We start from the raw sequence: 144,179 nt of genomic DNA on the forward strand, positions 1-144,179 counted from the left end.
GTCTTACCTATTTTAAAGATGTGTACGTACTTATTTTTTTAATATTTGTCACTAATTTTAGTTACTCGCACTTTTTGTACGGACACTTTTTGGCAAAATTTTTCGGCAGCTGTGGTCGCTTCGAATAATTAGTGATAACTCAGCACACGCTGCAGCTTCGCAAAAATTACCAGAAATGAAAGAACATTAATAAGAGGAATCCCCCATAAAAAAAGTTCACAAAAATTTTGAATCGTAATCGAAATTTAAATTTAAAGTCAATGTTGCCTATAGGCAACAGTGGGCATGAAAGGGTTAATAATTTGTATTTCTTTTTTAAATTTTAATTCTCTTTCTTTTATTATGGGACTGCATACATATACAAATTTGAGAAATAATTTAATTTAATAATAGTTTTAAATATTTTAAATAAGATTTTATCCAGATGGTTAGCCTGGCTTCTGTTTATCGCCCTCTTTGATAAACACTTATTGTGGGACACATAGGCTTTATACAAAATGTATGCACTCATAATGAAAACAATTATTGATAATAATGTATTTGTTAAATCGGTATCAATATTTTTATTTTTATTAATGGCATTAGCAGTGGAGAGCTATTTCTGTACTGCATTTGGATATTGCGTTACTATTCATTTATTTGAAATAAAAATATTCATTTATATTATTTATTTTTAATATAAGTATATATTTAACATTTTCTGATATATTTTTTTGTATAATCATTTCTGAAATATTTTAAATTTAACAATTATTCCTACTTAGGTTTTGGGGGGAACGAGCGTGCTTAAAAGCAGCTTTTGGTTGATGCCACGGGGTTTTGGTTGCTGGTGGCTAATTGGAAGGGGCAAGTTGCATGCTGTAGGGGAGAAACACTCGGCGATCGCAAGAGAGAAGAAACCAAAAACACTTGGAACTGTATGATGTATTTCTCGTGGTGGATTACAATGTGTACTGACTTAAATCTAGTTGACCGCTGCGCTTCAGAGCGCAATGAAGAAAGTGGGAGAGACTGAAAGCGCAAGCATCCAGCGAGGGAGAGGCGGCAATTGGTGAGGGGGGAGAGCGGACCATACCGGGCTTCGCGGCCTGAACATTTTGCCCCCCTTTCTACCACTGGCGCTGCAACAACACTGGCCCTGGTTGCAGGCCCCGGAGAGGATCCAGCCAAATGTTGTTTTCTAGCTGTATATCCTCGGAATACACATCCGCACCCAGGATCAGGGAAATCGTCGCCGGCAGGTAGAAACGCTTGTCGGCCAACGGGAGATCCTTAAACTTCTCGACGACCGTCTCAGGACACTAGTTGTCGGCAACCGAAAGGCGGAAGCGTCAATGCAGCTCGTCGGGTTTTTCAGCCCGGTCTCCAGAATGACTATGCACGTCGGTAGGACGTTGACGCTGTGCCGTTGGAGGAGGAGAGCGTTGGACACGGTATCAAAAAAGCTGAGCGCGGCGGAGAGGCGAGCGCTCTGCGAGTTGGCGCTGCCGAGAAGCGGAGGATGCCGAGAAATTTGGAGGGGCGAGCGCTTTGCGGGTTGGCGGATCTTGCCGGCGCGAACGCTGCTGAGAAGCGGTCCGTCGCTGAGTAACGCCGCTGGGTAGCGAAACGTCGCTAGAAACTGGGATGCTCTGTCAAATGGAGCAGCGGGCGGTGACTCCGGTTGCAAATCCTGCACCGGTCAACGGTTCGACAGTTTCCTTGCGTATGCTCATGGGCGAGGCAATTCGCGCAGTACTTATTTATTAGCATCGCTTAGAGCCGCTTCTGGAACCCCTGACACCTTTTCAGAAGGTGAATTCCTCGGCGGACTCGAACACGGTATCGAAGATTTTCCGTGGGAAATTGCTACTTGTTGCGCTTGTCGAGCTCCTTAAGATACTCTTCCTTCCATCGAGCGCGGAATTGCTGATTAAGAGACTTTAAGTGCTGCCACTACGGACTTGGATTCTGCCGGGTTCCACTATGGATAGAATTGGCCCGCCAACAAGAAAGTGCCCTGGTGTCCTCGGACATGAGAGATAGCGGTCTGGAATACAGTGTGTCGATACATATTTTCGATATCGGCACTAGAGACTTATCGAAAATAACGCCATTTTAGAATTTGGATGGTTAAGTCGGACTGTAAGACGGGGCCAGCATGAAGAATATCATTTAGACTGACCCCATTTTCTGAAGGGCTGGAAGCATTAAATACTACCCGAAGCTTGGTGGTTGTACTTTCCGGCTTGAGTACGGCATGATGCGGAAGGCAATAGCTGGCAGCATCGTGGGTGGGATGTACCTCTCTTATATGGGATCAAGATATTCTTGTATCAAGGAGTCATAATTAGATTTCTGTTGACTATACCATTTTAGGCGTTGCTCATTTCTTAAAAATTGGGCTAACGCGAAGTATCAGGAATATCCAAGAGCGGACTTTACGTTTTCGGAATCACGGAACGGAAGGCTGTCGTAGACCTGCCGATATTGTAACTCGTAATCGTGCGAAGAAAATTTTCTTGACAGGTCACAGAGGTCCACCCTCCAAAATTTGGTTAGAAGTTTATCTAGGGAGGTGTCAGCCGCGTGGGAAATTCGCGTGGGTAGGGCGGGAATCGTATTTTGCCTTGACGTAGGCAATGGTCATGTTAGGATCCAGGCAAAAAGTTTCTCTTGACCAAGAAGAGAGCCTCAGAAGATATATTTGCGCGATTTCGTAAAACTTTGGTTCCGCTAATGGAAGTTCGGGAAACTCCCGGAGAAAATGATGCGGAATCGGACTGGATGAAAGATTTCCCGCTAGTTGCGGAAGAACTTAACTGCAAGCTAGGCTGATTTGGCGGACGAATAGTAAATTTACTGAGCTTTTTGAAATAAGCGGATACTGTCTGGTTTCAGCCTGATACCTGATCTTGGATAACTTGATGAGGCAATTTAATTAAGTTGAAGAGCCACTCATTGATTAAAGTTACCTCAGAACCTGAATCTATCAGCCCACGAGCTTTGAAATTGAAACCCAGGTGACAAATATCGATTCTGTCGGTGCCTAATAAAACTGATCTATACCCTGTCGCCAAGTAATTTTGCACAGGGGTGTGAAATACACGTGAAGAAATGCATGAGAACTTAGATGTATGTATGTGCGTTAGCGCAGTTCGCGCTCACGCAAGGACTTTTGAAATCAAAGAACAACACTAGGCACAAAAAAAATTTCGACGTTGGTCTTGAAATCTTATTTATTTTACTTGAGGATGGGATATTTTTGCTGTTGGATTTAGAAAATTTACGAATGCACATTATATATATTTAGGAGAAAATATATGTAATATATGATATGTAGGACAAATAAGTATGATATGTACGAGGAATGTAATAAATTATATGTAAATTGCGGAAAATTTATATACAAATCTGGCCGGTAATACGTTTTGTAAATGGCGTAAAATCTGGCCGGCAGGTATGTGTTGTAATTTTCGATTTTTTGTGGACTGTATTGGGAATGGAAAAGTCTGTAGCACCGGTAGCCGCTGGAACGGATGTATTTGGTCTTGATCTGGGTGATGGAGTCGAATTGGACGGCGCTGGATGTGAGTTGCCTTGGTGCAGTAGCGTGTGATGGCGGCCGCGGCACTTGAAGCAGCTGTAAGTGCTTTCGCAATCAAGCAGCTGATGTCCTCGTGCAAAACAGTTCAGACACAACCTCTTATCTTTTTTGTAATCACGCCGCTCATCGACAGACATTCGGAGAAAACGTACATGTGCGTACGGGATGGTTTTACCGATCTGGGTGCTACTCTTGCCTCGAAGAAATTTACACTCCGGGACGCGGAATTAGAAGTCGATGCTCTGGTCTGGGACTGATTAGAGGCTGATGGTCTCACGTCATTTATGGCTTCTAGTGTCCGGTGACGCTCAGTTAGGTTAGCCCAAGCTGAGCGAAAACCATCCTTAATAAGAGGTGCCTTGGAAACTATGGTTTGTGCGAAGCCGCTCGTAAATGGCCGTAAACAGATCCATAAAGGTTGGACAGCGAAGATAATCACTGGTGAAAACCTCTGTATCGCACGTAGGAAGCCGGCAGCCTGACGGAATATATGTCAGGGAAGGATCAGCTGGCGATGGGGAAGGTGACGCAAGTCACGGAGTTTGCGCTATCATATCTGCTAGCTCTGACCCGCACCTTTCGTACGCGCTTTAGCAGTAGTCGTACTTAGCTTTGAGAACTGGGAAGCTCTTAAATGCACTTTCTCCTGTTGCTACAATGCAAGCGGTACATGCATCGTACTCTTTTTTGTCACGGATCCATACCTCTCGTATTTCGTCTCGACGAATCTTGTTGACGGATAGCGTAGGAGAGACCACCGAGTGAAGGAGCCTTTTTGGGAGGTGCCGATTTTACCTTTTTAGGTGTAAGCGACCTTGTCGTAATCTTTGGTATTTTCTGTGATGAAACAGGGGATAGTTTGTCAGACCTATCCCTGGACATATCAAACAATGTTGAACAGCTTCATTTCAGTTAAGAGAGCGCTTTGCCTTACCAAAAAAAAAACAAGAGAACAGACAAGATCCCAGTTTTGAACTGGAATGTGTGGAACATTTGGATGCGTTGATATAATTCGCTTTGTATAATTCTGGCCGGTAATAGATTTTGTAAATGGCAGAAAATTTATGTATAAATCTGGCCGACGGGTATGTGTTGTTATTTTCGATTTTTTGTGGACTGTACTGGAAATGGAAAAGATGTGCAAAAATATTTTAGCTAAGGAAACACAATGAAGGAATAGCACTTTATATCTGTAGGGGGTCAATTGGGGGGATCACTTAAAACTTGAAATACTTGAAGTGAACACACAGTGATCAGTGCGCTTAGAATATTTGGCACACTTTACAATTTTTACGGAATTTTAGACGCAGAGGATGCGGATCATCAATATATATTAAAACTAAATATAAAAATTGATTTCATTGATTTGGAATTTGTAATTTGCAGAATTTGACAAATCGCATAAGTCATTACCCCGAATAGACCAATACAGAAAATCACTGTTAGAAACAAAGTATAATAATACTAATATATGAACACAGAGATAAGTTTAATCATTATCAAAGTTTAATTTGGACAATTCTACAGATTCAGACACTAGCTTGAGCACAGTTGAAGAAAAATGTATTACAATGGTACAGTCAAGTACTGATTTCATCAGCACTGCATCAAAGTTTATACCAGTATTCGATGGTAAAGCAGAAAACTTAGGAAGTTTTCTCGATGCATTGGAAATTATAGAATCAATAAAAGGAAAATATGAACAATAAGCTTTTTCGATAATAAAAACATAGCTAAAAGGTGGCGGCAGAAACCTAGTCGCAAATGAGAAAACTATATCAGAAATCATTTTCGGACTTAAAAGCAATGTCAAAGGCGAAACTGTAGAAGTACTTCAGCCTAACTGACGAATCTACAGCAACGAAACCAAACTGCTAACCAATACACGTCAGCGATTGAGCAGATGACGAAAGCTCTAAAAAGTGCGTACATATCAGACGGCCTAACCCTTCAATTTGCCAGAAGTTATTCTACACAGTCTGCAGTTAAGGCAATGACAAAGAATTGCGCAATTGATAAGGTTAAACTTATCATGCAGGCTGGCACCTTCAAAACCATGAATGAAATCATATTCAAGTTCGTAAATAGCTGTACGGAAGCAACTGGACAACAAAATACTGTCCTTTATTATAAAAATTATTCTCAGCCTGGTGGAAACCGCGGACGTGGAAATTTCAGAGGTAACTTTTATGGTCATAATAATAATTATAGCAACTACAACAGTTCCAATTATAATAATAATGAAAGAGGTCAATGCAGAGGAAACAATCGAGGGCGTGGTAACTCAAATCGAGGCCACAATAGCAATAACACCAATAACCATGTGAGAGTAGCCGAAAATACATCGGGAAACTCTCAAGACTCTTTAAGTATTCAACAGTAGAAAATGTAATGGTTCATGCAATACATCTCAGCCAGAATATATATATGTGTCTTTTATTAACGTACCCACAGGAAATAAACTGGTGTTTTTAGTAGACACGGGTGCAGACATTTCAATAATCAAAGAAAATTCTGATGTTTATCATGACATAAACGTTAACTATATAATAGATATAAAATGAATAAGTCAGAAGATTACAAAATCAAAAAGGGTTAACCTCTATTGAGATACAGACAACTAAATATATAACCCAACACGACTTTCATATCGTGGATTTACATTTTGCTATTCCATGCGATGGCATATTAATAATCGCCTTCACAACGAAAAACAACTGTCAATTAGACTTCCTTCCATCCTTCCAATAACACACAGTTCTGGCAACAACTCAATACTTCTTCCAGCAAGATACCAAAATATTAAAAAAATTCAATTAAATTCCAAACCAAGAAATTAAAAATGTTATTTACGAAGCGAGTACAATAGCAACAACAAAAAATGCATTCATAAGATTAATTCTACAAATAAAGATCAAGTGGTCAGTACAAGAAGCTTGTCATATGAATCACTTTCGAATTACGAAGTAGTCAAAACTAATAAGGAATAAAGAGAAAAGTCTGTATTATCTCAACCATCAATGAACTTTCCTTCACAATTTAAGTCACAGCTCTTAAGCTTATGCACCAAATACAGTGATATATTCGGATTGGAAACAGAACCAATCAGTACAAATAATTTCTACAAACAGAAACTTAAATTAAAGGATGATAAACCAGTTTACGTCAAAAATTATAGAAGCCCACACAGTCAGGTGAACGAGATACAGAGGCCAGTCGAAAAATTGATCACCGACGGAATAGTCGAACCTTCTGTATCTGAATATAATAGCCCATTAATACTTGTCCCCAAAGAATCATCTCCCGCTTCAGATTCAGAGAAATGGCGATTGGTGATTGACTATCGTCAAATGAAAAAAAAACTTATTGTCCAATAAATTTCAACTCCCTAGAATTGATGACTTTTAAATCAACTTGGGCGGGAAAAATATTTTTCCTGTCTTGACCTTATGTCAGGATTCCACTTAAATCATTTAATCATTTAAAAGGATGATGACTATTGCATTCTCTGGATTAGAAGCTTCACCAGCATTCCTTTATATGGATGACTTAATAGTTATAGGTTGTTTCGAAAAACATATGCTTAAAAACTTAACAGATGTTTTTGAAAAATGCAGGGAATACAACCTAAAGTTACATCCAGAAAAATGTTCGTTTTTTTATGCATGAGGTGACTTTTCTTGGTCATAAATGCATAGATAAAGGAATACTCTCAGAATTACCCAGTGCCGCAAAATGCGGGCAGCGATGATTTGTAGCCGAACATTCCCGGCACATAACAAGATTATGCAAAAAAAATGGATGGTTGAATGCCAAGACGCATTCCAATATTTAAAAAACAAACTAATGGAGCCAACATTGTTACAATACCCGATTTTAATAAAGAATTCTGCATAATTACGTATCTAAGCAAACATGCATGCGGAGCGGTTTTAACTCAAAACCATGATGGACTCCAACTTCCCATTGCTTATGCATCTAGATCATTCACTAAAGGAGAAAGTAATAAGTGTACTACTAAGCTTGAATACACTGGGCAACATTTTAGACCATATATATATAGAAAACATTTCATAAAAAAACAGACCATAGACCTTTAATGATCTTTAATGATAATCTTCTCAATGATAAATCCCAGTTCTAAGCTGACACATATGAGTCTCGAGTTAGAAGATTGATTTCTCAGTTGAATACCTAAAGGGAAAAGACAACTATGTAGCTGATGCAATATTACGATTAACCATCAAAGACTTAAAAAATATAACTGGCAATATCAATATTGTCACTACAAGATATCAGAATAGACAGAAAATCCGCGCGGAAAATAAAGAAAAAGAATTGGCTACGCAATTTTTAGATAAATCGACTAGGCCCAACGTATATGAAGTCATAAACAATGACGAAGTTCGTAAAGTAGTGACTTTGCATGTAAAAGATATGCAATGCTTATTTAAACAAGACAGAAAAATTACAGCAAGACTCGATGTTAGCGATTTATAAACCAATAGTCCATTTTTCCAAAGGCTTGCACTGCTAACCGGTATACAAAAAATCAGCCAACTCAAAGTCGTTAACTCCTTACTAGACACATTTATGGGACTGGCTGTTGCCCCCAACGGCGAGGTATCTAATCTACTTACTGATGGCGCCAATGAAATCATTCGTGGGCTAGATGCAGTTGGGAAGACCAGCCGTGACTGCTAAGTGATTCATCTTGTACTGGCTAAAATTGATCCCGACTCTAGAAGGAAGCGGTGCTGCGACACCAAGACTTGTTCAAATTCCTTGATGATCGTTGTGTGGATTTTTAATTAAGCCAAGCTGCATCGGCAATCAAACTAGATCCTGGCATCCACACGGACAAGCCTGCTAAAGCGAATTGCGCACTTATTGCAGTGAACCGTGGTAAGTGTGGCTCTGCTGTATAAATGCTCTCAATTTCAAAATCTGAAGACCGAACATCGGCGCTCCTTTGTGAAAGGAAAGTCACTTTGCTTCAATTGCCTACGCCCCGGCCACCGATCTTCACAATGTTAATCAAAACATTCGTGCAAGCACTGCAATGGCCGTCATCATTCTCTTGTACATCCAGAAAACATGGATTTTATGACAATTACTTCTGCAGACACTGCACAGGCCAGTCCTCAAACTTCTGGATGCAGCTCAACTTTTGTCGCCCAGACACAAAACAGCAGCTCATTAACACAGTCAATGGGACTCAAAAGAAGAAACCGCTTTAACGATCTACGATGGATTCCGGTTAGCCGATACTTCGTTTAACACATCTTCACCTGTAGACATTTTACTGGGAAATGAGCAGATTTTGTTCGTCCTGTTAGGTGACAAAAAATATGACACTGATGGAATTATTATTGCCATCAGCTCGATCTTTAGGAGATCAAGGATAACACTAAGCATACACAACGAGACCCTGAGCACGAAGAGGTAGATCAACACTTTCTGACCACACATTCCCGAGATCCAGACGGCAAATAAATCGTTGAATTACCTTTCAAAGACGAATGCCAAGAGTTCGGAGATAGCCTTCAGGGCGCAGTGTCACGCTTCACGCTTCACCTGTCGCGACAATATCAACTACATAACAAACCTGAGGATACCGCGTTATGTACACAACGAATCGGGAAAAATCGAATTACATGGATTTTCAGACGCATCTATAAAGGCATATGCCTCTGTCGTATACAGCCGTGTAAGGAACGCAGACGGCATCTGCTTGGTGTCACTTTTTTTGCAGCTAAAACACGCGTTGCGCCACTAAAGCTCTGTGGCGTGCTATTGCTCACTCGTCTTCTCCGAGCTGTTAAAGAAGGCTTGCGTCATAAGGATGTGCATGCTTGGTGCGATTTCACGATTGACTTTTCGTGGCTGTCGCACACCCCATCAAAGCTGAAGACCTTTATCGCCAACCGTACTTCGGAGATCCTGGATGTCATACCACGCAGCGCATGGCATCATGTTGGCTGTTGGGAATGCTAGCAGCCGATCTCATAAGCTATAAGCTCTTGTGGAAAGGTCCACATTCGCTACACGTCAACGATTTGCTTGCTTCAAAGCTGCGTAGTGGCCTGGACCAAGCTTCGCTGCACTGCTTATGTTACAAGCTTTATAATTCAAAGCAAAATGAAGAAACAGAACCCGTAAAACCACACACTCACGATTGAGGAAATCAGCAAACACCGCATTTATTGTCTAAGGCAGGCTCAAGGAAGCTTCTTTTCCGATCTACACCTGTTGCAAATGGGAACAGCTGTGGCGAATTCGTCAACACTTGAACACTGTCACCGATGTTTGCAAGAACGGTCTGCTTCGCGTAGGTGGGCGTCTCTCAAACTCGCTACTACAGGAGGAAGTCAAGCATCCTATTATTCTGCCGAAACATCATCGCCTTTCTCTGCTTATTTTGAAACAGGAGCACAGGATACATCTTAATCCAGGTGTGACACAACTTTTCGTCATCGTACGCCAACAATATTGGATAGTTGGCGCACGCAATATGATTCGCAAGCTTACACATGATTGTCGCCACAAAACAACTGATCAATACATAGCGGACTTGCCAGCTGTTCGGGTACGTCAAGCATACCTATTTGAAAATACTGGTGCGACTATGCCGAACCGCTTCTCCTCAAGGTGCAAAAGGGGCGGAATCCACGAAAGGAAAAGGGATACATTTGTCTATTTGTCTGCCTATTGACCTCCGCATTCACTTGGAGTTGGCTACAGATCTCAGCACGGAGCCATTTCTCGCTGCTCCTCGTCGTATCATCTCCCGTCGAGGCAAGTGTGCCCACATCTTCAGCGACAACGGTCTCAACGTTGTAGGAGCAAATAAGGTGTTAGACGATATGTATAAACTCATCTTGACGCAGCAGCATAACACTCAAGTAACCCAAGCGTTGGCCAGCGAGGGTATCAAATGGAGTTTTCTACCACCGCACGCACCCCAATGGGGCGGAAACTAGGAATCAGCTGTTCGCATTTGAGCAAATGCACACCCTTCTGCCTTAAATTGAATCCGTCGTCAATTCACGCCCACTCTTCGCTACGTCAGACATCGAGGTTTCCTACTTGTCAGCCGCCCACCTGCTGATTGGACGCCCTTATCGACGCCTTAACCGACTGGATTACTGGCAAAATGTACAGGCAATGCTATAAGGCTTTTGGAAGGGATGGCATCAAGAGTACCTCATTACACTTCAATAGCGCCCTAAGTGGAATACGGAGGGGAAGAACGTTGCTACTGGGGATATGGCGATCATAAAGGATTCAAACACACCCCCCGCCGCTTGGAATTTGGCGCGCGTAATTAAAGTATATCCGGGCGACGACGGGCTGGTACGCGCCGTAAAGCTTCGAACTTCATGTCAGACCCATTTCCAAAATTGCCATTCTTCCTAATTCAGAAACTTAGTTTCAGGGTGGGCCGGTATGTTGAGGAACCCCATAACTAACTACAATGATTTGCTATATTAAATAGCATTCAAGATATTCCTTCTTGAGATGGTCTGGTCTTACAAACCATAAACACTTCAATTGATAATTTCAAATTATCGGGCAATAAAATATTGAAAACATTAAGAGTAGCGCTACTCAATCCGGTGACCCTAATAGATAAACAAGAAGATAAAGAAGCCATTGTGTCTAGCTTCTATGACGAGCCCATACAAGGAGGTCATACTGGCATTTCAAAAACTTTAACAAAAATCAAAAGACATTATTGTTGGAAGAATATGACTCGTGACATCACTCAGTACATACGAAAAATGCCAGAAAGCTAAAATAATTAAACTTTGTAAGACCCCACTTATAATAACAAACACACCCATAAATGTTTTCGACAGAGTGACACTATTGGTCCACTACCAAAATTAGAAAATGGCAACGAGTCACATTAATATGTGACTTAACTAAGTATTTAGTTGCTATACCTGCTCCAAATAAGAATGCTAATACTGTTGCTAAAGCAATATTTGAATTTTTTATCCTGAAGTACGTTCCAATGAAGACGTTCATTACGTAATGAGAACAGAATACAAGAATTCAAGTATAGACAATTTGTGAAAATATTTAAATATTAAAAATATTACATCTACAGCACACCACCACCATACAGTTGGAACAATAGAAAGAAGTCATAGAACTTTTAATGAATACATACGATCTTATATATCGGTTGATAAAACTGATTGGGACGTATGGCTTCAATATTTTGTCTTTTGTTTCAATACCACCCCCTCTATGGCACATAATTATTGTCCATATGAGGAAGTATTTGGTAAAACAAGTAATTTAGCAAAGCAGTTTAATAGCATAGATAGCATAGAAACAAAATATAATATAGATGATTATGCTAAAGAAAGAGCTAGGATAATGATAGAAGAGCGTAAAAATAAAAACAAGAAACTTTACGATCGAAGAGTAAACAATATAGATATATGAGTGGGAGATAAAGTATTATTAAGAAACGAAACAGGTCACAAGTTAGATTATAAATATACTGGTCCGTATAAAGTAACGGAAATAGGAGATAGAAATAATGTTATAATAGTTAATGACAAAAACAAAAAACAGATAGTTCATAAGGATAGACTAAAACTTTTTACTTCATAATCTCTCTCAGTATGGCCATACATAGATATACATATGAATATTTTTGATATATAAATATTTTTGATCATTTCATTTTCTTAAATGTTATTAAGTACAATCTCAAATACAAACAAAATTTTAATATTATAGATAATAATAATTAAAATAACTTCATGAAATTACCTTATTTTTCAAAAGGAGGGAGATGTAATGTATGCCAATATGCGTTCTTATCACATAACATAAATATTCAGCGGCAACACTTTGTAAGCCGAAGTCACAACACTTTGTTCTTATGCCAATAATATACATAGGGCATTGCCTTTGTCACTCAGCGACAGCGTGCCAAGTGCCCACAATCATTTCAAGTGCAAACGTAATATGATCTGCACTTTTAGCAAACCACGTTTAGAGCCGAGCCAGCAGCAGATGGCCGGCTGCTCACCAGGTACGCGGCGAATTCGCGTAGTGACAGCGCGGCGAGGAGCGGTTGGAACGTGAGAGTTTGGAGAACAAGGGAGTTTGGGGAGCAAGAGAGCTTGGAGAGCAAGAGGGTTTGGAGACCAAGAGAGTTTGGAGACCAAGGATGGAGAAAGAGAGAGCGGAGACTTGGCGGGCAGAGCGAGAATGCCGGACTTTGTACGCGGCCGTGAACTTTGGACCAAGAGAGAAAGTTCCAAATCTCGGCAGCGGAGCGGCACACAAGCATGCCATATGCATCACTGAAACCAGCGGGACGGCAGCATCAGGCTGGACTTCGGGATGAGTCGATCACGATCAGTCGATCACAGTCGATCAGTCGATCGCGAGAAGACGAGTCGAAGAGTTAAAACAAGCAGTCGATCAGATATCAAGTGAACAAAAAACCAACCAAGTAAACTACAAGGGAGCCACAACAAGGTTAATCGTCGAAAGCAGCGCCGTGGGAGTCTACAAGGAGCAAGATCGCTACGTCGAGACGTTGAGATTGGGATTACAAGTAATCTCCGAACTGAGACACAGGTGGCTGAGGTACAAGTTTCATCACACGGCTTAGTCAAGCTGAACTGCTTATTTCTGCCAACGAAAACCTGGCGTTACGCCTGGAGGGTCGGCAGTGAAAGCCGGCGACAAGAAATTGTGAGCTCGACAAGAATTGTAAGCCTGTCTAACCCAAGTGTACCTTGCCGCAACCACTACTTTGGCGTGTCCCGCCGTGAGCCCCGTGCGCCAAGTGGAACTGAGCAGGTCGTGGCGCGTCAGTCAGAAGGGAGAGCGGTCGATCAGTACGGTCTCGAGTGGAATTTTCCAGGAGAGCCTACGGCTCCGCGTAACAAGCCAGAAGGGAGAGAAGTCCCACAACTTGCCGACTAGCGGCAAGCCTGAGCGTCGACAACTTGCAAAGGGAGGCCCACAGGAGGGAGTCAAGCCAGGAAGACAACAGTGCTGACCTCTAGACCCAGCCAGTCGGATTTTGCAAAGGTAGTTAAACAAGTCCGCAAGTGGTCATTCAGGTTCGACGGGGCGGAGAAACCGTTCGAGTTCCTGGAACAAGTTGAATGGTCCGCCAACACCTACGGTTTAGAGTTGCTTAAAGGAAAGGCGTTGAAATTGTTCATCGCCAACATCAAGCAATGGAAAACCTGGGCAGAGTTCATTGAGAGCTTTCATTTGTACTTTCTGTCGAGGGATTTCTTCACAAGGCTGTCGGATCATGTCAGGCGACGGAAGCAGGGTTTCAGTGAGTCATTTAAAGACTACATGATCGACATGCAAACAATGACGAAGCCACTAAACTATTCTGCGAGAGACACCTTAAAGATCATCAAGGAAAACTGCACCCCAAGCTTAAGGATCTTCCTAAGGGCATACAAAGAGCTGGACCTGGACACGTTGATGCTATTAGCAGATGAGTACGAAGAACTGGAAAAGGAGTGGGAAGCGTCGCACAAGAAAAACAAGTTCTCGAAGACCAAGTCGTTACCACCAACGCAGGTCACGGCAGAAGGTACGAGGAGAGATAACCAAGAGACACGGAGAAATTACCAATGTTCACCGCCAAAACAAGTCCCACCACGGCAGGCAACAGGAGCACCACGAGGTGGCCAATGGACACCACCACAGCAGCAACAGATGCAACCAGCGCAACCAGACCAGACACACGTCACATATCCCCATGAGGCCTGCCGAAGGTGCGGCGGCCACGGACACTGGGCACGAGGATGTCGACTCTAACGCCCTTTGTTCTCCTGAGTGTGCGGGAGAGTAGGTGTCAGGAGCGTCGAGAGCTGCCAGCAGGCGGGAAATGCCCAGCGATCTCAGCCGCAGAGAGGCGAGCGGGGGTCGCAATATGCGAGTTAATTGAGGAGGAGCAGCAGTTGTTCGCAGCGGTGACGATTGGGGGAGGCACGTACAAGGCCACGATAGACACTGGGGAACAGCGAGCTTAATAAGCAAGGAATTGGTGGACAACCTGGCTGCCCTCGGGAGGATTACGAGGACACGGCGGCAAGTTAGATTGGCAGACGAAAGGTGCGGCGGTATCGATGAACAGCTGGAGGTGGAAATCGCATTCGGGAACAAGCGACTGACCTGCTGAAGGTGCGAGGTGAGCCTGCTGATACTACCAGGGGTAGTGGATTCATTGGTGTTAGGATAGAACTTTCTAACGCAGGTCGGAACCGAGATAAGATGTGCTGGACACGAGGTGATAATACCGGCCAGGAACCGACATAATGGATGGCTCGAGGAGAGGCTATCGGTAGCAGTCGTACAACAGGAAACCGAAGATGACGACACAGCGAATTTCCTGGAGGCAGAGCTATCCAGTTAGCAAATCATGGCTTTGAACATGGCAGAGCATCAAATCACGATGAAGGACGACAAACCAATAAAGCAGCGTTACTACCCCAATAGCCCGAAAGTTCAAGGGGAGATGAATGCGAAGGTGGACGAGCTACTCCAAATGGGATACATAGAGCACTAAACCAACCCAAAGGCAAGTGGAGACCGTGCGTCGACTTCAGCAAATCAACGCCAAATCGATAAAGGATGTCTACCCGATGCCTCGAATAAATTATGTCCTGAGAGGCACGCCACATAAGCAATTTTGACCTGAAGGACGGTTTCTGGCAAATCCCGCTGAACGAAAGCAGCAGGCAGTACACTGCGTTTACAGTGCCGGGAATGGGCTTATTCCAGTGGAGAGTAATGCCGTTTGGACTTCATTCGGCATCTGTGACCTTCCAGCGGCTGTTGGACCGTGTGATTGGTCCCGAGCACAAGGCGATCTTGAAAGAGGTGTTCCGGCGGCTGAAAGACTCAAATTTGAGATTGAACTCGGAAAAATGCTAATTTTTTAAGAAGGAGCTGATATATCTGGGTCATAGAGTGACTAGCGACGGGATAGGCACGGATCCGGAAAACGTAGCGGCCATCGCCGAACTAGAACCGCCGTCAACAGTTATAGAGCTCCGACAGTACCTGGGCGTATCAGTTTGGTACCGGCGATTTGTACCTGACTTCGCAAAAGTGGTCAAACCTCTCAACGATCTGCTGCGCAAGGGCAACAAGTGGGTGTGGACACAGGAACATCAGTCGGCGTTCGAAGAGGTAAAGGCTAGACTGGTGGCAGAACCATTTGTCCTGCAAACGGACGCGAGTGATTACGGTATTGGGGAATTTCGACCCAGAAAACTGGCGTAAAGGTGATCTCTTACTCAAGCCGAACGCTCACCGGTGCTGAGAAAAACTACTCCACGACCGAGAAGGAGTGCTTGGTAATCGTCTTTCCGATCCGAAAACTTAAGCAATATCTGGAAGGGTAGCACTTCAAGGAGGTATTGAAGTGGCTCAACAGCATCGAGAGCCATTTAGAAAGGATCGCCAGATGGGCCCTGGAGTTGCAGCAGTATGCCACAGAAGTACCCGGACTACGTAATGGAGGGAGACACCTTGTACAGGAACATACCACACAGAGCTGGCAGTGAGGATGTCGCAACGTGAAAGATGTGCGTCCCGAAAGCTTTACGAGAAACGGTGCTGGAAGAGAACAACTACTCACCGGCAGCTGGCCACGTAGGAAGCCGAAGGACAATAGCACGTCTGGCAATAGCACGCTCGAGCCCACGTAAGAGGGTGTGAGACATGTATCAGATTCAAGCCGTGCAAGGGAACATTATTGTCAAAGGCAGCCGAGGGGTTCGCAGCGAAGTTGGCCCCAAAATACGATGGACCTTACTAGGTCACGGATTTTCCGTTACCAGTAATCTGCAAAATACGGCACGTGAACACAAAGAAAGAGAGGAACATCCACGTGAGCGAGCTGAATCAACAACAAACATAGAACACAAGCGAGCAGCTACAAGCAGATAAATTAGACGAAAAGCAAAAGTAAAACCCCAAAGAGTCTCAAAAGATACTACGGAATGAGTCCAAGGCTAGCGCAAAAGATTCTTGAGGGATACTACTAAAGGAGTCAAAGGATAACTATAAGGATCTTCAAAGGACATGGCGGAAAAGAACCCGAGGAGGACTCCAAGGATGCTCAAAAGGACACTGAGAAAAGGGTCCAAGGATAGCTCCAAGGATGCCCAAAAGACCCGAGGAAAAGATACCGAGGATAATTCCAAGATCTTTGAAAGTATACGGGGAAAGGAGCCCGAGGATAACTCCAAGGATGCTCAAGGATACGAAGGGAGGAGCCCAAGGATAGTCCCAAGGAGTCTCAAAGGACACGACGGAAAGAAGCCCGAGGAGAACTCCAAGGGTGGTCAAAGGACATTAGGGGAAGAGGCCAAGGATAACTCCAAGGATGCTTAAGGATACGAAACAGGGAATACAAGGATATTTCGAGGAATACGCAAAGGGTACGACTCCAGGGATTCTCCAAACATACTACAAGACAACTACAAAGAGGCGAGGAAAAACAGAAAGATCGACTGGAGGACGGGAAACAGACCGGAACGTCCAAACGGTCGAAGATGACTGATGGGAAAACTTGCAGCAGTAGTCCGCTGAAGGAAGGGGGAAGACGGTACAGATCAGAGAGCTGTACCATAAAAATGGAAATAAAAAGAAAGGGAGAGGCTGAAAGAAATAGAGGGACAAGCAGTCGATCAGATATCAAATGAACAGAAAACCAACCAAGTAAACTACAGGGGAGCCACAACAAGGCGAGTCGTCGAAAGCAGAGCCGTGGGAGCCTACAAGGAGCAAGATCGCTACGTCGAGACGTTCTGGATTGGGATTACAAGGAATCTTCAAACTGAGACACAGGTGGCTGAGGTCCAAGGGGCATCACACGGCTAAGTCAAGGCGATCTGCTTACTCCTGCCAACGCAAAACCTGGCGTTACGCCTAGAGGGTCGGCAGTGAAAGCCGGCGACAAGAAATCGTGAGCTCCGGGGTAAGCCTGTCTAACTCCAGTGTATCTGTACGGTCTTGAGTGGAATTTTCCAGGAGAGCCTACGGTTCCGAGTTGTGAAGTACCGGTGCGGCGCGACCGAGCCCCGAGAGTAACGAGCCAGAAGGAAGAGAAGTCCCGAATCGGCGTATGCACAAGAATCCAACACCAGAAGTCACGCTACGTACCGCCATCAGCAAGCCGGACACAACACCGCAACAGCAACGCAAGGAAGATCGAGCTCGTAGGAACGGCACTGACAGTAAGCGAAAGGGTGAGGCTAAGGTGGAACGTTCGTTTACACAAGGCGTAGAAGCGAAGTGAAGAGCGAGGCAGACTGTCCGCACGATCTGAGCGAAACCGCAGTGGGACCATCTGGATAGAGCAAGGGACAGGCGGTCGGGTGTCGGGAGGAGTGATTCTGGAGAGCTCGTCAGTCTGTTCACCCTAGTCTGAAAACGGTGGCGCGTCAGGGTCAAGCAGCGGACAATAATCTTCAGGGAGCTACAAAACTGAAACACCGTGTCAACGAGGCGAGAGGACATCAAGACAACCCGAACCGTGGACAAGCAAATTATAAAGCCGACTGTAGTTATACCCGCAATAATCCCACTACGAACCCGTAAATTCTGTGCTTTCTCACTGAACTACTGGGCAGTCACATTTATATAAATTTGGTGGGACGAACACACACAATCTACTGAGCTAGCCGCACAAATCTCCTAGCGTGCAGAAAGTAAACAGAATCAGTTCGTTACATCCCATACTGACTGCTTATATACATATGTGCGTGCATAATTTTCTCTATCTGCTCGTTTTACATATTGTTACTTTAATTATAAAACGACTGCTCTGCCGCTGCGCCGACAGCTAGCAAGCCTTAGGCAAAGAGAACCAAGAATCATTCGAATAAAGACGATTTAAACAACCACAACCGATAGTCTAGTTAATTTAAAATGCGATTAAACTAAATCTTACACGCCATTTAGTAAATTAACCTTATTCACTTTTGTTTGGGGAAAATCTTCATGAAAATTAATGAATAGAGCGACCCGAAGTAAGGACGTTTCATTTGTTGAGTTACTATTTCAAACTGATTTCTTTATTAATATTCAACTCTTACGTAGCTATCATGGGACTCTTATTTTACTCTTATCTAATGACCCACGCAGTCATACCTGCTTATCTTTGGGTTTTTATAGCGCACATATGTTATCGCTTAGGTGCCTAAGATATTCGACTCTTTTTGGGACATCCTATATTTGGGTTACAGTTTATGACCTCATTGTAAAATACGGTTTACATAAATATATCTATAAAACGTGTTCATGTTTAAACATTCTGCCAAGGGCCAGCAAGATTCGGTGTGACGTTTTTAAATTTGATTTATAATCTATACAATTTGATAATATGCTAACATTTTTTATATATTTTTTATATGTATTAACGTTTAATAATTTAACCATTTTGCAAACGGTCTCCAAACGTTATAGCTTGCAGTTTCCTGCTTAAGTTACATTTTTGTATGGCAACTTTTATTATAATTATATTGATTACGATACTTAAAATCAAAGAGGTATAACCAGATATATGATGTACATTTAACCCCTTTTATTCTATATGAATTCCTTTCAAATGTGCTAATTCCTTTGTCAGTCTATCAATTTCGGTACTATGGTTTCTAGTGTGATTTTCAAATGAACTCCAAACGATTTTCGGAACGTCCGTAATGTCACCTATATAAGCTGATTATAATGTCCTCTCGGACTTTATATTATATTGCGCTATTAATATTTTATCGTCAGTGCCAGCTGTGCAATCCGACATTAGTGATAAAATTCCTTCTTCTGGTAAATTAACTACATCCATCTTTGTATTTTGACATTGTTTTCTTACTTTGGCGATAAAGCGCACTTTAAATAACCAAGTGCTTTTTGCCTCTAATTCAAGCCAATATGAACTAGAATCTAACATGCGCTTGTATACGCAATTAGCTGGTCTACTTGGTCTCAGCGGTCTCAATTCACATGCCAAATCATTGGCATTACTCCAAGGCCAATTTCCTTCACAAACTCTTCTTTGAGCCTGCCACTTTTGACACTTGTTCAGAGTGGTTTCCGTCATTAAATGGTATGAATCAACCTCAAAATTGTACACTAAATACTCTGAATTTAAGTTGGCTATCATCGAACTCTCCTCTGACCAAACTGGCACTGGTATTACTTTATATAATTTCGATGGGTGTCTGCTAAATAATGGTATCTTAGCATTTATTATCAATTTTTTGTTTACAAACAAGCCCCTAGCTGTTAAAAGCGTATATACCTCATTTAACTCTGTTCCAGTTCTTTTACCTGGTAATACTAGTGTCTCAGATAGACTTTCCTTGATTTTTGATATCTCGCTATTCAGTTGGCTCGGCTTGAGAATATTCGTGTTCAGCCATCCATGATTTATATCAATTAATAAACTAATTATACCTGCTTGTGTCTTTTCACAATTTTCAATTAAACTAGTTAACTGCTTTGTAACCATAAAGAAATTTATAGACTTATAAACGTAATAACTTTCTTGTAGTACAGCCGTCATATTCTCTATACGCTCATTCATATATTTAAAATTAATATTAACTTCCTCATTTGTCTTTTTAAGGATATTAGATAGACAATTGCTTTTTGCCTAGATCGTTTAGGCTGTGTTGGTTATCTAACAAGTTTTTCATATTTTGCTCCATTTGTACCCTATCATTCTCATCCATAATTCCAAACAGTTTGTGATACAAGGACCCCATGAACTCAAATGGAGCACGTTTTGTTCTTTGCTTAATATGCGCAATAAATAATTTAGTATTTTCTTCTAATTCAGTTAGTTGTTTTAAAGTATTGTTTAGAACAAGGTAACACTGATCTTTGAAACTGTAAAGTTTTTAAAACACCCGTATCATCTTGTTCACTAAAACGCTTCCTTTGCTTATCATTTCAAAAAGCATCCATATTAAAAAACAACCAAACTCCAAGAGGACGAGACAATTTCTACTTCGCCCATTGGATGCAAATATATGGCTGACGTTTTATTTATTTTTTCAATTTTATACTTAGGCGTATTTTCAACGGTAAATGATGCATTTGACAGTTGACAAAACATCATTAACATTAGCATAATAATCCCTTAATAATCCCAGCTTTGATATCCTAGATCCACCCCTAGTTATCCTTTTGGGTTGAGATTCTTCTTCATTATCTTCGACAGCCTTGATTCCTACAAGAGGGCAAACCTTGGTAATCGGTCGGGAAATGCATGCGTCCTGCATCTTGACTTTTACTACCCGAACTTTCTCGTCTTTACCCTTATGCACCTCTTGGACTTTTCCTAACGGCCATCTTGATGGATGACAATTTTCATCCTTTATTAGAACTACCTGTCCCGTTTCTATATTGGGGCTATTCCTTTTCCATTTATACCTCTGTTGTAGGGTATGCAAGTAGTCATCTTTCCATTTTATCTAAAAATCTCTTTTAATTTTATGGATTAATTTCCACCTATCCAAGTTCCCTATTTTTTCTTTTTCATTTATAGGCTCAATCACAATCGTCCTATCAAAAAGTGTCCAGGTGTAAGTTTTTCATTTTCCTCTATATCATTATCTGATAAATATAGGGGTCGTGAATTCAACATTCCTTCTATTTGGCATAAAAGTGTTGACATTTCCTCGTATGTCAAGTTTCCGTTACCAATCACCCGTTTTAGGTGATATTTCATAGATTTTACTCCGGCCTCCCAGATACCTCCAAAGTGAGGTCCTGCCGGGGGGATAAAAAGCCACTCAATCCCTTTTTTTCCAAGTTGATTTGCCACCGCTGAATTTTCTTTAATTGCTTTCGCTTACTCTTCGTCTAATTTTCTTGCTGCGCCTACAAAATTTGTTCCATTATCGGAATAAATAGCCGCACACTTCCCTCTTCTTGCGATAAACCGTCTGAGCGCAGCTAGAAACGCGGCGCTTACTACTTCTAAATGTATTGCCTTTGTTACCATACACACAAAGACAGCTATATACCCTTTGCATGTTTTCTGTTTCTGTTTGGGTAGATTTCCCATTACATTTTGTGCCGTGACCTGTCGACATCTTGCACATTTCGTACACTCATTTAATGTATGTTCTCATCAAATTTATTCCACCATGTAAGGTGTGGTTATGAGCATCCTCTATAATTAATGAAGAAATATGCCCTTTGTCGAGAATAATTGGATGTTTTATCTCGAATCTAGCATTGTAATTTTGTAATCTACCGCCTACTCTGATAATTTTATATTGATCAATACATGGATGTAAACTTAGAATTTTGAAGAAATTTTGACTTCTTTATTATTATTTAAACTGTTTAGCTCTGAACCAAATTGATATGCCTGCTCTTTTTTTTATAATTATTTGTTCTGCATATCTAATTTCCTTAACCGATAAATTAACTGGATAAGATATTTTCCTTGTTTTCATATTTATAAATCGAACTATGTAGCATACGACAGTACAGTACAGTATAACTCTTTTTAATTTTTGTATGCAGGAATATTTTTCTAAGAGATTATGAATAATATCCCTATCAGCACGGTATGGACACCTGTTTCTTCCTCAGCTTTTGACTGAGACGGCCAATTCTCTTTTAATTCTTTTAACAAATTTGGCCTATTCCACCATTGACGCTGCGTCCGCTGGATTATCTTCTGATTTAACGTGATTCCACTCTACTTCTGTATATCTACGAATATAACCTTTCTTATGTTTAATAAATTTGACTTTGCTTTTACCACTTTTAATCCAAGCCAACGTTATAGTAGAATCACTCCACGCGTATATCTTGGTTGCATTATCAATCGATTTCACCTTTCACCTTTTGTATTAGTTTACTCAACAGATGAGCTGCGCACAGTTCTAGTTTCGGAATTGTTTTCCTATTTTTGATTGGATTTACCCTGGTTTTACTAGCTACTATTGTTACCAATCTTCCTACGTTAGCATATACTACTGCCGCATATACTTTTTCAGACGCGTCTGCAAACCCATCGAATTTAATTTACTTTGGATCCATCTAGGTATTCTGATTTTTTCCAACAGGAAAAGTTTTTCTTTATATCCCGTCCATTCCTGGGCATTGTCTTTTGATAATTCTTGATCCCAACTATTTTCAGCCAGCCAAAGTTTCTGCACAAGCAGCTTTCCTGTGATGGTTACTGGAGCTAACCATCCTAACGGATCATACATTTTTGATAAGGTGGAAAGTACTGTTCGTTTATTTTCTTTTTTAGCATTTCCTAAATTAACGTTGAACTTAAACACATCCTTTTGGGGTTCCCATTGAAGCCCCAATGTTTTCAAAAACTCATTTTCTTTGATACTTATTACCTTGTTGTCGCTTGTATCTTCTACTACTTTTATTATTTCTTTATTATTCAAAGTCCACTTCCGTAAATTCATATTAACTTTTTTAAATTCGCTAGAAACTTGCTCTATAATGTTTATGGCACTTTCCACTGAATTTGCTCCTGTCATGAGATCATCCATGTATAAGTCATTTCTAATTATTCTTCCAATTTCATCATTCTTACAATTATCTGCTATATCTACTAGAACTCTAGTAGCTAAATATGGAACTGAGGCAGTCCCATAGGTTACTGTTTTTAATTTGTACGATTTTATATTGTCTTCACTAGAGTCTCTCCATAATATATATTGGTATTCTTCATCAATGAATATTTGTCTGTACATTTTTTCTATGTCCGCTGATATGAAGTATTCCCATTTACGCCAATTCAACATTATATCAAAGATTTCTTTCTGGACTCTAGGCCCAACCCACATGATATCATTTAAGCTTTGTTGTTAGTCGTTTTTGCCGAGGCATCAAACACTACTCTTAACTTTGTAGTTGACTGGAATTTCTAAGTACGGCTTGATGGGGTAGGTAGAATTTTCCTTCCCTCTTTGACTCAACCATATGCCCAAGATTAATGTATTCTTTCATAAACAATTTATAGGCATCTCGAAGTTTTTCATTTCGCGGAAACTTCTTCTCCATGTTTATCAATCGAGCCAATGCTTGCGGCTTTGATTCCCCTAAGGATGTATCGTCCTTAAATAGAATTCAAACAATATACTACCATTTGAAATAGAGGTAGTTTTCATAAAATTGTTTTCACAAGCTTCGCTCTCTACATCATTTTTATCTTCATTTACTAGTTCTCAAAGACGTTCTAAGTCTTGCACTTCGATAGTAGTTGCCACTATCGAATGAGTACCTTTTGACTTAGTGCATCCAGAAATTTGTATTCTGGCCTAACAGATCATTAATTTTTGCTATACCCTTCTTTAAAATTTGTGTATATAGATCGGCTCCAATGATTACATCAACTCGGCCTGGCTTATTAAAGTCCGGGTCAGCTTATGAATAATTTTGCCATTTAGTCTTATCTATATTAACTTCTGTTATCGGTAAAGCTTTCATTAATTTGGGCAATATTATTACCTCAGTTACTAACCACTTCTTCGAGTTAGGAGGTTTTATTGTTATTTTAATTTTATATTTGGATACACAAGTATCCGTAGAAGATATCCCACTAATTTCTGTCTTACTTTTAATTTTTGGCAGTTTTAGTATTTGTGCTGCCTCCTCTGATATGATAGTACTTTGCGATCCACTATTAATGAGAGCTCTTAAATTTTCAGAATTTCTGTTGGCAGATTTCACTTGAATTCTTGCAGTTGCAAGTAATGCCTGAGTGGCAGTTACACAAGTGTTGACTTTTTCCAGTTTTTGTATATCTATATGAAGCATCGAATGATGCAATTTATTGCACAAGAAACATAAGTAAGAAAAGGTCCCAGTCTTTAGCATCAACGCTAAATGTGGATACCTCAATTTTAGGTAGACTTGGTAAGTACTCAATTTTACTCACAGCCTCCATTTTAACAGAATCTCTGATACTCTGAACGTGAAACTCTAATTCGCTAAGAGTTTACTTTTGGTCAAAGGTACAACTACCAGCTTCTAATTTTATGTTCGATATAGATCGCCAAAGAAAACGTAACCTGTTCTTTCTAAAATGTAACATACTCAGCTTACCGTCCCGCATTTCTATAAAGGTTTCATCCAAGTAGGTTTTAAGTTCATTAATTTTTTTTTAACCCAGCCTCTTTATCTTCCTTTTCCTCACTAGATTATTTTTTAACTGTTCATATTCAAGTCTTAGTTGACTTATTGTACCTAAAACTTGGTCATATCTCTGTCTGGTAAAGTAATCAGGTTCAATAACACCTGAAATTGAATTGTGAATTGTGAAATTTCGTCCAATATTTTCGCTAATTTCTTTGCATTTCTTATTTATCTCGGCCTGCCTTTTGAGCTCGCCTAAATATTGCTCGGACACCATTTTTTTTTTAAATATATTAATTATAGATATCGCACTATATTTTATATTTTTGCGTCGATAATCCGGATTTTGTAGATTAGCACTTTGTTTGCCGCACTATATACCGATGACCGTATTGCTGATTTTTAGGCCTCAAGCACGCCTAACCGCACTTTTTTTTTAAATGGGTATTTTTGAGAACAACCTTTGGCTATATTTTAAGCCTAAAAAAGGTGTTTTTAAATTAAAACAATAAAAATTCTTCTGAATATTTATGTTCATTTTTATTATTTATTATTCTCTGTTCCTTACCACGGGTGGGGGGTAACAAGATATTTTATTTCGCTGCCTTAGATTTTTTAAGGTGCTGGTTTATAACTCTTAGTCTCTTACCACTGGTGGGGGATTACTTTTAGAGTTCCTCGAAGGAACAAAAATGAATAGAGCGACCCGAAAGAAGGACGTCTTCATTTGTTGAGTTAGTATTTCAAACTGATTTCTTTATTAATATTCAACTCTTACGTAGCTAACATGAGAATCTCATTTTACTCTTATCTAATGACCCACGCAGACATATATATATGAACGTTGATGCACTTCAAACAGTACAAACAAGTGGCCCAACGACACCGTGCACGTGCTTGTTACGCGCGGGGCCCTTTTGTCAATTTGGCCAAAAAATGCGACTTCGCGAGGAAGATGCATACATAAAACAAATAGAGACGGGACACAAATGAAAATATAAGGCATAACTAAGAATTAAGCAAATGAGGTAAAATTTTAGTTTTTAATACCGGGATAGATGTTGAAATGCAAATTAAATGATAAAGTTGATTATAGTTATTACATAGAACGCGAAAGGGCTCGTGCAGACAAAAATTTGATGTACATCGTGGCAAATTTAGAGGATAATAATTTCGTGTTAGTCTAACGAGAACGTTGAATGTTAGGCGGTTTAAAAGTTCTGCAGAATCAATGTCACCTCTTATAAGATTTTGTATAAAAATAGTACCAAGCATTGTTCTACCAATTGCAAGTATGGGTAAATTAAGCAATTGTAATCTACTCTGGTAGGAAGGTAGCCTTACGTTTTGATCCCAGTTCAAACTATGCAGGGAAAATAAGAAAAATTTTTTTGTACCGACTCAATACGGTCGATGTGCGTTATTCCAAAATAAGACGGACAAGGGAGGTAAATAATAATTTGGTCGTATAAGGGTCATTACAATTCTTTTGACCAACGCTTTATAAACCCAAGAACACTCATGGCTTTGTTAACAGTGGACATAATGTGGCAGTCAAATTTAAGTTTAGGGTCAAGAAGAACACCTAAATCGTTAACTGAATATATACGGTCAAGTGGCCTCCCAGATACCTCCAAAGTGAGGTCCTGCCGGGGGAATAAAAAGCCACTCAATCCCTTCTTTTCCAAGTTGATTTGCCACCGCTGAATTTTCTTTAATTGCTTTCGCTTACTCTTCGTCTAATTTTCTTGCTGCGCCTACAAAATTTGTTCCATTATCGGAATAAATAGCCGCACACTTCCCTCTTCTTGCGATAAACCGTCTGAGCGCAGCTAGAAACGCGGCGCTTACTACTTCTAAATGTATTGCTTTTGTTACCATACACACAAAGACAGCTATACACCCTTTGCATGTTTTCTGTCCTCTATTCTTAGAACATCTTATATAATAGGGTCCTGCGTAATCAATACCTGTATTTAGGAATGGGTACGACATTGTTACCCTATATTTGGGTAGATTTCCCATTACATTTTGTGCCGTGACCTGTCGACATCTTACACATTTCGTACACTCATTTAATGTATGTTCTCATCAAATTTATTCCACCATGTAAGGTTTGGTTATGAGCATCCTCTATAATTAATGAAGAAATATGCCCTTTGTCGAGAATAATTGGATGTTTTATCTCGAATCTAGCATTGTAATTTTGTAATCTACCGCCTACTCTGATAATTTTATATTGATCAATACATGGATGTAAACTTAGAATTTTGAAGAAATTTTGACTTCTTTATTATTATTTAAACTGTTTAGCTCTGAACCAAATTGATATGCCTGCTCTTTTTTTTATAATTATTTGTTCTGCATATCTAATTTCCTTAACCGATAAATTACCTGGATATTTATAAATCGAACTATGTAGCATACGACAGTACAGTACAGTACAGTACAGTACAGTATAACTCTTTTTAATTTTTGTATGCAGGAATATTTTTCTAAGAGATTATGAATAATATCCCTATCAGCACGGTATGGACACCTGTTTCTTCCTCAGCTTTTGACTGAGACGGCCAATTCTCTTTTAATTCTTTTAACAAATTTGGCCCATTCCACCATTGACGCTGTGTCCGCTGGATTATCTTCTGATGTAACGTGATTCCACTCTACTTCTGTATATCTACGAATATAACCTTTCTTATGTTTAATAAATTTGACTTTGCTTTTACCACTTTTAATCCAAGCCAACGTTATAGTAGAATCACTCCACGCGTATATCTTGGTTGCATTATCAATCGATTTCACCTTTCACCTTTTGTATTAGTTTACTCAACAGATGAGCTGCGCACAGTTCTAGTTTCGGAATTGCTTTCCTATTTTTGATTGGATTTACCCTGGTTTTACGAGCTACTATTGTTACCAATCTTCCTACCTTAGCATATACTACTGCCGCATATACTTTTTCAGACGCGTCTGCAAACCCATCGAATTTAATTTACTTTGGATCCATCTAGGTATTCTGATTTTTTTCAACAGGAAAAGTTTTTCTTTATATCCCGTCCATTCCTGGGCATTGTCTTTTGATAATTCTTGATCCCAACTATTTTCAGCCAGCCAAAGTTTCTGCACAAGCAGCTTTCCTGTGATGGTTACTGGAGCTAACCATCCTAACGGATCATACATTTTTGATAAGGTGGAAAGTACTGTTCGTTTATTTTCTTTTTTAGCATTTCCTAAATTAACGTTGAACTTAAACTCATCCTTTTGGGGTTCCCATTGAAGCCCCAATGTTTTCACAAACTCATTTTCTTTGATACTTATTACCTTGTTGTCGCTTGTATCTTCTACTACTTTTATTATTTCTTTATTATTCAAAGTCCACTTCCGTAAATTCATATTAACTTTTTTAAATTCGCTAGAAACTTGCTCTATAATGTTTATGGCACTTTCCACTGAATTTGCTCCTGTCATGAGATCATCCATGTATAAGTCATTTCTAATTATTCTTCCAATTTCATCATTCTTACAATTATCTGCTATATCTACTAGAACTCTAGTAGCTAAATATGGAACTGAGGCAGTCCCATAGGTTACTGTTTTTAATTTGTACGATTTTATATTGTCTTCACTAGAGTCTCTCCATAATATATATAGAACGTTGAATGTTAGGCGGTTTAAAAGTTCTGCAGAATCAATGTCACCTCTTATAAGATTTTGTATAAAAATAGTACCAAGCATTGTTCTACCAATTGCAAGTATGGGTAAATTAAGCAATTGTAATCTACTCTGGTAGGAAGGTAGCCTTACGTTTTGATCCCAGTTCAAACTATGCAGGGAAAATAAGAAAAATTTTTTTGTACCGACTCAATACGGTCGATGTGCGTTATTCCAAAATAAGACGGACAAGGGAGGTAAATAATAATTTGGTCGTATAAGGGTCATTACAATTCTTTTGACCAACGCTTTATAAACCCAAGAACACTCATGGCTTTGTTAACAGTGGACATAATGTGGCAGTCATATTCAAAGTCCACTTCCGTAAATTCATATTAACTTTTTTAAATTCGCTAGAAACTTGCTCTATAATGTTTATGGCACTTTCCACTGAATTTGCTCCTGTCATGAGATCATCCATGTATAAGTCATTTCTAATTATTCTTCCAATTTCATCATTCTTACAATTATCTGCTATATCTACTAGAACTCTAGTAGCTAAATATGGAACTGAGGCAGTCCCATAGGTTACTGTTTTTAATTTGTACGATTTTATATTGTCTTCACTAGAGTCTCTCCATAATATATATTGGTATTCTTCATCAATGAATATTTGTCTGTACATTTTTTCTATGTCCGCTGATATGAAGTATTCCCATTTACGCCAATTCAACATTATATCAAAGATTTCTTTCTGGACTCTAGGCCCAACCCACATGATATCATTTAAGCTTTGTTGTTAGTCGTTTTTGCCGAGGCATCAAACACTACTCTTAACTTTGTAGTTGACTGGAATTTCTAAGTACGGCTTGATGGGGTAGGTAGAATTTTCCTTCCCTCTTTGACTCAACCATATGCCCAAGATTAATGTATTCTTTCATAAACAATTTATAGGCATCTCGAAGTTTTTCATTTCGCGGAAACTTCTTCTCCATGTTTATCAATCGAGCCAATGCTTGCGGCTTTGATTCCCCTAAGGACGTATCGTCCTTAAATAGAATTCAAACACTATACCTACCATTTGAAATAGAGGTAGTTTTCATAAAATTGTTTTCACAAGCTTCGCTCTCTACATCATTTTTATCTTCATTTACTAGTTCTCAAAAACGTTCTAAGTCTTGCACTTCGATAGTAGTTGCCACTATCGAATGAGTACCTTTTGACTTAGTGCATCCAGAAACGATCCAACCGAAATTTGTATTCTGGCCTAACAGACCATTAATTTTTGCTATACCCTTCTTTAAAATTTGTGTATATAGATCGGCTCCAATGATTACATCAACTCGGCCTGGCTTATTAAAGTCCGGGTCAGCTTATGAATAATTTTGCCATTTAGTCTTATCTATATTAACTTCTTTTATCGGTAAAGCTTTCATTAATTTGGGCAATATTATTACCTCAGTTACTAACGACTTCTTCGAGTTAGGAGGTTTTATTGTTATTTTAATTTTATATTTGGATACACAAGTATCCGTAGAAGATATCCCACTAATTTCTGTCTTACTTTTAATTTTTGGCAGTTTTAGTATTTGTGCTGCCTTCTCTGATATGATAGTACTTTGCGATCCACTATTAATGAGAGCTCTTAAATTTTCAGAATTTCTGTTGGCAGATTTCACTTGAATTCTTGCAGTTGCAAGTAATGCCTGAGTGGCAGTCACACAAGTGTTGACTTTTTCCAGTTTTTGTATATCTATATGAAGCATCGAATGATGCAATTTATTGCACAAGAAACATAAGTATTCTCTTGAGCATTTTTGATTAAATGAATGTTTTAGGCATCTTGTGCATAATTGCACTTTTTTAGTGATTTCCATTCACTCTGTGGGATTCATCCCTCTAAATCTGTGGCATTGAGTAGCGAAATGCCCCATCATTTTGCAGATCGGACATTTTTCTCCCCAATTCGAATAAAAAAAATTTTAAATTGAAATTTTGGTGCCTTATTTGACATTTTTTGAAATCTATAACATCACTTCTGTATGTCTTTGTTCTTTTTAACATGACTTTCATGTAATTGAAGAGACTGCGTATTAAATTTCCTGAGCTCCATATGAGTAAATAACACATCAACTTTGTCGGTCAGTTTGGCCTTCAGCTTTACGATGTGTATTGCTTCATTTGCGGTATCAATAAAAAGCTTAATCTGCTTGACAGAATCGATATTTAAAATCGTCAAGTCCATCAAGCGATTAAACTGCTCCGAGATAATTTTTCTATGATTTTCGTACCGCTCGGTCAGAAGCTCCCAAGCGGCATCATAATTCTCCACGGAACCTAATAATAGATGAGCGACCACCTTTCGAGCTTCACCTTTTAAGGCGGACTTCAAATAATTGAATTTTAGGGAGTTATTTAGACCTTCCCTTGCATGTATCACTTCCACATACAATTTCTGGAAAAGGTCCCAGTCTTTAGCATCAACGCTAAATGTGGATACCTCAATTTTAGGTAGACTTGGTAAGTTCTCAATTTTACTCACAGCCTCCATTTTAACAGAATCTCGTTCTTTTACTCTGATACTCTGAACGTGAAACTCTAATTCGCTCAGAGTTTACTTTTGGTCAAAGGTACAACTACCAGCTTCTAATTTTATGTTCGATATAGATCGCCAAAGAAAACGTAACCTGTTCTTTCTAAAATGTAACATACTCAGCTTACCGTCCCGCATTTCTATAAAGGTTTCATCCAAGTAGGTTTTAAGTTCATTAATTTTTTTTTAACCCAGCCTCTTTATCTTCCTTTTCCTCACTAGATTATTTTTTAACTGTTCATATTCAAGTCTTAGTTGACTTATTGTACCTAAAACTTGGTCATATCTCTGTCTGGTAAAGTAATCAGGTTCAATAACACCTGAAATTGAATTGTGAATTGTGAAATTTCGTCCAATATTTTCGCTAATTTCTTTGCATTTCTTATTTATCTCGGCCTGCCTTTTGAGCTCGCCTAAATATTGCTCGGACACCATTTTTTTTTTAAATATATTAATTATAGAAAAAAAAATCTTAATTATCTTATCTGTTGTCCGTTGCTGCTGCTGTTTTTAGACGATGCTGTAGTTTCAGTTGCCGATGCTGTAGTTGTAGATGCTGCCGATGTAGTTGTAGTTGCCGCTGATGTACTCGCCGTAAATTTTTATATTTTTTATATATCGCACTAAATTTTATATTTTTGCGTCGATAATCCGGATTTTGTAGATTAGCACTTTGTTTGCCGCACTATATACCGATGACCGTATTGCTGATTTTTAGGCCTCAAGCACGCCTAACCGCACTTTTTTTTTAAATGGGTATTTTTGAGAACAACCTTTGGCTATATTTTAAGCCTAAAAAAGGCGTTTTTAAATTAAAACAATAAAAATTCTTCTGAATATTTATGTTCATTTTTATTATTTATTATTCTCTGTTCCTTACCACGGGTAGATATTTTATTTCGCTGCCTTAGATTTTTTAAGGTGCTGGTTTATAACTCTTAGTCTCTTACCACTGATGGGGGATTGAATAGAGAATTGTTGAGTTACTATTTCAAACTGATTTCTTTGTTAATATTCAACTCTTACGTAGCTAACATGAGAATCTCATTTTACTCTTATCTAATGACCCACGCAGACATATATATATGAACGTTGATGCACTTCAAACAGTACAAACAAGTGGCCCAACGACACCAAGCACGTGCTTGTTACGCGCGGGGCCCTTTTGTCAATTTGGCCAAAAAATGCGACTTCGCGAGGAAGATGCATACATAAAACATATAGAGACGGGACACAAATGAAAATATAAGGCATAACTAAGAATTAAGCAAATGAGGTAAAATTTTAGTTTTTAATACCGGGATAGATGTTGAAATGCAAATTAAATGATAAAGTTGATTATAGTTATTACATAGAACGCGAAAGGGCTCGTGCAGACAAAAATTTGATGTACATCGTGGCAAATTTAGAGGATAATAATTTCGTGTTAGTCTAACGAGAACGTTGAATGTTAGGCGGTTTAAAAGTTCTGCAGAATCAATGTCACCTCTTATAAGATTTTGTATAAAAATAGTACCAAGCATTGTTCTACCAATTGCAAGTATGGGTAAATTAAGCAATTGTAATCTACTCTGGTAGGAAGGTAGCCTTACGTTTTGATCCCAGTTCAAACTATGCAGGGAAAATAAGAAAAATTTTTTTGTACCGACTCAATACGGTCGATGTGCGTTATTCCAAAATAAGACGGACAAGGGAGGTAAATAATAATTTGGTCGTATAAGGGTCATTACAATTCTTTTGACCAACGCTTTATAAACCCAAGAACACTCATGGCTTTGTTAACAGTGGACATAATGTGGCAGTCAAATTTAAGTTTAGGGTCAAGAAGAACACCTAAATCGTTAACTGAATATATACGGTCAAGTGGCCTCCCAGATACCTCCAAAGTGAGGTCCTGCCGGGGGAATAAAAAGCCACTCAATCCCTTCTTTTCCAAGTTGATTTGCCACCGCTGAATTTTCTTTAATTGCTTTCGCTTACTCTTCGTCTAATTTTCTTGCTGCGCCTACAAAATTTGTTCCATTATCGGAATAAATAGCCGCACACTTCCCTCTTCTTGCGATAAACCGTCTGAGCGCAGCTAAAAACGCGGCGCTTACTACTTCTAAATGTATTGCTTTTGTTACCATACACACAAAGACAGCTATACACCCTTTGCATGTTTTCTGTCCTCTATTCTTAGAACATCTTATATAATAGGGTCCTGCGTAATCAATACCTGTATTTAGGAATGGGTACGACATTGTTACCCTATATTTGGGTAGATTTCCCATTACATTTTGTGCCGTGACCTGTCGACATCTTACACATTTCGTACACTCATTTAATGTATGTTCTCATCAAATTTATTCCACCATGTAAGGTTTGGTTATGAGCATCCTCTATAATTAATGAAGAAATATGCCCTTTGTCGAGAATAATTGGATGTTTTATCTCGAATCTAGCATTGTAATTTTGTAATATACCGCCTACTCTGATAATTTTATATTGATCAATACATGGATGTAAACTTAGAATTTTGACTTCTTTATTATTATTTAAACTGTTTAGCTCTGAACCAAATTGATATGCCTGCTCTTTTTTTTATAATTATTTGTTCTGCATATCTAATTTCCTTAACCGATAAATTACCTGGATAAGATATTTTCCTTGTTTTCATATTTATAAATCGAACTATGTAGCATACGACAGTACAGTACAGTACAGTACAGTACAGTACAGTATAACTCTTTTTAATTTTTGTATGCAGGAATATTTTTCTAAGAGATTATGAATAATATCCCTATCAGCACGGTATGGACACCTGTTTCTTCCTCAGCTTTTGACTGAGACTGCCAATTCTCTTTTAATTCTTTTAACAAATTTGGCCCATTCCACCATTGACGCTGTGTCCGCTGGATTATCTTCTGATGTAACGTGATTCCACTCTACTTCTGTATATCTACGAATATAACCTTTCTTATGTTTAATAAATTTGACTTTGCTTATACCACTTTTAGTCCAAGCCAACGTTATAGTAGAATCACTCCACGCGTATATCTTGGTTGCATTATCAATCGATTTCACCTTTCACCTTTTGTATTAGTTTACTCAACAGATGAGCTGCGCACAGTTCTAGTTTCGGAATTGTTTTCCTATTTTTGATTGGATTTACCCTGGTTTTACTAGCTACTATTGTTACCAATCTTCCTACCTTAGCATATACTACTGCCGCATATACTTTTTCAGACGCGTCTGCAAACCCATCGAATTTAATTTACTTTGGATCCATCTAGGTATTCTGATTTTTATCAACAGGAAAAGTTTTTCTTTATATCCCGTCCATTCCTGGGCATTGTCTTTTGATAATTCTTGATCCCAACTATTTTCAGCCAGCCAAAGTTTCTGCACAAGCAGCTTTCCTGTGATGGTTACTGGAGCTAACCATCCTAACGGATCATACATTTTTGATAAGGTGGAAAGTACTGTTGGTTTATTTTCTTTTTTAGCATTTCCTAAATTAACGTTGAACTTAAACTCATCCTTTTGGGGTTCCCATTGAAGCCCCAATGTTTTCACAAACTCATTTTCTTTGATACTTATTACCTTGTTGTCGCTTGTATCTTCTACTACTTTTATTATTTCTTTATTATTCAAAGTCCACTTCCGTAAATTCATATTAACTTTTTTAAATTCGCTAGAAACTTGCTCTATAATGTTTATGGCACTTTCCACTGAATTTGCTCCTGTCATGAGATCATCCATGTATAAGTCATTTCTAATTATTCTTCCAATTTCTTCATTCTTACAATTATCTGCTATATCTACTAGAACTCTAGTAGCTAAATATGGAACTGAGGCAGTCCCATAGGTTACTGTTTTTAATTTGTACGATTTTATATTGTCTTCACTAGAGTCTCTCCATAATATATATTGGTATTCTTCATCAATGAATATTTGTCTGTACATTTTTTCTATGTCCGCTGATATGAAGTATTCCCATTTACGCCAATTCAGCATTATATCAAAGATTTCTTTCTGGACTCTAGGCCCAACCCACATGATATCATTTAAGCTTTGTTGTTAGTCGTTTTTGCCGAGGCATCAAACACTACTCTTAACTTTGTAGTTGACTGGAATTTCTAAGTACGGCTTGATGGGGTAGGTAGAATTTTCCTTCCCTCTTTGACTCAACTATATGCCCACTATTAATGTATTCTTTCATAAACAATTTATAGGCATCTCGAAGTTTTTCATTTCGCGGAAACTTCTTCTCCATGTTTATCAATCGAGCCAATGCTTGCAGCTTTGATTCCCCTAAGGATGTATCGTCCTTAAATAGAATTCAAACAATATACCTACCATTTGAAATAGAGATAGTTTTCATAAAATTGTTTTCACAAGCTTCGCTCTCTACATCATTTTTATCTTCATTTACTAGGTTTCAAAGACGTTCTAAGTCTTGCACTTCGATAGTAGTTGCCACTATCGAATGAGTACCTTTTGACTTAGTGCATCCAGAAATGATCCAACCGAAATTTGTATTCTGGCCTAACAGACCATTAATTTTTGCTATACCCTTCTTTAAAATTTGTGTATATAGATCGGCTCCAATGATTACATCAACTCGGCCTGGCTTATTAAAGTCCGGGTCAGCTTATGAATAATTTTGCCATTTAGTCTTATCTATATTAACTTCTGTTATCGGTAAAGCTTTCATTAATTTGGGCAATATTATTACCTCAGTTACTAACCACTTCTTCGAGTTAGGAGGTTTTATTGTTATTTTAATTTTATATTTGGATACACAAGTATCCGTAGAAGATATCCCACTAATTTCTGTCTTACTTTTAATTTTTGGCAGTTTTAGTATTTGTGCTGCCTTCTCTGATATGATAGTACTTTGCGATCCACTATTAATGAGAGCTCTTAAATTTTCAGAATTTCTGTTGGCAGATTTCACTTGAATTCTTGCAGTTGCAAGTAATGCCTGAGTGGCAGTCACACAAGTGTTGACTTTTTCCAGTTTTTGTATATCTATATGAAGCATCGAATGATGCAATTTATTGCACAAGAAACATAAGTATTCTCTTGAGCATTTTTGATTAAATGAATGTTTTAGGCATCTTGTGCATAATTGCACTTTTTTAGTGATTTCCATTCACTCTGTGGGATTCATCCCTCTAAATCTGTGGCATTGAGTAGCGAAATGCCCCATCATTTTGCAGATCGGACATTTTTCTCCCCAATTCGAATAAAAAAAATTTTAAATTGAAATTTTGGTGCCTTATTTGACATTTTTTGAAATCTATAACATCACTTCTGTATGTCTTTGTTCTTTTTAACATGACTTTCATGTAATTGAAGAGACTGCGTATTAAATTTCCTGAGCTCCATATGAGTAAATAACACATCAACTTTGTCGGTCAGTTTGGCCTTCAGCTTTACGATGTGTATTGCTTCATTTGCGGTATCAATAAAAAGCTTAATCTGCTTGACAGAATCGATATTTAAAATCGTCAAGTCCATCAAGCGATTAAACTGCTCCGAGATAATTTTTCTATGATTTTCGTACCGCTCGGTCAGAAGCTCCCAAGCGGCATCATAATTCTCCACGGAACCTAATAATAGATGAGCGACCACCTTTCGAGCTTCACCTTTTAAGGCGGACTTCAAATAATTGAATTTTAGGGAGTTATTTAGACCTTCCCTTGCATGTATCACTTCCACATACAATTTCTGGAAAAGGTCCCAGTCTTTAGCATCAACGCTAAATGTGGATACCTCAATTTTAGGTAGACTTGGTAAGTACTCAATTTTACTCACAGCCTCCATTTTAACAGAATCTCGTTCTTTTACTCTGATACTCTGAACGTGAAACTCTAATTCGCTAAGAGTTTACTTTTGGTCAAAGGTACAACTACCAGCTTCTAATTTTATGTTCGATATAGATCGCCAAAGAAAACGTAACCTGTTCTTTCTAAAATGTAACATACTCAGCTTACCGTCCCGCATTTCTATAAAGGTTTCATCCAAGTAGGTTTTAAGTTCATTAATTTTTTTTTAACCCAGCCTCTTTATCTTCCTTTTCCTCACTAGATTATTTTTTAACTGTTCATATTCAAGTCTTAGTTGACTTATTGTACCTAAAAATTGGTCATATCTCTTTCTGGTATAGTAATCAGGTTCAATAACACCTGAAATTGAATTGTGAATTGTGAAATTTCGTCCAATATTTTCGCTAATTTCTTTGCATTTCTTATTTATCTCGGCCTGCCTTTTGAGCTCGCCTAAATATTGCTCGGACACCATTTTTTTTTTAAATATATTAATTATAGAAAAAAAAATCTTAATTATCTTATCTGTTGTCCGTTGCTGCTGCTGTTTTTAGACGATGCTGTAGTTTCAGTTGCCGATGCTGTAGTTGTAGATGCTGCCGATGTAGTTGTAGTTGCCGCTGATGTACTCGCCGTAAATTTTTATATTTTTTATATATCGCACTAAATTTTATATTTTTGCGTCGATAATCCGGATTTTGTAGATTAGCACTTTGTTTGCCGCACTATATTCGATGACCGTATTGCTGATTTTTAGGCCTCAAGCACGCCTAACCGCACTTTTTTTTTAAATGGGTATTTTTGAGAACAACCTTTGGCTATATTTTAAGCCTAAAAAAGGTGTTTTTAAATTAAAACAATAAAAATTCTTCTGAATATTTATGTTCATTTTTATTATTTATTATTCTCTGTTCCTTACCACGGGTGGGGGGTAACAAGAGATTTTATTTCGCTGCCTTAGATTTTTTAAGGTGCTGGTTTATAACTCTTAGTCTCTTACCACTGATGGGGGATTGAATAGAGCGACCCAAAAGAAGGACGTCTTAATTTGTTGAGTTACTATTTCAAACTGATTTCTTTGTTAATATTCAACTCTTACGTGATGAGAATCTCATTTTACTCTTATCTAATGACCCACGCAGACATATATATATGAACGTTGATGCACTTCAAACAGTACAAACAAGTGGCCCAACGACACCAAGCACGTGCTTGTTAACTAAGAATTAAGCAAATGAGGTAAAATTTTAGTTTTTAATACCGGGATAGATGTTGAAATGCAAATTAAATGATAAAGTTGATTATAGTTATTACATAGAACGCGAAAGGGCTCGTGCAGACAAAAATTTGATGTACATCGTGGCAAATTTAGAGGATAATAATTTCGTGTTAGTCTAACGAGAACGTTGAATGTTAGGCGGTTTAAAAGTTCTGCAGAATCAATGTCACCTCTTATAAGATTTTGTATAAAAATAGTACCAAGCATTGTTCTACCAATTGCAAGTATGGGTAAATTAAGCAATTGTAATCTACTCTGGTAGGAAGGTAGCCTTACGTTTTGATCCCAGTTCAAACTATGCAGGGAAAATAAGAGAATTTTTTTTGTACCGACTCAATACGGTCGATGTGCACTTGATAATGTGGACTCCAAACCGACGAACAATATTTCAAAATAAGACGGACAAGGGAGGTAAATAATAATTTGGTCGTATAAGGGTCATTACAATTCTTTTGACCAACGCTTTATAAACCCAAGAACACTCATGGCTTTGTTAACAGTGGACATAATGTGGCAGTCAAATTTAAGTTTAGGGTCAAGAAGAACACCTAAATCGTTAACTGAATATATACGGTCAAGTGGCCTCCCAGATACCTCCAAAGTGAGGTCCTGCCGGGGGAATAAAAAGCCACTCAATCCCTTCTTTTCCAAGTTGATTTGCCACCGCTGAATTTTCTTTAATTGCTTTCGCTTACTCTTCGTCTAGCCGCACACTTCCCTCTTCTTGCGATAAACCGTCTGAGCGCAGCTAGAAACGCGGCGCTTACTACTTCTAAATGTATTGCCTTTGTTACCATACACACAAAGACAGCTATATACCCTTTGCATGTTTTCTGTCCTCTATTCTTAGAACATCTTATATAATAGGGTCCTGCGTAATCAATACCTGTATTTAGGAATGGGTACAACATTGTTACCCTATATTTGGGTAGATTTCCCATTACATTTTGTGCCGTGACCTGTCGACATCTTGCACATTTCGTACACTCATTTAATGTATGTTCTCATCAAATTTATTCCACCATGTAAGGTTTGGTTATGAGCATCCTCTATAATTAATGAAGAAATATGCCCTTTGTCGCGAATAATTGGATGTTTTATCTCGAATCTAGCATTGTAATTTTGTAATCTACCGCCTACTCTGATAATTTTATATTGATCAATACATGGATGTAAACTTAGAATTTTGAAGAAATTTTGAATTCTTTATTATTATTTAAACTGTTTAGCTCTGAACCAAATTGATATGCCTGCTCTTTTTTTTATAATTATTTGTTCTGCATATCTAATTTCCTTAACCGATAAATTACCTGGATATTTATAAATCGAACTATGTAGCATACGACAGTACAGTACAGTACAGTACAGTATAACTCTTTTTAATTTTTGTATGCAGGAATATTTTTCTAAGAGATTATGAATAATATCCCTATCAGCACGGTATGGACACCTGTTTCTTCCTCAGCTTTTGACTGAGACGGCCAATTCTCTTTTAATTCTTTTAACAAATTTGACCCATTCCACCATTGACGCTGCGTCCGCTGGATTATCTTCTGATTTAACGTGATTCCACTCTACTTCTGTATGTCTACGAACATAACCTTTCTTATGTTTAATAAATTTGACTTTGCTTTTACCACTTTTAATCCAAGCCAACGTTGTAGTAGAATCACTCCACGCGTATATCTTGGTTGCATTATCAATCGATTTCACCTTTCACCTTTTGTATTAGTTTACTCAACAGATGAGCTGCGCACAGTTCTAGTTTCGGAATTGTTTTCCTATTTTTGATTGGATTTACCCTGGTTTTACTAGCTACTATTGTTACCAATCTTCCTACCTTAGCATATACTACTGCCGCATATACTTTTTCAGACGCGTCTGCAAACCCATCGAATTTAATTTACTTTGGATCCATCTAGGTATTCTGATTTTTTCCAACAGGAAAAGTTTTTCTTTATATCCCGTCCATTCCTGGGCATTGTCTTTTGATAATTCTTGATTCCAACTATTTTCAGCCAGCCAAAGTTTCTGCACAAGCAGCTTTCCTGTGATGGTTACTGGAGCTAACCATCCTAACGGATCATACATTTTTGATAAGGTGGAAAGTACTGTTCGTTTATTTTCTTTTTTAGCATTTCCTAAATTAACGTTGAACTTAAACTCATCCTTTTGGGGTTCCCATTGAAGCCCCAATGTTTTCACAAACTCATTTTCTTTGATACTTATTACCTTGTTGTCGCTTGTATTTTCTACTACTTTTATTATTTCTTTATTATTCAAAGTCCACTTCCGTAAATTCATATTAACTTTTTTAAATTCGCTAGAAACTTGCTCTATAATGTTTATGGCACTTTCCACTGAATTTGCTCCTGTCATGAGATCATCCATGTATAAGTCATTTCTAATTATTCTTCCAATTTCATCATTCTTACAATTATCTGCTATATCTACTAGAACTCTAGTAGCTAAATATGGAACTGAGGCAGTCCCATAGGTTACTGTTTTTAATTTGTACGATTTTATATTGTCTTCACTAGAGTCTCTCCATAATATATATTGGTATTCTTCATCAATGAATATTTGAAGTAGAAGAATATATGAAGTATTCCCATTTACGCCAATTCAACATTATATCAAAGATTTCTTTCTGGACTCTAGGCCCAACCCACATGATATCATTTAAGCTTTGTTGTTAGTCGTTTTTGCCGAGGCATCAAACACTACTCTTAACTTTGTAGTTGACTGGAATTTCTAAGTACGGCTTGATGGGGTAGGTAGAATTTTCCTTCCCTCTTTGACTCAACCATATGCCCAAGATTAATGTATTCTTTCATAAACAATTTATAGGCATCTCGAAGTTTTTCATTTCGCGGAAACTTCTTCTCCATGTTTATCAATCGAGCCAATGCTTGCGGCTTTGATTCCCCTAAGGATGTATCGTCCTTAAATAGAATTCAAACAATATACCTACCATTTGAAATAGAGGTAGTTTTCATAAAATTGTTTTCACAAGCTTCGCTCTCTACATCATTTTTATCTTCATTTACTAGTTCTCAAAAACGTTCTAAGTCTTGCACTTCGATAGTAGTTGCCACTATCGAATGAGTACCTTTTGACTTAGTGCATCCAGAAATGATCCAACCGAAATTTGTATTCTGGCCTAACAGACCATTAATTTTTGCTATACCCTTCTTTAAAATTTGTGTATATAGATCGGCTCCAATGATTACATCAACTCGGCCTGGCTTATTAAAGTCCGGGTCAGCTTATGAATAATTTTGCCATTTAGTCTTATCTATATTAACTTCTGTTATCGGTAAAGCTTTCATTAATTTGGGCAATATTATTACCTCAGTTACTAACCACTTCTTCGAGTTAGGAGGTTTTATTGTTATTTTAATTTTATATTTGGATACACAAGTATCCGTAGAAGATATCCCACTAATTTCTGTCTTACTTTTAATTTTTGGCAGTTTTAGTATTTGTGCTGCCTTCTCTGATATGATAGTACTTTGCGATCCACTATTAATGAGAGCTCTTAAATTTTCAGAATTTCTGTTGGCAGATTTCACTTGAATTCTTGCAGTTGCAAGTAATGCCTGAGTGGCAGTCACACAAGTGTTGACTTTTTCCAGTTTTTGTATATCTATATGAAGCATCGAATGATGCAATTTATTGCACAAGAAACATAAGTATTCTCTTGAGCATTTTTGATTAAATGAATGTTTTAGGCATCTTGTGCATAATTGCACTTTTTTAGTGATTTCCATTCACTCTGTGGGATTCATCCCTCTAAATCTGTGGCATTGAGTAGCGAAATGCCCCATCATTTTGCAGATCGGACATTTTTCTCCCCAATTCGAATAAAAAAAATTTTAAATTGAAATTTTGGTGCCTTATTTGACATTTTTTGAAATCTATAACATCACTTCTGTATGTCTTTGTTCTTTTTAACATGACTTTCATGTAATTGAAGAGACTGCGTATTAAATTTCCTGAGCTCCATATGAGTAAATAACACATCAACTTTGTCGGTCAGTTTGGCCTTCAGCTTTACGATGTGTATTGCTTCATTTGCGGTATCAATAAAATGCTTAATCTGCTTGACAGAATCGATATTTAAAATCGTCAAGTCCATCAAGCGATTAAACTGCTCCGAGATAATTTTTCTATGATTTTCGTACCGCTCGGTCAGAAGCTCCCAAGCGGCATCATAATTCTCCACGGAACCTAATAATAGATGAGCGACCACCTTTCGAGCTTCACCTTTTAAGGCGGACTTCAAATAATTGAATTTTAGGGAGTTATTTAGACCTTCCCTTGCATGTATCACTTCCACATACAATTCCTGGAAAAGGTCCCAGTCTTTAGCATCAACGCTAAATGTGGATACCTCAATTTTAGGTAGACTTGGTAAGTACTTAATTTTACTCACAGCCTCCATTTTAACAGAATCTCGTTCTTTTACTCTGATACTCTGAACGTGAAACTCTAATTCGCTAAGAGTTTACTTTTGGTCAAAGGTACAACTACCAGCTTCTAATTTTATGTTCGATATAGATCGCCAAAGAAAACGTAACCTGTTCTTTCTAAAATGTAACATACTCAGCTTACCGTCCCGCATTTCTATAAAGGTTTCATCCAAGTAGGTTTTAAGTTCATTAATTTTTTTTTAACCCAGCCTCTTTATCTTCCTTTTCCTCACTAGATTATTTTTTAACTGTTCATATTCAAGTCTTAGTTGACTTATTGTACCTAAAACTTGGTCATATCTCTGTCTGGTAAAGTAATCAGGTTCAATAACACCTGAAATTGAATTGTGAATTGTGAAATTTCGTCCAATATTTTCGCTAATTTCTTTGCATTTCTTATTTATCTCGGCCTGCCTTTTGAGCTCGCCTAAATATTGCTCGGACACCATTTTTTTTTAAATATATTAATTATAGAAAAAAAAATCTTAATTATCTTATCTGTTGTCCGTTGCTGCTGCTGTTTTTAGACGATGCTGTAGTTTCAGTTGCCGATGCTGTAGTTGTAGATGCTGCCGATGTAGTTGTAGTTGCCGCTGATGTACTCGCCGTAAATTTTTATATTTTTTATATATCGCACTAAATTTTATATTTTTGCGTCGATAATCCGGATTTTGTAGATTAGCACTTTGTTTGCCGCACTATATACCGATGACCGTATTGCTGATTTTTAGGCCTCAAGCACGCCTAACCGCACTTTTTTTTAAATGGGTATTTTTGAGAACAACCTTTGGCTATATTTTAAGCCTTAAAAAGGTGTTTTTAAATTAAAACAATAAAAATTCTTCTGAATATTTATGTTCATTTTTATTATTTATTATTCTCTGTTCCTTACCACGGGTAGATATTTTATTTCGCTGCCTTAGATTTTTTAAGGTGCTGGTTTATAACTCTTAGTCTCTTACTACTGATGGGGGATTGAATAGAGAATTGTTGAGTTACTATTTCAAACTGATTTCTTTGTTAATATTCAACTCTTACGTGATGAGAATCTCATTTTACTCTTATCTAATGACCCACGCAGACATATATATATGAACGTTGATGCACTTCAAACAGTACAAACAAGTGGCCCAACGACACCAAGCACGTGCTTGTTACGCGCGGGGCCCTTTTGTCAATTTGGCCAAAAAATGCGACTTCGCGAGGAAGATGCATACATAAAACAAATAGAGACGGGACACAAATGAAAATATAAGGCATAACTAAGAATTAAGCAAATGAGGTAAAATTTTAGTTTTTAATACCGGGATAGATGTTGAAATGCAAATTAAATGATAAAGTTGATTATAGTTATTACATAGAACGCGAAAGGGCTCGTGCAGACAAAAATTTGATGTACATCGTGGCAAATTTAGAGGATAATAATTTCGTGTTAGTCTAACGAGAACGTTGAATGTTAGGCGGTTTAAAAGTTCTGCAGAATCAATGTCACCTCTTATAAGATTTTGTATAAAAATAGTACCAAGCATTGTTCTACCAATTGCAAGTATGGGTAAATTAAGCAATTGTAATCTACTCTGGTAGGAAGGTAGCCTTACGTTTTGATCCCAGTTCAAACTATGCAGGGAAAATAAGAGAAATTTTTTTGTACCGACTCAATACGGTCGATGTGCACTTGATAATGTGGACTCCAAACCGACGAACAATATTCCAAAATAAGACGGACAAGGGAGGTAAATAATAATTTGGTCGTATAAGGGTCATTACAATTCTTTTGACCAACGCTTTATAAACCCAAGAACACTCATGGCTTTGTTAACAGTGGACATAATGTGGCAGTCAAATTTAAGTTTAGGGTCAAGAAGAACACCTAAATCGTTAACTGAATATATACGGTCAAGTGGCCTCCCAGATACCTCCAAAGTGAGGTCCTGCCGGGGGAATAAAAAGCCACTCAATCCCTTCTTTTCCAAGTTGATTTGCCACCGCTGAATTTTCTTTAATTGCTTTCGCTTACTCTTCGTCTAATTTTCTTGCTGCGCCTACAAAATTTGTTCCATTATCGGAATAAATAGCCGCACACTTCCCTCTTCTTGCGATAAACCGTCTGAGCGCAGCTAGAAACGCGGCGCTTACTACTTCTAAATGTATTGCCTTTGTTACCATACACACAAAGACAGCTATATACCCTTTGCATGTTTTCTGTCCTCTATTCTTAGAACATCTTATATAATAGGGTCCTGCGTAATCAATACCTGTATTTAGGAATGGGTACGACATTGTTACCCTATATTTGGGTAGATTTCCCATTACATTTTGTGCCGTGACCTGTCGACATCTTGCACATTTCGTACACTCATTTAATGTATGTTCTCATCAAATTTATTCCACCATGTAAGGTGTGGTTATGAGCATCCTCTATAATTAATGAAAAAATATGCCCTTTGTCGAGAATAATTGGATGTTTTATCTCGATTCTAGCATTGTAATTTTGTAATCTACCGCCTACTCTGATAATTTTATATTGATCAATACATAGATGTAAAGTTAGAATTTTGAAGAAATTTTGACTTCTTTATTATTATTTAAACTGTTTAGCTCTGAACCAAATTGATATGCCTGCTCTTTTTTTTATAATTATTTGTTCTGCATATCTAATTTCCTTAACCGATAAATTAACTGGATAAGATATTTTCCTTGTTTTCATATTTATAAATCGAACTATGTAGCATACGACAGTACAGTACAGTATAACTCTTTTTAATTTTTGTATGCAGGAATATTTTTCTAAGAGATTATGAATAATATCCCTATCAGCACGGTATGGACACCTGTTTCTTCCTCAGCTTTTGACTGAGACGGCCAATTCTCTTTTAATTCTTTTAACAAATTTGACCCATTCCACCATTGACGCTGCGTCCGCTGGATTATCTTCTGATTTAACGTGATTCCACTCTACTTCTGTATATCTACGAATATAACCTTTCTTATGTTTAATAAATTTGACTTTGCTTTTACCACTTTTAATCCAAGCCAACGTTATAGTAGAATCACTCCACGCGTATATCTTGGTTGCATTATCAATCGATTTCACCTTTCACCTTTTGTATTAGTTTACTCAACAGATGAGCTGCGCACAGTTCTAGTTTCGGAATTGTTTTCCTATTTTTGATTGGATTTACCCTGGTTTTACTAGCTACTATTGTTACCAATCTTCCTACCTTAGCATATACTACTGCCGCATATACTTTTTCAGACGCGTCTGCAAACCCATCGAATTTAATTTACTTTGGATCCATCTAGGTATTCTGATTTTTTCCAACAGGAAAAGTTTTTCTTTATATCCCGTCCATTCCTGGGCATTGTCTTTTGATAATTCTTGATTCCAACTATTTTCAGCCAGCGAAAGTTTCTGCACAAGCAGCTTTCCTGTGATGGTTACTGGAGCTAACCATCCTAACGGATCATACATTTTTGATAAGGTGGAAAGTACTGTTAGTTTATTTTCTTTTTTAGCATTTCCTAAATTAACGTTGAACTTAAACTCATCCTTTTGGGGTTCCCATTGAAGCCCCAATGTTTTCACAAACTCATTTTCTTTGATACTTATTACCTTGTTGTCGCTTGTATCTTCTACTACTTTTATTATTTCTTTATTATTCAAAGTCCACTTCCGTAAATTCATATTAACTTTTTTAAATTCGCTAGAAACTTGCTCTATAATGTTTATGGCACTTTCCACTGAATTTGCTCCTGTCATGAGATCATCCATGTATAAGTCATTTCTAATTATTCTTCCAATTTCATCATTCTTACAATTATCTGCTATATCTACTAGAACTCTAGTAGCTAAATATGGAACTGAGGCAGTCCCATAGGTTACTGTTTTTAATTTGTACGATTTTATATTGTCTTCACTAGAGTCTCTCCATAATATATATTGGTATTCTTCATCAATGAATATTTGAAGTAGAAGAATATATGAAGTATTCCCATTTACGCCAATTCAACATTATATCAAAGATTTCTTTCTGGACTCTAGGCCCAACCCACATGATATCATTTAAGCTTTGTTGTTAGTCGTTTTTGCCGAGGCATCAAACACTACTCTTAACTTTGTAGTTGACTGGAATTTCTAAGTACGGCTTGATGGGGTAGGTAGAATTTTCCTTCCCTCTTTGACTCAACCATATGCCCAAGATTAATGTATTCTTTCATAAACAATTTATAGGCATCTCGAAGTTTTTCATTTCGCGGAAACTTCTTCTCCATGTTTATCAATCGAGCCAATGCTTGCGGCTTTGATTCCCCTAAGGATGTATCGTCCTTAAATAGAATTCAAACAATATACCTACCATTTGAAATAGAGGTAGTTTTCATAAAATTGTTTTCACAAGCTTCGCTCTCTACATCATTTTTATCTTCATTTACTAGTTCTCAAAAACGTTCTAAGTCTTGCACTTCGATAGTAGTTGCCACTATCGAATGAGTACCTTTTGACTTAGTGCATCCAGAAACGATCCAACCGAAATTTGTATTCTGGCCTAACAGACCATTAATTTTTGCTATACCCTTCTTTAAAATTTGTGTATATAGATCGGCTCCAATGATTACATCAACTCGGCCTGGCTTATTAAAGTCCGGGTCAGCTTATGAATAATTTTGCCATTTAGTCTTATCTATATTAACTTCTTTTATCGGTAAAGCTTTCATTAATTTGGGCAATATTATTACCTCAGTTACTAACGACTTCTTCGAGTTAGGAGGTTTTATTGTTATTTTAATTTTATATTTGGATACACAAGTATCCGTAGAAGATATCCCACTAATTTCTGTCTTACTTTTAATTTTTGGCAGTTTTAGTATTTGTGCTGCCTCCTCTGATATGATAGTACTTTGCGATCCACTATTAATGAGAGCTCTTAAATTTTCAGAATTTCTGTTGGCAGATTTCACTTGAATTCTTGCAGTTGCAAGTAATGCCTGAGTGGCAGTCACACAAGTGTTGACTTTTTCCAGTTTTTGTATATCTATATGAAGCATCGAATGATGCAATTTATTGCACAAGAAACATAAGTATTCTCTTGAGCATTTTTGATTAAATGAATGTTTTAGGCATCTTGTGCATAACTGCACTTTTTCAGTGATTTCCATTCACTCTGTGGGATTCATCCCTCTAAATCTGTGGCATTGAGTAGCGAATTGCCCCATCATTTTGCAGATCGGACATTTTTCTCCCCAATTCGAATAAAAAAAATTTTAAATTGAAATTTTGTGCCTTATTTGACATTTTTTGAAATCTATAACATCACTTCTGTATGTCTTTGTTCTTTTTAACATGACTTTCATGTAATTGAAGAGACTGCGTATTAAATTTCCTGAGCACCATATGAGTAAATAACACATCAACTTTGTCGGTCAGTTTGGCCTTCAGCTTTACGATGTGTATTGCTTCATTTGCGGTATCAATAAAATGCTTAATCTGCTTGACAGAATCGATATTTAAAATCGTCAAGTCCATCAAGCGATTAAACTGCTTCGAGATAATTTTTCTATGATTTTCGTACCGCTTGGTCAGAAGCTCCCAAGCGGCATCATAATTCTCCACGGAACCTAATAATAGATGAGCGACCACCTTTCGAGCTTCACCTTTTAAGGCGGACTTCAAATAATTGAATTTTACGGAGTTATTTAGACCTTTTCTTGCATGTATCACTTCCACATACAATTCCTGGAAAAGGTCCCAGTCTTTAGCATCAACGCTAAATGTGGATACCTCAATTTTAGGTAGACTTGGTAAGTACTCAATTTTACTCACAGCCTCCATTTTAACAGAATCTCGTTCTTTTACTCTGATACTCTGAACGTGAAACTCTAATTCGCTAAGAGTTTACTTTTGGTCAAAGGTACAACTACCAGCTTCTAATTTTATGTTCGATATAGATCGCCAAAGAAAACGTAACCTGTTCTTTCTAAAATGTAACATACTCAGCTTACCGTCCCGCATTTCTATAAAGGTTTCATCCAAGTAGGTTTTAAGTTCATTAATTTTTTTTTAACCCAGCCTCTTTACCTTCCTTTTCCTCACTAGATTATTTTTTAACTGTTCATATTCAAGTCTTAGTTGACTTATTGTACCTAAAACTTGGTCATATCTCTTTCTGGTAAAGTAATCAGGTTCAATAACACCTGAAATTGAATTGTGAAATTTCGTCCAATATTTTCGCTAATTTCTTTGCATTTCTTATTTATCTCGGCCTGCCTTTTGAGCTCGCCTAAATATTGCTCGGACACCATTTTTTTTTTAAATATATTAATTATAGAAAAAAAATCTTAATTATCTTATCTGTTGTCCGTTGCTGCTGCTGTTTTTAGACGATGCTGTAGTTTCAGTTGCCGATGCTGTAGTTGTAGATGCTGCCGATGTAGTTGTAGTTGCCGCTGATGTACTCGCCGTAAATTTTTATATTTTTTATATATCGCACTAAATTTTATATTTTTGCGTCGATAATCCGGATTTTGTAGATTAGCACTTTATTTGCCGCACTATATACCGATGACCGTATTGCTGATTTTTAGGCCTCAAGCACGCCTAACCGCACTTTTTTTTAAATGGGTATTTTTGAGAACAACCTTTGGCTATATTTTAAGCCTAAAAAAGGTGTTTTTAAATTAAAACAATAAAAATTCTTCTGAATATTTATGTTCATTTTTATTATTTATTATTCTCTGTTCCTTACCACGGGTGGGGGGTAACAAGAGATTTTATTTCGCTGCCTTAGATTTTTTAAGGTGCTGGTTTATAACTCTTAGTCTCTTACCACTGGTGGGGGATTACTTTTAGAGTTCCTCGAAGGAACAAAAATGAATAGAGCGACCCGAAAGAAGGACGTCTTCATTTGTTGAGTTACTATTTCAAACTGATTTCTTTATTAATATTCAACTCTTACGTAGCTAACATGAGAATCTCATTTTACTCTTATCTAATGACCCACGCAGACATATATATATGAACGTTGATGCACTTCAAACAAAACAAACAAGTGGCCCAACGACACCAAGCACGTGCTTGTTACGCGCGGGGCCCTTTTGTCAATTTGGCCAAAAAATGCGACTTCGCGAGGAAGATGCATACATAAAACAAATAGAGACGGGACACAAATGAAAATATATAGCATAACTAAGAATTAAGCAAATGAGGTAAAATTTTAGTTTTTAATACCGGGATAGATGTTGAAATGCAAATTAAATGATAAAGTTGATTATAGTTATTACATAGAACGCGAAAGGGCTCGTGCAGACAAAAATTTGATGTACATCGTGGCAAATTTAGAGGATAATAATTTCGTGTTAGTCTAACGAGAACGTTGAATGTTAGGCGGTTTAAAAGTTCTGCAGAATCAATGTCACCTCTTATAAGATTTTGTATAAAAATAGTACCAAGCATTGTTCTACCAATTGCAAGTATGGGTAAATTAAGCAATTGTAATCTACTCTGGTAGGAAGGTAGCCTTACGTTTTGATCCCAGTTCAAACTATGCAGGGAAAATAAGAGAAATTTTTTTGTACCGACTCAATACGGTCGATGTGCACTTGATAATGTGGACTCCAAACCGACGAACAATATTCCAAAATAAGACGGACAAGGGAGGTAAATAATAATTTGGTCGTATAAGGGTCATTACAATTCTTTTGACCAACGCTTTATAAACCCAAGAACACTCATGGCTTTGTTAACAGTGGACATAATGTGGCAGTCAAATTTAAGTTTAGGGTCAAGAAGAACACCTAAATCGTTAACTGAATATATACGGTCAAGTGGCCTCCCAGATACCTCCAAAGTGAGGTCCTGCCGGGGGAATAAAAAGCCACTCAATCCCTTCTTTTCCAAGTTGATTTGCCACCGCTGAATTTTCTTTAATTGCTTTCGCTTACTCTTCGTCTAATTTTCTTGCTGCGCCTACAAAATTTGTTCCATTATCGGAATAAATAGCCGCACACTTCCCTCTTCTTGCGATAAACCGTCTGAGCGCAGCTAGAAACGCGGCGCTTACTACTTCTAAATGTATTGCCTTTGTTACCATACACACAAAGACAGCTATATACCCTTTGCATGTTTTCTGTCCTCTATTCTTCGAACATCTTATATAATAGGGTCCTGCGTAATCAATACCTGTATTTAGGAATGGGTACGACATTGTTACCCTATATTTGGGTAGATTTCCCATTACATTTTGTGCCGTGATCTGTCGACATCTTGCACATTTCGTACACTCATTTAATGTATGTTCTCATTAAATTTATTCCACCATGTAAGGTTTGGTTATGAGCATCCTCTATAATTAATGAAGAAATATGCCCTTTGTCGAGAATAATTGGATGTTTTATCTCGAATCTAGCATTGTAATTTTGTAATCTACCGCCTACTCTGATAATTTTATATTGATCAATACATATTGATCAATAAACTTAGAATTTTTGAAGAAATTTTGACTTCTTTATTATTATTTAAACTGTTTAGCTCTGAACCAAATTGATATGCCTGCTCTTTTTTTTATAATTATTTGTTCTGCATATCTAATTTCCTTAACCGATAAATTAACTGGATAAGATATTTTCCTTGTTTTCATATTTATAAATCGAACTATGTAGCATACGACAGTACAGTACAGTACAGTACAGTATAACTCTTTTTAATTTTTGTATGCAGGAATATTTTTCTAAGAGATTATGAATAATATCCCTATCAGCACGGTATGGACACCTGTTTCTTCCTCAGCTTTTGACTGAGACGGCCAATTCTCTTTTAATTCTTTTAACAAATTTGGCCCATTCCACCATTGACGCTGCATCCGCTGGATTATCTTCTGATTTAACGTGATTCCACTTTACTTCTGTATATCTACGAATATAACCTTTCTTATGTTTAATAAATTTGACTTTGCTTTTACCACTTTTAATCCAAGCCAACGTTATAGTAGAATCACTCCACGCGTATATCTTGGTTGCATTATCAATCGATTTTACCTTTCACCTTTTGTATTAGTTTACTCAACAGATGAGCTGCGCACAGTTCTAGTTTCGGAATTGTTTTCCTATTTTTGATTGGATTTACCCTGGTTTTACTAGCTACTATTGTTACCAATCTTCCTACCTTAGCATATACTACTGCCGCATATACTTTTTCAGACGCGTCTGCAAACCCATCGAATTTAATTTACTTTGGATCCATCTAGGTATTCTGATTTTTTCCAACAGGAAAAGTTTTTCTTTATATCCCGTCCATTCCTGGGCATTGTCTTTTGATAATTCTTGATTCCAACTATTTTCAGCCAGCCAAAGTTTCTGCACAAGCAGCTTTCCTGTGATGGTTACTGGAGCTAACCATCCTAACGGATCATACATTTTTGATAAGGTGGAAAGTACTGTTCGTTTATTTTCTTTTTTAGCATTTCCTAAATTAACGTTGAACTTAAACTCATCCTTTTGGGGTTCCCATTAAAGCCCCAATGTTTTCACAAACTCATTTTCTTTGATACTTATTACCTTGTTGTCGCTTGTATCTTCTACTACTTTTATTATTTCTTTATTATTCAAAGTCCACTTCCGTAAATTCATATTAACTTTTTTAAATTCGCTAGAAACTTGCTCTATAATGTTTATGGCACTTTCCACTGAATTTGCTCCTGTCATGAGATCATCCATGTATAAGTCATTTCTAATTATTCTTCCAATTTCATCATTCTTACAATTATCTGCTATATCTACTAGAACTCTAGTAGCTAAATATGGAACTGAGGCAGTCCCATAGGTTACTGTTTTTAATTTGTACGATTTTATATTGTCTTCACTAGAGTCTCTCCATAATATATATTGGTATTCTTCATCAATGAATATTTGTCTGTACATTTTTTCTATGTCCGCTGATATGAAGTATTCCCATTTACGCCAATTCAACATTATATCAAAGATTTCTTTCTGGACTCTAGGCCCAACCCACATGATATCATTTAAGCTTTGTTGTTAGTCGTTTTTGCCGAGGCATCAAACACTACTCTTAACTTTGTAGTTGACTGGAATTTCTAAGTACGGCTTGATGGGGTAGGTAGAATTTTCCTTCCCTCTTTGACTCAACCATATGCCCAAGATTAATGTATTCTTTCATAAACAATTTATAGGCATCTCGAAGTTTTTCATTTCGCGGAAACTTCTTCTCCATGTTTATCAATCGAGCCAATGCTTGCGGCTTTGATTCCCCTAAGGATGTATCGTCCTTAAATAGAATTCAAACAATATACCTACCATTTGAAATAGAGGTAGTTTTCATAAAATTGTTTTCACAAGCTTCGCTCTCTACATCATTTTTATCTTCATTTACTAGTTCTCAAAAACGTTCTAAGTCTTGCACTTCGATAGTAGTTGCCACTATCGAATGAGTACCTTTTGACTTAGTGCATCCAGAAACGATCCAACCGAAATTTGTATTCTGGCCTAACAGACCATTAATTTTTGCTATACCCTTCTTTAAAATTTGTGTATATAGATCGGCTCCAATGATTACATCAACTCGGCCTGGCTTATTAAAGTCCGGGTCAGCTTATGAATAATTTTGCCATTTAGTCTTATCTATATTAACTTCTGTTATCGGTAAAGCCTTCATTAATTTGGGCAATATTATTGCCTCAGTTACTAACGACTTCTTCGAGTTAGGAGGTTTTATTGTTATTTTAATTTTATATTTGGATACACAAGTATCCGTAGAAGATATCCCACTAATTTCTGTCTTACTTTTAATTTTTGGCAGTTTTAGTATTTGTGCTGCCTCCTCTGATATGATAGTACTTTGCGATCCACTATCAATGAGAGCTCTTAAATTTTCAGAATTTCTGTTGGCAGATTTCACTTGAATTCTTGCAGTTGCAAGTAATGCCTGAGTGGCAATCACACAAGTGTTGACTTTTTCCAGTTTTTGTATATCTATATGAAGCATCGAATGATGCAATTTATTGCACAAGAAACATAAGTATTCTCTTGAGCATTTCGATTAAATGAATATTTTAGGCATCTTGTGCATAATTGCACTTTTTTAGCGATTTCCATTCACTCTGTGGGATTCATCCCTCTAAATCTGTGGCATTGAGTAGCAAAATGCCCCATCATTTTGCAGATCGGACATTTTTCTCCCCAATTCGAATAAAAAAAATTTTAAATTGAAATTTTGTGCCTTATTTGACATTTTTTGAATAGGTTTTTCTTCCTGAAAAGAGCAAGTCACACATAATCGCTGCTCAAAAAAATCTTTAACATCACTTCTGTATGTCTTTGTTCTTTTTAACATGACTTTCATATAATTGAAGAGACTGCGTATTAAATTTCCTGAGCACCATATGAGTAAATAACACATCAACTTTGTCGGTCAGTTTGGCCTTCAGCTTTACGATGTGTATTGCTTCATTTGCGGTATCAATAAAATGCTTAATCTGCTTGACAGAATCGATATTTAAAATCGTCAAGTCCATCAAGCGATTAAACTGCTCCGAGATAATTTTTCTATGATTTTCGTACCGCTTGGTCAGAAGCTCCCAAGCGGCATCATAATTCTCCACGGAACCTAATAATAGATGAGCGACCACCTTTCGAGCTTCACCTTTTAAGGCGGACTTCAAATAATTGAATTTTAGGGAGTTATTTAGACCTTCCCTTGCATGTATCAATTCCACATACAATTCCTGGAAAAGGTCCCAGTCTTTAGCATCAACGCTAAATGTGGATACCTCAATTTTAGGTAGACTTGGTAAGTTCTCAATTTTACTCACAGCCTCCATTTTAACAGAATCTCGTTCTTTTACTCTGATACTCTGAACGTGAAACTCTAATTCGCTCAGAGTTTACTTTTGGTCAAAGGTACAACTACCAGCTTCTAATTTTATGTTCGATATAGATCGCCAAAGAAAACGTAACCTGTTCTTTCTAAAATGTAACATACTCAGCTTACCGTCCCGCATTTCTATAAAGGTTTCATCCAAGTAGGTTTTAAGTTCATTAATTTTTTTTTAACCCAGCCTCTTTATCTTCCTTTTCCTCACTAGATTATTTTTTAACTGTTCATATTCAAGTCTTAGTTGACTTATTGTACCTAAAACTTGGTCATATCTCTGTCTGGTAAAGTAATCAGGTTCAATAACACCTGACTTTATTAAATATGCGTGGTTGGACAGATATTCATTCTCCGTTTCGTTTATAAAACGTAATTCTTCGGTAGTGAAATTTCGTCCAACATTTTCGCTAATTTCTTTGCATTTCTTATTTATCTCGGCCTGCTTTTTGAGCTCGCCTAAATATTGCTCGGACACCATTTTTTTTTTAAATATATTAATTATAGAAAAAAAAAATCTTAATTATCTTATCTGTTGTCCGTTGCTGCTGCTGTTTTTAGACGATGCTGTAGTTTCAGTTGCCGATGCTGTAGTTGTAGATGCTGCCGATGTAGTTGTAGTTGCCGCTGATGTACTCGCCGTAAATTTTTATATTTTTTATATATCGCACTAAATTTTATATTTTTGCGTCGATAATCCGGATTTTGTAGATTAGCACTTTATTTGCCGCACTATATACCGATGACCGTATTGCTGATTTTTAGGCCTCAAGCACGCCTAACCGCACTTTTTTTTAAATGGGTATTTTTGAGAACAACCTTTGGCTATATTTTAAGCCTAAAAAAGGTGTTTTTAAATTAAAACAATAAAAATTCTTCTGAATATTTATGTTCTTTTTTATTATTTATTATTCTCTGTTCCTTACCACGGGTGGGGGGTAACAAGAGATTTTATTTCGCTGCCTTAGATTTTTTAAGGTGCTGGTTTATAACTCTTAGTCTCTTACCACTGGTGGGGGATTACTTTAGAGTTCCTCGAAGGAACAAAAATGAATAGAGCGACCCGAAAGAAGGACGTCTTCATTTGTTGAGTTACTATTTCAAACTGATTTCTTTGTTAATATTCAACTCTTACGTAGCTAACATGAGAATCTCATTTTACTCTTATCTAATGACCCACGCAGACATATATATATGAACGTTGATGCACTTCAAACAAAACAAACAAGTGGCCCAACGACACCAAGCACGTGCTTGTTACGCGCGGGGCCCTTTTGTCAATTTGGCCAAAAAATGCGACTTCGCGAGGAAGATGCATACATAAAACGAATAGAGACGGGACACAAATGAAAATATATAGCATAACTAAGAATTAAGCAAATGAGGTAAAATTTTAGTTTTTAATACCGGGATAGATGTTGAAATGCAAATTAAATGATTAAGTTGATTATAGTTATTACATAGAACGCGAAAGGGCTCGTGCAGACAAAAATTTGATGTACATCGTGGCAAATTTAGAGGATAATAATTTCGTGTTAGTCTAACGAGAACGTTGAATGTTAGGCGGCTTAAAAGTTCTGCAGAATCAATGTCACCTCTTATAAGATTTTGTATAAAAATAGTACCAAGCATTGTTCTACCAATTGCAAGTATGGGTAAATTAAGCAATTGTAATCTACTCTGGTAGGAAGGTAGCCTTACGTTTTGATCCCAGTTCAAACTATGCAGGGAAAATAAGAGAAATTTTTTTGTACCGACTCAATACGGTCGATGTGCACTTGATAATGTGGACTCCAAACCGACGAACAATATTCCAAAATAAGACGGACGAGGGAGGTAAATAATAATTTGGTCGTATAAGGGTCATTACAATTCTTTTGACCAACGCTTTATAAACCCAAGAACACTCATGGCTTTGTTAACAGTGAACATAATGTGGCAGTCAAATTTAAGTTTAGGGTCAAGAAGAACACCTAAATCGTTAACTGAATATATACGGTCAAGTGGCGTATTTTTTAGAAAGTAACTGATAAACGTAGGAGTACCCCTATAAAAAGTCATAACGTTTCAATTTAGGCAATTCAAATTTAAAAGGTTGTACTCACACCATCCATGAAAACAATCAATATCTGACAGTAAGTCAAATACCGACGCTTTATCATTGTATGATAAGCAAAGCTTGACATCATCAGCATACATTAGTACACGAGAATGTGTTATGATTGAGTGAAGATCGTTAATAAACAAAGTAAACAACAAAGGGCCCAAATGACTACCCTGAGGCACTCCAGATGTCACGTAGATCAATTTTCAAACAGCATTCTTGAATATAACCCTCTGAGTCCTACCATTCAAGTAGCATGAAATCCAAGATAATAGATTACCAGGAGACCCAAGCTGATTTAATTTAAAAAAAAGAAGTGAGTGGTTAACGGAGTCAAAGGCCTTACTAAAATCTGTATATACAATGTCAGTCTGCATTTTTTTCTTAAACACATTTATTACAATAGATGACAATTCAAGAAGGTTGGTGGCGGTCGATCTTCGCTTAACAAAACCATGCTGACACGGTGATATAAGCGAGGAACATAAATGTTGCAAATGAGAAGTGATAATACGTTTAAATACTTTAGGAATTGCCGTCAATTTAGAAATAACTCTATAATTTTGGGCATCTGCCTTCGCACCTTTTTTATGGAGTGGAATAATAAAAGAGTGCTTCCAGACAGAAGGAAAAACTGATGATGAAATAGACAAATTAAAAAGTTTAAGAATCGGTTTACAAATGGTTGATGCACAAAACTTAAGCACACATCCAGGAAGTCCATTTGGACCGGGAGAACATGTTGGCGTTGTTGTTGCTAAATCTCTTACGAGAGAGCTTTTGGTGATTACAGGGGAGAAAATACAATTTGCCCTATTTAAGGGATTAGGGTAGTTAGAATTTGACCAAGCTGTCGAACTATAAGTAGTTTGGAAAAATTCAGCAAATTAAAATCTGTTCGAGCCACAAAATATTTCGAAAAATCTGCTGGTCTACCCGATTTTTTATACTTTTTATAAGTGTTAGATTTAATGTTTTTAAGTCTTTAAAGTGCATTGGTAAACCAAGGAGGTCTGTTTAGGTTTGAAAGAAACCGATCAGGTACGCATTCATTAAAAAACGTATTTAAGACTGTATAGAATAGTTCAGTGGCACTTTCAATGTCTGTACAATTGTACAAGTCTGTCCAATAATAATGAGAAATCATATCGTTCAGTTTATTATCAGGTCAAAGCCAGGTGGAATATAAGAACATGTAACAAAAACAGATAAAGATTGCAAAGAAACTTTTACACTTAGAAATTCAATTTCATTGGGTATATGAATGAGAATTCTTTAAGATGTTAGGCTAGAGCTAACGGCAATCAGGACACCGCCCCCCTACGTGAGTGGCGATCGGTCCTATAAGTATTAAAGTTATTAGCCAGAACTTCAGAGTTGGATATCCCTGGTTTCAGCCAAGTTTCCGTAAAATGTAAAATATCTTCTGTAAATGCAGAGGAGTCAGCATAAAACTTGGGTAGCTTCATATTTAATCCCCTAACATTTTGATACGCCAACATTAAAGTTTTTAGTTTTTTGACACAGTGGGGCCTGTTATTTGTTCTCGGTTTATTTGGGACAAATTCTTTAATTACTAAACCATCATTAAGCCAAAAGTTTTCAGAAAGTAAAACATTAAAAATGTCAGACGGAGCAAATATTTTAAAAGAAGATATCCTACGAGCATATGAAAATCGAAATTGTTTAACTGCAATATCTTCGGATGGGAATTTTTCACGTATAAATTCCAGAACATCCTCAGATGTGGTATCTGGGGTGAATCTAGAAACAAATAATTGCTTCCTTTGTGGAACAACTGAAAGTTTCTTACGCTCCCCAGTAGCAGTCTGAACCTCACTAGGCTGAGATCCAGAACCTGTGCCAGCAAGAGAGAGAGAGAGAGAGAAAGAGTTGCAGAAAATAGCTCCGAAAAAGTCTACTAGAAATTCAGCGGGTGCATAGAGAGCAGATTACAGTTATAAAATAGAGCGAGGGAGATTGAGAGAGAGTAAAAAAGCTTTAGCAAGTTTAGGAGCGTAAGTTACAAAAACAAAGCTATATTAAACAAATCTAATAGAAATGCTAAAATAACTATTAACACGTACCCGTTTACTGAGAGATCTATTTAGAATTACTAGCACAATTGTTAGGCTAATCTTTGTAAATAAATACACACAGAACACTCGCACAAAATCACTGGAAAAGACAAAAACTCGAAGCACAAAAGTAAAAACAGCTGTTCACAAGCGTCGCTAAATCGATATATACCTGCTTATCTTTGGGATATTCGACCCTTCTTGGGACATCCCATATTTGGGTTACAGTTTATGACCTCATTATAAAATGCGGTTTACATAAATATATCTATAAAACGTGTTCATGTTTGAACAATTAACTTTATTCACTTTTGTTTGGGGAATTAGCTTCATCCACTTTTGTGTTATTAAAGTTTTTTTTTTATTATATCCATCTCCCCTTGGTAGAAATTATTTTGTATCCACTTAGGCTGCTGTCAATTACAAGACTTTCCGTTTTCCGTTGACCGCTCGCTCCCAACTTGTTTTATTTTTTTTTTACTTATGTATTTATTTGTACACTGTAGGCTTACGTATAAAAAATTAAGCTACAGGAAGGAATGACAGCCATAGCTGCTGAGATTTTCGACTTCAATGTTCTTATTGATTTTATTGCCAAAGGGCATATGGCAGAGACGCCGGTTGTATTCTCAATTAAAATACGCGTTGAATGACACCTGAACGGATGCTCCGTTCCAAAGTAATACTCAAAAGAAGATTTTCGGGGTCCTCTCAAATTGAAAATTGTATCTTGTTTGTCAGTATGACAGTTTGTACGGAAACGTTATTTAAGAGTCCTGAAAATTTTAGACGATGTTAATATAAGAAACCTAATATAAGAAACTTTAGTTTTACTTTTGGACATGAAGGACGGTTACTGGCAAATCCCGCTGAAAGAAAGCAGTGCCGGGAAAGGGCTTATTCCAGTGGAGAGTAATGCCGCTTGGACTCCATTCGGCATCTGTGATCTTCCAGCTGCTGTTGGACCGTGTGATTGGTCCAGAGACGTCGCCGCACGTATTTGCGTACCACGACGATATTATACTGATCGGGCGCACGCTAGAAGAGCACAAGGCGAACTTGAAAGAGGTGTTCCGGCGGCTGAAAGACGCAAATTTGAGATTGAACTCGGAAAAATGCCAATTTTTTAAGAAGGAACTGATATATCTGGGTCATAGAGTGACTAGGGACGGGATAGGCACGGATCCAGAAAAGGTAGCGGCCATCGCCGAACTAGAACCGTCGTCAACAGTTATAGAGCTTCGACAGTACCTGGGCGTAGCAGTATGGTACCGGCGATTTGTACCTGACTTCGCAAAAGTGGTAAAACCTCTCAACGATTTGCTGCGCAAGGGCAACAAGTGGGTGTGGACACAGGAACATCAGTCGGCGTTCGAAGAGGTAAAGGCTAGACTGGTGGCAGAAACGTACTGGCGTGCCCGGATTTTGAAAAACCATTTGTCCTGCAAACGGACGCGAGTGATTACGGTATTGGGGCAATTTTGACCCAGGAAACTGAATGTGGTGAAAAGGTGATCTCTTACTCAAGCCGAACGCTCAACGGTGCTGCGAAAAACTACTCCACGACCGAAAAAGAATGCTTGGAAATCGTCTGGGCGATCCGAAAACATAAGCCATATCTGGTAGGGTACCACTGCAAGGTGGTAACCGATCACATGGCACTGAAGCCCACGTAAAAGGGTGTGAAGACATGTATCAGATTCAAGCCGAATCAGATGCAGGCGGCTGGGAAAATGCTAATGCAGGTGCCAGAGGAATCATGGGCTACAGTATGTGCAGACTTCGTCGGACCCCTGCCGCGTTCAAAACACGGCAACGAAATGCTGCTGGTGCTGATAGACCGGTTCTCCAAGTGGACTGAATTGGTGCTGCTGCGGAGCGCGACGGCCGAGTCCCTAAAAAAAGCGTTCAGGGAACGCATCATCGCAAGGTTTGGGGTCTCGAAGGTAGTCATAACGGACAACGGTGTACAACAGCAAAATCTTCAAGAGTTTCCTGGCCGAGATGGTAGCCAAGTAACAGTTCGCGGCTCCATATACCCCGCAAGAGAACCCGACGGAGAGAGTAAATAGGACCGTGAAGGCAATGATAGCGCAGTTCACAGGGCAGGATCAAAACTGGACGAGAAATGGCCTGAGATTATGCTGGCAGTAAAAACGAGTGTTTCAGAATCCACAGGCTACACACGAACGTTTATTACTCAAGGCAGAGAACCAAGACTACCGAGCGCCCTATACGACAGAGAGACCTTGGGAACAGGGCGACCCACTGAGACCCCAGGGAGAAGGCCAACAAACTCGGGGAAATCTTCGATATTGTAAGGCGGAATCTGGAGAGAGTCTCCCAGGATCATGCTTGGTATTACAACCTAAGGAGGAGACAATGGACACCAGCGGTGGGGGACGTCGTGTGGGCTAAGGAACATTATTTGTCAAAGGCGGCCGAGGGGTTCGCAGCGAAGTTGGCCCCAAAATACGATGGACCTTACTAGGTCACGGATTTTCCGTCACCAGTAATCTGCAAAATACGGCACGTGAACACAAAGAAAGAGAGGAACATCCACGTGAGCGACCTAAATCAACAACAAACATAGAACACAAGCGAACAGCTACAAGCATATAAATTAGACGAAAAGCAAAAGTAAATGAGTTCAAGGCTAGCGCAAAAGATTCTTGACACTACTAAAGGAGCCAAAGGATAACTCTAAGGATCTTCAAAGGACATGGCGGAAAAGAACCCGAGGAGGACTCCAAGGATACTCAAAAGGACACTGAGAAAAGGGTCCAAGGATAGCTCCAAGGATGCCCAAAGGACCCGAGGAAAAGATACCGAGGAAAAGATACCGAGGATAATTTCAAAGGAGCCCGAGGATAACTCCAAGGATGCTCAAGGATACGAAGGGAGGAGCCCAAGGATAGTCCCAAGGAGTCTCAAAGGACACGACGGAAAGAAGCCCGAGGAGAACTCCAAGGGTGGTCAAAGGACATAAGGGGAAGGGGCCAAGGATAACTCCAAGGATGCTTAAGGATACGAAACAGGGAATACAAGGATATTTCGAGGAATACGCAAAGGGTACTACTCCAGGGATTCTCCAAACATACTACAAGTCAACTACAAAGAGGCGAGGAAAAACAGAAAGAACGACTGAGGGACAGGAAACAGACCGGAACGTCCAAACGGTCGAAGATGACTGATGGGAAAACTTGCAGCAGTAGTCCGCCGAAGCAAGGGGGAAGACGGTACAGATCAGAGAGCTGTACCATAAAAATGTAAATAAAAAGAAAGGGAGAGGCTGAAAGAAATAGAGGGACAAGCAGTCGATCAGATATCAAATGAACAGAAAACCAACCAAGTAAACTACAAGGGAGCCACAACAAGGCGAGTCGTCTAAAGCAGAGCCGTGGGAGCCTACAAGGAGCAAGATCGCTACGTCGAGACGTTCTGGATTGGGATTACAAGTAATCTCCAAACTGAGACACAGGTGGCTGAGGTCCAAGGGGCATCACACGGCTAAGTAAAGGCGATCTGCTTACTCCTGCCAACGCAAAACCTGGCGTTACGCCTAGAGGGTCGGCAGTGAAAGCCGGCGACAAGAAATCGTGAGCGCCGGGGTAAGCCTGTCTAACTCCAGTGTATCAGTACGGTCTCGAGTGAAATTTTCCAGGAGAGCCTACGGTTCCGAGTTGTGAAGTACCGGAGCGGCGCGACCGAGCCCCGAGAGTAACGAGCCAGAAGGGAGAGAAGTCCCGAATCGTCGTATGCCCGAGAATCCAACACCAGAAGTCACGCTACGTACAGCCACCCAGTCAGGAGCAGTTCGCAGGACACCGCCATCAGCAAGCCGGACACCACACCGCAACAGCCACGCAAGGAAGATCGAGCCCGTAGGAACGGCACTGACAGTAAGCAAAAGGGTGAGGCTAAGGTGGAACGTTCGTTAACACAAGGCGTAGAAGCGAAGTGAAGAGCGAGGCAGTCTGTCCGCACGATCTGAGCGAAATCGACCATCTGGACAGAGCAAGGGACAGGCGGTCGGGTGTCGAGAGGAGCGATTCTGGAGAGGTAGTCAGTCACCCTAGTCTGAAAACGATGACGCTTCTCTACGCACGCACGACTGACCCCATAGCGAGTCTGAATCGTTGCCAAGCAGTCACCGAGTCAACGCGTCAGGGACAAGCAGCGGACAAGGATCTTCAGGGAGCTACAAAACTGAAACACCGTGTCAACGAGGCGAGAGGACATCAAGACAACCGAACCGTGGATAAGCAAATTATAAAGCCGACTGTAGTTATACCCGCAATAAACCCACTACGAACCCGTAAATTCTGTGCTTTCTTATTATTCTTATTCTTATTGGTGGGACGAACACACACAATCTACTGAGCTAGCCGCACAAATCTCCTAGCGTGCAGAAAGTAAACAAAATCAGTTCGATACATCCCATACTGTCCGCTTATATATATATGTGCATGCATAAGTTTCTCTCTCTGCCCGTTTTACATATTGTTACTTATTGCAGCTGCCTCTGCGCCGACAGCTAGCAAGCCTTAGGCAAAGAGAACAAAGATTCATTCGAATAAAGACGATTAAAACAACCAAAACCGATAGTCTAGTTAATTTAAAATGCGATTGAACTAAAGCTTACACGCCATTTAGTAAATTAACCTTATTCACTTTTGTTTGGGGAATAAGCTTCATGATAATTAGCTTTAGCGCTTAAGCTACAAGACTTTCCGTTTTCCGTTGATCGCTCGCTCCCAACTTGTTTTATTTTTTCTTTACTTATGTATTTATGTGTACACTGTAGGCTTACGTATAAAAAATCAAGCTACAGGAAGGAATGACAGCCATAGCTGCTGAGGTTTTCGACTTCAATGTTCTTTGATTTTATTGCCAAAGGGCATATGGCAGAGACGCCGGTTGTATTCTCAATTAAAATACGTGTTGAATGACACCTGAACGGATGCTCCGTTCCAAAGTAATACTCAAAAGAAGATTTTCGGGGTCCTCTCAAATTGAAAATTGTATCTTGTTTGTCAGTATGTCAGTTTGTACGAAAACGTTATTTAAGAGTCCTGAAAATTCTAGACGATGTTAATTTAAGAAACCTAATATAAGAAACTTTAGTTTTACTTTTGGACCTGAAGGACGCTTACTGGCAAATCCCGCTGAAAGAAAGCAGTGCCGGGAAAGGGCTTATTCCAGTGGAGAGTAATGCCGCTTGGACTCCATTCGGCATCTGTGATCTTCCAGCTGCTGTTGGACCGTGTGATTGGTCCAGAGACGTCGCCGCACGTATTTGCGTACCACGACGATATTATACTGATCGGGCGCACGCTAGAAGAGCACAAGGCGAACTTGAAAGAGGTGTTCCGGCGGCTGAAAGACGCAAATTTGAGATTGAACTCGGAAAAATGCCAATTTTTTAAGAAGGAACTGATATATCTGGGTCATAGAGTGACTAGGGACGGGATAGGCAAGGATCCTGAAAAGGTAGCGGCCATCGCCGAACTAGAGCCGCCGTAAACAGTTATAGAGCTTCGACAGTACCTGGGCGTAGCAGTATGGTACCGGCGATTTGTACCTGACTTCGCAAAAGTGGTCAAACCTCTCAACGATCTGCTGCGCAAGGGCAACAAGTGGGTGTGGACACAGGAACATCAGTCGGCGTTCGAAGAGGTAAGGGCTAGACTGGTGGCAGAAACGTACTGGCGTGCCCGGATTTTGAAAAACCATTTGTCCTGCAAACGGACGCCAGTGATTACGGTATTGGGGCAATTTTGACCCAGGAAACTGAATGTGGTGAAAAGGTGATCTCTTACTCAAGCCGAACGCTCAACGGTGCTGAGAAAAATTACTCCACGACCGAGAAGGAGTGCTTGGCAATTGTCTGGGCGATCCGAAAACTTAAGCCATATCTGGAAGGGTACCACTTCAAGGTGGTAACCGACCACATGGCACTGAAGCCCACGTAAGAGGGTGTGAAGCGGCTGGGAAAATGCTAATGCAGGTGCCAGAGGAATCATGGGCTACAGTATGTGCAGACTTTGTCGGACCCCTGCCGCGTTCAAAACACGGCAACGAAATGCTGCTGGTGCTGATAGACCGGTTCTCCAAGTGGACTGAATTGGTGCTGCTGCGGAGCGCGACGGCCGAGTCCCTAAAAAAAGCGTTCAGGGAACGCATCATCGAAAGGTTTGGGGTCACGAAGGTAGTCATAACGGACAACGGTGTACAACAGCAAAATCTTCAAGAGTTTCCTGGCCGAGATGGTAGCCAAGTAACAGTTCGCGGCTCCATATACCCCGCAAGAGAACCCGACGGAGAGAGACGGAGAGATTATGCTGGCAGTAAAAACGAGTGTTTCAGAATCCACAGGCTATACACGAACGTTTATTACTCAAGGCAGAGAACCAAGACTACCGAGAGCCCTATACGACAGAGAGACCTTGGGAACAGGGCGACCCACTGAGACCCCTGAGACGAGGCCAACAAACTCGGGAAAATCTTCGATATTGTAGGGCAGAATATGGAGAGAGTCTCCCAGGATTAGGCTAGGCATTACAACCTAAGGAGGAGACAATGAACACCAGCGGTGGGGGACGTCGTGTGGGCTAAGGAACATTATTTGTCAAAGGCGGCCGAGGGGTTCGCAGCGAAGTTGGCCCCATAATACGACGGACCTTACTAGGTCACGGATTTTCCGTCACCAGTAATCTGCAAAATACGGCACGTGAACACAAAGAAAGAGAGGAACATCCACGTGAGCGAGCTGAATCAACAACAAACATAGAACACAAGCGAGCAGCTACAAGCAGATAAATTAGACGAAAAGCAAAAGTAAAACCCCAAAGAGTCTCAAAAGATACTACGGAATGAGTCCAAGGCTAGCGCAAAAGATTCTTGAGGGATACTACTAAAGGAATCAAAGGATAACTCTAAGGATCTTCAAAGGACATGGCGGAAAAGAACCCGAGGAGGACTCCAAGGATACTCAAAAGGACACTGAGAAAAGGGTCCAAGGATAGCTCCAAGGATGCCCAAAGGACCCGAGGAAAAGATACCGAGGAAAAGATACCGAGGATAATTTCAAAGGAGCCCGAGGATAACTCCAAGGATGCTCAAGGATACGAAGGGAGGAGCCCAAGGATAGTCCCAAGGAGTCTCAAAGGACACGACGGAAAGAAGCCCGAGGAGAACTCCAAGGGTGGTCAAAGGACATTAGGGGAAGAGGACAAGGATAACTCCAAGGATGCTTAAGGATACGAAACAGGGAATACAAGGAATACGCAAAGGGTACTACTCCAGGGATTCTCCAAACATACTACAAGTCAACTACAAAGAGGCGAGGAAAAACAGAAAGAACGACTGGAGGACGGGAAACAGACCGGAACGTCCAAACGGTCGAAGAAGACTGATGGGAAAACTTGCAGCAGTAGTCCGCCGAAGGAAGGGGGAAGACGGTACAGATCAGAGAGCTGTACCATAAAAATGGAAATAAAAAGAAAGGGAGAGGCTGAAAGAAATAGAGGGACAAGCAGTCGATCAGATATCAAGTGAACAGAAAACCAACCAAGTAAACTACAGGGGAGCCACAACAAGGCGAGTCGTCGAAAGCAGCACCGTGGGAGCCTACAAGGAGCAAGATTGCTACGTCGAGACGTTCTAGATTGGGATTACAAGTAATCTCCAAACTGAGACACAGGTGGCTGAGGACCAAGGGGCATCACACGGCTAAGTCAAGGCGATCTGCTTACTCCTGCCAACGCAAAACCTGGCGTTACGCCTAGAGGGTCGGGGGTAAGCCTGTCTAACTCCAGTGTATCAGTACGGTCTCGAGTGAAATTTTCCAGGAGAGCCTACGGTTCCGAGTTGTGAAGTACCGGAGCGGCGCGACCGAGCCCCGAGAGTAACGAGCCAGAAGGGAGAGAAGTCCCGAATCGTCGTATGCCCGAGAATCCAACACCAGAAGTCACGCTACGTACAGCCACCCAGTCAGGAGCAGTTCGCAGGACACCGCCATCAGCAAGCCGGACACCAAATCGCAACAGCCACGCAAGGAAGATCGAGCCCGTAGGAACGGCACTGACAGTAAGCGAAAGGGTGAGGCTAAGGTGGAACGTTCGTTTACACAAGGCATAGAAGCGAAGTGAAGAGCGAGGCAGTCTGTCCGCACGATCTGAGCGAAATCGCAGTGGGACCATCTGGACAGAGCAAGGGACAGGCTGGAGAGGTAGTCAGTCACCCTAGTCTGAAAACGATGACGCTTCTCTAAGCACGCACGACTGACCCCATAGCGAGTCTGAATCGTTGCCAAGCAGTCACCGAGACAACGCGTCAGGGACAAGCAGCGGACAAGGATCTTCAGGGAGCTACAAAACTGAAACACCGTGTCAACGAGGCGAGAGGACATCAAGACAACCGAACCGTGGATAAGCAAATTATAAAGCCGACTGTAGTTATACCCGCAATAAACCCACTACGAACCCGTAAATTGTGCTTTCTTATTGAACTACTGGGCGGTCACGTTTATATAAATTTGGTGGGACGAACACACACAATCTACTGAGGTAGCCGCACAAATCTCTTAGCGTGCAGAAAGTAAACAAAATCAGTTCGATACATCCCATACTGTCCGCTTATATATATATGTGCATGCATAAGTTTCTCTCTCTGCCCGTTTTACATATTGTTACTTATTGCAGCTGCCTCTGCGCCGACAGCTAGCAAGCCTTAGGCAAAGAGAACAAAGATTCATTCGAATAAAGACGATTAAAACAACCAAAACCGATAGTCTAGTTAATTTAAAATGCGATTGAACTAAAGCTTACACGCCATTTAGTAAATTAACCTTATTCACTTTTGTTTGGGGAATAAGCTTCATGAAAATTAGCTTTATTCACTTTTGTTTGTGGAATTAGCTCCATCCACTATTGTATTATTAAAGTTTTTATTTTATTATATCCATCTTCCCTTGGTAGAAATGTTTCCGTTTTCCGTTGATCGCTCGCTCCCAACTTGTTTTATTTTTCCTTTATTTATGTATTTATGTGTACACTGTAGGCTTACGTATAAAAAATCAAGCTACAGGAAGGAATGACAGCCATAGCTGCTGAGGTTTTCGACTTCAATGTTCTTTGATTTTATTGCCAAAGGGCATATGGCAGAGACGCAGGTTGTATTCTCAATTAAAATACGTGTTGAATGACACCTGAACGGATGCTCCGTTCCAAAGTAATACTCAAAAGAAGATTTTCGGGGTCCTCTCAAATTGAAAATTGTATCTTGTTTGTTAGTATGTCAGTTTGTACGAAAACGTTATTTAAGAGTCCTGAAAATTCTAGACGATGTTAATATAAGAAACCTAATATAAGAAACTTTAGTTTTACTTTTGGACCTGAAGGACGGTCCAAGGGCTTATTCCAGTGGAGAGTAATGCCGTTTGGACTCCATTCGGCATCTGTGACCTTCCAGCTGCTGTTGGACCGTGTGATTGGTCCAGAGACGTCGCCGCACGCATTTGCGTACCACGACGGTATTATAGTGATCGGGCGCACGCTAGAAGAGCACAAGGCGAACTTGAAAGAGGAGTTCCGGCGGCTGAAAGACGCAAATTTAAGATTGAACTCGGAAAAATGCTAATTTTTTAAGAAGGAGCTGATATATCTGGTTCATAGAGTGACTAGCGACGGGATAGGCACGGATCCGGAAATAGTAGCGGCCATCGCCGAACTAGAACCGCCGTCAACAGTTATAGAGCTCCGACAGTACCTGGGCGTAGCAGTATGGTACCGGCGATTTGTACATGACTTCGCAAAAGTGGTCAAACCTCTCAACGATCTGCTGCGCAAGGGCAACAAGCGGGTGTGGACACAGGAACATCAGTCGGCGTTCGAAGAGGTAAAGGCTAGACTGGTGTCAGAAACGTACTGGCGTGCCCGGATTTTGAAAAACCATTTGTCCTGCAAACGGACGCGAGTGATTACGGTATTGGGGCAATTTTGACCCAGGAAACTGAATGTGGTGATCTCTTACTCAAGCCGAACGCTCAACGGTGCTGAGAAAAACTACTCCACGACCGAGAAGGAGAGCTTGGCAATCGTCTGGGCGATCCGAAACCTTAAGCCATATCTGGAAGGGTACCACTTCAAGGTGGTAACCGACCACATGGCACTGAAGCCCACGTAAGAGGGTGTATCAAATTCAAGCCGAATCAGATGCAGGCGGCTGGGAAAATGCTAATGCAGGTGGCAGAGGAATCATGGGCTACAGTATGTGAAGACTTCGTCGGACCCCTGCCGCGTTCAAAACACGGCAACGAAATGCTGGTGGTGCTGATAGACTGGTTCTCCAAGTGGACTGAATTGGTGCTGCTGCGGAGCGCGACGGCGGAATCTGGAGAGAGTCTCCCAGGATCATGCTTGGTATTACAACCTAAGGAGGAGACAATGGACACCAGCGGTGGGGGACGTCGTGTGGGCTAAGGAACATTATTTGTCAAAGGCGGCCGAGGGGTTCGTAGCGAAGTTGGCCCCAAAATACGACGGACCTTATCAGGTCACGGATTTTCCGTCACCAGTAATCTGCAAAATACGGCACGTGAACACAAAGAAAGAGAGGAACATCCACGTGAGCGAGCTGAATCAACAACAAACATAGAACACAAGCGAGCAGATACAAGCAGATAAATTAGACGAAAAGCAAAAGTAAAACCCCAAAGAGTCTCAAAAGATACTACGGAATGAGTCCAAGGCTAGCGCAAAAGATTCTTGAGGGATACTACTAAAGGAATCAAAGGATAACTCTAAGGATCTTCAAAGGACATGGCGGAAAAGAACCCGAGGAGGACTCCAAGGATGCTCAAAAGGACACTGAGAAAAGGGTCCAAGGATAGCTCCAAGGATGCCCAAAAGACCCGAGGAAAAGATACCGAGGATAATTCCAAGATCTTTGAAAGGATACGAGGAAAGGAGCCCGAGGATAACTCTAAGGATGCTCAAGGATACGAAGGGAAGAGCCCAAAGATAGTCCCAAGGAATCTCAAAGGACACGACGGAAAGAAGCCCGAGGAGAACTCCAAGGGTGGTCAAAGGACATTAGGGGAAGAGAACAAGGATAACTCCAAGGATGCTTAAGAATACGAAACAGGGAATACAAGGATATTTCGAGGAATACGCAAAGGGTACTACTCCAGGGATTCTCCAAACATACTACAAGTCAACTACAAAGAGGCGAGGAAAAACAGAAAGAACGACTGAGGGACGGGAAACAGACCGGAACGTCCAAACGGTCGAAGATGACTGATGGGAAAACTTGCAGCAGTAGTCCGCCGAAGGAAGGGGGAAGACGGTACAGATCAGAGAGCTGTACCATAAAAATGGAAATAAAAAGAAAGGGAGAGGCTGAAAGAAATAGAGGGACAAGCAGTCGATCAGATATCAAGTGAACAGAAAACCAACCAAGTAAACTACAAGGGAGCCACAACAAGGCGAGTCGTCTAAAGCAGAGCCGTGGGAGCCTACAAGGGGCAAGATCGCTACGTCGAGACGTTCTAGATTGGGATTACAAGTAATCTCCAAACTGAGACACAGGTGGCTGAGGTCCAAGGGGCATCACACGGCTAAGTCAAGGCGATCAGCTTACTCCTGCCAACGCAAAACCTGGCGTTACGCCTGGAGGGTCGGCAGTGAAAGCCGGCGACAAGAAATCGTGAGCTCGGGGGTAAGCCTGTCTAACTCCTGTGTATCAGTACGGTCTCGAGTGGAATTTTCCAGGAGAGCCTACGGTTCCGAGTTGTGAAGTACCGGAGCGGCGCGACCGAGCCCCGAGAGTAACGAGCCAGAAGGGAGAGAAGTCCCGAATCGGCGTATGCTCGAGAATCCAACACCAGAAGTCACGCTACGTACAGCCACCCAGTCCGGAGCAGTTCGCAGGACACCGCCATCAGCAAGCCGGACACCACACCGCAACAGCCACGCAAGGAAGATCGAGCCCGTAGGAACGGCACTGACAGTAAGCAAAAGGGTGAGGCTAAGGTGGAACGTTCGTTTACACAAGGCGTAGAAGCGAAGTGAAGAGCGAGGCAGTCTGTCCGCACGATCTGAGCGAAATCGAGGAGTGATTCTGGAGAGGTAGTCAGTCACCCTAGTCTGAAAACGATGACGCTTCTCTAAGCACGCACGACTGACCCCATAGCGAGTCTGAATCGTTGCCAAGCAGTCACCGAGTCAACGCGTCAGGGACAAGCAGCGGACAAGGATCTTCAGGGAGCTACAAAACTGAAACACCGTGTCAACGAGGCGAGAGGACATCAAGACAACCGAACCGTGGATAAGCAAATTATAAAGCCGACTGTAGTTATACCCGCAATAAACCCACTACGAACCCGTAAATTCTGTGCTTTCTCATTGAACTACTGGGCGGTCACGTTTATATAAATTTGGTGGGACGAACACACACAATCTACTGAGCTAGCCGCACAAATCTCTTAGCGTGCAGAAAGTAAACAAAATCAGTTCGATACATCCCATACTGTCCGCTTATATATATATGTGCATGCATAAGTTTCTCACTCTGCCCGTTTTACATATTGTTACTTATTGCAGCTCCCGCTGCGCCGACAGCTAGCAAGCCTTAGGCAAAGAGAACAAAGATTCATTCGAATAAAGACGATTAAAACAACCACAACCGATAGTCTAGTTAATATAAAATGCGATTGAACTAAAGCTTACACGCCATTTAGTAAATTAACCTTATTCACTTTTGTTTGGGGAATAAGCTTCATGAAAATTAGCTTTATTCACTTTTGTTTGTGAAATTAGCTCCATTCACTATTGTATTATTAAAGTTTTTATTTTATTATATCCATCTCCCCTTGGTAGAAATTATTTTGTATCCACTTAAGCTGCTGTCAATTACAAGACTTTCCGTTTTCCGTTGATCGCTCGCTCCCAACTTGTTTTATTTTTTCTTTACTTATGTATTTATGTGTACACTGTAGGCTTACGTATAAAAAGCAAGCTACAGGAAGGAATGACATCCATAGCTGCTGAGGTTTTCGACTTCAATGTTCTTTGATTTTATTGCCAAAGGGCATATGGCAGAGACGCCGGTTGTATTCTCAATTAAAATACGTGTTGAATGACACCTGAACGGATGCTCCGTTCCAAAGTAATACTCAAAAGAAGATTTTCGGGGTCCTCTCAAATTGAAAATTGTATCTTGTTTGTCAGTATGTCAGTTTGTACGAAAACGTTATTTAAGAGTCCTGAAAATTCTAGATGATGTTAATATAAGAAACCTAATATAAGAAACTTTAGTTTTACTTTTGGACCTGAAGGACGGTCCAAGGGCTTATTCCAGTGGAGAGTAATGCCGTTTGGACTCCATTCGGCATCTGTGACCTTCCAGCTGCTGTTGGACCGTGTGATTGGTCCAGAGACGTCGCCACACGCATTTGCGTACCACGACGGTATTATAGTGATCGGGCGCACGCTAGAAGAGCACAAGGCGAACTTGAAAGAGGTGTTCCGGCGGCTGAAAGACGCAAATTTAAGATTGAACTCGGAAAAATGCTAATTTTTTAAGAAGGAGCTGATATATCTGGTTCATAGAGTGACTAGCGACGGGATAGGCACGGATCCGGAAATAGTAGCGGCCATCGCCGAACTAGAACCGCCGTCAACAGTTATAGAGCTCCGACAGTACCTGGGCGTAGCAGTATGGTACCGGCGATTTGTACATGACTTCGCAAAAGTGGTCAAACCTCTCAACGATCTGCTGCGCAAGGGCAACAAGTGGGTGTGGACACAGGAACATCAGTCGGCGTTCGAAGAGGTAAGGGCTAGACTGGTGGCAGAAACGTACTGGCGTGCCCGGATTTTGAAAAACCATTTGTCCTGCAAACGGACGCGAGTGATTACGGTATTGGGGCAATTTTGACACAGGAAACTGAATGTGGTGATCTCTTACTCAAGCCGAACGCTCAACGGTGCTGAGAAAAACTACTCTACGACCGAGAAGGAGTGCTTGGCAATCGTCTGGGCGATCCGAAACCTCAAGCCATATCTGGAACGGTACCACTTCAAGGTGGTAACCGACCACATGGCACTGAAGCCCACGTAAGAGGGTGTGAAGACATGTATCAAATTCAAGCCGAATCAGATGCAGGCGGCTGGGAAAATGCTAATGCAGGTGCCAGAGGAATCATGGGCTACAGTATGTGAAGACTTCGTCGGACCCCTGCCGCGTTCAAAACACGGCAACGAAATGCTGGTGGTGCTGATAGACTGGTTCTCCAAGTGGACTGAATTGGTGCTGCTGCGGAGCGCGACGGCGGAATCTGGAGAGAGTCTCCCAGGATCATGCTTGGTATTACAACCTAAGGAGGAGACAATGGACACCAGCGGTGGGGGACGTCGTGTGGGCTAAGGAACATTATTTGTCAAAGGCGGCCGAGGGGTTCGTAGCGAACTTGGCCCCAAAATACGACGGACCATATCAGGTCACGGATTTTCCGTCACCAGTAATCTGCAAAATACGGCACGTGAACACAAAGAAAGAGAGGAACATCCACGTGAGCGAGCTGAATCAACAACAAACATAGAACACAAGCGAGCAGATACAAGCAGATAAATTAGACGAAAAGCAAAAGTAAAACCCCAAAGAGTCTCAAAAGATACTACGGAATGAGTCCAAGGCTAGCGCAAAAGATTCTTGAGGGATACTACTAAAGGAATCAAAGGATAACTCTAAGGATCTTCAAAGGACATGGCGGAAAAGAACCCGAGGAGGACTCCAAGGATGCTCAAAAGGACACTGAGAAAAGGGTCCAAGGATAGCCCAAGGATGCCCAAAAGACCCGAGGAAAAGATACCGAGGATAATTCCAAGATCTTTGAAAGGATACGAGGAAAGGAGCCCGAGGATAACTCTAAGGATGCTCAAGGATACGAAGGGAAGAGCCCAAAGATAGTCCCAAGGAATCTCAAAGGACACGACGGAAAGAAGCCCGAGGAGAACTCCAAGGGTGGTCAAAGGACATTAGGGGAAGAGAACAAGGATAACTCCAAGGATGCTTAAGAATACGAAACAGGGAATACAAGGATATTTCGAGGAATACGCAAAGGGTACTACTCCAGGGATTCTCCAAACATACTACAAGTCAACTACAAAAAGGCGAGGAAAAACAGAAAGAACGACTGAGGGACGGGAAACAGACCGGAACGTCCAAACGGTCGAAGATGACTGATGGGAAAACTTGCAGCAGTAGTCCGCCGAAGGAAGGGGGAAGACGGTACAGATCAGAGAGCTGTACCATAAAAATGTAAAGGCTGAAAGAAATAGAGGGACAAGCAGTCGATCAGATATCAAATGAACAGAAAACCAACCAAGTAAACTACAAGGGAGCCACAACAAGGCGAGTCGTCTAAAGCAGAGCCGTGGGAGCCTACAAGGAGCAAGATCGCTACGTCGAGACGTTCTAGATTGGGATTACAAGTAATCTCCAAACTGAGACACAGGTGGCTGAGGTCCAAGGGGCATCACACGGCTAAGTCAAGGCGATCTGCTTACTCCTGCCAACGCAAAACCTGGCGTTACACCTAGAGGGTCGGGGGTAAGCCTGTCTAACTCCAGTGTATCAGTACGGTCTCGAGTGAAATTTTCTAGGATAGCCTACGGTTCCGAGTTGTGAAGTACCGGAGCGGCGCGACCGAGGCCCGAGAGTAACGAGCCAGAAGGGAGAGAAGTCCCGAATCGTCGTATGCCCGAGAATCCAACACCAGAAGTCACGCTACGTACAGCCACCCAGTCAGGAGCAGTTCGCAGGACACCGCCATCAGCAAGCCGGACACCACACCGCAACAGCCACGCAAGGAAGATCGAGCCCGTAGGAACGGCACTGACAGTAAGCAAAAGGGTGAGGCTAAGGTGGAACGTTCGTTTACACAAGGCGTAGAAGCGAAGTGAAGAGCGAGGCAGTCTGTCCGCACGATCTGAGCGAAATCGCAGTGGGACCATCTGGACAGAGCAAGGGACAGGCGGTCGGGTGTCGAGAGGAGCGATTCTAAAGAGGTAGTCAGTCACCCTAGTCTGAAAACGATGACGCTTCTCTACGCACGCACGACTGACCCCATAGCGAGTCTGAATCGTTGCCAAGCAGTCACCGAGTCAACGCGTCAGGGACAAGCAGCGGACAAGGATCTTCAGGGTGCTACAAAACTGAAACACCGTGTCAACGAGGCGAGAGGACATCAAGACAACCGAACCGTGGATAAGCAAATTATAAAGCCGACTGTAGTTATACCCGCAATAAACCCACTATGAACCCGTAAATTCTGTGCTTTCTTATTGAACTACTGGGCGGTCACGTTTATATAAATTTGGTGGGACGAACACACATAATCTACTGAGCTAGCCGCACAAATCTCCTAGCGTGCAGAAAGTAAACAAAATCAGTTCGATACATCCCATACTGTCCGCTTATATATATATGTGCATGCATAAGTTTCTCTCTCTGCCCGTTTTACATATAGTTACTTATTGCAGCTGCCTCTGCGCCGACAGCTAGCAAGCCTTAGGCAAAGAGAACAAAGATTCATTCGAATAAAGACGATTAAAACAACCACAACCGATAGTCTAGTTAATATAAAATGCGATTGAACTAAAGCTTACACGCCATTTAGTAAATTAACCTTATTCACTTTTGTTTGGGGAATAAGCTTCATGAAAATTAGCTTTATTCACTTTTGTTTGTGAAATGAGCTCCATTCACTATTGTATTATTAAAGTTTTTATTTTATTATATCCATCTCCCCTTGGTAGAAATTATTTTGTATCCACTTAAGCTGCTGTCAATTACAAGACTTTCCCTTTTCCGTTGATCGCTCGCTCCCAACTTGTTTTATTTTTTCTTTACTTATGTATTTATGTGTACACTGTAGGCTTACGTATAAAAAATCAAGCTACAGGAAGGAATGACAGCCATAGCTGCTGAGGTTTTCGACTTCAATGTTCTTTGATTTTATTGCCAAAGGGCATATGGCAGAGACGCCGGTTGTATTCTCAATTAAAATACGTGTTGAATGACACCTGAACGGATGCTCCGTTCCAAAGTAATACTCAAAAGAAGATTTTCGGGGTCCTCTCAAATTGAAAATTGTATCTTGTTTGTCAGTATGTCAGTTTGTACGAAAACGTTATTTAAGAGTCCTGAAAATTCTAGATGATGTTAATATAAGAAACCTAATATAAGAAACTTTAGTTTTACTTTTGGACCTGAAGGACGGTCCAAGGGCTTATTCCAGTGGAGAGTAATGCCGTTTGGACTCCATTCGGCATCTGTGACCTTCCAGCTGCTGTTGGACCGTGTGATTGGTCCAGAGACGTCGCCGCACGCATTTGCGTACCACGACGGTATTATAGTGATCGGGCGCACGCTAGAAGAGCACAAGGCGAACTTGAAAGAGGTGTTCCGGCGGCTGAAAGACGCAAATTTAAGATTGAACTCGGAAAAATGCTAATTTTTTAAGAAGGAGCTGATATATCTGGTTCATAGAGCGACTAGCGACGGGATAGGCACGGATCCGGAAATAGTAGCGGCCATCGCCGAACTAGAACCGCCGTCAACAGTTATAGAGCTCCGACAGTACCTGGGCGTAGCAGTATGGTACCGGCGATTTGTACATGACTTCGCAAAAGTGGTCAAACCTCTCAACGATCTGCTGCGCAAGGGCAACAAGTGGGTGTGGACACAGGAACATCAGTCGGCGTTCGAAAAGGTAAAGGCTAGACTGGTGTCAGAAACGTTCTGGCGTGCCCGGATTTTGAAAAACCATTTGTCCTGCAAACGGACGCGAGTGATTACGGTATTGGGGCAATTTTGACACAGGAAACTGAATGTGGTGATCTCTTACTCAAGCCGAACGCTCAACGGTGCTGAGAAAAACTACTCCACGACCGAGAAGGAGAGCTTGGCAATCGTCTGGGCGATCCGAAACCTTAAGCCATATCTGGAAGGGTACCACTTCAAGGTGGTAACCGACCACATGGCACTGAAGCCCACGTAAGAGGGTGTATCAAATTCAAGCCGAATCAGATGCAGGCGGCTGGGAAAATGCTAATGCAGGTGGCAGAGGAATCATGGGCTACAGTATGTGAAGACTTCGTCAGAGCCCTGCCGCGTTCAAAACACGGCAACGAAATGATGGTGGTGCTGATAGACTGGTTCTCCAAGTGGACTGAATTGGTGCTGCTGCGGAGCGCGACGGCGGAATCTGGAGAGAGTCTCCCAGGATCATGCTTGGTATTACAACCTAAGGAGGAGACAATGGACACCAGCGGTGGGGGACGTCGTGTGGGCTAAGGAACATTATTTGTCAAAGGCGGCCGAGGGGTTCGTAGCGAAGTTGGCCCCAAAATACGACGGACCTTATCAGGTCACGGATTTTCCGTCACCAGTAATCTGCAAAATACGGCACGTGAACACAAAGAAAGAGAGGAACATCCACGTGAGCGAGCTGAATCAACAACAAACATAGAACACAAGCGAGCAGATACAAGCAGATAAATTAGACGAAAAGCAAAAGTAAAACCCCAAAGAGTCTCAAAAGATACTACGGAATGAGTCCAAGGCTAGCGCAAAAGATTCTTGAGGGATACTACTAAAGGAATCAAAGGATAACTCTAAGGATCTTCAAAGGACATGGCGGAAAAGAACCCGAGGAGGACTCCAAGGATGCTCAAAAGGACACTGAGAAAAGGGTCCAAGGATAGCTCCAAGGATGCCCAAAAGACCCGAGGAAAAGATACCGAGGATAATTCCAAGATCTTTGAAAGGATACGAGGAAAGGAGCCCGAGGATAACTCTAAGGATGCTCAAGGATACGAAGGGAGGAGCCCAAGGATAGTCCCAAGGAATCTCAAAGGACACGACGGAAAGAAGCCCGAGGAGAACTCCAAGGGTGGTCAAAGGACATTAGGGGAAGAGAACAAGGATAACTCCAAGGATGCTTAAGAATACGAAACAGGGAATACAAGGATATTTCGAGGAATACGCAAAGGGTACTACTCCAGGGATTCTCCAAACATACTACAAGTCAACTACAAAGAGGCGAGGAAAAACAGAAAGAACGACTGAGGGACGGGAAACAGACCGGAACGTCCAAACGGTCGAAGATGACTGATGGGAAAACTTGCAGCAGTAGTCCGCCGAAGGAAGGGGGAAGACGGTACAGATCAGAGAGCTGTACCATAAAAATGGAAATAAAAAGAAAGGGAGAGGCTGAAAGAAATAGAGGGACAAGCAGTCGATCAGATATCAAATGAACAGAAAACCAACCAAGTAAACTACAAGGGAGCCACAACAAGGCGAGTCGTCTAAAGCAGAGCCGTGGGAGCCTACAAGGAGCAAGATCGCTACGTCGAGACGTTCTAGATTGGGATTACAAGTAATCTCCAAACTGAGAGACAGGTGGCTGAGGTCCAAGGGGCATCACACGGCTAAGTCAAGGCGATCTGCTTACTCCTGCCAACGCAAAACCTGGCGTTACGCCTAGAGGGTCGGCAGTGAAAGCCGGCGACAAGAAATCGTGAGCTCCGGGGTAAGCCTGTCTAACTCCAGTGTATCAGTACGGTCTCGAGTGAAATTTTCCAGGAGAGCCTACGGTTCCGAGTTGTGAAGTACCGGAGCGGCGCGACCGAGGCCCGAGAGTAACGAGCCAGAAGGGAGAGAAGTCCCGAATCGTCGTATGCCCGAGAATCCAACACCAGAAGTCACGCTACGTACAGCCACCCAGTCAGGAGCAGTTCGCAGGACACCGCCATCAGCAAGCCGGACACCACACCGCAACAGCCACGCAAGGAAGATCGAGCCCGTAGGAACGGCACTGACAGTAAGCAAAAGGGTGAGGCTAAGGTGGAACGTTCGTTTACACAAGGCGTAGAAGCGAAGTGAAGAGCGAGGCAGTCTATCCGCACGATCTGAGCGAAATCGCAGTGGGACCATCTGGATAGAGCAAGGGACAGGCGGTCGGGTGTCGAGAGGAGCGATTCTGGAGAGGTAGTCAGTCACCCTAGTCTGAAAAAGATGACGCTTCTCTACGCACGCACGACTGACCCCATAGCGAGTCTGAATCGTTGCCAAGCAGTCACCGAGTCAACGCGTCAGGGACAAGCAGCGGACAAGGATCTTCAGGGAGCTACAAAACTGAAACACCGTGTCAACGAGGCGAGAGGACATCAAGACAACCGAACCGTGGATAAGCAAATTATAAAGCCGACTGTAGTTATACCCGCAATAAACCCACTATGAACCCGTAAATTCTGTGCTTTCTTATTGAACTACTGGGCGGTCACGTTTATATAAATTTGGTGGGACGAACACACATAATCTACTGAGCTAGCCGCACAAATCTCCTAGCGTGCAGAAAGTAAACAAAATCAGTTCGATACATCCCATACTGTCCGCTTATATATATATGTGCATGCATAAGTTTCTCTCTCTGCCCGTTTTACATATAGTTACTTATTGCAGCTGCCTCTGCGCCGACAGCTAGCAAGCCTTAGGCAAAGAGAACAAAGATTCATTCGAATAAAGACGATTAAAACAACCACAACCGATAATCTAGTTAATATAAAATGCGATTGAACTAAAGCTTACACGCCATTTAGTAAATTAACCTTATTCGCTTTTGTTTGGGGAATAAGCTTCATGAAAATTAGCTTTATTCACTTTTGTTTGTGAAATTAGCTCCATTCACTATTGTATTATTAAAGTTTTTATTTTATTATATCCATCTCCCCTTGGTAGAAATTATTTTGTATCCACTTAAGCTGCTGTCAATTACAAGACTTTCCGTTTTCCGTTGATCGCTCGCTCCCAACTTGTTTTATTTTTTCTTTACTTATGTATTTATGTGTACACTGTAGGCTTACGTATAAAAAATCAAGCTACAGGAAGGAATGACAGCCATAGCTGCTGAGGTTTTCGACTTCAATGTTCTTTGATTTTATTGCCAAAGGGCATATGGCAGAGACGCCGGTTGTATTCTCAATTAAAATACGTGTTGAATGACACCTGAACGGATGCTCCGTTCCAAAGTAATACTCAAAAGAAGATTTTCGGGGTCCTCTCAAATTGAAAATTGTATCTTGTTTGTCAGTATGTCAGTTTGTACGAAAACGTTATTTAAGAGTCCTGAAAATTCTAGACGATGTTAATATAAGAAACCTAATATAAGAAACTTTAGTTTTACTTTTGCACCTGAAGGACGGTCCAAGGGCTTATTCCAGTGGAGAGTAATGCCGTTTGGACTCCATTCGGCATCTGTGACCTTCCAGCTGCTGTTGGACCGTGTGATTGGTCCAGAGACGTCGCCGCACGCATTTGCGTACCACGACGGTATTATAGTGATCGGGCGCACGCTAGAAGAGCACAAGGCGAACTTGAAAGAGGTGTTCCGGCGGCTGAAAGACGCAAATTTAAGATTGAACTCGGAAAAATGCTAATTTTTTAAGAAGGAGCTGATATATCTGGTTCATAGAGCGACTAGCGACGGGATAGGCACGGATCCGGAAATAGTAGCGGCCATCGCCGAACTAGAACCGCCGTCAACAGTTATAGAGCTCCGACAGTACCTGGGCGTAGCAGTATGGTACCGGCGATTTGTACATGACTTCGCAAAAGTGGTCAAACCTCTCAACGATCTGCTGCGCAAGGGCAACAAGTGGGTGTGGACACAGGAACATCAGTCGGCGTTCGAAGAGGTAAAGGCTAGACTGGTGTCAGAAACGTACTGGCGTGCCCGGATTTTGAAAAACCATTTGTCCTGCAAACGGACGCGAGTGATTACGGTATTGGGGCAATTTTGACCCAGGAAACTGAATGTGGTGAAAAGGTGATCTCTTACTCAAGCCGAACGCTCAACGGTGCTGAGAAAAACTACTCCACGACCGAAAAGGAGTGCTTGGCAATCGTCTGGGCGATCCGAAAACTTAAGCCATATCTGGAAGGGTACCACTTCAAGGTGGTAACCGAACACATGGCACTGAAGCCCACGTAAGAGGGTGTGAAGACATGTATCAGATTCAAGCCGAATCAGATGCAGGCGGCTGGGAAAATGCTAATGCAGGTGCCAGAGGAATCATGGGCTACAGTATGTGCAGACTTCGTCGGACCCCTGCCGCGTTCAAAACACGGCAACGAAATGCTGCTGGTGCTGATAGACCGGTTTCCAAGTGGACTGAATTGGTGCTGCTGCGGAGCGCGATGGCCGAGTCCCTAAAGAAAGCGTTCAGGGAACGCAACAACGCAAGTTTTAGGGTCTCGAAGGTAGTCATAACGGACAACGGTGTACAACAGCAAAATCTTCAAGAGTTTCCTGGCCGAGATGGTAGCCAAGTAACAGTTCGCGGCTCCATATACCCCGCAAGAGAACCCAACGGAGAGAGTAAATAGGACCGTGAAGGCAATGATAGCGCAGTTCACAGGGCAGGGTCAAAACTGGACGAGAAATGGCCTGAGATTATGCTGGCAGTAAAAACGAGTGTTTCAGAATCCACAGGCTACACACCAATGTTTATTACTCAAGGCAGAGAACCAGGACTACCGAGCGCCCTATACGACAGAGAGACCTTGGGAAGAGGGCGACCCACTGAGACCCCTGAGACAAGGCCAACAAATTCGGGGAAATCTTCGATATTGTAAGTCGGAATATGGAGAGAGTCTCCCAGGATCAGGCTAGGCATTACAACCTAAGGAGGAGACAATGGACACCAGCGGTGGGGGACGTCGTGTGGGCTAAGGAACATTATTTGTCAAAGGCGGCCGAGGGGTTCGTAGCGAAGTTGGCCCCAAAATACGACGGACCTTATCAGGTCACGGATTTTCCGTCACCAGTAATTTGCAAAATACGGCACGTGAACACAAAGAAAGAGAGGAACATCCACGTGAGCGAGCTGAATCAACAACAAACATAGAACACAAGCGAGCAGATACAAGCAGATAAATTAGACGAAAAGCACAAGTAAAACCCCAAAGAGTCTCAAAAGATACTACGGAATGAGTCCAAGGCTAGCGCAAAAGATTCTTGAGGGATACTACTAAAGGAATCAAAGGATAACTCTAAGGATCTTCAAAGGACATGGCGGAAAAGAACCCGAGGAGGACTCCAAGGATGCTCAAAAGGACACTGAGAAAAGGGTCCAAGGATAGCTCCAAGGATGCCCAAAAGACCCGAGGAAAAGATACCGAGGATAATTCCAAGATCTTTGAAAGGATACGAGGAAAGGAGCCCGAGGATAACTCTAAGGATGCTCAAGGATACAAAGGGAAGAGCCCAAAGATAGTCCCAAGGAATCTCAAAGGACACGACGGAAAGAAGCCCGAGGAGAACTCCAAGGGTGGTCAAAGGACATTAGGGGAAGAGAACAAGGATAACTCCAAGGATGCTTAAGAATACGAAACAGGGAATACAAGGATATTTCGAGGAATACGCAAAGGGTACTACTCCAGGGATTCTCCAAACATACTACAAGTCAACTACAAAAAGGCGAGGAAAAACAGAAAGAACGACTGAGGGACGGGAAACAGACCGGAACGTCCAAACGGTCGAAGATGACTGATGGGAAAACTTGCAGCAGTAGTCCGCCGAAGGAAGGGGGAAGACGGTACAGATCAGAGAGCTGTACCATAAAAATGTAAATAAAAAGAAAGGGAGAGGCTGAAAGAAATGGAGGGACAAGCAGTCGATCAGATATCAAATGAACAGAAAACCAACCAAGTAAACTACAAGGGAGCCACAACAAGGCGAGTCGTCTAAAGCAGAGCCGTGGGAGCCTACAAGGAGCAAGATCGCTACGTCGAGACGTTCTAGATTGGGATTACAAGTAATCTCCAAACTGAGACACAGGTGGCTGAGGTCCAAGGGGCATCACACGGCTAAGTCAAGGCGATCTGCTTACTCCTGCCAACGCAAAACCTGGCGTTACGCCTAGAGGGTCGGGGGTAAGCCTGTCTAACTCCAGTGTTTCAGTACGGTCTCGAGTGAAATTTTCCAGGAGAGCCTACGGTTCCGAGTTGTGAAGTACCGGAGCGGCGCGACCGAGCCCCGAGAGTAACGAGCCAGAAGGGAGAGAAGTCCCGAATCGTCGTATGCCCGAGAATCCAACACCAGAAGTCACGCTACGTACAGCCACCCAGTCAGGAGCAGTTCGCAGGACACCGCCATCAGCAAGCCGGACACCACACCGCAACAGCCACGCAAGGAAGATCGAGCCCGTAGGAACGGCACTGACAGTAAGCAAAAGGGTGAGGCTAAGGTGGAACGTTCGTTAACACAAGGCGTAGAAGCGAAGTGAAGAGCGAGGCAGTCTGTCCGCACGATCTGAGCGAAATCGCAGTGGGACCATCTGGGCAGAGCAAGGGACAGGCGGTCGGGTGTCGAGAGGAGCGATTCTGGAGAGGTAGTCAGTCACCCTAGTCTGAAAACGATGACGCTTCTCTACGCACGCACGACTGACCCCATAGCGAGTCTGAATCGTTGCCAAGCAGTCACCGAGTCAACGCGTCAGGGACAAGCAGCGGACAAGGATCTTCAGGGAGCTACAAAACTGAAACACCGTGTCAACGAGGCGAGAGGACATCAAGACAACCGAACCGTGGATAAGCAAATTATAAAGCCGACTGTAGTTATACCCGCAATAAACCCACTATGAACCCGTAAATTCTGTGCTTTCTTATTGAACTACTGGGCGGTCACGTTTATATAAATTTGGTGGGACGAACACACACAATCTACTGAGCTAGCCGCACAAATCTCCTAGCGTGCAGAAAGTAAACAAAATCAGTTCGATACATCCCATACTGTCCGCTTATATATATATGTGCATGCATAAGTTTCTCTCTCTGCCCGTTTTACATATTGTTACTTATTGCAGCTGCCTCTGCGCCGACAGCTAGCAAGCCTTAGGCAAAGAGAACAAAGATTCATTCGAATAAAGACGATTAAAACAACCAAAACCGATAGTCTAGTTAATTTAAAATGCGATTGAACTAAAGCTTACACGCCATTTAGTAAATTAACCTTATTCACTTTTGTTTGGGGAATAAGCTTCATGAAAATTAGCTTTATTCACTTTTGTTTGTGAAATGAGCTCCATTCACTATTGTATTATTAAAGTTTTTATTTTATTATATCCATCTCCCCTTGGTAGAAATTATTTTGTATCCACTTAAGCTGCTGTCAATTACAAGACTTTCCCTTTTCCGTTGATCGCTCGCTCCCAACTTGTTTTATTTTTTCTTTACTTATGTATTTATGTGTACACTGTAGGCTTACGTATAAAAAATCAAGCTACAGGAAGGAATGACAGCCATAGCTGCTGAGGTTTTCGACTTCAATGTTCTTTGATTTTATTGCCAAAGGCATATGGCAGAGACGCCGGTTGTATTCTCAATTAAAATACGTGTTGAATGACACCTGAACGGATGCTCCGTTCCAAAGTAATACTCAAAAGAAGATTTTCGGGGTCCTCTCAAATTGAAAATTGTATCTTGTTTGTCAGTATGTCAGTTTGTACGAAAACGTTATTTAAGAGTCCTGAAAATTCTAGACGATGTTAATATAAGAAACCTGAAGGACGGTTACTGGCAAATCCCGCTGAAAGAAAGCAGTGCCGGGAAAGGGCTTATTCCAGTGGAGAGTAATGCCGTTTGGACTCCATTCGGCATCTGTGACCTTCCAGCTGCTGTTGGACCGTGTGATTGGCCAGAGACGTCGCCGCACGCATTTGCGTACCACGACGGTATTATAGTGATCGGGCGCACGCTAGAAGAGCACAAGGCGAACTTGAAAGAGGTTTTCCGGCGGCTGAAAGACGCAAATTTAAGATTGAACTCGGAAAAATGCTAATTTTTTAAGAAGGAGCTGATATATCTGGTTCATAGAGTGACTAGCGACGGGATAGGCACGGATCCGGAAATAGTAGCGGCCATCGCCGAACTAGAACCGCCGTCAACAGTTATAGAGCTCCGACAGTACCTGGGCGTAGCAGTATGGTACCGGCGATTTGTACATGACTTCGCAAAAGTGGTCAAACCTCTCAACGATCTGCTGCGCAAGGGCAACAAGTGGGTGTGGACACAGGAACATCAGTCGGCGTTCGAAGAGGTAAGGGCTAGACTGGTGGCAGAAACGTACTGGCGTGCCCGGATTTTGAAAAACCATTTGTCCTGCAAACGGACGCGAGTGATTACGGTATTGGGGCAATTTTGACACAGGAAACTGAATGTGGTGATCTCTTACTCAAGCCGAACGCTCAACGGTGCTGAGAAAAACTACTTCACGACCGAGAAGGAGTGCTTGGCAATCGTCTGGGCGATCCGAAACCTCAAGCCATATCTGGAAGGGTACCACTTCAAGGTGGTAACCGACCACATGGCACTGAAGCCCACGTAAGAGGGTGTGAAGACATTTATCAGATTCAAGCCGAATCAGATGCAGGCGGCTGGGAAAATGCTAATGCAGGTGCCAGAGGAATCATGGGCTACAGTATGTGAAGACTTCGTCAGAGCCCTGCCGCGTTCAAAACACGGCAACGAAATGATGGTGGTGCTGATAGACTGGTTCTCCAAGTGGACTGAATTGGTGCTGCTGCGGAGCGCGACGGCGGAATCTGGAGAGAGTCTCCCAGGATCATGCTTGGTATTACAACCTAAGGAGGAGACAATGGACACCAGCGGTGGGGGACGTCGTGTGGGCTAAGGAACATTATTTGTCAAAGGCGGCCGAGGGGTTCGCAGCGAAGTTGGCCCCAAAATACGACGGACCTTAGTAGGTCACGGATTTTCCGTCACCAGTAATCTGCAAAATACGGCACGTGAACACAAAGAAAGAGAGGAACATCCACGTGAGCGAGCTGAATCAACAACAAACATAGAACACAAGCGAGCAGATACAAGCAGATAAATTAGACGAAAAGCAAAAGTAAAACCCCAAAGAGTCTCAAAAGATACTACGGAATGAGTCCAAGGCTAGCGCAAAAGATTCTTGAGGGATACTACTAAAGGAATCAAAGGATAACTCTAAGGATCTTCAAAGGACATGGCGGAAAAGAACCCGAGGAGGACTCCAAGGATGCTCAAAAGGACACTGAGAAAAGGGTCCAAGGATAGCTCCAAGGATGCCCAAAAGACCCGAGGAAAAGATACCGAGGATAATTCCAAGATCTTTAAAAGGATACGAGGAAAGGAGCCCGAGGATAACTCTAAGGATGCTCAAGGATACGAAGGGAGGAGCCCAAGGATAGTCCCAAGGAATCTCAAAGGACACGACGGAAAGAAGCCCGAGGAGAACTCCAAGGGTGGTCAAAGGACATTAGGGGAAGAGAACAAGGATAACTCCAAGGATGCTTAAGAATACGAAACAGGGAATACAAGGATATTTCGAGGAATACGCAAAGGGTACTACTCCAGGGATTCTCAAAACATACTACAAGTCAACTACAAAGAGGCGAGGAAAAACAGAAAGAACGACTGAGGGACGGGAAACAGACCGGAACGTCCAAACGGTCGAAGATGACTAATGGGAAAACTTGCAGCAGTAGTCCGCCGAAGGAAGGGGGAAGACGGTACAGATCAGAGAGCTGTACCATAAAAATGGAAATAAAAAGAAAGGGAGAGGCTGAAAGAAATAGAGGGACAAGCAGTCGATCAGATATCAAATGAACAGAAAACCAACCAAGTAAACTACAAGGGAGCCACAACAAGGCGAGTCGTCTAAAGCAGAGCCGTGGGAGCCTACAAGGAGCAAGATCGCTACGTCGAGACGTTCTAGATTGGGATTACAAGTAATCTCCAAACTGAGACACAGGTGGCTGAGGTCCAAGGGGCATCACACGGCTAAGTCAAGGCGATCTGCTTACTCCTGCCAACGCAAAACCTGGCGTTACGCCTAGAGGGTCGGCAGTGAAAGCCGGCGACAAGAAATCGTGAGCTCCGGGGTAAGCCTGTCTAACTCCAGTGTTTCAGTACGGTCTCGAGTGAAATTTTCCAGGAGAGCCTACGGTTCCGAGTTGTGAAGTACCGGAGCGGCGCGACCGAGCCCCGAGAGTAACGAGCCAGAAGGGAGAGAAGTCCCGAATCGTCGTATGCCCGAGAATCCAACACCAGAAGTCACGCTACGTACAGCCACCCAGTCAGGAGCAGTTCGCAGGACACCGCCATCAGCAAGCCGGACACCACACCGCAACAGCCACGCAAGGAAGATCGAGCCCGTAGGAACGGCACTGACAGTAAGCAAAAGGGTGAGGCTAAGGTGGAACGTTCGTTAACACAAGGCGTAGAAGCGAAGTGAAGAGCGAGGCAGTCTGTCCGCACGATCTGAGCGAAATCGCAGTGGGACCATCTGGACAGAGCAAGGGACAGGCGGTCGGGTGTCGAGAGGAGCGATTCTGGAGAGGTAGTCAGTCACCCTAGTCTGAAAACGATGACGCTTCTCTACGCACGCACGACTGACCCCATAGCGAGTCTGAATCGTTGCCAAGCAGTCACCGAGTCAACGCGTCAGGGACAAGCAGCGGACAAGGATCTTCAGGGAGCTACAAAACTGAAACACCGTGTCAACGAGGCGAGAGGACATCAAGACAACCGAACCGTGGATAAGCAAATTATAAAGCCGACTGTAGTTATACCCGCAATAAACCCACTACGAACCCGTAAATTCTGTGCTTTCTTATTGAGCTACTGGGCGGTCACGTTTATATAAATTTGGTGGGACGAACACACACAATCTACTGAGCTAGCCGCACAAATCTCCTAGCGTGCAGAAAGTAAACAAAATCAGTTCGATACATCCCATACTGTCCGCTTATATATATATGTGCATGCATAAGTTTCTCTCTCTGCCCGTTTTACATATTGTTACTTATTGCAGCTGCCTCTGCGCCGACAGCTAGCAAGCCTTAGGCAAAGAGAACAAAGATTCATTCGAATAAAGACGATTAGAACAACCACAACCGATAGTCTAGTTAATATAAAATGCGATTGAACTAAAGCTTACACGCCATTTAGTAAATTAACCTTATTCACTTTTGTTTGGGGAATAAGCTTCATGAAAATTAGCTTTATTCACTTTTGTTTGTGAAATGAGCTCCATTCACTATTGTATTATTAAAGTTTTTATTTTATTATATCCATCTCCCCTTGGTAGAAATTATTTTGTATCCACTTAAGCTGCTGTCAATTACAAGACTTTCCGTTTTCCGTTGATCGCTCGCTCCCAACTTGTTTTATTTTTTCTTTACTTATGTATTTATGTGTACACTGTAGGCTTACGTATAAAAAATCAAGCTACAGGGAGGAATGACAGCCATAGCTGCTGAGGTTTTCGACTTCAATGTTCTTTGATTTTATTGCCAAAGGCATATGGCAGAGACGCCGGTTGTATTCTCAATTAAAATACGTGTTGAATGACACCTGAACGGATGCTCCGTTCCAAAGTAATACTCAAAAGAAGATTTTCGGGGTCCTCTCAAATTGAAAATTGTATCTTGTTTGTCAGTATGTCAGTTTGTACGAAAACGTTATTTAAGAGTCCTGAAAATTCTAGACGATGTTAATATAAGAAACCTAATATAAGAAACTTTAGTTTTACTTTTGGACCTGAAGGACGGTCCAAAAGCTTATTCCAGTGGAGAGAAATGCCGTTTGGACTCCATTCGGCATCTGTGACCTTCCAGCTGCTGTTGGACCGTGTGATTGGTCCAGAGACGTCGCCGCACGCATTTGCGTACCACGACGGTATTATAGTGATCGGGCGCACGCTAGAAGAGCACAAGGCGAACTTGAAAGAGGTGTTCCGGCGGCTGAAAGACGCAAATTTAAGATTGAACTCGGAAAAATGCCAATTTTTTAAGAAGGAGCTGATATATCTGGTTCATAGAGTGACTAGCGACGGGATAGGCACGGATCCGGAAATAGTAGCGGCCATCGCCGAACTAGAACCGCCGTCAACAGTTATAGAGCTCCGACAGTACCTGGGCGTAGCAGTATGGTACCGGCGATTTGTACATGACTTCGCAAAAGTGGTCAAACCTCTCAACGATCTGCTGCGCAAGGGCAACAAGTGGGTGTGGACACAGGAACATCAGTCGGCGTTCGAAGAGGTAAAGGCTAGACTGGTGTCAGAAACGTACTGGCGTGCCCGGATTTTGAAAAACCATTTGTCCTGCAAACGGACGCGAGTGATTACGGTATTGGGGCAATTTTGACCCAGGAAACTGAATGTGGTGAAAAGGTGATCTCTTACTCAAGCCGAACGCTCAACGGTGCTGAGAAAAACTACTCCACGACCGAAAAGGAGTGCTTGGCAATCGTCTGGGCGATCCGAAAACTTAAGCCATATCTGGAAGGGTACCACTTCAAGGTGGTAACCGAACACATGGCACTGAAGCCCACGTAAGAGGGTGTGAAGACATGTATCAGATTCAAGCCGAATCAGATGCAGGCGGCTGGGAAAATGCTAATGCAGGTGCCAGAGGAATCATGGGCTACAGTATGTGCAGACTTCGTCGGACCCCTGCCGCGTTCAAAACACGGCAACGAAATGCTGCTGGTGCTGATAGACCGGTTTCCAAGTGGACTGAATTGGTGCTGCTGCGGAGCGCGATGGCCGAGTCCCTAAAGAAAGCGTTCAGGGAACGCAACAACGCAAGTTTTAGGGTCTCGAAGGTAGTCATAACGGACAACGGTGTACAACAGCAAAATCTTCAAGAGTTTCCTGGCCGAGATGGTAGCCAAGTAACAGTTCGCGGCTCCATGTACCCCGCAAGAGAACCCGACGGAGAGAGTAAATAGGACCGTGAAGGCAATGATAGCGCAGTTCACAGGGCAGGGTCAAAACTGGACGAGAAATGGCCTGAGATTATGCTGGCAGTAAAAACGAGTGTTTCAGAATCCACAGGCTACACACCAATGTTTATTACTCAAGGCAGAGAACCAGGACTACCGAGCGCCCTATACGACAGAGAGACCTTGGGAACAGGGCGACCCACTGAGACCCCTGAGACAAGGCCAACAAATTCGGGGAAATCTTCGATATTGTAAGGCGGAATATGGAGAGAGTCTCCCAGGATCAGGCTAGGCATTACAACCTAAGGAGGAGACAATGGACACCAGCGGTGGGGGACGTCGTGTGGGCTAAGGAACATTATTTGTCAAAGGCGGCCGAGGGGTTCGCAGCGAAGTTGGCCCCAAAATACGACGGACCTTAGTAGGTCACGGATTTTCCGTCACCAGTAATCTGCAAAATACGGCACGTGAACACAAAGAAAGAGAGGAACATCCACGTGAGCGAGCTGAATCAACAACAAACATAGAACACAAGCGAGCAGTTACAAGCAGATAAACTAGACGAAAAGCAAAAGTCAATGAGTCCAAGGCTAGCGCAAAAGATTCTTGAGGGATACTACTAAAGGAGTCAAAGGATAACTCTAAGGATCTTCAAAGGACATGGCGGAAAAGAACCCGAGGAGGACTCCAAGGATGCTCAAAAGGACACTGAGAAAAGGGTCCAAGGATAGCTCCAAGGATGCCCAAAGGACCCGAGGAAAAGATACCGAGGATAATTCCAAGATCTTTGAAAGGATACGGGGAAAGGAGCCCGAGGATAACTCTAAGGATGCTCAAGGATACGAAGGGAGGAGCCCAAGGATAGTCCCAAGGAGTCTCAAAGGACACGACGGAAAGAAGGAGAACTCCAAGGGTGGTCAAAGGACATTAGGGGAAGAGAACAAGGATAACTCCAAGGATGCTTAAGAATACGAAACAGGGAATACAAGGATATTTCGAGGAATACGCAAAGGGTACTACTCCAGGGATTCTCCAAACATACTACAAGTCATACTACAACTACAAAGAGGCGAGGAAAAACAGAAAGAACGACTGAGGGACGGGAAACAGACCGGAACGTCCAAACGGTCGAAGATGACTGATGGGAAAACTTGCAGCAGTAGTCCGCCGAAGGAAGGGGGAAGACGGTACAGATCAGAGAGCTGTACCATAAAAATGGAAATAAAAAGAAAGGGAGAGGCTGAAAGAAATAGAGGGACAAGCAGTCGATCAGATATCAAGTGAACAGAAAACCAACCAAGTAAACTACAAGGGAGCCACAACAAGGCGAGTCGTCTAAAGCAGAGCCGTGGGAGCCTACAAGGAGCAAGATCGCTACGTCAAGACGTTCTGGATTGGGATTACAAGTAATCTCCAAACTGAGACACAGGTGGCTGAGGTCCAAGGGGCATCACACGGCTAAGTCAAGGCGATCTGCTTACTCCTGCCAACGCAAAACCTGGCGTTACGCCTGGAGGGTCGGCAGTGAAAGCCGGTGACAAGAAATCGTGAGCTCGGGGGTAAGCCTGTCTAACTCCTGTGTATCAGTACGGTCTCGAGTGGAATTTTCCAGGAGAGCCTACGGTTCCGAGTTGTGAAGTACCGGAGTGGCGCGACCGAGCCCCGAGAGTAACGAGCCAGAAGGGAGAGAAGTCCCGAATCGGCGTATGCTCGAGAATCCAACACCAGAAGTCACGCTACGTACAGCCACCCAGTCCGGAGCAGTTCGCAGGACACCGCCATCAGCAAGCCGGACACCACACCGCAACAGCCACGCAAGGAAGATCGAGCCCGTAGGAACGGCACTGACAGTAAGCAAAAGGGTGAGGCTAAGGTGGAACGTTCGTTTACACAAGGCGTAGAAGCGAAGTGAAGAGCGAGGCAGTCTGTCCGCACGATCTGAGCGAAATCGCAGTGGGACCATCTGGACAGAGCAAGGGACAGGCGGTCGGGTGTCGAGAGGAGTGATTTTGGAGAGGTAGTCAGTCACCCTAGTCTGAAAACGATGACGCTTCTCTAAGCACGACTGACCCCATAGCGAGTCTGAATCGTTGCCAAGCAGTCACCGAGTCAACGCGTCAGGGACAAGCAGCGGACAAGGATCTTCAGGGAGCTACAAAACTGAAACACCGTGTCAACGAGGCGAGAGGACATCAAGACAACCGAACCGTGGATAAGCAAATTATAAAGCCGACTGTAGTTATACCCGCAATAAACCCACTACGAACCCGTAAATTCTGTGCTTTCTCATTGAACTACTGGGCGGTCACGTTTATATAAATTTGGTGGGACGAACACACACAATCTACTGAGCTAGCCGCACAAATCTCCTAGCGTGCACAAAGTAAACAAAATCAGTTCGTTACATCCCATACTGACCGCTTATATATATATGTGCATGCATAAGTTTCTCTCTCTGCCCGTTTTACATATTGTTACTTATTGCAGCTGCCTCTGCGCCGACAGCTAGCAAGCCTTAGGCAAAGAGAACAAAGATTCATTCGAATAAAGACGATTAAAACAACCACAACCGATAGTATAGTTAATTTAAAATGCGATTGAACTAAAGCTTACACGACATTTAGTAAATTAACCTTATTCACTTTTATTTGGGGAATAATCTTCATGATAATTAGCTTTATTCACTTTTGTTTGTGGAATTAGCTCTATCCACTATTGTATTATTAAAGTTTTGATTTTATTATATCCATCTCCCCTTGGTAGAAATTTTTTTGTATCCACTTAAGCTGCTGTCAATTACAAGACTTTCCCTTTTCCGTTGATCGCTCGCTCCCAACTTGTTTTATTTTTTCTTTACTTATGTATTTATGTGTACACTGTAGGCTTACGTATAAAAAATCAAGCTACAGGAAGGAATGACAGCCATAGCTGCTGAGGTTTTCGACTTCAATGTTCTTTGATTTTATTGCCAAAGGGCATATGGCAGAGACGCCGGTTGTATTCTCAATTAAAATACGTGTTGAATGACACCTGAACGGATGCTCCGTTCCAAAGTAATACTCAAAAGAAGATTTTCGGGGTCCTCTCAAATTGAAAATTGTATCTTGTTTGTCAGTATGTCAGTTTGTACGAAAACGTTATTTAAGAGTCCTGAAAATTCTAGACGATGTTAATATAAGAAACCTGAAGGACGGTTACTGGCAAATCCCGCTGAAAGAAAGCAGTGCCGGGAAAGGGCTTATTCCAGTGGAGAGTAATGCCGTTTGGACTCCATTCGGCATCTGTGACCTTCCAGCTGCTGTTGGACCGTGTGATTGGCCAGAGACGTCGCCGCACGCATTTGCGTACCACGACGGTATTATAGTGATCGGGCGCACGCTAGAAGAGCACAAGGCGAACTTGAAAGAGGTGTTCCGGCGGCTGAAAGACGCAAATTTGAGATTGAACTCGGAAAAATGCCGATTTTTTAAAAAGGAGCTGATATATCTGGGTCATAGCGACGGGATAGGCACGGATCCAGAAAAGGTAGCGGCCATCGCCGAACTAGAACCGTCGTCAACAGTTATAGAGCTTCGACAGTACCTGGGCGTAGCAGTATGGTACCGGCGATTTGTACCTGACTTCGCAAAAGTGGTAAAACCTCTCAACGATTTGCTGCGCAAGGGCAACAAGTGGGTGTGGACACAGGAACATCAGTCGGCGTTCGAAGAGGTAAAGGCTAGACTGGTGGCAGAAACGTACTGGCGAGCCCGGATTTTGAAATACCATTTGTCCTGCAAACGGACGCGAGTGATTACGGTATTGGGGCAATTTTGACCCAGGAAACTGAATGTGGTGAAAAGGTGATCTCTTACTCAAGCCGAACGCTCAACGGTGCTGAGAAAAACTACTCCACGACCGAAAAGGAGTGCTTGGCAATCGTCTGGGCGATCCGAAAACTTAAGCCATATCTGGAAGGGTACCACTTCAAGGTGGTAACCGAACACATGGCACTGAAGCCCACGTAAGAGGGTGTGAAGACATGTATCAGATTCAAGCCGAATCAGATGCAGGCGGCTGGGAAAATGCTAATGCAGGTGCCAGAGGAATCATGGGCTACAGTATGTGCAGACTTCGTCGGACCCCTGCCGCGTTCAAAACACGGCAACGAAATGCTGCTGGTGCTGATAGACCGGTTTCCAAGTGGACTGAATTGGTGCTGCTGCGGAGCGCGATGGCCGAGTCCCTAAAGAAAGCGTTCAGGGAACGCAACAACGCAAGTTTTGGGGTCTCGAAGGTAGTCATAACGGACAACGGTGTACAACAGCAAAATCTTCGAGAGTTTCCTGGCCGAGATGGTAGCCAAGTAACAGTTCGCGGCTCCATATACCCCGCAAGAGAACCCGACGGAGAGAGTAAATAGGACCGTGAAGGCAATGATAGCGCAGTTCACAGGGCAGGGTCAAAACTGGACGAGAAATGGCCTGAGATTATGCTGGCAGTAAAAACGAGTGTTTCAGAATCCACAGGCTACACACCAATGTTTATTACTCAAGGCAGAGAACCAGGACTACCGAGCGCCCTATACGACAGAGAGACCTTGGGAACAGGGCGACCCACTGAGACCCCTGAGACAAGGCCAACAAATTCGGGGAAATCTTCGATATTGTAAGGCGGAATATGGAGAGAGTCTCCCAGGATCAGGCTAGGCATTACAACCTAAGGAGGAGACAATGGACACCAGCGGTGGGGGACGTCGTGTGGGCTAAGGAACATTATTTGTCAAAGGCGGCCGAGGGGTTCGCAGCGAAGTTGGCCCCAAAATACGACGGACCTTAGTAGGTCACGGATTTTCCGTCACCAGTAATCTGCAAAATACGGCACGTGAACACAAAGAAAGAGAGGAACATCCACGTGAGCGAGCTGAATCAACAACAAACATAGAACACAAGCGAGCAGTTACAAGCAGATAAATTAGACGAAAAGCAAAAGTCAATGAGTCCAAGGCTAGCGCAAAAGATTCTTGAGGGATACTACTAAAGGAGTCAAAGGATAACTCTAAGGATATTCAAAGGACATGGCGGAAAAGAACCCGAGGAGGACTCCAAGGATGCTAAAAAGGACACTGAGAAAAGGTCCAAGGATAGCTCCAAGGATGCCCAAAGGACCCGAGGAAAAGATACCGAGGATAATTCCAAGATCTTTGAAAGGATACGGGGAAAGGAGCCCGAGGATAACTCTAAGGATGCTCAAGGATACGAAGGGAGGAGCCCAAGGATAGTCCCAAGGAGTCTCAAAGGACACGACGGAAAGAAGCCCGAGGAGAACTCCAAGGGTGGTCAAAGGACATTAGGGGAAGAGAACAAGGATAACTCCAAGGATGCTTAAGAATACGAAACAGGGAATACAAGGATATTTCGGGGAATACGCAAAGGGTACTACTCCAGGGATTCTCAAAACATACTACAAGTCATACTACAACTACAAAGAGGCGAGGAAAAACAGAAAGAACGACTGAGGGACGGGAAACAGACCGGAACGTCCAAACGGTCGAAGATGACTGATGGGAAAACTTGCAGCAGTAGTCCGCCGAAGGAAGGGGGAAGACGGTACAGATCAGAGAGCTGTACCATAAAAATGGAAATAAAAAGAAAGGGAGAGGCTGAAAGAAATAGAGGGACAAGCAGTCGATCAGATATCAAGTGAACAGAAAACCAACCAAGTAAACTACAAGGGAGCCACAACAAGGCGAGTCGTCTAAAGCAGAGCCGTGGGAGCTTACAAGGAGCAAGATCGCTACGTCAAGACGTTCTGGATTGGGATTACAAGTAATCTCCAAACTGAGACACAGGTGGCTGAGGTCCAAGGGGCATCACACGGCTAAGTCAAGGCGATCTGCTTACTCCTGCCAACGCAAAACCTGGCGTTACGCCTGGAGGGTCGGCAGTGAAAGCCGGTGACAAGAAATCGTGAGCTCGGGGGTAAGCCTGTCTAACTCCTGTGTATCAGTACGGTCTCGAGTGGAATTTTCCAGGAGAGCCTACGGTTCCGAGTTGTGAAGTACCGGAGCGGCGCGACCGAGCCCCGAGAGTAACGAGCCAGAAGGGAGAGAAGTCCCGAATCGTCGTATGCCCGAGAATCCAACACCAGAAGTCACGCTACGTACAGCCACCCAGTCAGGAGCAGTTCGCAGGACACCACCATCAGCAAGCCGGACACCACACCGCAACAGCCACGCAAGGAAGATCGAGCCCGTAGGAACGGCACTGACAGTAAGCAAAAGGGTGAGGCTAAGGTGGAACGTTCGTTTACACAAGGCGTAGAAGCGAAGTGAAGAGCGAGGCAGTCTGTCCGCACGATCTGAGCGAAATCGCAGTGGGACCATCTGGACAGAGCAAGGGACAGGCGGTCGGGTGTCGAGAGGAGTGATTTTGGAGAGGTAGTCAGTCACCCTAGTCTGAAAACGATGACGCTTCTCTAAGCACGACTGACCCCATAGCGAGTCTGAATCGTTGCCAAGCAGTCACCGAGTCAACGCGTCAGGGACAAGCAGCGGACAAGGATCTTCAGGGAGCTACAAAACTGAAACACCGTGTCAACGAGGCGAGAGGACATCAAGACAACCGAACCGTGGATAAGCAAATTATAAAGCCGACTGTAGTTATACCCGCAATAAACCCACTACGAACCCGTAAATTCTGTGCTTTCTTATTATTCTTATTCTTATTGGTGGGACGAACACACACAATCTACTGAGCTAGCCGCACAAATCTCCTAGCGTGCACAAAGTAAACAAAATCAGTTCGTTACATCCCATACTGACCGCTTATATATATATGTGCATGCATAAGTTTCTCTCTCTGCCCGTTTTACATATTGTTACTTATTGCAGCTGCCTCTGCGCCGACAGCTAGCAAGCCTTAGGCAAAGAGAACAAAGATTCATTCGAATAAAGACGATTAAAACAACCACAACCGATAGTATAGTTAATTTAAAATGCGATTGAACTAAAGCTTACACGACATTTAGTAAATTAACCTTATTCACTTTTATTTGGGGAATAATCTTCATGATAATTAGCTTTATTCACTTTTGTTTGTGGAATTAGCTCCATCCACTATTGTATTATTAAAGTTTTGATTTTATTATATCCATCTCCCCTTGGTAGAAATTTTTTTGTATCCACTTAAGCTGCTGTCAATTACAAGACTTTCCGTTTTCCGCTGATCGCTCGCTCCCAACTTGTTTTATTTTTTCTTTACTTATGTATTTATGTGTACACTGTAGGCTTACGTATAAAAAATCAAGCTACAGGAAGGAATGACAGCCATAGCTGCTGAGGTTTTCGACTTCAATGTTCTTTGATTTTATTGCCAAAGGGCATATGGCAGAAACGCCGGTTGTATTCTCAATTAAAATACGTGTTGAATGACACCTGAACGGATGCTCCGTTCCAAAGTAATACTCAAAAGAAGATTTTCGGGGTCCTCTCAAATTGAAAATTGTATCTTGTTTGTCAGTATGTCAGTTTGTACGAAAACGTTATTTAAGAGTCCTGAAAATTCTAGACGATGTTAATATAAGAAACCTGAAGGACGGTTACTGGCAAATCCCGCTGAAAGAAAGCAGTGCCGGGAAAGGGCTTATTCCAGTGGAGAGTAATGCCGTTTGGACTCCATTCGGCATCTGTGACCTTCCAGCTGCTGTTGGACTGTGTGATTGGCCAGAGACGTCGCCGCACGCATTTGCGTACCACGACGGTATTATAGTGATCGGGCGCACGCTAGAAGAGCACAAGGCGAACTTGAAAGAGGTGTTCCGGCGGCTGAATGACTCAAAATTGAGATTGAACTCGGAAAAATGCCAATTTTTTAAGAAGGAGCTGATATATCTGGGTCATAGAGTGACTAGCGACGGGATAGGCACGGATACGGAAAAGGTAGCGGCCATCGCCGAACTAGAACCGCCGTCAACAGTTATAGAGCTTTGACAGTACCTGGGCGTAGCAGTATGGTACCGGCGATTTGTACCTGACTTCGCAAAAGTGGTCAAACCTCTCAACGATCTGCTGCGCAAGGGCAAAAAGTGGGTGTGGACACAGGAATATCAGTCGGCGTTCGAAGAGGTAAGGGCTAGACTGGTGGCAGAAACGTACTGGCGAGCCCGGATTTTGAAAAACCATTTGTCCTGCAAACGGACGCGAGTGATTACGGTATTGGGGCAATTTTGACCCAGGAAACTGAATGTGGTGAAAAGGTGATCTCTTACTCAAGCCGAACGCTCAACGGTGCTGAGAAAAACTACTCCACGACCGAGAAGGAGTGCTTGGCAATCGTCTGGGCGATCCGAAAACTTAAGCCATATCTGGAAGGGTACCACTTCAAGGTGGTAACCGAACACATGGCACTGAAGCCCACGTAAGAGGGTGTGAAGACATGTATCAGATTCAAGCCGAATCAGATGCAGGCGGCTGGGAAAATGCTAATGCAGGTGCCAGAGGAATCATGGGCTACAGTATGTGCAGACTTCGTCGGACCCCTGCCGCGTTCAAAACACGGCAACGAAATGCTGCTGGTGCTGATAGACCGGTTTCCAAGTGGACTGAATTGGTGCTGCTGCGGAGCGCGACGGTCGAGTCCCTAAAGAAAGCGTTCAGGGAACGCATCAACGCAAGGTTTGGGGTCTCGAAGGTAGTCATAACGGACAACGGTGTACAACAGCAACATCTTCAAGAGTTTCCTGGCCGAGATGGTAGCCAAGTAACAGTTCGCGGCTCCATATACCCCGCAAGAGAACCCGACGGAGAGAGTAAATAGGACCGTGAAGGCAATGATAGCGCAGTTCACAGGGCAGGGTCAAAACTGGACGAGAAATGGCCTGAGATTATGCTGGCGGTAAAAACGAGTGTTTCAGAATCCACAGGCTACACACGAACGTTTATTACTCAAGGCAGAGAACCAAAACTACCGAGCGCCCTATACGAAAGGGGGACCTTGGGAACAGGGCGACCCACTGAGACCCCAGGGACAAGGCCAACAAACTCGGGGAAATCTTCGATATTGTAAGGCGGAATCTGGAGAGAGTCTCCCAGGGTCAGGCTTGGCATTACAACCTAAGGAGGAGACAATGGACACCAGCGGTGGGGGACGTCGTGTGGGCTAAGAAACATTATTTGTCAAAGGCGGCCGAGGGGTTCGCAGCGAAGTTGGCCCCAAAATACGACGGACCTTAGTAGGTCACGGATTTTCCGTCACCAGTAATCTGCAAAATACGGCACGTGAACACAAAGAAAGAGAGGAACATCCACGTGAGCGAGCTGAATCAACAACAAACATAGAACACAAGCGAGCAGTTACAAGCAGATAAATTAGACGAAAAGCAAAAGTCAATGAGTCCAAGGCTAGCGCAAAAGATTCTTGAGGGATACTACTAAAGGAGTCAAAGGATAACTCTAAGGATCTTCAAAGGACATGGCGGAAAAGAACCCGAGAAGGACTCCAAGGATGCTCAAAAGGACACTGAGAAAAGGGTCCAAAGATAGCTCCAAGGATGCCCAAAAGACCCGAGGAAAAGATACCTAGGAAAAGATACCGAGGATAATTCCAAGATCTTTGAAAGGATACGGGGAAAGGAGCCCGAGGATAACTCCAAGGATGCTCAAGGATACGAAGGGAGGAGCCCAAGGATAGTCCCAAGGAGTCTCAAAGGACACGACGGAAAGAAGGAGAACTCCAAGGGTGGTCAAAGGACATTAGGGGAAGAGAACAAGGATAACTCCAAGGATGCTTAAGGATACGAAACAGGGAATACAAGGATATTTCGAGGAATACGCAAAGGGTACTACTCCGGGCATTCTCCAAACATACTATAAGTCAACTACAAAGAGGCAAGGAAAAACAGAGAGAACGACTGGAGGACGGGAAACAGACCGGAACGTCCAAACGGCCGAAGATGACTGATGGGAAAACTTGCAGCAGTAGTCCGCAGAAGGAAGGGGGAAGAGATCTGTACCATAAAAATGGAAATACGACAAGAAATCGTGAGCACGGGGGTAAGCCTTTCTAACTCCAGTGTATCAGTATGGTCTCGAGTGGAATTTTCCAGGAGAGCCTACGGTTCCGAGTTGTGAAGTACCGGAGAGGCGCGACCGAGCCCCGAGAGTAACGAGCCAGAAGGGAGAGAAGTCCCGAATCGGCGTATGCCCGAGAATCCAACACCAGAAGTCACGCTACGTACAGCCACCCAATCAGGAGCAGTTCCCAGGACACCGCCATCAGCAAGCTGGACACCACACCGCAACAGCCACGCAAGGAAGATCGAGCCCGTAGGAACGGCACTGACAGTAAGCAAAAGGGTGAGGCTAAGGTGGAACGTTCGTTTACACAAGGAGTAGAAGCGAAGTGAAGAGCGAGGCAGTCTGTCCGCACGATCTGAGCGAAATCGCAGTGGGACCATCTGGACAGAGCAAGGGACAGGCGGTCGGGTGTCGAGAGGAGTGATTTTGGAGAGGTAGTCAGTCACCCTAGTCTGAAAACGATGACGCTTCTCTAAGCACGACTGACCCCATAGCGAGTCTGAATCGTTGCCAAGCAGTCACCGAGTCAACGCGTCAGGGACAAGCAGCGGACAAGGATCTTCAGGGAGCTACAAAACTGAAACACCGTGTCAACGAGGCGAGAGGACATCAAGACAACCGAACCGTGGATAAGCAAATTATAAAGCCGACTGTAGTTATACCCGCAATAAACCCACTACGAACCCGTAAATTCTGTGCTTTCTCATTGAACTACTGGGCGGTCACGTTTATATAAATTTGGTGGGACGAACACACACAATCTACTGAGCTAGCCGCACAAATCTCCTAGCGTGCAGAAAGTAAACAAAATCAGTTCGTTACATCCCATACTGACCGCTTATAAATATATGTGCATGCATAAGTTTTTCTCTCTGCCCGTTTTACATATTGTTACTTATTGCAGCTGCCGCTGCGCCGACAGCTAGCAAGCCTTAGGCAAAGAGAACAAAGATTCATTCGAATAAAAACGATTAAAACAACCACAACCGATAGTCTAGTTAATTTAAAATGCAATTGAACTAAAGCTCACACGCCATTTAGTAAATTAGCCTTATTCACTTTTATTTGGGGAATAATCTTCATGATAATTAGCTTTAGCGCTTAAGCTACAAGACTTTCCGTTTTCCGTTGATCGCTCGCTCCCAACTTGTTTTATTTTTTCTTTACTTATGTATTTATGTGTACACTGTAGGCTTACGTATAAAAAATCAAGCTACAGGAAGGAATGACAGCCATAGCTGCTGAGGTTTTCGACTTAAATGTTCCTTGATTTTATTGCCAAAGGGCATATGGCAGAAACACCGGTTGTATTCTCAATTAAAATACGTGTTGAATGACACCTGAACGGATGCTCCGTTCCAAAGTAATACTCAAAAGAAGATTTTCGGGGTCCTCTCAAATTGAAAATTGTATCTTGTTTGTCAGTATGTCAGTTTGTACGAAAACGTTATTTAAGAGTCCTGAAAATTCTAGACGATGTTAATATAAGAAACCTAATATAAGAATCTTTAGTTTTACTTTTGGACCTGAAGGACGCTTACTGGCAAATCCCGCTGAAAGAAAGCAGTGCCGGGAAAGGGCTTATTCCAGTGGAGAGTAATGCCGTTTGGACTCCATTCGGCATCTGTGACCTTCCAGTTGCTGTTGGACCGTGTGATTGGTCCAGAGACGTCGCCGCACGCATTTGCGTACCACGACGGTATTATAGTGATCGGGCGCACGCTAGAAGAGCACAAGGCGAACTTGAAAGAGGTGTTCCGGCGGCTGAAAGACGCAAATTTGAGATTGAACTCGGAAAAATGCCAATTTTTTAAAAAGGAGCTGATATATCTGGGTCATAGCGACGGGATAGGCACGGATCCGGAAAAGGTAGCGGCCATCGCCGAACTAGAACCGTCGCCAACAGTTATAGAGCTTCGACAGTACCTGGGCGTAGCAGTATGGTACCGGCGATTTGTACCTGACTTCGCAAAAGTGGTCAAACCTCTCAACGATCTGCTGCGCAAGGGCAACAAGTGGGTGTGGACACAGGAACATCAGTCGGCGTTCGAAGAGGTAAAGGCTAGACTGGTGGCAGAAACGTACTGGCATGCCTGGATTTTGAAAAACCATTTGTCCTGCAAACGGACGCGAGTGATTACGGTATTGGGGCATTGACCCAGGAAACTGAATGTGGTGAAAAGGTGATCTCTTACTCAAGCCGAACGCTCAACGGTGCTGAGAAAAACTACTCCACGACCGAAAAGGAGTGCTTGGCAATCGTCTGGGCGATCCGAAAACTTAAGCCATATCTGGAAGGGTACCACTTCAAGGTGGTAACCGAACTCATGGCACTGAAGCCCACGTAAGAGGGTGTGAAGACATGTATCAGATTCAAGCCGAATCAGATGCAGGCGGCTGGGAAAATGCTAATGCAAGAGAACCCGACGGAGAGAGTAAATAGGACCGTGAAGGCAATGATAGCGCAGTTCACAGGGCAAGGTCAAAACTGGACGAGAAATGACCTGAGATTATGCTGGCAGTAAAAACGAGTGTTTCAGAATCCACAGGCTACACACCAACGTTTATTACTCAAGGCAGAGAACCAAGACTACCGAGCGCCCTATACGACAGAGAGACCTTGGGAACAGGGCGACCCACTGAGACCCCTGAGACAAGGCCAACAAATTCGGGGAAATCTTCGATATTGTAAGGCGGAATATGGAGAGAGTCTCCCAGGATCAGGCTAGGCATTACAACCTAAGGAGGAGACAATGGACACCAGCGGTGGGGGACGTCGTGTGGGCTAAGGAACATTATTTGTCAAAGGCGGCCGAGGGGTTCGCAGCGAAGTTGGCCCCAAAATACGACGGACCTTAGTAGGTCACGAATTTTCCGTCACCAGTAATCTGCAAAATACGGCACGTGAACACAAAGAAAGAGAGGAACATCCACGTGAGCGAGCTGAATCAACAACAAACATAGAACACAAGCGAGCAGTTACAAGCAGATAAACTAGACGAAAAGCAAAAGTCAATGAGTCCAAGGCTAGCGCAAAAGATTCTTGAGGGATACTACTAAAGGAGTCAAAGGATAACTCTAAGGATCTTCAAAGGACATGGCGGAAAAGAACCCGAGGAGGACTCCAAGGATGCTCAAAAGGACACTGAGAAAAGGGTCCAAGGATAGCTCCAAGGATGCCCAAAGGACCCGAGGAAAAGATACCGAGGATAATTCCAAGATCTTTGAAAGGATACGGGGAAAGGAGCCCGAGGATAACTCTAAGGATGCTCAAGGATACGAAGGGAGGAGCCCAAGGATAGTCCCAAGGAGTCTCAAAGGACACGACGGAAAGAAGCCCGAGGAGAACTCCAAGGGTGGTCAAAGGACATTAGGGGAAGAGAACTAGGATAACTCCAAGGATGCTTAAGAATACGAAACAGGGAATACAAGGATATTTCGAGGAATACGCAAAGGGTACTACTCCAGGGATTCTCCAAACATACTACAAGTCAACTACAAAGAGGCGAGGAAAAACAGAAAGAACGACTGAGGGACGAAAAACAGACCGGAACGTCCAAACGGTCGAAGATTACTGATGGGAAAACTTGCAGCAGTAGTCCGCCGAAGGAAGGGGGAAGACGGTACAGATCAGAGAGCTGTACCATAAAAATGGAAATAAAAAGAAAGGGAGAGGCTGAAAGAAATAGAGGGACAAGCAGTCGATCAGATATCAAGTGAACAGAAAACCAACCAAGTAAACTACAAGGGAGCCACAACAAGGCGAGTCGTCTAAAGCAGAGCCGTGGGAGCCTACAAGGAGCAAGATCGCTACGTCGAGACGTTCTAGATTGGGATTACAAGTAATCTCCAAACTGAGACACAGGTGGCTGAGGTCCAAGGGGCATCACACGGCTAAGTCAAGGCGATCTGCTTACTCCTGCCAACGCAAAACCTGGCGTTACGCCTAGAGGGTCGGCAGTGAAAGCCGGCGACAAGAAATCGTGAGCTCCGGGGTAAGCCTGTCTAACTCCAGTGTATCAGTACGGTCTCGAGTGGAATTTTCCAGGAGAGCCTACGGTTCCGAGTTGTGAAGTACCGGTGCGGCGCGACCGAGCCCCGAGAGTAACGAGCCAGAAGGGAGAGAAGTCCCTAATCGGCGTATGCTCGAGAATCCAACACCAGAAGTCACGCTACGTACAGCCACCCAGTCAGGAGCAGTTCGCAGAACACCGCCATCAGCAAACCGGACACCACACCGCAACAGCCACGCAAGGAAGATCGAGCCCGTAGGAACGGCACTGACAGTAAGCAAAAGGGTGAAACTAAGGTGGAACGTTCGTTTACACAAGGCGTAGAAGCGAAGTGAAGAGCGAGGCAGTCTGTCCGCACGATCTGAGCGAAATCGCAGTGGGATTATCTGGACAGAGCAAGGGACAGGCGGTCGGGTGTCGAGAGGAGTGATTCTGGAGAGGTAGTCAGTCACCCTAGTCTGAAAACGATGACGCTTCTCTAAGCACGCACGTTCGTTTACACAAGGCGTAGAAGCGAAGTGAAGAGCGAGGCAGTCTGTCCGCACGATCTAAGCGAAATCGCAGTGGGACCATCTGGACAGAGCAAGGGACAGGCGGTCGGGTGTCGAGAGGAGTGATTTTGGAGAGGTAGTCAGTCACCCTAGTCTGAAAACGATGACGCTTCTCTAAGCACGACTGACCCCATAGCGAGTCTGAATCGTTGCCAAGCAGTCACCGAGTCAACGCGTCAGGGACAAGCAGCGGACAAGGATCTTCAGGGAGCTACAAAACTGAAACACCGTGTCAACGAGGCGAGAGGACATCAAGACAACCGAACCGTGGATAAGCAAATTATAAAGCCGACTGTAGTTATACCCGCAATAAACCCACTACGAACCCGTAAATTCTGTGCTTTCTCATTGAACTACTGGGCGGTCACGTTTATATAAATTTGGTGGGACGAACACACACAATCTACTGAGCTAGCCGCACAAATCTCCTAGCGTGCAGAAAGTAAACAAAATCAGTTCGTTACATCCCATACTGACCGCTTATATATATATGTGCATGCATAAGTTTCTCACTCTGCCCGTTTTACATATTGTTACTTATTGCAGCTCCCGCTGCGCCGACAGCTAGCAAGCCTTAGGCAAAGAGAACAAAGATTCATTCGAATAAAGACGATTAAAACAACCACAACCGATAGTCTAGTTAATTTAAAATGCGATTGAACTAAAGCTTACACGCCATTTAGTAAATTAACCTTATTCACTTTTGTTTGGGGAATAAGCTTCATGAAAATTAGCTTTATTCACTTTTGTTTGTGAAATTAGCTCCATTCACTATTGTATTATTAAAGTTTTTATTTTATTATATCCATCTCCCCTTGGTAGAAATTATTTTGTATCCACTTAAGCTGCTGTCAATTACAAGACTTTCCCTTTTCCGTTGATCGCTCGCTCCCAACTTGTTTTATTTTTTCTTTACTTATGTATTTATGTGTACACTGTAGGCTTACGTATAAAAAATCAAGTTACAGGAAGGAATGACAGCCATAGCTGCTGAGGTTTTCGACTTCAATGTTCTTTGATTTTATTGCCAAAGGGCATATGGCAGAGACGCCGGTTGTATTCTCAATTAAAATACGTGTTGAATGACACCTGAACGGATGCTCCGTTCCAAAGTAATACTCAAAAGAAGATTTTCGGGGTCCTCTCAAATTGAAAATTGTATCTTGTTTGTCAGTATGTCAGTTTGTACGAAAACGTTATTTAAGAGTCCTGAAAATTCTAGACGATGTTAATATAAGAAACCTAATATAAGAAACTTTAGTTTTACTTTTGGACCTGAAGGACGCTTACTGGCAAATCCCGCTGAAAGAAAGCAGTGCCGGGAAAGGGCTTATTCCAGTGGAGAGGCGGCTGAAAGACGCAATTTTGAGATTGAACTCGGAAAAATGCCAATTTTTTAAGAAGGAGCTGATATATCTGGGTCATAGAGTGACTAGCGACGGGATAGGCACGGATCCGGAAAAGGTAGCGGCCATCGCCGAACTAGAACCGCCGTCAACAGTTATAGAGCTCCGACAGTACCTGGGCTTAGCAGTATGGTACCGGCGATTTGTACATGACTTCGCAAAAGTGGTCAAACCTCTCAACGATCTGCTGCGCAAGGGCAACAAGTGGGTGTGGACACAGGAACATCAGTCGGCGTTCGAAGAGGTAAAGGCTAGACTGGTGTCAGAAACGTACTGGCGTGCCCGGATTTTGAAAAACCATTTGTCCTGCAAACGGACGCGAGTGATTACGGTTTTGGGGCAATTTTGACCCAGGAAACTACTCCACGACCGAGAAGGAGTGCTTGGCAATCGTCTGGGCGATCCGAAAACTTAAGCCATATCTGGAAGGGTACCACTTCAAGGTGGTAACCGACCACATGGCACTGAAGCCCACGTAAGAGGGTGTGAAGACATGTATCAAATTCAAGCCGAATCAGATGCAGGCGGCTGGGAAAATGCTAATGCAGGTGCCAGAGGAATCATGGGCTACAGTATGTGCAGACTTCGTCGGACCCCTGCCGCGTTCAAAACACGGCAACGAAATGCTGCTGGTGCTGATAGACCGGTTCTCCAAGTGGACTGAATTGGTGCTGCTGCAGAGCGCGACGGCCGAGTCCCTAAAGAAAGCGTTCAGGGAACGCAACAACGCAAGTTTTGGGGTCTCGAAGGTAGTCATAACGGACAACGGTGTACAACAGCAAAATCTTCAAGAGTTTCCTGGCCGAGATGGTAGCCAAGTAACAGTTCGCGGCTCCATATACCCCGCAAGAGAACCCGACGGAGAGAGTAAATAGGACCGTGAAGGCAATGATAGCGCAGTTCACAGGGCAGGGTCAAAACTGGACGAGAAATGGCCTGAGATTATGCTGGCAGTAAAAACGAGTGTTTCAGAATCCACAGGCTACACACCAATGTTTATTACTCAAGGCAGAGAACCAGGACTACCGAGCGCCCTATACGACAGAGAGACCTTGGGAACAGGGCGACCCACTGAGACCCCTGAGACAAGGCCAACAAATTCGGGGAAATCTTCGATATTGTAAGGCGGAATATGGAGAGAGTCTCCCAGGATCAGGCTAGGCATTACAACCTAAGGAGGAGACAATGGACACCAGCGGTGGGGGACGTCGTGTGGGCTAAGGAACATTATTTGTCAAAGGCGGCCGAGGGGTTCGCAGCGAAGTTGGCCCCAAAATACGACGGACCTTAGTAGGTCACGGATTTTCCGTCACTAGTAATCTGCAAAATACGGCACGTGAACACAAAGAAAGAGAGGAACATCCACGTGAGCGAGCTGAATCAACAACAAACATAGAACACAAGCGAGCAGTTACAAGCAGATAAACTAGACGAAAAGCAAAAGTCAATGAGTCCAAGGCTAGCGCAAAAGATTCTTGAGGGATACTACTAAAGGTGTCAAAGGATAACTCTAAGGATCTTCAAAGGACATGGCGGAAAAGAACCCGAGGAGGACTCCAAGGATGCTCAAAAGGACACTGAGAAAAGGGTCCAAGGATAGCTCCAAGGATGCCCAAAGGACCCGAGGAAAAGATACCGAGGATAATTCCAAGATCTTTGAAAGGATACGGGGAAAGGAGCCCGAGGATAACTCTAAGGATGCTCAAGGATACGAAGGGAGGAGCCCAAGGATAGTCCCAAGGAATCTCAAAGGTCACGACGGAAAGAAGCCCGAGGAGAACTCCAAGGGTGGTCAAAGGACATTAGGGGAAGAGAACAAGGATAACTCCAAGGATGCTTAAGAATACGAAACAGGGAATACAAGGATATTTCGAGGAATACGCAAAGGGTACTACTCCAGGGATTCTCCAAACATACTACAAGTCAACTACAAAGAGGCGAGGAAAAACAGAAAGAACGACTGAGGGACGGGAAACAGACCGGAACGTCCAAACGGTCGAAGATGACTGATGGGAAAACTTGCAGCAGTAGTCCGCCGAAGGAAGGGGGAAGACGGTACAGATCAGAGAGCTGTACCATAAAAATGGAAATAAAAAGAAAGGGAGAGGCTGAAAGAAATAGAGGGACAAGCAGTCGATCAGATATCAAGTGAACAGAAAACCAACCAAGTAAACTACAAGGGAGCCACAACAAGGCGAGTCGTCTAAAGCAGAGCCGTGGGAGCCTACAAGGAGCAAGATCGCTACGTCGAGACGTTCTAGATTGGGATTACAAGTAATCTCCAAACTGAGACACAGGTGGCTGAGGTCCAAGGGGCATCACACGGCTAAGTCAAGGCGATCTGCTTACTCCTGCCAACGCAAAACCTGGCGTTACGCCTAGAGGGTCAGCAGTGAAAGCCGGCGACAAGAAATCGTGAGCTCCGGGGTAAGCCTGTCTAACTCCAGTGTATCAGTACGGTCTCGAGTGGAATTTTCCAGGAGAGCCTACGGTTCCGAGTTGTGAAGTACCGGTGCGGCGCGACCGAGCCCCGAGAGTAACGAGCCAGAAGGGAGAGAAGTCCCTAATCGGCGTATGCTCGAGAATCCAACACCAGAAGTCACGCTACGTACAGCCACCCAGTCAGGAGCAGTTCGCAGAACACCGCCATCAGCAAACCGGACACCACACCGCAACAGCCACGCAAGGAAGATCGAGCCCGTAGGAACGGCACTGACAGTAAGCAAAAGGGTGAAACTAAGGTGGAACGTTCGTTTACACAAGGCGTAGAAGCGAAGTGAAGAGCGAGGCAGTCTGTCCGCACGATCTGAGCGAAATCGCAGTGGGATTATCTGGACAGAGCAAGGGACAGGCGGTCGGGTGTCGAGAGGAGTGATTCTGGAGAGGTAGTCAGTCACCCTAGTCTGAAAACGATGACGCTTCTCTAAGCACGCACGTTCGTTTACACAAGGCGTAGAAGCGAAGTGAAGAGCGAGGCAGTCTGTCCGCACGATCTAAGCGAAATCGCAGTGGGACCATCTGGACAGAGCAAGGGACAGGCGGTCGGGTGTCGAGAGGAGTGATTTTGGAGAGGTAGTCAGTCACCCTAGTCTGAAAACGATGACGCTTCTCTAAGCACGACTGACCCCATAGCGAGTCTGAATCGTTGCCAAGCAGTCACCGAGTCAACGCGTCAGGGACAAGCAGCGGACAAGGATCTTCAGGGAGCTACAAAACTGAAACACCGTGTCAACGAGGCGAGAGGACATCAAGACAACCGAACCGTGGATAAGCAAATTATAAAGCCGACTGTAGTTATACCCGCAATAAACCCACTACGAACCCGTAAATTCTGTGCTTTCTCATTGAACTACTGGGCGGTCACGTTTATATAAATTTGGTGGGACGAACACACACAATCTACTGAGCTAGCCGCACAAATCTCCTAGCGTGCAGAAAGTAAACAAAATCAGTTCGTTACATCCCATACTGACCGCTTATATATATATGTGCATGCATAAGTTTCTCACTCTGCCCGTTTTACATATTGTTACTTATTGCACCTCCCGCTGCGCCGACAGCTAGCAAGCCTTAGGCAAAGAGAACAAAGATTCATTCGAATAAAGACGATTAAAACAACCACAACCGATAGTCTAGTTAATTTAAAATGCGATTGAACTAAAGCTTACACGCCATTTAGTAAATTAACCTTATTCACTTTTGTTTGGGGAATAAGCTTCATGAAAATTAGCTTTATTCACTTTTGTTTGTGAAATTAGCTCCATTCACTATTGTATTATTAAAGTTTTTATTTTATTATATCCATCTCCCCTTGGTAGAAATTATTTTGTATCCACTTAAGCTGCTGTCAATTACAAGACTTTCCCTTTTCCGTTGATCGCTCGCTCCCAACTTGTTTTATTTTTTCTTTACTTATGTATTTATGTGTACACTGTAGGCTTACGTATAAAAAATCAAGTTACAGGAAGGAATGACAGCCATAGCTGCTGAGGTTTTCGACTTCAATGTTCTTTGATTTTATTGCCAAAGGGCATATGGCAGAGACGCCGGTTGTATTCTCAATTAAAATACGTGTTGAATGACACCTGAACGGATGCTCCGTTCCAAAGTAATACTCAAAAGAAGATTTTCGGGGTCCTCTCAAATTGAAAATTGTATCTTGTTTGTCAGTATGTCAGTTTGTACGAAAACGTTATTTAAGAGTCCTGAAAATTCTAGACGATGTTAATATAAGAAACCTAATATAAGAAACTTTAGTTTTACTTTTGGACCTGAAGGACGCTTACTGGCAAATCCCGCTGAAAGAAAGCAGTGCCGGGAAAGGGCTTATTCCAGTGGAGAGGCGGCTGAAAGACGCAATTTTGAGATTGAACTCGGAAAAATGCCAATTTTTTAAGAAGGAGCTGATATATCTGGGTCATAGAGTGACTAGCGACGGGATAGGCACGGATCCGGAAAAGGTAGCGGCCATCGCCGAACTAGAACCGCCGTCAACAGTTATAGAGCTCCGACAGTACCTGGGCTTAGCAGTATGGTACCGGCGATTTGTACATGACTTCGCAAAAGTGGTCAAACCTCTCAACGATCTGCTGCGCAAGGGCAACAAGTGGGTGTGGACACAGGAACATCAGTCGGCGTTCGAAGAGGTAAAGGCTAGACTGGTGTCAGAAACGTACTGGCGTGCCCGGATTTTGAAAAACCATTTGTCCTGCAAACGGACGCGAGTGATTACGGTTTTGGGGCAATTTTGACCCAGGAAACTACTCCACGACCGAGAAGGAGTGCTTGGCAATCGTCTGGGCGATCCGAAAACTTAAGCCATATCTGGAAGGGTACCACTTCAAGGTGGTAACCGACCACATGGCACTGAAGCCCACGTAAGAGGGTGTGAAGACATGTATCAAATTCAAGCCGAATCAGATGCAGGCGGCTGGGAAAATGCTAATGCAGGTGCCAGAGGAATCATGGGCTACAGTATGTGCAGACTTCGTCGGACCCCTGCCGCGTTCAAAACACGGCAACGAAATGCTGCTGGTGCTGATAGACCGGTTCTCCAAGTGGACTGAATTGGTGCTGCTGCGGAGCGCGACGGCCGAGTCCCTAAAGAAAGCGTTCAGGGAACGCAACAACGCAAGTTTTGGGGTCTCGAAGGTAGTCATAACGGACAACGGTGTACAACAGCAAAATCTTCAAGAGTTTCCTGGCCGAGATGGTAGCCAAGTAACAGTTCGCGGCTCCATATACCCCGCAAGAGAACCCGACGGAGAGAGTAAATAGGACCGTGAAGGCAATGATAGCGCAGTTCACAGGGCAGGGTCAAAACTGGACGAGAAATGGCCTGAGATTATGCTGGCAGTAAAAACGAGTGTTTCAGAATCCACAGGCTACACACCAATGTTTATTACTCAAGGCAGAGAACCAGGACTACCGAGCGCCCTATACGACAGAGAGACCTTGGGAACAGGGCGACCCACTGAGACCCCTGAGACAAGGCCAACAAATTCGGGGAAATCTTCGATATTGTAAGGCGGAATATGGAGAGAGTCTCCCAGGTTCAGGCTAGGCATTACAACCTAAGGAGGAGACAATGGACACCAGCGGTGGGGGACGTCGTGTGGGCTAAGGAACATTATTTGTCAAAGGCGGCCGAGGGGTTCGCAGCGAAGTTGGCCCCAAAATACGACGGACCTTAGTAGGTCACGGATTTTCCGTCACTAGTAATCTGCAAAATACGGCACGTGAACACAAAGAAAGAGAGGAACATCCACGTGAGCGAGCTGAATCAACAACAAACATAGAACACAAGCGAGCAGTTACAAGCAGATAAACTAGACGAAAAGCAAAAGTCAATGAGTCCAAGGCTAGCGCAAAAGATTCTTGAGGGATACTACTAAAGGAGTCAAAGGATAACTCTAAGGATCTTCAAAGGACATGGCGGAAAAGAACCCGAGGAGGACTCAGGAGGAGGATGCTCAAAAGGACACTGAGAAAAGGGTCCAAGGATAGCTCCAAGGATGCCCAAAGGACCCGAGGAAAAGATACCGAGGATAATTCCAAGATCTTTGAAAGGATACGGGGAAAGGAGCCCGAGGATAACTCTAAGGATGCTCAAGGATACGAAAGGAGGAGCCCAAGGATAGTCCCAAGGAATCTCAAAGGTCACGACGGAAAGAAGCCCGAGGAGAACTCCAAGGGTGGTCAAAGGACATTAGGGGAAGAGAACAAGGATAACTCCAAGGATGCTTAAGAATACGAAACAGGGAATACAAGGATATTTCGAGGAATACGCAAAGGGTACTACTCCAGGGATTCTCCAAACATACTACAAGTCAACTACAAAGAGGCGAGGAAAAACAGAAAGAACGACTGAGGGACGGGAAACAGACCGGAACGTCCAAACGGTCGAAGATGACTGATGGGAAAACTTGCAGCAGTAGTCCGCCGAAGGAAGGGGGAAGACGGTACAGATCAGAGAGCTGTACCATAAAAATGGAAATAAAAAGAAAGGGAGAGGCTGAAAGAAATAGAGGGACAAGCAGTCGATCAGATATCAAGTGAACAGAAAACCAACCAAGTAAACTACAAGGGAGCCACAACAAGGCGAGTCGTCTAAAGCAGAGCCGTGGGAGCCTACAAGGAGCAAGATCGCTACGTCGAGACGTTCTGGATTGGGATAACAAGTAATCTCCAAACTGAGACACAGGTGGCTGAGGTCCAAGGGGCATCACACAGCAAAGTCAAGGCGATCAGCTTACTCCTGCCACCGCAAAACCTGGCGTTACGCCCGGAGGGTCGGCAGTGAAAGCCGGTCACAAGAAATCGTGAGCTCGGGGGTAAGCCTGTCTAACTCCTGTGTATCAGTACGGTCTCGAGTGGAATTTTCCAGGAGAGCCTACGGTTCCGAGTTGTGAAGTACCGGAGCGGCGCGACCGAGCCCCGAGAGTAACGAGCCAGAAAGGAGAGAAGTCTCGAATCGGCGTATGCCCGAGAATCCAACACCAGAAGTCACGCTACGTACAGCCACCCAGTCAGGAGCAGTTCGCAGGACACCGCCATCAGCAAGCCGGACACCACACCGCAACAGCCACGCAAGGAAGATCGAGCCCGTAGGAACGGCACTGACAGTAAGCAAAAGGGTGAGGCTAAGGTGGAACGTTCGTTTACACAAGGCGTAGAAGCGAAGTGAAGAGCGAGGCAGTCTGTCCGCACGATCTGAGCGAAATCGCAGTGGGATTATCTGGACAGAGAAAGGGACAGGCGGTCGGGTGTCGAGAGGAGTGATTTTGGAGAGGTAGTCAGTCACCCTAGTCTGAAAACGATGACGCTTCTCTAAGCACGCACGACTGACCCCATAGCGAGTCTGAATCGTTGCCAAGCAGTCACCGAGTCAACGCGTCAGGGACAAACAGCGGACAAGGATCTTCAGGGAGCTACAAAACTGAAACACCGTGTCAACGAGGCGAGAGGACATCAAGACAACCGAACCGTGGATAAGCAAATTATAAAGCCGACTGTAGTTATACCCGCAATAAACCCACTACGAACCCGTAAATTCTGTGCTTTCTCATTGAACTACTGGGCGGTCACGTTTATATAAATTTGGTGGGACGAACACACACAATCTACTCAGCTAGCCGCACAAATCTCCTAGCGTGCAGAAAGTAAACAAAATCAGTTCGTTACATCCCATACTGACCGCTTATATATATATGTGCATACATAAGTTTCTCTCTCTGCCCGTTTTACATATTGTTACTTATTGCAGCTGCCGCTGCGCCGACAGCTAGCAAGCCTTAGGCAAAGAGAACAAAGATTCATTCGAATAAAGACGATTAAAACAACCACAACCGATAGTATAGTTAATTTAAAATGCGATTGAACTAAAGCTTACACGCCATTTAGTAAATTAACCTTATTCACTTTTATTTGGGGAATAATCTTCATGATAATTAGCTTTATTCACTTTTGTTTGTGGAATTAGCTCCATCCACTATTGTATTATTAAAGTTTTGATTTTATTATATCCATCTCCCCTTGGTAGAAATTTTTTTGTATCCACTTAAGCTGCTGTCAATTACAAGACTTTCCGTTTTCCGTTGATCGCTCGCTCGCAACTTGTTTTATTTTTTCTTTACTTATGTATTTATGTGTACACTGTAGGCTTACGTATAAAAAATCAAGCTACATGAAGGAATGACAGCCATAGTTGCTGAGGTTTTCGACTTCAATGTTCTTTGATTTTATTGCCAAAGGGCATATGGCAGAGACGCCGGTTGTATTCTCAATTAAAATACGTGTTGAATGACACCTGAACGGATGCTCCGTTCCAAAGTAATACTCAAAAGAAGATTTTCGGGGTCCTCTCAAATTGAAAATTGTATCTTGTTTGTCAGTATGTCAGTTTGTACGAAAACGTTATTTAAGAGTCCTGAAAATTCTAGACGATGTTAATATAAGAAACCTGAAGGACGGTTACTGGCAAATCCCGCTGAAAGAAAGCAGTGCCGGGAAAGGGCTTATTCCAGTGGAGAGTAATGCCGTTTGGACTCCATAGCGGCCATCGCCGAACTAGAACCGCCGTCAACAGTTATAGAGCTCCGACAGTACCTGGGCATAGCAGTATGGTACCGCCGATTTGTACATGACTTCGCAAAAGTGGTCAAACCTCTCAACGATCTGCTGCGCCAAGGGCAACAAGTGGGTGTGGACACAGGAATATTAGTCGGCGTTCGAAGAGGTAAAGGCTAGACTGGTGGCAGAAACGTACTGGCGAGCCCGGATTTTGAAATACCATTTGTCCTGCAAACGGACGCGAGTGATTACGGTATTGGGGCAATTTTGACCCAGGAAACTGAATGTGGTGATATCTTACTCAAGCCGAACGCTCAACGGTGCTGAGAAAAACTACTCCACGACCGAGAAGGAGTGCTTGGCAATCGTCTGGGCGATCCGAAAACTTAAGCCATATCTGGAAGGGTACCACTTCAAGGTGGTAACCGACCACATGGCACTGAAGCCCACGTAAGAGGGTGTGAAGACATTTATTAGATTCAAGCCGAATCAGATGCAGGCGGCTGGGAAAATGCTAATGCAGGTGCCAGAGGAATCATGGGCTACAGTATGTGCAGACTTCGTCGGACCCCTGCCGCGTTCAAAACACGGCAACGAAATGCTGCTGGTGCTGATAGACCGGTTTCCAAGTGGACTGAATTGGTGCTGCTGCGGAGCGCGACGGCCGAGTCCCTAAAGAAAGCGTTCAGGGAACGCATCAACGCAAGGTTTGGGGTCTAGAAGGTAGTCATAACGGACAACAGTGTACAACAGCAAAATCTTCAAGAGTTTCCTGGCCGAGATGGTAGCCAAGTAACAGTTCGCGGCTCCATATACCCCGCAAGAGAACCCGACGGAGAGAGTAAATAGGACCGTGAAGACAATGATAGCGCAGTTCACAGGGCAGGATCAAAACTGGACGAGAAATGGCCTGAGATTATGCTGGCGGTAAAAACGAGTGTTTCAGAATCCACAGGCTACACACCAATGTTTATTACTCAAGGCAGAGAACCAAGACTACCGAGTGCCCTATACGACAGAGGGACCTTGGGAACAGGGCGACCCACTGAGACCCCAGGGACAAGGCCAACAAACTCGGGGAAATCTTCGATAGGATGCCCAAAAGACCCGAGGAAAAGATACCGAGGAAAAGATACCGAGGATAATTCCAAGATCTTTGAAAGGATACGGGGAAAGGAGCCCGAGGATAACTCCAAGGATGCTCAAGGATACGAAGGGAGGAGCCCAAGGATAGTCCCAAGGAGTCTCAAAGGACACGACGGAAAGAAGCCCGAGGAGAACTCCAAGGGTGGTCAAAGGACTTTAGGGGAAGAGGCCAAGGATAACTCCAAGGATGCTTAAGGATACGAAACAGGGAATACAAGGATATTTCGAGGAATACGCAAAGGGTACTACTCCGGGCATTCTCCAAACATACTATAAGTCAACTACAAAGAGGCAAGGAAAAACAGAAAGAACGACTGGAGGACGGGAAACAGACCGGAACGTCCAAACGGCCGAAGATGACTGATGGGAAAACTTGCAGCAGTAGTCCGCCGAAGGAAGGGGGAAGACGGTACAGATCAGAGATCTGTACCATAAAAATGGAAATAAAAAGAAAGGGAGAGGCTGAAAGAAATAGAGGGACAAGCAGTCGATCAGATATCAAGTGAACAGAAAACCAACCAAGTAAACTACAAGGGAGCCACAACAAGGTGAGTCGTCTAAAGCAGAGCCGTTGGAGCCTACAAGGAGCAAGATCGCTACGTCGAGACGTTCTGGATTGGGATTACAAGTAATCTCCAAACTGAGACACAGGTGGCTGAGGTCCAAGGGGCATCACACGGCTAAGTCAAGGCGATCTGCTTACTCCTGCCAACGCAAAACCTGGCGTTACGCCTGGAGGGTCGGCAGTGAAAGCCGGTGACAAGAAATCGTGAGCTCGGGGGTAAGCCTGTCTAACTCCTGTGTATCAGTACGGTCTCGAGTGGAATTTTCCAGGAGAGCCTACGGTTCCGAGTTGTGAAGTACCGGAGCGGCGCGACCGAGCCCCGAGAGTAACGAGCCAGAAGAGAGAGAAGTCCCGAATCGTCGTATGCCCGAGAATCCAACACCAGAAGTCACGCTACGTACAGCCACCCAGTCAGGAGCAGTTCGCAGGACACCGCCATCAGCAAGCCGGACACCACACCGCAACAGCCACGCAAGGAAGATCGAGCCCGTAGGAACGGCACTGACAGTAAGCAAAAGGGTGAGGCTAAGGTGGAACGTTCGTTTACACAAGGCGTAGAAGCGAAGTGAAGAGCGAGGCAGTCAGTCCGCACGATCTGAGCGAAATCGCAGTGGGACCATCTGGACAGAGCAAGGGACAGGCGGTCGGGTGTCGAGAGGAGTGATTCTGGAGAGATAGTCAGTCACCCTAGTCTGAAAACGATGACGCTTCTCTAAGCACGCACGACTGACCCCATAGCGAGTCTGAATCGTTGCCAAGTCAACGTTGACTAGTCAACGCGTCAGGGACAAGCAGCGGACAAGGATCTTCAGGGAGCTACAAAACTGAAACACCGTGTCAACGAGGCGAGAGGACATCAAGACAACCGAACCGTGGATAAGCAAATTATAAAGCCGACTGTAGCTATACCCGCAATAAACCCACTACTAACCCGTAAATACTGTGCTTTCTCATTGAACTACTGGGCGGTCACGTTTATATAAATTTGGTGGGACGAACACACACAATCTACTGAGCTAGCCGCACAAATCTCCTAGCGTGCAGAAAGTAAACCAAATCAGTTCGTTACATCCCATACTGACCGCTTATAAATATATGTGCATGCATAAGTTTCTCTCTCTGCCCGTTTTACATATTGTTACTTATTGCAGCTCCCGCTGCGCCGACAGCTAGCAAGCCTTAGGCAAAGAGAACAAAGATTCATTCGAATAAAGACGATTAAAACAACCACAACCGATAGTCTAGTTAATATAAAATGCGATTGAACTAAAGCTTACACGCCATTTAGTAAATTAACCTTATTCACTTTTGTTTGGGGAATAAGCTTCATGAAAATTAGCTTTATTCACTTTTGTTTGTGAAATTAGCTCCATCCACTATTGTATTATTAAAGTTTTGATTTTATTATATCCATCTCCCCTTGGTAGAAATTTTTTTGTATCCACTTAAGCTGCTGTCAATTACAAGACTTTCCGTTTTCCGTTGATCGCTCGCTCGCAACTTGTTTTATTTTTTCTTTACTTATGTATTTATGTGTACACTGTAGGCTTACGTATAAAAAATCAAGCTACATGAAGGAATGACAGCCATAGTTGCTGAGGTTTTCGACTTCAATGTTCTTTGATTTTATTGCCAAAGGGCATATGGCAGAGACGCCGGTTGTATTCTCAATTAAAATACGTGTTGAATGACACCTGAACGGATGCTCCGTTCCAAAGTAATACTCAAAAGAAGATTTTCGGGGTCCTCTCAAATTGAAAATTGTATCTTGTTTGTCAGTATGTCAGTTTGAACGAAAACGTTATTTAAGAGTCCTGAAAATTCTAGACGATAGTTGTATAAGAGACCTGAAGGACGGTTACTGGCAAATCCCGCTGAAAGAAAGCAGTGCCGGGAAAGGGCTTATGCCAGTGGAGAGTAATGCCGTTTGGACTCCATTCGGCATCTGTGACCTTCCAGTTGCTGTTGGACCGTGTGATTGGTCCAGAGACGTCGCCGCACGCATTTGCGTACCACGACGGTATTATAGTGATCGGGCGCACGCTAGAAGAGCACAAGGCGAACTTGAAAGAGGTGTTCCGGCGGCTGAAAGACGCAAATTTGAGATTGAACTCGGAAAAATGCCGATTTTTTAAAAAGGAGCTGATATATCTGGGTCATAGCGACGGGATAGGCACGGATCCAGAAAAGGTAGCGGCCATCGCCGAACTAGAACCGTCGTCAACAGTTATAGAGCTTCGACAGTACCTGGGCGTAGCAGTATGGTACCGGCGATTTGTACCTGACTTCGCAAAAGTGGTAAAACCTCTCAACGATTTGCTGCGCAAGGGCAACAAGTGGGTGTGGACACAGGAACATCAGTCGGCGTTCGAAGAGGTAAAGGCTAGACTGGTGGCAGAAACGTACTGGCGAGCCCGGATTTTGAAATACCATTTGTCCTGCAAACGGACGCGAGTGATTACGGTATTGGGGCAATTTTGACCCAGGAAACTGAATGTGGTGAAAAGGTGATCTCTTACTCAAGCCGAACGCTCAACGGTGCTGAGAAAAACTACTCCACGACCGAAAAGGAGTGCTTGGCAATCGTCTGGGCGATCCGAAAACTTAAGCCATATCTGGAAGGGTACCACTTCAAGGTGGTAACCGAACACATGGCACTGAAGCCCCATAAGAGGGTGTGAAGACATGTATCAGATTCAAGCCGAATCAGATGCAGGCGGCTGGGAAAATGCTAATGCAGGTGCCAGAGGAATCATGGGCTACAGTATGTGCAGACTTCGTCGGACCCCTGCCGCGTTCAAAACACGGCAACGAAATGCTGCTGGTGCTGATAGACCGGTTTCCAAGTGGACTGAATTGGTGCTGCTGCGGAGCGCGACGGCCGAGTCCCTAAAGAAAGCGTTCAGGGAACGCAACAACGCAAGTTTTGGGGTCTCGAAGGTAGTCATAACGGACAACGGTGTACAACAGCAAAATCTTCAAGAGTTTCCTGGCCGAGATGGTAGCCAAGTAACAGTTCGCGGCTCCATATACCCCGCAAGAGAACCCGACGGAGAGAGTAAATAGGACCGTGAAGGCAATGATAGCGCAGTTCACAGGGCAGGGTCAAAACTGAACGAGAAATGGCCTGAGATTATGCTGGCAGTAAAAACGAGTGTTTCAGAATCCACAGGCTACACACCAATGTTTATTACTCAAGGCAGAGAACCAGGACTACCGAGCGCCCTATAAGACAGAGAGACCTTGGGAACAGGGCGACCCACTGAGACCCCTGAGACAAGGCCAACAAATTCGGGGAAATCTTCGATATTGTAAGGCGGAATATGGAGAGAGTCTCCCAGGATCAGGCTAGGCATTACAACCTAAGGAGGAGACAATGGACACCAGCGGTGGGGGACGTCGTGTGGGCTAAGGAACATTATTTGTCAAAGGCGGCCGAGGGGTTCGCAGCGAAGTTGGCCCCAAAATACGACGGACCTTAGTAGGTCACGGATTTTCCGTCACCAGTAATCTGCAAAATACGGCACCTGAACACAAAGAATGAGAGGAACATCCACGTGAGCGAGCTGAATCAACAACAAACATAGAACACAAGCGAGCAGCTACAAGCAGATAAATTAGACGAAAAGCAAAAGTAAAACCCCAAAGAGTCTCAAAAGATACTACGGAATGAGTCCAAGGCTAGCGCAAAAGATTCTTGAGGGATACTACTAAAGGAGTCAAAGGATAACTCTAAGGATCTTCAAAGGACATGGCGGAAAAGAGCCCGAGTAGGACTCCAAGGATGAGACACTGAGAAAATGGTCCAAGGATAGCTCCAAGGATGCCCAAAAGACCCGAGGAAAAGATACCGAGGAAAAGATACCGAGGATAATTCCAAGATCTTTGAAAGGATACGGGGAAAGGAGCCCGAGGATAACTCCAAGGATGCTCAAGGATACGAAGGGAGGAGCCCAAGGATAGTCCCAAGGAGTCTCAAAGGACACGACGGAAAGAAGGAGAACTCCAAGGGTGGTCAAAGGACATTAGGGGAAGAGGCCAAGGATAACTCCAAGGATGCTTAAGGATACGAAACAGGGAATACAAGGATATTTCGAGGAATACGCAAAGGGTACTACTCCGGGCATTCTCCAAACATACTATAAGTCAACTACAAAGAGGCAAGGAAAAACAGAGAGAACGACTGGAGGACGGGAAACAGACCGGAACGTCCAAACGGCCGAAGATGACTGATGGGAAAACTTGCAGCAGCAGTAGTCCGCCGAAGGAAGGGGGAAGACGGTACAGATCAGAGAGCTGTACCATAAAAATGGAAATAAAAAGAAAGGGAGAGGCTGAAAGAAATAGAGGGACAAGCAGTCGATCAGATATCAAGTGAACAGAAAACCAACCAAGTAAACTACAGGGGAGCCACAACAAGGCGAGTCGTCTAAAGCAGAGCCGTGGGAGCCTACAAGGAGCAAGATCGCTACGTCGAGACGTTCTGGATTGGGATAACAAGTAATCTCCAAACTGAGACACAGGTGGCTGAGGTCCAAGGGGCATCACACGGCTAAGTCAAGGCGATCTGCTTACTCCTGCCAACGCAAAACCTGGCGTTACGCCTAGAGGGTCGGCAGTGAAAGCCGGCGACAAGAAATCGTGAGCTCCGGGGTAAGCCTGTCTAACTCCAGTGTATCAGTACGGTCTCGAGTGGAATTTTCCAGGAGAGCCTACGGTTCCGAGTTGTGAAGTACCGGAGCGGCGCGACCAAGCCCCGAGAGTAACGAGCCAGAAGGGAGAGAAGTCCCGAATCGGCGTATGCCCGAGAATCCAACACCAGAAGTCACGCTACGTACAGCCACCCAATCAGGAGCAGTTCCCAGGACACCGCCATCAGCAAGCCGGACACCACACCGCAACAGCCACGCAAGGAAGATCGAGCCCGTAGGAACGGCACTGACAGTAAGCAAAAGGGTGAGGCTAAGGTGGAACGTTCGTTTACACAAGGCGTAGAAGCGAAGTGAAGAGCGAGGCAGTCTGTCCGCACGATCTGAGCGAAATCGCAGTGGGACCATCTGGACAGAGCAAGGGACAGGCGGTCGGGTGTCGAGAGGAGTGATTTTGGAGAGGTAGTCAGTCACCCTAGTCTGAAAACGATGACGCTTCTCTAAGCACGACTGACCCCATAGCGAGTCTGAATCGTTGCCAAGCAGTCACCGAGTCAACGCGTCAGGGACAAGCAGCGGACAAGGATCTTCAGGGAGCTACAAAACTGAAACACCGTGTCAACGAGGCGAGAGGACATCAAGACAACCGAACCGTGGATAAGCAAATTATAAAGCCGACTGTAGTTATACCCGCAATAAACCCACTACGAACCCGTAAATTCTGTGCTTTCTCATTGAACTACTGGGCGGTCACGTTTATATAAATTTGGTGGGACGAACACACACAATCTACTGAGCTAGCCGCACAAATCTCCTAGCGTGCAGAAAGTAAACAAAATCAGTTCGTTACATCCCATACTGACCGCTTATATATATATGTGCATGCATAAGTTTCTCTCTCTGCCCGTTTTACATATTGTTACTTATTGCAGCTGCCTCTGCGCCGACAGCTAGCAAGCCTTAGGCAAAGAGAACAAAGATTCATTCGAATAAAGACGATTAAAACAACCACAACCGATAGTATAGTTAATTTAAAATGCGATTGAACTAAAGCTTACACGACATTTAGTAAATTAACCTTATTCACTTTTATTTGGGGAATAATCTTCATGATAATTAGCTTTATTCACTTTTGTTTGTGGAATTAGCTCCATCCACTATTGTATTATTAAAGTTTTGATTTTATTATATCCATCTCCCCTTGGTAGAAATTTTTTTGTATCCACTTAAGCTGCTGTCAATTACAAGACTTTCCCTTTTCCGTTGATCGCTCGCTCCCAACTTGTTTTATTTTTTCTTTACTTATGTATTTATGTGTACACTGTAGGCTTACGTATAAAAAATCAAGCTACAGGAAGGAATGACAGCCATAGCTGCTGAGGTTTTCGACTTCAATGTTCTTTGATTTTATTGCCAAAGGGCATATGGCAGAGACACCTGAACGGATGCTCCGTTCCAAAGTAATACTCAAAAGAAGATTTTCGGGGTCCTCTCAAATTGAAAATTGTATCTTGTTTGTCAGTATGTCAGTTTGTACGAAAACGTTATTTAAGAGTCCTGAAAATTCTAGACGATGTTAATATAAGAAACCTAATATAAGAAACTTTAGTTTTACTTTTGGACCTGAAGGACGGTCCAAGGGCTTATTCCAGTGGAGAGTAATGCCGTTTGGACTCCATTCGGCATCTGTGACCTTCAAGCTGCTGTTGGACCGTGTGATTGGTCCAGAGACGTCGCCGCACGCATTTGCGTACCACGACGGTATTATAGTGATCGGGCGCACGCTAGAAGAGCACAAGGCGAACTTGAAAGAGGTGTTCCGGCGGCTGAAAGACGCAAATTTGAGATTGAACTCGGAAAAATGCCAATTTTTTAAAAAGGACCTGATATATCTGGGTCATAGCGACGGGATAGGCACGGATCCGGAAATAGTAGCGGCCATCGCCGAACTAGAACCGCCGTCAACAGTTATAGAGCTCCGACAGTACCTGGGCGTAGCAGTATGGTACCGGCGATTTGTACATGTCTTCGCAAAAGTGGTCAAACCTCTCAACGATCTGCTGCGCAAGGGCAACAAGTGGGTGTGGACACAGGAACATCAGTCGGCGTTCGAAGAGGTAAAGGCTAGACTGGTGTCAGAAACGTACTGGCGTGCCCGGATTTTGAAAAACCATTTGTCCTGCAAACGGACGCGAGTGATTACGGTATTGGGGCAATTTTGACCCAGGAAACTGAATGTGGTGAAAAGGTGATCTCTTACTCAAGCCGAACGCTCAACGGTGCTGAGAAAAATTACTCCACGACCGAGAAGGAGTGCTTGGCAATCGTCTGGGCGATCCGAAAACTTAAGCCATATCTGGAAGGGTACCACTTCAAGGTGGTAACCGAACACATGGCACTGAAGCCCACGTAAGAGGGTGTGAAGATATGTATCAGATTCAAGCCGAATCAGATGCAGGCGGCTGTGAAAATGCTAATGCAGGTGCCAGAGGAATCATGGGCTACAGACTGAATTGGTGCTGCTGCGGAGCGCGACGGCCGATTCTCCCGAGTGTTTCAGAATCCACAGGCTACACACGAACGTTTATTACTCAAGGCAGAGAACCAAGACTACCGAGCGCCCTATACGACAGAGAGACCTTGGGAACAGGGCGACCCACTGAGACCCCAGGGACAAGGCCAACAAACTCGGGGAAATCTTCGAGATTGTAAGGCGGAATCTGGAGAGAGTCTCCCAGGATCAGGCTAGGCATTACAACCTAAGGAGGAGACAATGGACACCAGCGGTGGGGGACGTCGTGTGGGCTAAGGAACATTATTTGTCAAAGGCGGCCGAGGGGTTCGCAGCGAAGTTGGCCCCAAAATACGACGGACCTTAGTAGGTCACGGATTTTCCGTCACTAGTAATCTGCAAAATACGGCACCTGAACACAAAGAATGAGAGGAACATCCACGTGAGCGAGCTGAATCAACAACAAACATAGAACACAAGCGAGCAGCTACAAGCAGATAAATTAGACGAAAAGCAAAAGTAAAACCCCAAAGAGTCTCAAAAGATACTACGGAATGAGTCCAAGGCTAGCGCAAAAGATTCTTGAGGGATACTACTCTAAGGATCTTCAAAGGACATGGCGGAAAAGAACCCGAGGAGGACTCCAAGGATGCTCAAAAGGACACTGAGAAAAGGGTCCAAGGATAGCTCCAAGGATGCCCAAAAGACCCGAGGAAAAGATACCGAGGAAAAGATACCGAGGATAATTCCAAGATCTTTGAAAGGATACGGGGAAAGGAGCCCGAGGATAACTCCAAGGATGCTCAAGGATACGAAGGGAGGAGCCCAAGGATAGTCCCAAGGAGTCTCAAAGGACACGACGGAAAGAAGCCCGAGGAGAACTCCAAGGGTGGTCAAAGGACATTAGGGAAAGAGGCCAAGGATAACTCCAAGGATGCTTAAGGATACGAAACAGGGAATACAAGGATATTTCGAGGAATACGCAAAGGGTACTACTCCAGGGATTCTCCAAACATACTATAAGTCAACTACAAAGAGGCAAGGAAAAACAGAAAGAACGACTGGAGGACGGGAGGACGGGAAACAGACCGGAACGTCCAAACGGTCGAAGATGACTGATGGGAAAACTTGCAGCAGCAGTAGTCCGCCGAAGGAAGGGGGAAGACGGTACAGATCAGAGAGCTGTACCATAAAAATGGAAATAAAAAGAAAGTGAGAGGCTGAAAGAAATAGAGGGACAAGCAGTCGATCAGATATCAAGTGAACAGAAAACCAACCAAGCAAACTACAAGGGAGCCACAACAAGGCGAGTCGTCTAAAGCAGAGCCGTGGGAGCCTACAAGGAGCAAGATCGCTACGTCGAGACGTTCTGTTTACACAAGGCGTAGAAGCGAAGTGAAGAGCGAGGCAGTCTGTCCGCACGATCTGAGCGAAATCGCAGTGGGACCATCTGGACAGAGCAAGGGACAGGTGGTCGGGTGTCGAGAGGAGTGATTCTGGAGAGGTAGTCAGTCACCCTAGTCTAAAAACGATGACGCTTCTCTAAGCACGCACGACTGACCCCATAGCGATTCTGAATCGTTGCCAAGCAGTCACCGAGTCAACGCGTCAGGGACAAGCAGCGGACAAGGATCTTCAGGGAGCTACAAAAATTAAAACACCGTGTCAACGAGGCGAGAGGACATCAAAACAACCGAACCGTGGATAAGCAAATTATAAAGCCGACTGTAGTTATACCCGCAATAAACCCACTACGAACCCGTAAATTCTGTGCTTTCTCATTGAACTACTGGGCGGTCACGTTTATATAAATTTGGTGGGACGAACACACACAATCTACTGAGCTAGCCGCACAAATCTCCTAGCGTGCAGAAAGTAAACAAAATCAGTTCGTTACATCCCATACTGACCGCTTATATATATATGTGCATGCATAAGTTTCTCTCTCTGCCCGTTTTACATATTGTTACTTATTGCAGCTGCCGCTGCGCCGACAGCTAGCAAGCCTTAGGCAAAGAGAACAAAGATTCATTCGAATAAAAACGATTAAAACAACCACAACCGATAGTCTAGTTAATTTAAAATGCAATTGAACTAAAGCTCACACGCCATTTAGTAAATTAGCCTTATTCACTTTTATTTGGGGAATAATCTTCATGATAATTAGCTTTATTCACTTTTGCTTGTGGAATTAGCTCCATCCACTATTGTATTATTAAAGTTTTTATTTTATTATATCCATCTCCCCTTGGTAGAAATTATTTTGTATCCACTTAAGCTGCTGTCAATTACAAGACTTTCCGTTTTCCGTTGATCGCTCGCTCCCAACTTGTTTTATTTTTTCTTTACTTATGTATTTATGTGTACACTGTAGGCTTACGTATAAAAAATCAAGCTACAGGAAGGAATGACAGCCATAGCTGCTGAGGTTTTCGACTTCAATGATTTCTTTGATTTTATTGCTAAAGGGCATTTGGCAGAGACGGCGGTTGTATTCTCAATTAAAATACGCGTTGAATGACACCTGAACGGATGCTCCGTTCCAAAGTAATACTCAAAAGAAGATTTTCGGGGTCCTCTCAAATTGAAAATTGTATCTTGTTTGTCAGTATGTCAGTTTGAACGAAAACGTTATTTAAGAGTCCTGAAAATTCTAGACGATAGTAATATAAAGGACCTGAAGGACGGTTACTGGCAAATCCCGCTGAAAGAAAGCAGTGCCGGGAAAGGGCTTATGCCAGTGGAGAGAAATGCCGTTTTGGACTCCATTCGGCATCTGTGACCTTCCAGTTGCTGTTGGATCGTGTGATTGGTCCAGAGACGTCGCCGCACGCATTTGCGTACCACGACGGTATTATAGTGATCGGGCGCACGCTAGAAGAGCACAAGGCGAACTTGAAAGAGGTGTTCCGGCGGCTGAAAGACGCAAATTTGAGATTGAACTCGGAAAAATGACAATTTTTTAAAAAGGAGCTGATATATCTGGGTCATAGCGACGGGATAGGCACGGATCCGGAAATAGTAGCGGCCATCGCCGAACTAGAACCGCCGTCAACAGTTATAGAGCTCCGACAGTACCTGGGCGTAGCAGTATGGTACCGGCGATTTGTACATGACTTCGCAAAAGTGGTCAAACCTCTCAACGATCTGCTGCGCAAGGGCAACAAGTGGGTGTGGACACAGGAACATCAGTCGGCGTTCGAAGAGGTAAAGGCTAGACTGGTGTCAGAAACGTACTGGCGTGCCCGGATTTTGAAAAACCATTTGTCCTGCAAACGGACGCGAGTGATTACGGTATTGGGGCAATTTTGACCCAGGAAACTGAATGTGGTGAAAAGGTGATCTCTTACTCAAGCCGAACGCTCAACGGTGCTGAGAAAAATTACTCCACGACCGAGAAGGAGTGCTTGGCAATCGTCTGGGCGATCCGAAAACTTAAGCCATATCTTGAAGGGTACCACTTCAAGGTGGTAACCGACCACATGGCACTAAAGCCCACGTAAGAGGGTGTGAAGATATGTATCAGATTCAAGCCGAATCAGATGCAGGCGGCTGTGAAAATGCTAATGCAGGTGCCAGAGGAATCATGGGCTACAGACTGAATTGGTGCTGCTGCGGAGCGCGACGGCCGATTCCCTAAAGAAAGCGTTCAGGGAACGCATCAACGCAAGGTTTGGGGTCTCGAAGGTAGTCATAACGGACAACGGTGTACAACAACAAAATCTTCAAGAGTTTCCTGGCCGAGATGGTAGCCAAGTAACAGTTCGCGGCTCCATATACCCCGCAAGAGAACCCGACGGAGAGAGTAAATAGGACCGTGAAGACAATGATAGCGCAGTTCACAGGGCAGGATCAAAACTGGACGAGAAATGGCCTGAGATTATGCTGGCAGTAAAAACGAGTGTTTCAGAATCCACAGGCTACACACGAACGTTTATTACTCAAGGCAGAGAACCAAAACTACCGAGCGCCCTATACGACAGAGAGACCTTGGGAACAGGGCGACCCACTGAGACCCCAGGGACAAGGCCAACAAACTCGGGGAAATCTTCGAGATTGTAAGGCGGAATCTGGAGAGAGTCTCCCAGGATCAGGTTAGGCATTACAACCTAAGGAGGAGACAATGAACACCAGCGGTGGGGGACGTCGTGTGGGCTAAGGAACATTATTTGTCAAAGGCGGCCGAGGGGTTCGCAGCGCAGTTGGCCACAAAATACGACGGACCTTAGTAGGTCACGGATTTTCCGTCACCAGTAATCTGCAAAATACGGCACCTGAACACAAAGAAAGAGAGGGACATCCACGTGAGCGAGCTGAATCAACAACAAACATAGAACACAAGCGAGCAGCTACAAGCAGATAAATTAGACGAAAAGCAAAAGTAAAACCCCAAAGAGTCTCAAAAGATACTACGGAATGAGTCCAAGGCTAGCGCAAAAGATTCTTGAGGGATACTACTAAAGGAGTCAAAGGATAACTCTAAGGATCTTCAAAGGACATGGCGGAAAAGAACCCGAGTAGGACTCCAAGGATGAGACACTGAGAAAATGGTCCAAGGATAGCTCCAAGGATGCCCAAAAGACCCGAGGAAAAGATACCGAGGAAAAGATACCGAGGATAATTCCAAGATCTTTGAAAGGATACGGGGAAAGGAGTCCGAGGATAACTCCAAGGAAGCTCAAGGATACGAAGGGAGGAGCCCAAGGATAGTCCCAAGGAGTCTCAAAGGACACGACGGAAAGAAGCCCGAGGAGAACTCTAAGGGTGGTCAAAGCACATTAGGGAAAGAGGCCAAGGATAACTCCAAGGATGCTTAAGGATACGAAACAGGGAATACAAGGATATTTCGAGGAATACGCAAAGGGTACTACTCCAGGGATTCTCCAAACATACTATAAGTCAACTACAAAGAGGCAAGGAAAAACAGAAAGAACGACTGGAGGACAGGAAACAGACCGGAACGTCCAAACGGTCGAAGATGACTGATGGGAAAACTTGCAGCAGCAGTAGTCCGCCGAAGGAAGGGGGAAGACAGTACAGATCAGAGAGCTGTACCATAAAAATGGAAATAAAAAGAAAGAAAGGCTGAAAGAAAGGGACAAGCAGTCGATCAGATATCAAGTGAACAGAAAACCAACCAAGTAAACTACAAGGGAGCCACAACAAGGCGAGTCGTCTAAAGCAGAGCCGTGGGAGCCTACAAGGAGCAAGATCGCTACGTCGAGACGTTCTGTTTACACAAGGCGTAGAAGCGAAGTGAAGAGCGAGGCAGTCTGTCCGCACGATCTGAGCGAAATCGCAGTGGGACCATCTGGACAGAGCAAGGGACAGGTGGTCGGGTGTCGAGTGGAGCGATTCTGGAGAGGTAGTCAGTCACCCTAGTCTAAAAACGATGACGCTTCTCTAAGCACGCACGACTGACCCCATAGCGATTCTGAATCGTTGCCAAGCAGACACCGAGTCAACGCGTCAGGGACAAGCAGCGGACAAGGATCTTCAGGGAGCAACAAAACTGAAACACCGTGTCAACAAGGCGAGAGGACATCAAAACAACCGAACCGTGGATAAGCAAATTATAAAGCCGACTGTAGTTATACCCGCAATAAACCCACTACGAACCCGTAAATTCTGTGCTTTCTCATTGACCCACTGGGCGGTCACGTTTATATAAATTTGGTGGGACGAACACACACAATCTACTGAGCTAGCCACACAAATCTCCTAGCGTGCAGAAAGTAAACAAAATCAGTTCGTTACATCCCATACTGACCGCTTATATATATATGTGCATGCATAAGTTTCTCACTCTGCCCGTTTTACATATTGTTACTTATTGCAGCTGCCTCTGCGCCGACAGCTAGCAAGCCTTAGGCAAAGAGAACAAAGATTCATTCGAATAAAAACGATTAAAACAACCACAACCGATAGTCTAGTTAATTTAAAATGCGATTGAACTAAAGCTCACACGCCATTTAGTAAATTAACCTTATTCACTTTTATTTGGGGAATAATCTTCATGATAATTAGCTTTATTCACTTTTGCTTGTGGAATTAGCTCCATCCACTATTGTATTATTAAAGTTTTTATTTTATTATATCCATCTCCCCTTGGTAGAAATTATTTTGTATCCACTTAAGCTGCTGTCAATTACAAGACTTTCCCTTTTCCGTTGATCGCTCGCTCCCAACTTGTTTTATTTTTTCTTTACTTATGTATTTATGTGTACACTGTAGGCTTACGTATAAAAAATCAAGCTACAGGAAGGAATGACAGCCATAGCTGCTGAGGTTTTCGACTTCAATGTTCTTTGATTTTATTGCCAAAGGGCATATGGCAGAGACGCCGGTTGTATTCTCAATTAAAATACGTGTTGAATGACACCTAAACGGATGCTCCGATCCAAAGTAATACTCAAAAGAAGATTTTCGGGGTCCTCTCAAATTGAAAATTGTATCTTGTTTGTCAGTATGTCAGTTTGAACGAAAACGTTATTTAAGAGTCCTGAAAATTCTAGACGATAGTAATATAAGAGACCTGAAGGACGGTTACTGGCAAATCCCGCTGAAAGAAAGCAGTGCCGGGAAAGGGCTTATGCCAGTAGAGAGTAATGCCGTTTGGACTCCATTCGGCATCTGTGATCTTCCAGTTGCTGTTGGACCGTGTGATTGGTCCAGAGACGTCGCCGCACGCATTTGCGTACCACGACGGTATTATAGTGATCGGGCGCACGCTAGAAGAGCACAAGGCGAAATTGAAAGAGGTATTCCGGCGGCTGAAAGACGCAAATTTGAGATTGAACTCGGAAAAATGCCAATTTTTTAAGAAGGAGCTGATATATCTGGGTCATAGAGTGACTAGCGACGGGATAGGCACGGATCCGGAAAAGGTAGCGGCCATCGCCGAACTAGAACCGTCGTTAACAGTTATAGAGCTTCGACAGTACCTGGGCGAAGCAGTATGGTACCGGCGATTTGTACCTGACTTCGCAAAAGTGGTCAAACCTCTCAACGATCTGCTGCGCAAGGGCAACAAGTGGGTGTGGACACAGGAACATCAGTCGGCGTTCGAAGAGGTAAAGGCTAGACTGGTGGCAGAAACGTACTGGCGTGCCCGGATTTTGAAAAACCATTTGTCCAGCAAACGGACGCGGTATTGGGGCAATTTTGACCCAGGACACTGAATGTGGTGAAAAGGTGATCTCTTACTCAAGCCGAACGCTCAACGGTGCTGAGAAAAACTACTCCACGACCGAGAAGGAGTGCTTGGAAATCGTCTGGGCGATCCGAAAACATAAGCCATATCTGGAAGGGTACCACTACAAGGTGGTAACCGAACCCATGGCACTGAAGTCCACGTAAGAGGGTGTGAAGATATGTATCAGATTCAAGCCGAATCAGATGCAGACTTCGTTGGACCCCTGCCGCGTTCAAAACACGGCAACGAAATGCTGCTGGTGCTGATAGACCGGTTCTCCAAGTGGACTGAATTGGTGCTGCTGCGGAGCGCGACGGACGATTCCCTTAAGAAAGCGTTCAGGGAACGCATCAACGCAAGGCTTGGGGTCTCGAAGGTAGTCATAACGGACAACGGTGTACAACAGCAAAATCTTCAAGAGTTTCCTGGCCGAGATGGTAGCCAAGTAACAGTTCGCGGCTCCATATACCCCGCAAGAGAACCCGACGGAGAGAGTAAATAGGACCGTGAAGACAATGATAGCGCAGTTCACAGGGCAGGATCAAAACTGGACGAGAAATGGCCTGAGATTATGCTGGCAGTAAAAACTAGTGTTTCAGAATCCACAGGCTACACACCAATGTTTATTACTCAAGGCAGAGAACCAAGACTACCGAGCGCCCTATACGACAGAGAGACCTTGGGAACAGGGCGACCCACTGAGACCCCAGGGACAAGGCCAACAAACTCGGGGAAATCTTCGATATTGTAAGGCGGAATCTGGAGAGAGTCTCCCAGGATCATGCTTGGTATTACAACCTAAGGAGGAGACAATGGACACCAGCGGTGGGGGACGTCGTGTGGGCTAAGAAACATTATTTGTCAAAGGCGGCCGAGGGGTTCGCAGCGAAGTTGGCCCCAAAATACGACGGAACTTACTAGGTCACGGATTTTCTGTCACCAGTAATGTGCAAAATACGGCACGTGAACACAAAGAAAGAGAGGAACATCCACGTGAGCGAGCTGAATCAACAACAAACATAGAACACAAGCGAGCAGCTACAAGCAGATAAATTAGACGAAAAGCAAAAGTAAAACCCCAAAGAGTCTCAAAAGATACTACGGAATGAGTCCAACGCTAGCGCAAAAGATTCTTGAGGGATACTACTAAAGGAGTCAAAGGATAACTCTAAGGATCTTCAAAGGACATGGCGGAAAAGAACCCGAGGAGGACTCCAAGGATGCTCAAAAGGACACTGAGAAAAGGGTCCAAGGATAGCTCCAAGGATGCCCAAAAGACCCGAGGAAAAGATACCGAGGATAATTCCAAGATCTTTGAAAGGATACGGGGAAAGGAGCCCGAGGATAACTCCAAGGATGCTCAAGGATACGAAGGGAGGAGCCCAAGGATAGTCCCAAGGAGTCTCAAAGGACACGACGGAAAGAAGCCCGAGGAGAACTCCAAGGGTGGTCAAAGGACATTAGGGGAAGAGGCCAAGGATAACTCCAAGGATGCTTAAGGATACGAAACAGGGAATACAAGGATATTTCGAGGAATACGCAAAGGGTACGACTCCAGGGATTCTCCAAACATACTACAAGTCAACTACAAAGAGGCAAGGAAAAACAGAAAGAACGACTGGAGGACGGGAAACAGACCGGAACGTCAAACTTGCAGCAGTAGTCCGCCGAAGGAAGGGGGAAGACGGTACAGATCAGAGAGCTGTACCATAAAAAAGGAAATAAAAAGAAAGGGAAAGGCTGAAAGAAATAGAGGGACAAGCTGTCGATCAGATATCAAGTGAACAGAAAACCAACCAAGTAAACTACAAGGGAGCCACAACAAGGCGAGTCGTCTAAAGCAGAGCCGTGGGAGCCTACAAGGAGCAAGATCGCTACGTCGAGACGTTCTGGATTGGGATTACAAGTAATCTCCAAACTGAGACACAGGTGGCTGAGGTCCAAGGGGCATCACACGGCTAAGTCAAGGCGATCTGCTTATTCCTGCCAACGCAAAACCTGGCGTTACGCCTAGAGGGTCGGTAGTGAAAGCCGGCGACAAGAAATCGTGAGCACGGGGGTAAGCCTTTCTAACTCCAGTGTATCAGTACGGTCTCGAGTGGAATTTTCCAGGAGAGCCTACGGTTCCGAGTTGTGAAGTACCGGAGCGGCGCGACCGAGCCCCGAGAGTAACGAGCCAGAAAGGAGAGAAGTCTCGAATCGGCGTATGCCCGAGAATCCAACACCAGAAGTCACGCTACGTACAGCCACCCAGTCAGGAGCAGTTCGCAGAACACCGCCATCAGCAAGCCGGACACCACACCGCAACAGCCACGCAAGGAAGATCGAGCCCGTAGGAACGGCACTGACAGTAATCAAAAGGGTGAGGCTAAGGTGGAACGTTCGTTTACACAAGGCGTAGAAGCGAAGTGAAGAGCGAGGTAGTCTGTCCGCACGATCTGAGCGAAATCGCAATGGGACCATCTGGACAGAGCAAGGGACTGGCGGTCGGGTGTCGAGAGGAGTGAATCTGGAGAGGTAGTCAGTCACCCTAGTCTGAAAACGATGACGCTTCTCTAAGCACGCACGACTGACCCCATAGCGAGTCTGAATCGTTGCCAAGCAGTCACCGAGTCAACGCGTCAGGGACAAGCAGCGGACAAGGATCTTCAGGGAGCTACAAAACTGAAACACCGTGTCAACGAGGCGAGAGGACATCAAGGCGACAATGATAGCGCAGTTCACAGGGCAGGATCAAAACTGGACGAGAAATGGCCTGAGATTATGCTGGCAGTAAAAACGAGTGTTTCAGAATCCACAGGCTACACACGAACATTTATTGCTCAAGGCAGAGAACCAAGACTACCGAGCGCCCTATACGACAGAGAGACCTTGGGAACAGGGCGACCCACTGAGACCCCAGGGACAAGGGGAAATCTTCGATATTGTAAGGCGGAATCTGGAGAGAGTCTCCCAGGATCAGGCTAGGCATTACAACCTAAGGAGGAGACAATGGACACCAGCGGTGGGGGACGTCGTGTGGGCTAAGGAACATTATTTGTCAAAGGCGGCCGAGGGGTTCGCAGCGAAGTTGGCCCCAAAATACGACGGACCTTACTAGGTCACGGATTTTCCGTCACCAGTAATCTGCAAAATACGGCACCTGAACACAAAGAAAGAGAGGAACATCCACGTGAGCGAGCTGAATCAACAACAAACATAGAACACAAGCGAGCAGCTACAAGCAGATAAATTAGACGAAAAGCAAAAGTAAAACCCCAAAGAGTCTCAAAAGATACTACGGAATGAGTCCAAGGCTAGCGCAAAAGATTCTTGAGGGATACTACTAAAGGAGTCAAAGGATAACTCTAAGGATCTTCAAAGGACATGGCGGAAAAGAACCCGAGGAGGACTCCAAGGATGCTCAAAAGGACACTGAGAAAAGGGTCCAAGGATAGCTCCAAGGATGCCCAAAAGACCCGAGGAAAAGATACCGAGGAAAAAGATACCGAGGATAATTCCAAGATCTTTGAAAGGATACGGGGAAAGGAGTCCGAGGATAACTCCAAGGATGCTCAAGGATACGAAGGGAGGAGCCCAAGGATAGTCCCAAGGAGTCTCAAAGGACACGACGGAAAGAAGCCCGAGGAGAACTCCAAGGGTGGTCAAAGGACATTAGGGGAAGAGGCCAAGGATGCTTAAGAATACGAAACAAGGAATACAAGGATATTTCGAGGAATACGCAAAGGGTACTACTCCAGGGATTCTCCAAACATACTAAAAGTCAACTACAAAGAGGCAAGGAAAAACAGAAAGAACGACTGGAGGACGGGAAAAAGACCAGAACGTCCAAACGGTCGAAGATGACTGATGGGAAAACTTGCAGCAGTAGTCCGCCAAAGGAAGGGGGAAGACGTTACAGATCAGAGAGCTGTACCATAAAAATGGAAATAAAAAGAAAGGGAGAGGCTGAAAGAAATAGAGGGACAAGCAGTCGATCAGATATCAAGTGAACAGAAAACCAACCAAGTAAACTACAGGGGAGCCACAACAAGGCGAGTCGTCTAAAGCAGAGCCGTGGGAGCCTACGGTTCCGAGTTGTGAAGTACCGGAGCGGCGCGACCGAGCCCCGAGAGTAACGAGCCAGAAAGGAGAGAAGTCTCGAATCGGCGTATGCCCGAGAATCCAACACCAGAAGTCACGCTACGTACAGCCACCCAGTCAGGAGCAGTTCGCAGGACACCGCCATCAGCAAGCCGGACACCACACCGCAACAGCCACGCAAGGAAGATCGAGCCCGTAGGAACGGCACTGACAGTAAGCAAAAGGGTGAGGCTAAGGTGGAAAGTTCGTTTACACAAGGCGTAGAAGCGAAGAAGTGAAGAGCGAGGCAGTCTGTCCGCACGATCTGAGCGAAATCGCAGTGGGACCATCTGGACAGAGCAAGGGACAGGCGGTCGGGTGTCGAGAGGAGCGATTCTGGAGAGGTAGTCAGTCACCCTAGTCTGAAAACGATGACGCTTCTCTAAGCACGCACGACTGACCCCATAGCGAGTCTGAATCGTTGCCAAGCAGTCACCGAGTCAACGCGTCAGGGACAAGCAGCGGACAAGGATCTTCAGGGAGCTACAAAAATGAAACACCGTGTCAACGAGGCGAGAGGACATCAAGACAACCGAACCGTGGATAAGCAAATTATAAAGCCGACTGTAGTTATACCCGCAATAAACCCACTACGAACCCGTAAATTCTGTGCTTTCTCATTGAACTACGAAAACACACAATCTACTGAGCTAGCCGCACAAATCTCATAACGTACAGAAAGTAAACAAAATCAGTTCGTTACATCCCATACTGACCGCTTATATATATATGTGCATGCATAAGTTTCTCTCTCTGCCCGTTTTACATATTGTTACTTATTGCAGCTGCCTCTGCGCCGACAGCTAGCAAGCCTTAGGCAAAGAGAACAAAGATTCATTCGAATAAAAACGATTAAAACAAACACAACCGATAGTCTAGTTAATTTAAATTGCGATTGAACTAAAGCTCACACGCCATTTAGTAAAATAACCTTATTCACTTTTATTTGGGGAATAATCTTCATGATAATTAGCTTTATTCACTTTTGCTTGTGGAATGAGCTCCATCCACTATTGTATTATTAAAGTTTTTATTTTATTATATCCATCTCCCCTTGGTAGAAATTATTTTGTATCCACTTAAGCTGCTGTCAATTACAAGACTTTCCGTTTTCCGTTGATCGCTCGCTCCCAACTTGTTTTATTTTTTCTTTACTTATGTATTTATGTGTACACTGTAGGCTTACGTATAAAAAATCAAGCTACAGGAAGGAATGACAGCCATAGCTGCTGAGGTTTTCGACTTCAATGTTCTTTGATTTTATTGCCAAAAAGCATATGGCAGAGAAGCCGGTTGTATTAAAATACGTGTTGAATGACACCTGAACGGATGCTCCGTTCCAAAGTAATACTCAAAAGAAGATTTTCGGGGTCCTCTCAAATTGAAAATTGTATCTTGTTTGTCAGTATGTCAGTTTGTACGAAAACGTTATTTAAGAGTCCTGAAAATTCTAGACGATGTTAATATATGAAACCTGAAGGATGGTTACTGGCAAATCCCGCTGAAAGAAAGCAGTGCCGGGAAAGGGCTTATTCCAGTGCCGTTTGGACTCCATTCTGCATCTGTGACCTTCCAGTTGCTGTTGGACCGTGTGATTGGTCCAGAGACGTCGCCGCACGCATTTGCGTACCACGACGGTATTATAGTGATCGAGCGCACGCTAGAAGAGCACAAGGCGAACTTGAAAGAGGTGTTCCGGCGGCTGAAAGACGCAAATTTGAGATTGAACTCGGAAAAATGCCAATTTTTTAAGAAGGAGCTGATATATCTGGGTCATAGAGTGACTAGCGACGGGATAGGCACGGATCCGGAAAACGTAGCGGCCATCGCCGAACTAGAACCGCCGTCAACAGTTATAGAGCTCCGACAGTACCTGGGCGTACCAGTATGGCACCGGCGATTTGTACCTGACTTCGCAAAAGTGGTCAAACCTCTCAACGACCTGCTGCGCAAGGGCAACAAGTGGGTGTGGACACAGGAATATCAGTCGGCGTTCGAAGAGGTAAAGGCTAGACTGGTGGCAGAAACGTACTGGCGTGCCCGGATTTTGAAAAACCATTTGTCCTGCAAACGGACGCGAGTGATTGCGGTATTGGGGCAATTTTGACCCAGGAAACTGAATGTGGTGAAAAGGTGATCTCTTACTCAAGCCGAACGCTCAACGGTGCTGAGAAAAACTACTTCACGACCGAGAAGGAGTGCTTGGAAATCGTCTGGGCGATCCGAAAACTTAAGCCATATCTGGAAGGGTACCACTGCAAGGTGGTAACCGACCACATGGCACTGAAGCCCACGTAAAAGGGTGTGAAGACATGTATCAGATTCAAGCCGAATCAGATGCAGGCGGCTGGGAAAATGCTAATGCAGGTGCCAGAGGAATCATGGGCTACAGTATGTGCAGACTTCGTCGGATACCTGCCGCGTTCAAAACACGGCAACGAAATGCTGCTGGTGCTGATAGACCGGTTTTCCAAGTGGACTGAATTGGTGCTGCTGCGGAGCGCGACGGCCGATTCCCTTAAGAAAGCGTTCAGGGAACGCATCAATGCAAGGTTTGGGGTCTCGAAGGTAGTCATAACGGACAACGGTGTACAACAGCAAAATCTTTAAGAGTTTCCTGGCCGAGATGGTAGCCAAGTAACAGTTCGCGGCTCCATATACCCCGCAAGAGAACCCGACGGAGAGAGTAATTAGGACCGTGAAGACAATGATAGCGCAGTTCACAGGGCAGGATCAAAACTGGTCGAGAAATGGCCTGAGATTATGCTGGCAGTAAAAACGAGTGTTTCAGAATCCACAGGCTACACACGAACGTTTATTACTCAAGGCAGAGAACCAAGACTACCGAGCGCCCTATACGACAGAGAGACCTTGGGAGAGAACAGGGCGTCCCACTGAGACCCCAGGGACAAGGCCAACAAACTCGGGGAAATCTTCGATATTGTAAGGCGGAATCTGGAGAGAGTCTCCCAGGATCAGGCTAGGCATTACAACCTAAGTAGGAGACAATGGACACCAGCGGTGGGGGACGTCGTGTGGGCTAAGAAACATTATTTGTCAAAGGCGGCCGAGGGGTTCGCAGCGAAGTTGGCCCCAAAATACGACGGAACTTACTAGGTCACGGATTTTCTGTCACCAGTAATGTGCAAAATACGGCACGTGAACACAAAGAAAGAGAGGGACATCCACGTGAGCGAGCTGAATCAACAACAAACATAGAACACAAGCGAGCAGCTACAAGCAGATAAATTAGACGAAAAGCAAAAGTAAAACCCCAAAGAGTCTCAAAAGATACTACGGAATGAGTCCAAGGCTAGCGCAAAAGATTCTTGAGGGATACTACTAAAGGAGTCAAAGGATAACTCTAAGGATCTTCAAAGGACATGGCGGAAAAGAACCCGAGGAGGACTCCAAGGATGCTCAAAAGGACACTGAGAAAAGGGTCCAAGGATAGCTCCAAGGATGCCCAAAAGACCCGAGGAAAAGATACCGAGGAAAAAGATACCGAGGATAATTCCAAGATCTTTGAAAGGATACGGGGAAAGGAGTCCGAGGATAACTCCAAGGATGCTCAAGGATACGAAGGGAGGAGCCCAAGGATAGTCCCAAGGAGTCTCAAAGGACACGACGGAAAGAAGCCCGAGGAGAACTCCAAGGGTGGTCAAAGGACATTAGGGGAAGAGGCCAAGGATAACTCCAAGGATGCTTAAGGATACGAAACAGGGAATACAAGGATATTTCGAGGAATACGCAAAGGGTACTACTCCAGGGATTCTCCAAACATACTAAAAGTCAACTACAAAGAGGCAAGGAAAAACAGAAAGAACGACTGGAGGACGGGAAAAAGACCGGAACGTCGAAACGGTCGAAGATGACTGATGGGAAAACTTGCAGCAGTAGTCCGCCGAAGGAAGGGGGAAGACATTACAGATCAGAGAGCTGTACCATAAAAATGGAAATAAAAAGAAAGGGAGAGGCTGAAAGAAATAGAGGGACAAGCAGTCGATCAGATATCAAGTGAACAGAAAACCAACCAAGTAAACTACAAGGGAGCCACAACAAGGCGAGTCGTCTAAAGCAGAGCCGTGGGAGCCTACAAGGAGCAAGATCGCTACGTCGAGACGTTCTGGATTGGGATTACAAGTAATCTCCAAACTGAGACACAGGTGGCTGAGGTCCAAGGGGCATCACACGGCAAAGTCAAGGCGATCAGCTTACTCCTGCCAACGCAAAACCTGGCGTTACGCCTGGAGGGTCGGCAGTGAAAGCCGGTGACAAGAAATCGTGAGCTCGGGGGTAAGCCTGTCTAACTCCTGTGTATCAGTGCGGTCTCGAGTGGAATTTTCCAGGAGAGCCTACGATTCCGAGTTGTGAAGTACCGGAGCGGCGCGACCGAGCCCCGAGAGTAACGAGCCAGAAAGGAGAGAAGTCTCGAATCGGCGTATGCCCGAGAATCCAACACCAGAAGTCACGCTACGTACAGCCACCCAGTCAGGAGCAGTTCGCGGGACACCGCCATCAGCAAGCCGGACACCACACCGCAACAGCCACGCAAGGAAGATCGAGCCCGTAGGAACGGCACTGACAGTAATCAAAAGGGTGAGGCTAAGGTGGATCGTTCGTTTACACAAGGCGTAGAAGCGAAGTGAAGAGCGAGGCAGTCTGTCCGCACGATCTGAGCGAAATCGCAGTGGGACCATCTGGACAGAGCAAGGGACAGGCGGTCGGGTGTCGAGAGGAGCGATTCTGGAGAGGTAGTCAGTCACCCTAGTCTGAAAACGATGACGTTTCTCTAAGCACGCACGACTGACTCCATAGCGAGTCTGAATCGTTGCCAAGCAGTCACCGAGTCAACGCGTCAGGGACAAGCAGCGGACAAGGATCTTGAGGGAGCTACAAAACTGAAACACCGTGTCAACGAGGCGAGAGGACATCAAGACAACCGAACCGTGGATAAGCAAATTATAAAGCCGACTGTAGTTATACCCGCAATAAACCCACTACGAACCCGTAAATTCTGTGCTTTCTCATTGAACTACAAACACACACAATCTACTGAGCTAGCCGCACAAATCTCCTAACGTACAGAAAGTAAACAAAATCAGTTCGTTACATCCCATACTGACCGCTTATATATATATGTGCATGCATAAGTTTCTCTCTCTGCCCGTTTTACATATTGTTACTTATTGCAGCTGCCTCTGCGCCGACAGCTAGCAAGCCTTAGGCAAAGAGAACAAAGATTCATTCGAATAAAGACGATTAAAACAACCACAACCGATAGTCTAGTTAATTTAAAATGCGATTGAACTAAAGCTTACACGCCATTTAGTAAATTAACCTTATTCACTTTTGTTTGGGGAATAAGCTTCATGATAATTAGCTTTATTCACTTTTGTTTGTGGAATTAGCTCCATCCACTATTGTATTATTAAAGTTTTTATTTTATTATATCCATCTCCCCTTGGTAGAAATTATTTTGTATCCACTTAAGCTGCTGTCAATTACAAGACTTTCCGTTTTCCGTTGATCGCTCGCTCCCAACTTGTTTTATTTTTTCTTTACTTATGTATTTATGTGTACACTGTAGGCTTACGTATAAAAAATCAAGCTACAGGAAGGAATGACAGCCATAGCTGCTGAGGTTTTCGACTTCAATGTTCTTTGATTTTATTGCCAAAGGGCATATGGCAGAGAAGCCGGTTGTATTCTCAATTAAAATACGTGTTGAATGACACCTGAACGGATGCTCCGTTCCAAAGTAATACTCAAAAGAAGATTTTCGGGGTCCTCTCAAATTGAAAATTGTATCTTGTTTGTCAGTATGTCAGTTTGTACGAAAGCGTTATTTAAAAGTCCTGAAAATCTAGACGATGTTAATATAAAAAACCTAATATAAGAAACTTTAGTTTTACTTATTTTCGAAAAATAGCTAGTTTGGCGAGAAAGCAGCTATAAATAGCCAAATTTTGTATACCCATTACATACGAAGTACTATAGGTACAGTGCTTGTGCTATACTTCGTTAGAAAGGTATTTTGAAATACTGTATACGCCTTTTAATACCGCTTAAACCCCATTTTTATCCTTTTTAAATGATATGTTAAGTTGTACAGGCCTTGAGATTCCTCAACTTTTAGCATACCAAACCTTCTTGTAAAAATAGCCGTTTTAAAGTTATTAATCAACAAAAATGGCCACATTAGAAGTTCATTGCCTAAGCATGCGAATCCAAACTCCATTTGAAGATCCTGGAAATTTAAGATGACGTAAAATAGCGCAATATAAGAAACACTTCTAGTTTTGCGAGAAAAGAGCCATAAATGGATAAGTTTTGCACTCCATTAACTTATGAAATACTAAAGCTACATGTTATAGGAAAGGTATTTTAAAATGTGTACACCTTTCTAACATGATTTGATTAAATATAAAAAAACTTCTGATATCAAACAAAAACAATTCTTAACGAGGTAAAAAAAAAGTGACGATAGCCACTTCAAAAAACAATGGTTTTGATATAAACTTCTGTGACTAAAATCTACTGCGATCTACTAAATAAATACACTTTCTACTTTTAGTTGAAGAATTTCAAGGGCTCTATACAATAAAACTATGTTTTAAATCCGTTTTTGAGAAATCAGAAAAAAGGCTAAACAATCGTGTTTAAGAGTCATAAATATATATTTCAAAACACCTTTCTAACGACGTATAGTACGAACCTGTAGCTTCAGTACTTCTCAAGTTTTGCGTATGCAAAATTGATCTATTTATAGCTCTGTTTTCACCAAACTAGCTAGTTTTTCAAAAAGTGGTAGAACTAATGTCTTATATTGAGCTGTTTAACAGCGTCTAGAATTTTCAGGACTCTAAAATAGTTTTTGGATACGCACAAAAAAAGGTCAATGCTCAGGCAGTGTAAGATGCCCTGAACTGGTAAATGTGGCCATTTTTGTTGAAAAATAATTTTTACATGGGTATTTTTACAAGAATGTGTCATATGCCAAAAGCTGAGAAATCTCTATATACCTTAAAACTTTATTCGAAATGGACGTTTTTGAAAAATCAGTAAAAATGTTAAAAGAAAACTAGATAAAAACAAGGTAGAACACTATAGTTGAGTGCTCTGACTATCATATACCCATTACTCAACTTAAGGGATCAAAAAGGGAATGGAGATGTATAAGCAGCAAAGCGATATTTTAGGGCGCCACCTACCAGCTATTTCAGTAGATGATTTAAGCAGATTTAAGCGTTTGCCACGGGATTGTTGTTGCTGGTTGCAAGGGACAAGATGCAAGCTGTAGGGGAGAAACACTCGGCGATCGCGAGAGAGAAGAAACCAAAAACACTTGGAACTTTGAAAGTGGCGCGGAACGGCCGGGCGATGTATTTCTCGTGGTAGATTACAATGTGTACTGAGAGAGCGGACCATACCTGGTGCTTTGCGGCTTGAACATTTCGCCCCCCTTTCAACCACTGGCGTTGCAACAACACTGGCCCTGGTTGCAGGCCCCGGAGAGGATCCAGCCAAACGTTGTTTTCTGGGCCACGGTCAGTCCCTCGTCGACCAGATGGAACTCTGGCTGGATGACCTGGGAATACACATCCGCACCCAGGATCAGGGAAATCGTCGCCGGCAGGTAGAAACGCTTGTCGGCCAACGGGAGATCCTTAAACAGCAGGACATTGACGCTGTGCCGTTGGAGGAGGACAGCGGTGGACCCGGTGTCGAGGCTGAGCGCGGCGGAGAGGCGAGAGCTCTGCGTGCTGGCCGGCGCAAGCGCTGCCGAAAAGCGGAGGATGCCGAGCGATTTGGAGGGGCGAGCTCTCGGCGGGTTGGCGGATCTTGCCGGCGCGAACGCTGCCGAGAAGCGGTCCGTCGCTGAGTAGCGGAATGCCGCTGGGTAGCGAAACGTCGCCGGGAACTGGGAGGCTCTGTCATAGGAGCTCCAGTTGCAAATCGAGGCAATTCGCGCACAACTTATTTATTAGCACCGCTCGGAGCCGCTTCTCCGCGATCAGCTTCTTTCAGAGGGTGAAAAAGAAAAAAAACAAATGGAGAGGTTTTATGCTGTAATGCCGCGTGCTTATGGACTATGAATGACAGAAAGAAGACTACTAAGTAGAAAATCTGGAAGGCGCCCCCGGTAAGAGAACAATCTTGGTCACAGGACGCTGGACAACGCCGAGCGCCGTACGGATGTCGACTACGTACACGTTACCATCGGCTCCTGGAAAGACGGAATCGAAGATTTTCCTTGGAAAATTGTCTTCCATCGAGCGTGGAATTGCTGATGAAGACTTTAAGTGCTTAACTTCGGGTTCCACTTTGTATAGAAAAAGCCCGCCAACAAAAAAATGTCCTGGTGTCAACGCTAAGAGATCAGTAGGATCCTTGGACATGGGAGATAGCGGTCTGGAATGCAGACAAGATTTGATTTTCGCTAGGAGGGTGGAGAGCTCTTCAAACGTGTACTTTCGCGTAGCGGCGGAATTATAAAACAAGGTCTTGAAGCTCTTAGCACTATCTTCCCAGAGGCCTCCCATATGGGGTTCCCCATGAGGAATGAATTGCCAGTTGAGCTGCTGATGACTACACGCAATCATCGACATACATGTCATGAAGGATGTACCTCTTTCATATGGTTGAGATCGAGATATTCTTGTATCACGGAGTCATACTTAGTGTATTGTTGCCTATCCCTTTTTAGGCGTTGCCCATTTCTTAAAAATTGGGCTAACGCGAATGATCTGAAATATCCAAGGGCGGACTTGACGTTTTCGGAATCACGGAACGGAAGACTTACGACATACCTGCCGCTATTGTCTCTCGTAGTCGTGCGAATACTCTTCACAGGTCACATCCGATGCTTTTGCCATTTTTACTGGCCGATCCTCCACCTTTCTAAATTTGGTGGGAAGTTTATCTAGGGAGGAGTCAGCCGCGTGGGAAATTGACGTGGAAAAGGCGGGAATCGTATTTTGCCTTGATGCAGGCAATGGTCATGTTAGGATCCAGCCGAAATTGGCTTTTGACCGAGAAGAGAGCCACATATGTTCAGTCAGGTACCGCTTAGGAGAATGGATGGAAGTATATCTGCCCCGATCAGAAGATATATTTGCGCGATTTCGTAAAACTTTGGATCCGCTAGTGGAAGCTCGGGAAGCTCGGGAAGCGGAATCGGACAGGATGAAAGATTTCCCGCTAGTTGCGGAAGAACGTAGGTACTCACTCTTAACTGCAAGCTAGGCTGATTTGGCGAAGGAATATAAATTGGCAGAGCTTTTTGAATTAAACGGATACTGTCTGGTTTTAGCCTGATTCCTGAGCTTGAATAACTTGATGAGGCAATTTAATTCAGTTGAAGAGCCGCTCATTGATTAAGGTTACTTCAGAACCAGAATCTATCAGCGCACGAGCTTTGAAATTGAAACTCAGGTGACAAATATCGATTCTGGCGGTGCCCAGCGTGCCTCGGTGCAGTAGCGTGCAATCACGCAGCGATGTCCTCGTGTAAAACAGTTCAGACACAGCCTCTTATCTTTTATGTAAACTCAGTTAAGTTAGCCCAAGCTGAGCGAAAACCATCGCTAAAAAGAGGTGCCTTGGAAACTATGGTTTGTGCGAAGCCGCTCGTTTTGGCGTTAAGGACAAATCATTTTTCGACCGGTTTAGCCTCGAATTGTTAATATAAATGGCCGTGAACAAATCCCTAAAGGTTGGCCAGCGAAGATAATCACCGGTGAAAACCTAGGTATCGCACGGAGGAAGCCGGCAGTCTGACGGAATATATGTCTGGGAAGGATAAGCTGGCGCTGGGGAAGGTTGCGGAACCATATCTGCATGCCTGTGCCCCGCACTTTTCGTACGCGCTGTAGCAGTAGTCGTTCTTAGCCTTGAGAACTGACAATCTCTTAGATGCGCTTTCTCCGGTTTTTACAATGCACACGG

The sequence above is a fragment of the Drosophila biarmipes genome, chromosome 2L (assembly GCF_025231255.1).
Source record: "Drosophila biarmipes strain raj3 chromosome 2L, RU_DBia_V1.1, whole genome shotgun sequence".
In the NCBI taxonomy this organism is placed as follows: domain Eukaryota; kingdom Metazoa; phylum Arthropoda; class Insecta; order Diptera; family Drosophilidae; genus Drosophila; species Drosophila biarmipes.